General features: G+C 33.5%; 11 protein-coding genes and 1 long non-coding RNA gene across 15 annotated transcripts in view; 7 read left to right on the top strand and 5 right to left on the bottom strand.

Annotated features, from left to right (window-relative positions):
• The window catches only part of LOC134270978 (arrestin domain-containing protein 3-like), a 7,567-nt gene extending 5,903 nt beyond the window's left edge, over positions 1-1,664 (top strand). The window contains exons 6-7 of the mRNA XM_062753243.1: positions 832-1,006; positions 1,360-1,664. Of these exons, the coding sequence (XP_062609227.1) occupies positions 832-1,006; positions 1,360-1,484 (300 nt within the window). The 3' untranslated portion in view covers positions 1,485-1,664. The remainder of the gene's footprint in view (positions 1-831; positions 1,007-1,359) is intronic.
• Positions 1,665-2,144: 480 nt separating this feature from the next.
• LOC134270989 (splicing factor 3B subunit 2-like) lies at positions 2,145-15,412 on the bottom strand. Its single transcript, XM_062753259.1, is given in 23 exon segments — positions 2,145-2,406; positions 2,802-2,987; positions 3,230-3,428; positions 3,716-3,852; positions 3,982-4,089; positions 4,204-4,311; positions 4,529-4,618; positions 5,017-5,166; positions 5,460-5,798; positions 6,280-6,333; positions 6,458-6,550; positions 7,991-8,095; positions 8,414-8,517; positions 8,699-8,828; positions 8,976-9,151; positions 9,336-9,734; positions 10,812-10,977; positions 11,305-11,526; positions 11,887-12,060; positions 12,353-12,366; positions 12,716-12,752; positions 12,867-12,913; positions 15,289-15,412. Coding segments are annotated over 23 exon segments (3,198 nt in total). The 5' UTR covers positions 15,383-15,412; the 3' UTR covers positions 2,145-2,340.
• Positions 15,413-15,567: 155 nt separating this feature from the next.
• On the top strand, positions 15,568-20,210 carry LOC134270988 (large ribosomal subunit protein uL11m-like). The gene is made up of 4 exons (XM_062753257.1): positions 15,568-15,746; positions 17,777-17,872; positions 19,330-19,423; positions 19,837-20,210. The coding sequence occupies exons 1-4, from the start codon at positions 15,597-15,599 to the stop codon at positions 20,100-20,102; spliced, it is 606 nt and encodes a 201-aa protein (XP_062609241.1). The 5' UTR covers positions 15,568-15,596; the 3' UTR covers positions 20,103-20,210.
• Positions 20,211-24,371: 4,161 nt separating this feature from the next.
• Positions 24,372-29,152, top strand: LOC134270977 (golgin subfamily A member 6-like protein 22). The gene is made up of 14 exons (XM_062753242.1): positions 24,372-24,646; positions 24,916-24,963; positions 25,480-25,551; positions 25,764-25,847; positions 26,155-26,238; positions 26,397-26,480; positions 26,728-26,811; positions 27,095-27,178; positions 27,328-27,411; positions 27,707-27,769; positions 28,071-28,142; positions 28,288-28,398; positions 28,702-28,788; positions 28,954-29,152. Exons 1-14 carry the CDS (start codon positions 24,506-24,508, stop codon positions 29,020-29,022), a joined length of 1,167 nt encoding a protein of 388 aa, XP_062609226.1. The 5' UTR covers positions 24,372-24,505; the 3' UTR covers positions 29,023-29,152.
• Positions 29,153-33,123: 3,971 nt separating this feature from the next.
• LOC134270972 (uncharacterized) lies at positions 33,124-34,772 on the bottom strand. The gene has a single exon (XM_062753238.1). It carries the CDS (start codon positions 34,765-34,767, stop codon positions 33,124-33,126), a length of 1,644 nt encoding a protein of 547 aa, XP_062609222.1. The 5' UTR covers positions 34,768-34,772.
• Positions 34,773-47,890: 13,118 nt separating this feature from the next.
• Positions 47,891-77,850, bottom strand: LOC134270971 (zinc finger FYVE domain-containing protein 26-like). The gene is made up of 43 exons (XM_062753237.1): positions 77,532-77,850; positions 76,786-76,867; positions 76,071-76,160; positions 75,266-75,970; positions 74,668-74,835; positions 74,353-74,441; positions 73,838-74,019; positions 72,354-73,559; positions 72,134-72,193; positions 71,773-71,798; positions 70,674-71,593; positions 70,080-70,183; positions 69,833-69,869; positions 69,460-69,557; positions 68,580-69,024; positions 68,206-68,291; positions 68,003-68,103; positions 67,594-67,686; positions 67,105-67,285; positions 65,896-66,878; positions 65,514-65,738; positions 65,230-65,298; positions 64,720-64,902; positions 64,317-64,412; positions 63,942-64,098; positions 63,566-63,706; positions 63,016-63,045; positions 62,044-62,213; positions 61,548-61,678; positions 60,850-61,066; positions 60,384-60,544; positions 59,869-60,045; positions 59,398-59,563; positions 59,136-59,231; positions 58,753-58,812; positions 55,381-55,524; positions 54,609-54,806; positions 54,008-54,252; positions 52,584-52,752; positions 51,542-51,601; positions 50,746-50,928; positions 49,047-49,097; positions 47,891-48,792 (listed from the first exon to the last, which is right to left on the bottom strand). Exons 1-43 carry the CDS (start codon positions 77,753-77,755, stop codon positions 48,625-48,627), a joined length of 9,177 nt encoding a protein of 3,058 aa, XP_062609221.1. The 5' UTR covers positions 77,756-77,850; the 3' UTR covers positions 47,891-48,624.
• A 77-nt stretch (positions 77,851-77,927) lies between these two features.
• LOC134270987 (serine/threonine-protein kinase Nek2-like) lies at positions 77,928-89,617 on the top strand. 2 transcript variants are annotated; one of them, XM_062753256.1, is made up of 9 exons: positions 77,928-78,010; positions 80,618-80,720; positions 81,656-81,873; positions 82,400-82,637; positions 83,149-83,358; positions 83,944-84,127; positions 84,274-84,328; positions 84,431-84,504; positions 88,498-89,617. In XM_062753256.1, the coding sequence occupies exons 2-9, from the start codon at positions 80,625-80,627 to the stop codon at positions 88,836-88,838; spliced, it is 1,416 nt and encodes a 471-aa protein (XP_062609240.1). In that variant the 5' UTR covers positions 77,928-78,010; positions 80,618-80,624; the 3' UTR covers positions 88,839-89,617. The 2 variants fall into 2 exon arrangements, with proteins under 2 accessions (XP_062609240.1, XP_062609239.1); XM_062753255.1 differs by lacking the exon at positions 77,928-78,010 and adding an exon at positions 78,122-78,475.
• A 2,302-nt stretch (positions 89,618-91,919) lies between these two features.
• On the bottom strand, positions 91,920-93,477 carry LOC134270976 (uncharacterized). 2 transcript variants are annotated; one of them, XR_009992918.1, is made up of 3 exons: positions 93,431-93,477; positions 93,014-93,219; positions 91,920-92,180 (listed from the first exon to the last, which is right to left on the bottom strand). It is a non-coding gene; the product is annotated as an uncharacterized LOC134270976 (long non-coding RNA). The 2 variants fall into 2 exon arrangements; XR_009992919.1 differs by having other exon boundaries at positions 93,352-93,454.
• Positions 93,478-93,646: 169 nt separating this feature from the next.
• LOC134270991 (centriolar and ciliogenesis-associated protein HYLS1-like) lies at positions 93,647-100,612 on the top strand. The gene is made up of 10 exons (XM_062753262.1): positions 93,647-93,734; positions 94,829-94,947; positions 95,055-95,150; positions 97,127-97,176; positions 98,239-98,378; positions 98,504-98,601; positions 98,713-98,792; positions 99,406-99,448; positions 99,701-99,882; positions 100,154-100,612. Exons 2-10 carry the CDS (start codon positions 94,845-94,847, stop codon positions 100,286-100,288), a joined length of 927 nt encoding a protein of 308 aa, XP_062609246.1. The 5' UTR covers positions 93,647-93,734; positions 94,829-94,844; the 3' UTR covers positions 100,289-100,612.
• A 2,507-nt stretch (positions 100,613-103,119) lies between these two features.
• Positions 103,120-113,764, bottom strand: LOC134270985 (large ribosomal subunit protein uL4m-like). The gene is made up of 9 exons (XM_062753252.1): positions 113,637-113,764; positions 106,602-106,683; positions 106,121-106,322; positions 105,809-105,860; positions 105,473-105,590; positions 104,811-104,968; positions 104,541-104,599; positions 104,384-104,457; positions 103,120-103,303 (listed from the first exon to the last, which is right to left on the bottom strand). Exons 1-9 carry the CDS (start codon positions 113,694-113,696, stop codon positions 103,155-103,157), a joined length of 954 nt encoding a protein of 317 aa, XP_062609236.1. The 5' UTR covers positions 113,697-113,764; the 3' UTR covers positions 103,120-103,154.
• Positions 113,761-122,005, top strand: LOC134270986 (DNA-directed RNA polymerase II subunit RPB7). Of its 2 annotated transcripts, XM_062753253.1 has the most exons (9): positions 113,761-113,778; positions 114,469-114,480; positions 115,921-116,030; positions 116,300-116,459; positions 117,999-118,049; positions 118,227-118,292; positions 118,851-118,922; positions 121,448-121,481; positions 121,910-122,005. In XM_062753253.1, the coding sequence occupies exons 2-9, from the start codon at positions 114,469-114,471 to the stop codon at positions 121,915-121,917; spliced, it is 513 nt and encodes a 170-aa protein (XP_062609237.1). In that variant the 5' UTR covers positions 113,761-113,778; the 3' UTR covers positions 121,918-122,005. The 2 variants fall into 2 exon arrangements, with proteins under 2 accessions (XP_062609237.1, XP_062609238.1); XM_062753254.1 differs by lacking the exon at positions 113,761-113,778 and having other exon boundaries at positions 114,463-114,480.
• A 3,127-nt stretch (positions 122,006-125,132) lies between these two features.
• On the top strand, positions 125,133-143,406 carry LOC134270970 (abnormal spindle-like microcephaly-associated protein homolog). The gene is made up of 12 exons (XM_062753236.1): positions 125,133-125,218; positions 127,301-127,369; positions 128,037-128,081; positions 128,375-128,467; positions 128,585-128,632; positions 137,326-137,412; positions 137,696-137,725; positions 139,593-140,837; positions 141,910-142,041; positions 142,341-142,478; positions 143,088-143,213; positions 143,353-143,406. The coding sequence occupies exons 1-12, from the start codon at positions 125,192-125,194 to the stop codon at positions 143,404-143,406; spliced, it is 2,094 nt and encodes a 697-aa protein (XP_062609220.1). The 5' UTR covers positions 125,133-125,191.
• The last annotated feature ends 773 nt before the right edge of the window (positions 143,407-144,179 follow it).

The raw sequence follows: 144,179 nt of genomic DNA, 5'->3' as shown, positions 1-144,179 counted from the left end.
AAATTTTATTCGGAATTAAAGGTGGTTGCCCTCCGAAGTATCAAGGTTTGACTGTTTTGATAAATACGAAAAGCTTTTCCATATGATCCTTGGTATCCTGGCGTAACCTTTATACAACAGGGAATACTTACTACCCCCTAGGTCCCTGATCCCGCCTTAAGAATTTCCAGGGGCTTTAGTTTATGCCCTGTTCACTAAGTAGCTTTGATGAGGTCGGACATTGTTCATTATCTTTACTGTTTTTATCAGATCTGCCTTGACGCAAAACCAAAGCTGATTTGAACAATACTCTTAACACTTTTACTGTTTCTGACATTTTGATTTCTAGCATATCTATTCAGATACCCAAAACCTTCCATTATTAAAAATGAAATATTTTGGGAATTGATAGTTGTGTTATTGTGCAGGTGTAAATATATTTATAAGAAAATCTGTAACAGATGTTCTGAAAACTTAGATAAATTTTTTTGTGAAAAATCAGCCATCAGTGTTCTAGAGAGAGAGCTGATCGATATGATACTGAAAGTACATCACTGAATGTGAATTCAGTATATTTACATATACTTCATCGATATACAGTAAAACTCGGCTATAACGAAGTTACGGGAACATTTTTGAATAACCAAGATTCTGAATCTCTATATAAACGAAGTATTGAGCGAATATAACCAGTTCTGTAGTATATTTGAAGATCACCCAGTCTTAAATTTTATTAATTAAAGATAAATGAATTTAAATTTCGGTGGAATATAATTTTGAAAAGTGCTTTCATACTACTTTAAACAAACTTGTCTCCTTATACCTTAAAGAATAAATGTATCCTTGTTTTAGTTACGAGTAGACGCTGTTGGACCGTCGTTTGAGATGTATGTACCACTAGAAATCATTGTTGGAACCGTACCATTACGTTCTACCATGAGACCAATTCCACAATCGCCTCGACATGACTCAAGGTCACGGGGTCAACGGTCCACGTCATCGCATGCTTTTTCGGATCAGTATGCTGGTGAGCTGATTTCAAAAATCTACTTGTGTTTCTCCATTTTCTTTGGATGCAGTCAATTATTATAACGGTATCAACAAAGAAATAAACATTAAATTAAAAAAGAACACGGCCTATTTTCAAAATTTCGAGCAGATGATCTCGCATAATTACATGTACGATAAAACAAAACTATATGGAATTAAAAAAAATATTTACATTAAATAAATAAAATTAATCCTGCAAAAACTCTCTTCCAGTAAAAATTTAAAGTGGACAGCACGCACAGCCCATGTGAATTGCTTCTAATCAAATATAATTACAAAAACTTCTTTCTTGAAAAACGATTACTTACAAATTATTAATTCTGTTTATAGTATCATTGACCTATATGGAGTCCCGGCTGGGAGGGGTCTGTATAAAGGAAGAAGACGACCCTGAGGACATGAAGGGAGACCACCACTTCTCTCCTGTCTATCCATACTACATATGGACTGACTGAAGCATTGTCAAAGAACCACAAACCCACCATGCATTTGTGATTTGTTAATTTTCATAGTGCTACAATGTGTTGTGTGATGGAAGTGCTACAAATTTGTGTTCAAACTTGTGACAAGGGAAGAGTAAAATCAAAAACACGACTTGTAATTGAAGAGAATAAAAATGTACAAATATCATAACATAAAAGTGTTGTTTTAAGCCAAGTTTACAGAAAATACAACAGTGACCTGTTATAACAATACTGAGCAAATCATCTAGACTGAAGTCCTCAAATAACTAAGTGTTTGTAGTCTAAATAGATAATAATAATAAGTTATGTGAATAACATATAAATAAATTTATTCCAATTCCCATTCATTTTGCTCCGTAGGTGTACATGAAGCATCCGAATCAATGATCCCATTTTACTCTGATTTTAATTTGGTGTCGTGACCAGGATCCAGCAAAAGAGTCGGGGTTTGTATCTTACAAGTATAGGGCAAAGACACTTTAGTGATGATCAAGCGGCTTTGATTGCCATGGAGCTCATTTGATACAGCACTTTTTAAATAGTCATAGAGACAGATTTTAATCTTTGTCGTCTGTTGGTTCAACCTTTCTTTATGTTTATACAGACTAATGTGTATCTAGATTTCCTACAAGAATAACCAAGTAAATACCATGAAATTTTAAAAAATGTATTCCCACATTTTTTGTACAATATACAAAGAAAATGAAGTAAAATTCATGATTTTTTTCAAATCCCTATATCTGAAAAACATGGCTGATGTGAATGATATAATGTCCTTGAAATTAATTTCCGACAATGATTGTGATCACAAGACAACAGTAAATGGTCAATATAAAGCACTAGTCCACTAGAACTTGAACTCCTTGTATTTTTTCGCTGCTTTTCCACCATCCTGTTGTTGTTTCTTTCTTTTCTGAAAAACAAGAGCACAAACATGATTGAAATACATCTGTGCCGACATGTTAATATATAAAGAAATAATTGAAACAATTTTATGCTAATGCCTTCTTCAATATAAGGAAAGTGTATAACTGTCAAAACTGGTTTAAAGTTTATTTCTAAAATGATTTTCTCCATTTTTGGCATAAAAATTTTTCAAAATCAGCTGGATTTTTTTAATGAAATGCATAGATATGTTCCTTCTTTTACTTCTGTTAAAACAGGGTTTCAGTTTTTTTTTTTTTCTGTTGTTTACAAGTAAATGTAAATTTGCATAAATAAAGCTTTAACTGATTGAATTAAAAAAGAAAATAACTAGGGACCTATTAATAATCCATGACTGCTTGTAAGAAGTAAAGGGTAAAATACCTTTTGTTTGGCTGCGTGTTCAGCCACCATATCACTGAGATCCTCCTTCTCCAGCTGGGACTGCTGCTCCCTCATTGTCTGGTCATACTTAGCCTGCATGGCAGCAGTGTCCAGGTCTAACTCCTCGGGATTCAAGGCCACCTCTATACCCTCTGTACCTGGCTTGTCTTTCTTACCAGCTGTTACCTACAGAGACCAAATAAAAGTTATAGTTTTATCATTCAATGCAGGGACTATATTGTGAAATCAATTCTGCTTGTGTAGGGTCCTCAATGTTCATAGATTTTATTGGTCACCCTTACCCAAAGAATGCTAATTTTGACAATGTATTATTGTTTTGGGGGTGGGGGTGTATCAGGGAGGAGGGGGGGGGGGTGTTTGCCTATTAACACTGCTGATCACAATGTGCAGTAAATACTGGTACTTACAGCTGTTGTGTCATATACGTGGGCGGATCCCATCATAGCTCCACCCACTGCTGCTTTTTTCTCGGGTAAGATGGTATAGAGAGCCGGTGTTTCCCCTCCCTGATCCATGGCATCCTCTATCCTCTTCTTCCTCAGTTCTATCATATCGGGGGTCTCCATTCCCATAGGTACAGAGGTTATTCCACTGGGAGTCACCAGACTGAAAATAGAATTTACTCCCTCACAAAAAAATTTGCTTTACATGCATCTGATAATTATTTTTTAAAATTCAATCTGAGTCTGAAATCAAAAACTCTTGATTCCTTTATATCTGCATGATATACTAATTTGCCTAATTTATTTCAATCTCCATCTGTTCAAAAACTTACAAAAATCTAGAAAAAATTCATTCAAGAGAGGCCCTTATTAAAATATGTTTCCCTTGAAACCAATGGTTTAACTAAACTTATAAAAGCAAAGAGAGGATTAGTTTTTAAGGTAGCTTACCCCTCTGGTCCTGGAGTAACCAATCCTGAGGTGTCCTCCTCCTCTTCTTCTTCTTCCTCTGACTCCTCTTCTGAGGAAGACTCCTCCTCCATTTCTCCCCACAGAGATTTGTCTATTTCCTCCTCTTGTACTGGAGTCTGTAAAGAATACATAAAAATACATTAAAAAAATGCTCCAAAATCTATTAAGCATCAATATCCAAGATTCAATCATTTTTAAATTCACTTAAAACACCTTATTTTACTGCTGCATAATTAATAACTGACCTGGAATTCTGAACTTTGTGTTCCAAACACATCACCATACAGTGGTTTACCATTTTCATCAACCGGTGGTTTACCCCAACCACCTGCATGGTATCCAAATGAACAACCCTTAAACAAGAATTCAAAGATTAAGATTAAAAATGTTATAACAAGATTCAAACCTAGTGTAAAATTGTGGCACAGCTGTAATGTCCACTCAGTGGAGGTTTTCATTATGCATACCTCAGGTATGGGTGCACTCAGTCCGGGTATCTTCAGGTTGGGATATGAAGGGGGAGGTCCGTATCGCTGCATGGCAATTAACCAGGGAGGAGGAAACTTCTCAGAATTCTGTTAAAAAATATATGAAATAATATTAAACAACAATCACAGCACATGTTTTTAATTTAAACATGAAACACATCATTATTTTTAACAAAACTTGCATGTTCAAGTATTGAAATTTTCAACTGAAAGTTGATCACAACTTTCTCAGGTAATTACAAGTATTAGGTTTGATTTCTTTATATTTGCTTTTTTTTCTTGTTGAATAAAGCAGTGTGCTTACATGACCCAGTGGCATTCCTAAAGCAGTTTTCAGCTCATCTGAGAGATTCCCTGGCTTTTTCTCCTTAAGTCTGGTTTCAAATTCTTTTCCCTATTGAATTACACAAAAACATTATTACAGTAACCGCAACGCAAACCTGTTTTGAAATACATTGTCAATTCAAAACCCATATTGCGAATTCTTTGGAGTGGATATATACATATGTACATGCACATTCAATTTTGAATTATTTTCCAAAACGTTCTTGACATTCTAAGATATAGAGGGATAGAGGACAAGAAGGACTTTTAATTCAACTGATTCAAATTTTCACTTGTTCTCTTCACAGTAGAATAATTTTTGAGCTTCCAAATTCAATAAAAATGAATTTTTATAATGAAATTCATTTATTGCAAACTCAAATAGCCACTTGTATTATCATTTTTTAGTACTGTTTTCTGCAAAAGTCAGACTAAAACTAAATCCCAATAATTCACTTGACAACCTACTTCATAATACAGATCTCCATGAATGGTCATCTTGGGTTTGGTCTGCCAGCGGAAGAAAGCATCGTGAAGTTTCTGGTAATCGATGTCAATCTTTCCCATCTTTGGTCGCACCTTCTCCCTCATCTTGGCCTTCAAATTCTTCTGATCCTCCTGTGTAGAGCAAAGATAAATACACACTTCTATATTTCCATTAAACTATTAACACATATGTACATATGGTATAGAGTAGAATAACATGCAAAAAAATCTCCTAGTTACTCCAAGTGTTCCAACAGGATGTTCAAAAAACGAGCAACACTTTCCGCTTCAAGAAAGAAATCGCTAGGATACTCTGTGGAAGGTACTTGTGTTAAAAAACCAAAAAGAGTACCCTTCTTAATATCTTACATTGAGAATTTCAGATAGATTTTAATTAACTATCGTGTTATTAAATCCTTATTAACCTTTTCAGCAAGAGCCTCTCTCATCTCCATTATGCCAGTTGCCTTAATGTAATCAGGTAATTCAAATGGAGGTTTCTCAATACCCCTTTTGCCCTGGAGATACTTCCTTTTGAAGCACCAGTGGCGGGGTACGGGGACAGTGTTCCTCGTGGCCTTCAGGTGGACCAGGAGACGGGGGTCCTGGGCGGTGACATCGTGCATCTCCACCACGTCTGGCCGACTGACCAGTTGTTTCACTGACAACCTACGCATAATACAGATCTCCATGAATGGTCATCTTGGGTTTGGTCAATTTTTTTTAATCGATGTCACTTTCCCATCTTCTCGCAGGTTCTTCCTCTCTTGGCCTTTTCTTCTGATCCTAATTTATTAAAACAAATAATGTTTGTTATATTCCTTGACATAAATTATATTCTCCTATTCAAATGAATATTGTAAAATTACGAAGTTTTGTGGAGGAATTTCATTTTATCCCCACAAAATGTACAATGCCATACAAATACATGTACGTACACCTAAAACAAATGAACACTTCATCAACAAAACCAAATCCCCACGAGTCAATATTTTTCCCTTCAAATCACAAAAATCTGACCCCACCTCAAAATAAGTGATTTACAGCATGAGACACAACTCCTTCCATATGAAAGACCCTTAAATTGATTTCCTGATATTGTTACATGTCATCGAGGATTATATTTTCAGAAAATGTAATCAAAATGGGGCTTCCTCACCTCAGCTATCCTCATCTCTTGATGCAACATTTGTGCAAGTTCGGTTTATACATCTTCTTGAGCGTAATAGACCTGCATCCTTTTACTGGTCATTTCATCTTTTTCAGTCAGCATTTATCATCCTTCTTTTCCTCTGAGATCTATCATAGGATAAAGATGTGAATTAAAAACTAATTTTCATTTCAAATGATCTTTCTTAATTCTTGTGGTGTTACATGTTACATGCAATTTGGTCAACATAGGACTTATAGTTACACAACTCACCTTGAAGGCTTCAAAAATTTTTGCAAAAGTGAAGTGCATTTGGATCAGTTGGATGCAAGTTTGGTCAACAAGCTGTTCTGGAACAAAAATTAACTGTTAAAAAAAGGACAATGAATGAAAGCTGTTCAAAAGGTATCATGCATGCAAGTTTCTCATCATAGGGCTTAAAGACTTCAATGAAACCTGATATTTAACCTGTCATTCAACTTTTTTTGCCAAGTGTATTTTTATCCTTTTTATGCATACATAGCTTAATTAAAATTCAAATCAAAAAAATGTAGGTCAGATTCAGCATCCGAAGCACTGGTCTTTTGATGTATACATAATTTAACATGACCTTTTTGCACTGAAATTTGTGTCTTAATTAAAAATTAGAAGCATTTTTGGTAGTATGCATCCTTTCATCCTTCAAGTGGTCAACATAGGGCTTATAGTAAGCAACTGAAAAAAATGAAACTGCTAAAAACATTTGTTTATAAAAAGACACTTAAAAATTGTGACTGAGAAACAAGTTTTCCAATTGCTTCGCATACATAAAATTATTTGAAAACTTCTGCAAAAAAAAAAGTGATTTTTCTGGCATTGAAAATTTAATAAGCATTAAAATTATTTTCAAAGAGCCTCTCTCACTTTGCCAGTTGCCTTAATTAATCAAATTCAAATGGTGGTTTCAAATTTTCCCTGGAATATTTTTTGAAGCAAGTGTCGAGGCACGGGGACAGTGTTCCTCGTGGCCTTCAGGTGTGGGCGGTATATGCATCTCCACCACAAAAGGCCGACTTACCAGCTGTTTCAGCTGAAAAAAGTGCATCTTCTTCAGTTTCTTTTTGGAATCTTTGAGGTTCTTCCTCTCCTTCTTGACCTAGTTTATTAAAACAAAAAATTTTCATCTTCCTTTTCATAAATATATTCTCCTATTCTAATGAATACTTGTCACACGTTTGTGTAGGAATTTCTTTTTCCTAAGAAATGTAAAATTTAAATAGAAACATTATAACAACTGAACATCAACAAATCATCCCCATGACACATTTTTCACTGCAAAAAAGCTGACCCCATAAAAATAACTGTTTTGTGTGCAACTTTCTGAGATTTGAAAAATAGAATACATCTTCCCAATTTCACAACATGTACTGTTGATAGATTTTAAAGAAAAACTGATCCTCATTTATCGTCTTCCTCCAAAACCTTCTTCCATCTTTTTTGTCAATTTATCAAATTTCTTTTCCTCTGAGATCTATCATAGAATAAAGAGGTGAATTAAAATGGATTTATTTCTTATGATCTTTCTGAACGGAATTTACATACGGTTTTTTCATTGAATATAGTTAAATTTGCACTGTAGAATTCAAATTTAATGTTAGAATTTAAAAATGATGCAGAATTTTATAAATACAGGACCTGACCAAAATACGCTCAAAATCTCAGGATCGAACGTCCTTAAAACTCTGTCTTTCTTGTTGTCTGCTTTTTGCAGGAATAAAACATGCCACTGATATTCTGATAGTAGAAGATCAAGCATACTCACTCCACATGTACATCCTCGTCGGGCCTCTCCACCTGTTCTTGTTGTTGCTGCTGCATTAGGCGGTTCTTCTTGGCTTTCTTTTTCTTCTTCTTCTTTTTCTTGTTCTTGGACTGTAAAATATTGGGAAATGTTTTAGATTATTTCTCACCCGGTGAGAGAAACACATTTTATCTTTACAGCTATGTGAACCCCTAGAGTATATTGTACATCACTAAATTTTTGTAACATCTTATTTTCGTAGGATAGTCATTGACTCTTAATAAGCGAGACAGAATATTCATGATTTGACATTTGTGAATACTACTATATGTGAGAATGGAATTTTTGCACGCATGCTGTCTCACATAAATATACGAAAATAAAATCATCGTAAATAAAAAGTGATTTACAGTAATCAGTATTGTTATGTCATAATCGTATTGTGGTACCTCTTTAGCACCACCCGTTTTGGTGGCTTCTTCATCCTCTTCATCCATGTCATATGTTCCATACCCCACATCCTCACTAGCATCTTCATCATCTGCATCACGTTCTGTGTTAGCAAAGAAGACATATAATTGTGTACTTAAGGCTCTCTTACTCCATCATTAACAAATTTTTGAACACTGAAGATTAGAGTATACAATTTCTGTGGCTTTTTCTTTTTTTTAAAGAAAGTGGTTTTTGTAAGAAATTCCGGATAAACGAGAAACAAAATCATATTTTTTGCATACCCATGGGTGTGTTCATCTGTTCGATTTCCTCGTGGGTAACACCCACTTCCTGTGCCCTGACATCTTTAAAAGCTAACACTTTCTCCAAGGCTTGTGGCAATTTGATTTCTTTGGAGGATCCGGATTCCAGCTTAAAAGAACAAAAATCTCTCATGAAGGTACATGTACATGTATTTATTAATGCAGAGCAATTGAAACATTATCTATATGCATCAAAGACTATTTTAACTGGCAATTCCTAAAAATTTTATTAATCTTAAATGCTTTTCAAGTTTACCTGAGGAGGAGGTAGTTTCTCCTCTGAAGGGGCAGAAGCTGGGGGTCGCTCTGGGGGTTTTGGTTGAGAAGACACTGGCTGAGTGCCAGGTGGAGGGGGTCCCTGGTGCATGGGAGGGTGAGAGACAGGAATTTGTGTCCCCGGGGGCACTGTCTGGGTCCCAGGAGGAAGAATGCCTAAAATAAATGATTAAAATACAGTCATCTATAACCTATCTATAAATGCTTTTCTATTTATCTTGTAAAAATTTCAGCAATCTGTCCATATACATTTAGCATAACGTCATATTGTCAACGTTGTTCATAATTATTATCATTTTTTTAAAAACAAAGTTCAATTTGAATGAATTAAAAATTCCACCTTGCTGAGCCCCAGCTGGCATCATTGGCATTGGAGCCACAGGAGGCCTTTGTGGTGGTGCTATAGTACCAGGTGGTACCAATGGTGCTGTCATGGGGACCTGTGGTGGCATTCCACCTTGTGGGGGCATTCCACTTTGTGGGGGCATTCCGCTTTGTGGGGGCATTCCACTTTGTGGGGGCATTCCACCTTGTGGGGGCATTCCTGGTGCTGGCTGCATTGGAACTTGTGGTGGCATGCTGGCTGGGGGCTGGGGCATACCACCCTGTCCCTGGATGTTCATAGGAACAGCTCCCTGCTGAGGGGGCACTGGCTGGGCAGGTGCCATCATTCCTGGGGGAGGGGGAACCACTGCTGGCTGCATGGGTGGCTGTGGGGGAGCAACATGCATGGGAGGAACTGAAATGATAATTCAATATACATGTACTTTTATTTTTAAAAAATCAAGCCAGTATTAAAATTTATTTTTACTTTAAAAATTGGAATTGTGATTTCATTTCTTTCCCTCTGTTCATCCAACTTGTGGTAGCAAAAAATAGAAGTACTGTATAGGGGATTAATTTCACGGGTTGTAATTTCCACGTTTTTCTCTCATCTGACACGATCGCGGTTTCTTGAATTCGCGGAATTGGTACATAATAAAAGTTACCTCCCTTGTCAATATCTGTTTATCCATACCATAGCTACATGTAAACGATATTAATAATCAGTGTTATGACTTTATTTCACGAACAACGGAGTAGGTTGAAATAAAATAATTAGATTTGATATATAAAAAAAATTGACAGTTAATTAAAACAAGTGCAGTTATCAAAAGTCCTTGACTATAAACATCAAATGTCTTTCCTATATGCTGTTAGAATGAGTGCGTGTACACCCTTAGATCTTCGATACAACGCAACGAAAAAGCACTGGACGGTAATAAATGTGTTAATGTTGGAAAAGGTCGACAAAATATCCTTCCACATCTTCAGTAAGTTCTCTAGTTATTTGAATGATTTTTTAAAACCAAAATGTCGATAAAAACTCATATGCATGCATGATGATGCAGCAACAAATACACGTAGTAACATTAGTTACGCACTGATAATCAAAACCCATGACCCACGTGTTTTGATTGATGAAACATGTAGCGTTGGCTATTAAAACAGCTTTTTTAACAAATACGGGTTATTATCTGCTGATTTGAATTTAAGTTAAGCGTGATAATTAAATTAATTAAATGATGAGTACTACTTGTAATTACCGGCCGAAATGACCATGTACTTCGCGTACATGTATGTAGCCCTATCGTTGTCTATTCTCAAATTTCCAAATAAAACCTGGAGATTATTAAAAATTTATTCACTGTTTCTTGAATTCACGGATTTATTAACACCATGAATATAGCGAATATTAACACCGCGAGTTATTTTCCCCCTATACAGTAACTCCAAATTTTCAATACAATCTAAGTGTGAATTTTTCCCATTATACCTGGTGGCTGCTGTTGCTGTTGTTGCTGTTGCTCCTGGATGCGTTTTTCCTGAGCCTCTCTCTGGGCTTCCATCAGGGCAATCTGTTGCTGACGCAGAAGTTCTGCCTCCTTCATACGGCGATCTTGTTCTGCTTGATTTATTGCCTGTTCTTGCATCTGCCTCATCTACACAACAGATAAACATCACATCACATTATTAATGCATAACAATACAGTATGTCTTGCAAATAAGAAATGGAGTTAGATAACTGTATGCAAGGAAATTTTTCCTCCTTATGACTTTCTTTGCAAGTGGGCAAATTTAAAATCAGGGACTTCAGAGAATTCACTTGAAAGTTCCAAGAAATGAAGTTTTCTCTTCAACACAACTGGGTAAAAATAAATCATGGATAAATTTTTGCATGTGTGATTGGTTGAAAAAAAGCAATGGGAAATAATAAACCTGAAAACAGTAATAACATTTAGCACTGTTGACAAATCAGGGGGACTTACTGTCTGTTGTTTCTCTATCTCAATCATGACCTGCTGTTGTCTGACCTTCTCCATCAGGTCACCGCTGGGAGGGACGGGGCCAGAAGAAGGCCCCCCTCGCTGACTCATCAGGATGGCCTGCTGGGCCAGGGCTGCTGCCTCCTTCTGTTTCTGCTCCTCCTCATTAATTAGTTGTGTCTGTATGGCAACCTTCCTCTGGAACTCCGAGTCTGAATCTAGATTCTACAACCAAGGAAGTGCATTATACTGGCATAAGTCTTTTGCATTTTCGATACAATATTCTTGCATCAAATCTCTAAGATTTTGTTAATTTAAACTATTTGATATAAATGATCTCCAGGATGAATGAATTTAAAGTTCGCTGACCCTTTGATAAGGGAGATAACTCTTCCTGGCATAATAACATTTCTTTAGAGAAAAAACTTTTGTCGAAATTTGCACAGCAAGATATGCTGCATTTTGCTGAAGTTTTCTTTGCATGTCAATAGAATTTAGATAATTAGTAAATCCTTAGCAATGATTCAAAGTTTGACATATGTAAATAGAGGAAAGTTAAACATTCAAGGGAGATAAAAGACTCACATCTGCAGGCTTTGGAGGACCTGGAGGGGGTGCTCCTTGGAATGGCTGTCGAGGGGGAGGCCCTCCCATCGGGGGTCCCGGTATCATCTGGGGTGGACCTGCTGGTGGGGGAGGGGCTGTTTGACCAGCTGGCTGGGGAGGGGTGGGCTGCCCTGGTGGAGGCTCTTCAACATCCTGTAAAAATTATTGCTGCAATACACTTAAAAGCACAATAAAATTTAGGAGCATGTTTTTCTTCTACAAGTACTTAGTACTTACTGAAAATCTTTCCTTTTCATTCAATTATCAAATTAAAAAAAACCCTTTGTTATAATATTAGTCAGAATTGAATTATTCTAAAATTCTCCCTCATGTGTATACATGTAGTAGTTTCTCTACAGTGCTCTTTATTTTGTCAATAGATATACTAAATTGAATTAGAAAACTTCAAATAAGCAATAAGAAAAAATGTATAGGTAAAACTTACCTCATAGTTGCCATCTGAAATGCAATAAAACAAGCACATGTATTACTAGCAATATATTTTATATCAAAAGTTCTGGGTACCCCCTTCAATTTTAAGCAACCAGCATATTATTAGATTAAATAGAAATGAAACAAAGGGGGGAGGGGGAGAAGATTTCACCACAATGAAAAAAAATACAGATACTATATACTTTAAGATGTCCTGCTAAAGATAAGCCTAGAAAAAAAACTTCTTATACATGTATTATGTTTGAGTACAATTGTATTCATGCAATGAAAGAGTTGGATCAACATGATGAAAGAAGAGTCTGAAACAAAGACTACCCTGGAATAAGGTTTATTCTACTCTAGTTTGATCTCTCACCTGTTCTTTCTCCCTCTTTCTTAATATTTTGGGAAGTCTGTAAGATGAGAAAGAAATGTATCTTCAAAAACATTTCCTGTGTGTTCAACAGCTAATACAAATTTTTATGTTCAATAGTTAATATTTCATAAATATTTAACACAAACATTACCTCAACTTTATAATTGTAAAGTCTTTCGATCAAATCAGCCTTCAATCCTTAATGAAAAAGAAAAAAAAAATGTCAAGAATCAATGAGAGAACATTCAATAAATAAAAAAACAAGTTCAGCATTCTGATTATAACATAAATACATGACCCAGTAATGGTCTAAACCTTGTCTGATTAGACTCAAATACAAATGGATTTACGTAAAAGACTTGTATTTGCCACAACTTTAACATAATGCATGAATATTGAAATTAATTTTTTTTTATTTAATCTGTCATAGTTAGATCTGAGACAGAAAATATGTGGATTATATTATGGCTAAGTACTAGTTTTCATTAGACAGATTTATGCATTGATGCTAAAATTGTTGAAGAGGTCTTTTTCAATAATATGTTTTACAGTGTGACTGTTTGGAAAGCTCAGTCCTATACAAAGCTTACATTTGAATCATTGATCCACCTCTTCAAATGTCAAACTGCACAAAACACAGTCTAGACTGTGATGTTACATGACGTCGGAATTTATGGAGAGAGCCAGGCGTCTGGTTGAATGAGACTGCAGGTCTAGTGCAATATTTAATGAAAAACGTAGAGTAGATGGAAATATTTTTGGTACTTATTTCCTTTGTGCAAATGAAGAAAAGTATTACTAAACATATTTTGGTAAAGAACAATTTGTTCTTGGTCTTACGTACAACTTAAAAATATTTTTGCACAGAACTAAGGTAGCGAAGGAATTCTGGGTATGTTGCATGGGAAAATTTGCCTGACGTACGTACAGAATTCATTCAGAATTTCCTCTGTTCTTACACGTTAGTCTATTGAGCTCACTTTGCGAGCATCACAAAGCTGCGCTTGCTATTATGTAAAATAACCTGTGCAGCAAGTAGCACAAAGCGCAACTAGCACTTAGAGCTCTAATGACAATGCCTTGACAAAGAGAATTTCGCAGGTACTTGGGTCTTGGTTTATAGCAAGTGCAACGAGCAGCAAGAAGGGCTGCTTGCGAAGCAAGCTCAATAGACCAACGTGTAAGAACAGAGGAAACGATAGATACATCAAGCAAATTTTCTTGTGAAACCTTCCCAGAATTACTTTGCTACCAGGAATCTTCTGCGATAATGGCAAATAAATTTCAATTAATAGAAAGCTTCGAAGACATAAGAAAAAAATATTCTAAAATGCCTTTCGTTAAACATTGCACTAGGCCTATAGTTTCGACTAGACGCTCGGCTGTCTCCGTAAACTCTAACGAGCTCCATGCGACTTGACATTTGAAGTGGCTGATCAACGTTACAAGTGTATTTTAGATGGTACAACTGCACTTGCCTCAACTGTCACACCATAAAACACACTAAATATGTATTCCTTGATATGAAAACAAAGTGTTTTACATTTAGTGTGTATATATATACTCGGGGATAAAAGACATTATATCGCGGGTTTGTTTTGATTAATTTGGTAGTATATCCTTTTAAAAATTGTTTCGGATACATAGCCTATATTCTACATTGTATGATGGACAATCTGTATGTTGTCTGAATGGTTACTTTTTTCATGATTAAGAAGTATAGAACATCTGTTTGAAAAAAAAAAAATATTCAAATAAAATGTAATTTTACAGATTTCCACTCCCTTTTTTATCATATTTAGACCATTTAATTTATAACCAAGTAAAAATTATAATAAAGTTCATCCTTTAAAATTCTCTACTTTGTAACATTGTTTATTTTTTCACTACCCAATTACTTTCCAAAAATCAAAAATAAAAAAAATTGAAGGAACATTGTTTCTACAAATTTCCGTGATTTTGCCTTACCTTATGCTGCGATACAACACCGGCCTTCTCCAAATTACAAGATAAATAAGACTGCCTGTTTTAAAAATAGACATAGCAAATGGTGGCTAAAACACAGCAACAACTTACTGAAAATAATTTTGCAATCTAAAAAGTTGGGCCATCCTAGTTAACAGAACTTTTTAAATATCATTTAATATAAGTTAAATTAAAAAATTGAAATTATTTCTTTTTATTGTTTTGTTTTATTCTTTTTGCTCCTGCAATGAGAATTACATGTGTAGGTTTATAATGAATAAACTGCGCTCGCCCCAACGGTCACACATAAAACATATTATTTATAAAACAAAGACCAAAGTATACACTGTAGTCAGTTAGATAAAAGTTGACTAATTTAACATTTATCATACACGCAAAAATGTTAAAATAGTGCATAATATAAATCAATAGATAAAAAAATATGTAATAAAATGAAGAAAAAAATTAGAGAGAAATACACAAATAATAAAACGTCCCTCCAACGATATTTTATAACCGGTGTGAGGAGAATACCTCCATGCATCAAGTCGTGACGCTTAAATATTGGTTCTTGGTTTATCATACAACTTATGCAAATAGCTACAAACCGTTAACTGGAAGTCCAACTCCTGATAATATTTCCTTCAATTCTACAACTTTAAACTTTTTATATTCTTCGATGTTATCGGGAAGCGACTCCATGTTGTTCAATTAATATTTCTAACATCTCGAACCCGATTTTGAGTTAAAAGGATTACATATACATGTATTTATATTGATATGTTCTACTTTTATTTGTTCTTTATATATCTTTTGTCAAGCATTGCTATATGCTACAGATTCATTTATAATAACACCTAAAAATGTGAGTGTCCGAACTGTCATTTCATAAAGTCGGGTTCGACATTTGAAAAATATGGCGTCGAAAGGCAAGGTTGCTGGAAAACTGGGCAAAAATGTAAAGAAAGCTGGCGCTAAGAAACAGGAATATGCCCCGTTTCTTAAGGTTATCATACCAGCAGCATCAGCTGTTGCGGCTCCACCACTGGGTCCCCAGCTAGCACAGGTATAGGTGACCAGAGCTTTGCAAAACGTCGTTTAACCTTGTCACATGTTCAATACACAAATAATAATAAATACCCAGTAGCTCATACAAAGTAAAATACATTGACTTAAGAAACGTAACTTAAATTCCCTTCACACTTAATAAAACTGATGTACAAGTTTAAAAATATAGACCCCTGTTCACTTTGCCAAGGGTTTACAATCTGCTCCCTCTTACTCTCCAAGTAGACAGTCTAGACGAACTCCAAAAACGGCGTTAACGGAAGTGAGAATTTCAGTCCAGAAAAGACTCCAAAAAACGAATCCAACGCATGCGCAGTTATATAAAAAACGGTGAAAATTCGTGAAAAGTGGGCTCTTATAAAAAGTGTCTTTGCAAAAAATTGGATTACCTTACAATAATGTAAGTACTCAGAAATGATTAATAATAAATGGTTTTAGAGAACGTATTTGTTAGAATTTTGATTTCATGTGCAAATAGTTTTTAATTTCAAGTCAAAGTTGACCAACTTCGAGGTTCAGCCAGACATCGTACAAGTAGGATACAAAATACAAATTAAAAAGTCGTAATCTTATGAAAACATCTCTGTGGTTGATAATTTGTTTGTAGTGACTAAGTTAGTCATTTTAGAACTACTTTTACTGATTTTAGAAGTTTTTTTTGTAAGTAAGGAACGCTAGCGAATTTTCAGTTTGAATTTCCTCTGTCTTTCATGTCTATCGTGTACGAATGAATTTCAGGATGTTTAGATCAGCAATGAGCAACTGCATTGTAAATACATCTTACCAATAATTAAAAAAGTACTGAATTGATGGTTTTAATCATAAATAAGAGTCGATCAGGTGACAGTTACATGAGAATCCAATCAGTTGCCACATTTCCTCCGAGGCTTTTTTGAAGAAAGTTCACGTTTCAAGTTAGATCAAATACAAAGAAAAATAAACGTTTGGGAATTAAATATATATGTATAATAAAAGGGAAAAATATGTAAAATTGAACATGTAATATATATGTTGTAACTGTTAAACATTGACCGAATTTTTACCTATTTGTAATATTATTTCGTCATATAATCCTGTATGACATCTGAATATTGAGAGCGTTTGTTATCACCATCGCTATATATATACCTAATGTTTTCACATATGAATAGATATAATCATGAAAACATTTTTAGAATTATAATCTATGAGTTTAAGAACTTAAAAAAATTCATTCTTTTAAAATTACGGTAAAAAAGTCGTCTCAAATCAAACCTGTTAATATCTCTGCTCCGCCGCCAAAATTGTGCGGTTTTTCATAAAAAAAAAACGATATATATAAGAGTCTTAGAAGTAAAATTTAAGCATCTTTACAGTAGGAATTATGGCATAAAATTTAAATCAAGGGGACAAGTTAGAAAATTTATTCTTACCGACTTTATTGAATCCCGGTGTCGTACGTATATCCCAAATCACTATTTTGCAAGAGTACAGAGTGATAAATAAGTCAATAACCACTAAATAATTTAATGGATACAATTATTTATTCAACAAAAATTGAAATCCAGTCACAGTTTCCTAAATACAGCCATTATTCAGTCGTATTTGTGGAGAAAGCAAACGACAATCCATCGTTTGTTTACATCGGACGCCATTTTGCCGCAATGCATGACGGAGCCAAAGACTTCTTTTTTGGAGTTCACGCCGTTTTTGGAGTTCGTCTAGACTGGTAGAGGGGTACTGATCTTTAACCTTTTTACTAGCAAAGATAATCCAGACTTGGAAGGATACGAATACATTCAAGCATTCTTCTGTATATATCCTCAAACTTGTTCAGCTCCTATCCTAAGTAAATTCAGAACTGTAGCACCTTGGTTGAGAAAATTCAACAGATATCAAGACAAAAATTTTGTACTGTCCTCTCTTCCAGGTGAATCACAGATTAATTTCAGCTATATTATAGCTTTTGACCTATGACATTGTATTACTTGTATATGAACTTTCAATTCAATTCTTTTTCAGTAAGTCTTTGATTAAATTTTTTTGTAGAGAGGTGTTCAAATTGCATCATTTTGTAAAGATTTCAACGCATTGACTGCAGAATACAAACCAAAGGTGCCCATGATAGCAGAAGTTAAAATCAATGTAAGATTTTCGTTCCATTATTATTTCTAAAAAGTGTACAATATTCATGAGCTATAATCTATTGGACATTTTAAATAGAAATATCTTGATTTATATGTCCATTTTCTCTTAGTCTAAACTCTTTCTGATGAAAAGCAATTCAGTTGGATGTTTGAGACCCTCATTCATGTCATTAGAAACTTTTAAATATTGTAATACCCTAAAATCTTGAAAATAAGCCGCGGCTTATTTTAAATTTTGGTAAGAAAATTGGGGCTTATTTTCAAAACTGGCTTATTTTCAAATTCCGACTTATTATCAATGCAAAAAACTGGTAAGAGAAGAGAGCACAATTCCGGTTTATTTTCAATACAATCATTGAATAAAGTGTAATCGATAGAATAGGAACTACTTGTTCGATGTAAAATTAAAACATCATGAATATAATAAAATAATTACAATAATACTTTGTTCAGTATCTTGCGTGTAAAAAAAAATACTTTAAAAGTGGAAAGTTTGACAATGAGGAAACATTAATGAATGACTTTAGCTTGTCAAAGTTTTCTCTCGTCATTTTTTTATTCATTGGTATTCCCCGGTGTACGTTTTCTTTAGGTCTATGGTGTAATCGTCTACTTTATATTTTGAGAATGTCGATCCCAAAAAAATAATTTCATTGTTTACAGCTTATAAATTTACATGAAATATAAACTTGTTTTAAAAAAGTAAAAATAAAATATAAGATATTCGCTTGTAATTGAATCACTTGATAAATTAGTCAAACAAACACATATTTAAACAACTCAATTATACGGTACATTGAAATGTAATTACTACCAAGCCCTGCCGATCAGCAGGTTTCTTGCCTCGGGCAGTGTTACCTGACAGTTAAATGCTTTACAAACAAAATCTTCCTTTTATCCATTTACTTATTTCATTATAACAATTTTAAACACTGTTAGCTTGTACAGGTCTGGATGAGATAATCATTGTTTCTGTCAATTTCATGAAAAAAATTTACCATGTTAGCTGGTTCCTCAATGAATTTTTTTTAGCCAGCATAACATGCTTACTGGTAAAAAAAATAATAACTTAAAAAACTACCCTTTATTAGTAATTTTACATAAGTTCATTTGTTTCTACAGACTTAGTTCATACCATGTCTTATGCAGAAATTGGTCAAGGTTAAATGAATTAAAGAAAGATAACTCAGTTTTATTTTGCACAGTAAAAAAAATCGTCGAAGTTTTCAATCGTCAAATTTTTAAGACGAGGCAATCGTCAAACGTTTAACATCTTTCCTAAATGGCATTGTCATGACCGGCTTATTTTCAAACCTGGCTTATTTTCGAGTAATTTTTAATGCAAGAAATAGGTGGCTTATTTTCAAAACTGGCTTATTATTAAATCCGTCTTATTTTCAAGATTTTAGGGTATTTTTAGAAGGACACTAATGATATTTTATCCTTTGAATACAGGTAGACAGAACTTACAGTATAAGTCTTGTAAGCCCACCTACCTCTTATTTCCTGAAACAGGCAGCAGGGATGAAAAAGGGAGCCATGAAAACAGGTAACACCAGTTTCTCTCATTTTATCATCACCACAATAATAATGATGAAAATTATTTTGTATGTTTATCATATTTACTCCCCCTCCTCCAAGTAATAGACCAGTGCTTTAGAATATTTTGAATAGGATAGATATTCGATGTATTTGTAATTATTTTTTCTTTTTATTGTAAATTTAAGCACATGGCCTGTACAAAAGTTAGTGGAAATTGATTTTTTTTAAGTATGAGTGGATTTGGTTTAGTGCTTTCCAATTAAGTTTTATATACACAAGACATTTAATAACAATGTACTGGATTTAGCAGAAGTTGCTTTCTGAGAAAGTTGCTAAATAGAAAACACATTGAAATGCAATGTGTGTTATGGAAGTAACTTTCATTTTTATTAGATACTCAAAAATTCATTTCTTCTTCAGGTCAAGAAGTTGCAGGAAAATTGTCACTGAAACATATATATGAAATTGCAAAAATAAAAGAAACTACAGACAGTAGATTCCGTGGGACTTCCTTACAGGCTATTTGTAAAACATTAATTGGACAGTGTCATGATATTGGAATAGAAGTTGTGAGAGAATTAAAACCAGAGGACTATGGGAAATTTCTCGAAGAAAGACAACAAATTGTTCAAGAACAAGAAGAAGCTCTGGAAGCGAAAAGACAAGCAAAATTATTAAGGACATGAGAAGAATTGTGTAATGTGCATGTACATTTAAAGTTTTGTGATTTTTGAAAATGATTGAATGTAATAAAATATTGTTGAAATGCTTTCACTATAAATTTTTTTTTTGAAGTTGTGTGTTTTTTTTTTTAAATTTAGATCTATTGTGATGTTTTCAATATGTTTGGCCTATAAATGTTTACTAAGAATAGTCAAATGTCTTCAATAGATGCATCTTAAAAGTTAAATACATCATGTAACATACATTTAATGCTGGCTTAACGAGGCCCGATCTACTTGATCTGCGCATACGTTTTAACGCAGAGTCGACTCAGGCACGTCACAATACCCTTGACTGCCGTCACAATTGAACATAATAACGTCACAATTAAAATGACGTCAAATTGCGCTAAACTGTTTCGCTGATCTTGCTTACCTGGTAGCTCTATAGAATATGCATTGAAAGCTGGCATTTCTATTTTTTTTTAAATATTTAGATTAATTAACAACTTTGGGACCTAAATAATTTTGAGGGATCATTTTTTTGGTACAGATTTATTAATTTAATCCTGTTTTATTTCAATTTGTGAGTTTAAAAAAACAAACGCTGCAACTAAAAGTAAACGATTTTAGTCTTTCTCTTTGAACATGTTGAAGTGTTTATACTCACTCTTTTTATTGCAGACTTAAATATGCATTGATTATATTCAGTTTTAAAAAATAAAATAAGTCTATAAATCATTTAAATTGAACCCCCGAAATATTTAATTTTTCTATATATTACATGTTATTTGTTAAAATCGCAATTTTGTCACCTTTACCCCCCCCCCCCCCAATTGAGGTAAGAATTTGGAAAAAATTAATCAAGAATCGAGCGCACTTTTTTGTGCGCAATAAATATACAGTACACACACACACACACAAACACACACACACCCTTCTACCCCTATTTTCCACGTAAAACAACGTCGCGTGTTAAGAGAAAAATAAAGCATGGCGAGAAAATAATTTCATAATGTAAGAATTATTTATTTTTTTAGAAATACAGTATTACAATCGTTTGTTACATAACCCATTGCGACCTATAAAATACGTAGTTGGATAGAATAAATCTAAATTTTGTGTTTTGACATGCCCCCTTTTCATTGCAATAAAGGCTACCGCCAATTTTCTTTTCATTTTTTATAAGAGGAATGAAAATTGCATGATATATGTGAAAAACAAAGAATTTTATCATGTATTTTTTTTTATTTGTAAATTTCTTTGTTTTTTGAAGAGTTTTAGTATGTAATTGTGTATAAAAACACGAAAAATGGTCCATATCTTGACAGTGCCCCCATTTCACTACAATAAAGGCAAGGTAACAAAATTTCATCCTAATTTTTCTAAGCATAAAACATACAAGTATATTTCCAAGAATTAAAAATTTTTATCATTCCGTTTTCGTAATTTTTAACTAGATCGGGCCTCGTTAAGTATGCAAATTACTTCCCAGTATGATTATGCATCTGCTACCATATACATGTAGGTATAAATATCAGGATGTCTGTCCAGTTCACATGATAAATATACCAGTAGTACAAACACTGATAAAAAAGTAATCATACAATTTTCTTGTCAATAACTGGAAATTAGAAATAGTGTGCAATGCTTATCCTAATATATGGGTATGATTAGCTTTCTGATAAATGTACATATAACCCCTGGACTCCAGTCGTAAACAAAAATCAATGATGAGGACAGATGCAAAGTAATTTGATATTAAAACAGTTTTCTGGGTTGCTTCAATGGAAAAAGGGGTCATTAAATGTAGTTTAATGTAAAACATCTAAAAGTCATTTCCCCACCCAAGATTTTGGGGATTATGATTTGTATACACTTGATTAAGTGCTGTTAAATGAAGATTCTATTCAAGGCTTTTTTTTTTAACCTTTTGTTCAAAATTTGTTCTAAACTTTTTTCCCCAGAGTGCAACATATTTCCATTATTTCTTAATTATCTCCCCTTAGAAGAGAACTTGCCCTACTCTGCACAAATGTGGACAGCTACATCTGCGTGTTTAGTATAGGCTGAATTTGATCAATTGAGTTTTGGAACAAGAGGCCCATGGGCCATATCGCTTACCCGAGCACTGTGACTGAAAAAAGCAAAAATCCATCCAGTATTGAAAAGCTTAAATACATAAGTGACCCCAACCTATCCTAAAAGGAGGGGAGTGAGCTTGAATTAACTTGAATCTACAGGAATTAAGAATGCTTACATATTTCTTTGACTTATTATGACTTTTTTTCCCTTTAAGCTTGAACTTTAATTTTAGCCATATACCCTACCCGGGGTCATGATTTGAAACAAACATGAGTGTAAACTACCTGAGGATGCTTCCATATAAATATAATTAATTATGGCTTTCTTGTTATTGAGAGGAAGATTTTTCCTATGTATATATATATATATATTCCTATGTGAGACTTTGATCCCCGATTGGGGCCCTATCCTAACCCTTGGAGGTTGTGACTTGAACAAATTCAAATCTACAATACCTGACAATGCTTCCATGTAAATATGACCAATCATGGCTTCGTTGTTCTTGAGAACAAGATTTTTTAAACATTTTACCTATAAATTTCTATGTGAAATTTTGATCCCCCATTGGGGCCCACCCTACCTCCAGGGGTTATGATTTACACAAATTTGAATCTACACTACTTGAGGATGCTGCCATATAAATATGACTAAACAAAACATGGCTTTGTTATTATTGAGAGGAAGATTTTTAAAGATTGTTCTTTTATATTCCTATGTAAAATTTTGATCTTTCCTAACTCTGTGGTTCTTGAGAAGAATATTTTTAAAACATGCCACTAAATTTTCACTATTTCTTAATTATCTCCCCTTGAAAGAGAACGCGGCCCCTTATTTGAACAAAATTGAACCCCTTCACGTAAGAATGCTTTTTGGCAAGTTGAAATTGACCCAGTGATTCTGGAGAAGAAGTCGATGTGAAAAGTTTACAGACGGACGTACGGACAGACGAAATATGATTACAGACGAAATATGATTACAGACAAATTGTGATCAGAAAAGCTCACTTGAGCTTTCACCTCAGGTGAGCTAAGAACTTTTTTTTATCAACTTTGAAGGTTAGTTCCTAATTTCAAAGTAGCAAATAATACATTTTATATTCAGAATGCAAATTTAAAAAAATTAGTCAAATATACGACGGAAAACAACTAAGGAACATTGATTTATAAATGCGATTTTTTTTCCGGAAAATTGTTATTTTCTATGGGTCAAATCTTTTGATGTAACGAATGCATCCTTTATTCAAATGTTGCGCTTTATATTTTCTGCAGCTTTAACTTAAAATCAAATGGATTCACATGGCCTATAGGAACAGAAGGGAGGATATCAATTATTATTATTTTTATTTAATTGCCGATACATAGTGTACTATAGAAAACAACTGTAGTTACCTTTGCTCTAGCTCTGTTACAACGCACTTTGGAAAATGTGGCACTTTGAAATTTTTTTTCAAAGTACATTAAATTTGGGACAAAATTAACACACTTTGAAAAAATAAAATTTCTTTTCAAAGTGCGTTAATATCGATCTTGTTAACGCACTTTGAAGAAAATGTGTATTGCTTGGTTAATATTCTTGCAATTCTAAGGTATGATAGATAATTGAACCTGTTTGATGTTAACTCTTCGGTGATCAACTCACTGGTCCCTTCAGGATTTGAGAGTGAGCGATTTTGATATTTGTTGACCTTTTCTTTTCTTACCTTTTTTTTTTTATTGGCTTGTCTCTAGGAAATTTTAGTATTTGATAGTGGCCCAAACTGAAAATATTTGATTTTTTTGCCCCCCCCCCCCCCTACACTTAAAAAAAATGCTTCGTCCCTGAGTTTTTAGGTCAGAGGCCATTTGACGATTACTTCATTATGACGTCACAGTAGTGGTTTGTTTGCGAAAACCTTTGATACAGGCAAAGAAACAGTAAGTAAATTCTTTGCTAATATGTTAAGAATACTACATATTATTTGACGTATGTTATGTGATATAGAATGAAAAGAACATTTATCTTGTAAGTTATAACTTAATATATCAGAATTATTCTAATTTGATAACTGTAAAGCCAAAGAACATTGAGCCAAAGCTCACCAAAGATAAAAACTCCCTTTTTATACACAGTAAGCTTAAAACCAACTGACCATACGTGACATGATAATTAAGAAAAGCTTTTAATCTACTAAAAGTAACATTAAGTGTTCTGTTTTTCCCTTACGAAATCAGAGTAATTTCTAAAATATTCAGATACATTGTTACGTCAAGCTGGAGGTCTTTAGCGATGACCTATGACGTCATAATAGAGTTTTGTTTACACAAAAGTAGTGAAGATCAGAGTAAGTCTCTGCTGTGAATTTTATGTACAAGAAGAATAACTTTGTTCTCCAGGAAGAAACCTCAGGTGAAAATATGAAAAGAGAAGAACGTATCGAGAAAATTTTGACTGCGTTGGCCTGTCGGTCCACAGGAATTCCTGAAGACATGCTACCTATACCTCAAGTAAGGCCAATAAGGAACAACTAAAAGATATACCCCCCTTTTGATTTGAAAATTAAAACACCGAAAAATGAAAATAAATGCCCAAAAATATACAGATTCTTGCGTTCTATCAATGTTACTTTTTTTGAAATGTTCTTTTAATAATCCATCCAAGCAATTGTAGAATAACTTGATATTGTTCACTAAAGCATGTTACATTGAAAATACATCAGTAATGTTAGTTATAACAATTTCAAAAGAAGTAATCAATGTATTTATCTTTTTTACAGAACTACGAGGAGATCCTGGACTTTGGAGAAGATCCAGTCTCAGACTACGTAAGTAGTTTACTTTTGAAATTAAAATACACGTACAATAAATCGTATTGTTATAAAAAAAAAAATACCAGGAGACTGGAGGTGATCGACATTGTGACTTTGGCAATGAAAATCACCGTAAACTGATCAGTACTAATGTGTTCCTGCATTATAATTCTGTACATGTTCGTTTTCAATCAATAACAAATGTATTCAAAATAGCAGGCCTGTAGAACGCGGGGGGGGGGGGGGGGGGGGGGTCTTCCCACTCAGTTACTTTTGCTGTCGTTTGCTAGAATGTACATTTGTATTTTGATGTTATCCCCCTTTTAGGTACTGTAAGATGGAACATTGACAAATTCCTGCATTAGGATTGACGTGTTAAGACTCATAATTTTTACCGTCTTTTATTTTTGGGGCGGGGGGAGGTCCACTTCAATTCCCCTTTTAAAAGTTAAACCCCTTTCCACTATTGCCACGAGCCTTTACTCACTCAGATTTGTAAACGTAACATTGCTATGTATTAATATTTTTCAGAAATCCAAACTAGAAATACTAAAATTTGAGCGTAATTGGAGTGACCTGGTAGAAGAGGAGGAATTGCGACAGGTAAAATACGATTAAATTTTGTTTTTTTAATTAAAATGAAATCTGGAAAAAGATGGTTCACCTTCAGATATAATAACATCATAGCATGATATTAAATTTTGTATACCAGGATAAGGGTTTACTATATATAATTTAATTGATCTCATTTCGTTTTTAAATTATTATTGTAATATCTTACACTTTTCAATACGGTTTCCTTTTTTCCAATCTAGAGAAATGCCTTAACAGTAATTTTCGAAAAAGAAAGGATTCGACCGCAGACAAAGATCTTGCAAGAAATGCTACAGGAATTGAAGGTACAACTAGTAGAAATTATGATGCTACAACTTCAAAACTTTAGATTGAATTTTGATTATATATATATATATATATATATTGTTGTTTTGAAAAAAAACGTGTTGTTTAAAAAAAAACATGTCTAGTATTTAATTTTTTTTTCAAGATTGTTTTTTCCTCTTAAGCATTCCCTCTGTTATTTTAATGTTGTATAAAAAGCTAAGTAATTAATATTTACCTCAAAAAAAAAAAAAGAAAAGAAAGCCATTACAATGTACAAAGGATAAAAATATTTTATAGCTACCTTGTGTTCTGTTTGTTGTTTAGAGAGAAGTGTCCAACAAAGCAGAGACAGCGTTGAAGAAAGAAAAACTAAAGAGAAGATGGGCAGAAATACACCAAGAGATGATGGTATTGATTTTCTACAAGCATTATCTATACTTTCCAAATTTATCTATTTAATGGTTCATTCTTTAATATATGCAAAGGCTGAATATTTGGCTTTTAGAAAACATTTCAGAAATACATGAAATATGTATTGTTTTGCAAACACTAATTATATTTTTCAGGGAGTGATATCTGATAAAATGAAAATGGATCAACAACTTAAACTAGAAAAAAGAAGACAGAGGTCAATGGACTTGGAACTAAAGGTAAGTTATCACCTAATTTTATATTTTGTCTATATCATGTTTTGTAATTGTTAAGTTATTAATTTAACAACATTAAAATTAGAAAAAGAAGGAGAGAGAGAGAGAAAGAGAGAGAGAAGGGGGTACAGGAAATATGGACTTTATTTACAAAGAGTTGTTGATTTTTTTTCATGCATATTTATTGTAATGTAGGAAGTTAATGTTTTTAGAAGAGTTGAATTTGATAAAATGAAATATTTTGGTACAGATAGTCTGGTCCTTGATGACAGTAAAAAGAGAAATCCAACAACTGAGAGTTGAACTAACAAGGGACATGTTGATGGGGCTGAAGGTATGTATTGATTCACAGCTTAAAATGGAGAAATCCATGTTGAATATTAATATTTGAATTAATGTCAGGTTGTTCTTTTCAACTGTCAAATGTAATGAGATTTACAAGAGAAAAAAAAACAATTAACTTGAAAATTAAGGCTCAGTTAGATTTTTAAAATTTATCTTTATTTTATTATTAAGATCAAAATCAAATTGTTTTTTTTAAACTTTATTTGAAGTGTGGACTGCTTATTTATAAGTCAACTTATAACAATGTACAAATGATAAAAATATTTTTTTAGAAAGAGGTGTCCAACAGAGTTGAAAAAGCATTGACAAAAGAAGAACTGAAAGTGAAATGGACATCAATTCACCAAGAGATGATGGTATATTTTCTTTTTTACAAGCATAATCTACCTAATTAATGGTTTATTCTTTGATATCTTGAAGGATGAATTCTTGCCTTTTAGATAACATTGAAATACAATACATGTATGTCCTTTTTTATTATGCAAATGTTGTCATATTTTTACAGGGAGTGGTATCAGATAAAATAATGATTCAACAAGAAATGGATCTAGTGAAAAAGAAAAAGAGGTCATTGCACTTAGAACTACTGGTAAGTTATTGCCTAATTAATATTTCAGTAATTTCTTGTTTTATAATGTATTGAAATCATTATTATATTAAAATTAAAAGCAAACTAAGAGAGGGTGTGGGGGAGGGAGGAAGAACACAGAAGATGTAACCTCTGTTAACTAAGATTTTTTTGGTCAAACACCTTTCATGTGTTTGTTTGATTGGGGGGGGGGGGGGGACTTTAGTTCTTGGAGGGGTTACCTTTTTTTAGTTTAGGTTTTTTTTTAATTTTCAAAAGTTGAATTTCCATAAACATAAATGTATTTTTGTTACAGACAGTGATACGCATGATGAATATAAGAAAAGAAATCGAAGAACTTAGAGAATCCATGAGGAACGTATGTATTTAATCACAGCTTGAAATGTAGAAATTCATGTTAAATGTTTGAACTAAAGTCTGGATGTACTTTCCAACTATCAAATGTAATGAGATTTACATGAAGAAAAAAGTCTAATAGGAGTGAAAATTTCAGTATTTTTAATTCGTTATTACATGTAAGATTTTCAACCTTATTTCTAATTTTTTTTGAGATATGGACTGCATGCTTATTAATAACAGGTTTATTCTTTCAAATGTTTTAATGCAAGTGTTTGAATATCTGAATGCACATGCTAAGTTATTATTTTTTGTTGTTTTAGAAAGCCGAAGATGCCAGAACAGAAAAACACAATGAAAGAGAATTAGAAGTGATGAAATCAAATGAGAAAGATGTAAGTAATATTTTTTTTTAAATTGATCCTATTTTACACATCTCATTGCATTAATTTACACATAACACATGTCATATTTTTTTAAAGAATTTTGATTTGTGTTATTGTGTGTAATGTTACTTAAGTCAGATTCTTTGTGTTACAGAACACCTGCAATCAGGACAATCTGGAAACACCAGAATCTGGTGAAATTGAGACTTTCATCCCAAGGGAATTGTTTCTTTTTAACATTGAAACTTTCAAAATGGATTCAAAGGTAAGAAATTGGCAGTGTATGACTTTAAATTGTTCTATTAAATATATACATTGAAAAGTATTTTTTTCCTTTAAAATTCTTTTGCTTTAATCATTTATAACTTTCAATCTCAGAAAATCAAATTATTATTAAATCCTTACAGATTTTTTGAAAGACGTGGAAATTTAAAACTCATGAAAATGGAAAATCACATACTTAATTTTTCTTCTTGATGAAAAAATAAGTGGGATTTCATTATATGGATTTTTTAAAAATATATTTGAAATAAAAAGTTTTTACAATATTATTTTGTCCTCATTTCAGCATGTTGATGAAGGTGCACAGGAATGTAGCGGTACATGTAGTAATTCTGAGAGTGAAATGATTGAGTGCACGCCCACTGCAGATGAGGTATGCAAAAAGAAAATATTTATATGTGTATTCTGAATACATGTATTACAATTCTTTCCCATTATTTAAATTATTTTGTGACTTAAGTTTAAAAAAAGTATGTGTAGTTTAAATCATCCTATGAGAGTTTTATCGATAACTTAGTTACCTTTTTTTCTTTTACAGAGGTCCAATGTGCCAAAAAAGAAAACTCTGAAATCCAAGATCCAGAAATTCTTCCGACTGAGATCATAAATAGAGACTGGGACATTAGCAAATTAATGGATATCAACTTTAACATGAATGAAATATTTCATGAAAATTTGTCATACAAACTGTTTATCTTGCATTTAAACCATTAATTAAACTAACAAATTACATGAAAATTTTTGTTTTTCTTTTATACAGTTCATGAATGCTACAAATTTATCAGATTTTGGTTAAGTGCAGGTAACACTCAACTTTTCCAGAAAACCATTTACAGAAGAGGACATGCTTATAAGATTTTGATGTCATTATGTCCGTTACATGTATCTTGTATCTTCAAGAATTTTAAAGAGAATCAAATACTTCAACAAAATTTGAGTTATTTTATCAAATTCAAATCTACACTACCTGAGGATGCTTCTATATAAATATGACCACTCAAGGCTTTGCTGTACTTGAGAACGTGATTTTTAAAGATTTTTCATAGGTATTCCGATGTAAAAATTGATCCCCAATTGTGGCCCCACCCTCACCCCTGGGCTCATGATTTGAACAAACTAGAATCTGCATTACCTGAGGATGTTACTACATTGGTTTCATCTTTCCTGACCATGTGGTTTTTGAGAAGAAGATTTTTTAAACATGCCACTAAATTTTCACTTCTTAACTACCTCCCCTTGAAAGAGGACGTTGACATGGCCCTTTATTTGAAGAAACTTGAATCTCCTTCACCCAAGAATGCTTTGTGGCAAGTTTGGTTGAAATTGGCCCAGTGGTTCTGGAGGAGAAGTCGAAAAAGTGAAAAGTTTACAGACGGATTGACTACAGACAAATTGTGATCAGAAAATCTCACTTGAGCTTTCAACTCAGGTGAGCTAGAAACTGAATGTTAAACAGGGAACAAAAAAAAAAAAAGAAAGCAACAAATGCCTATACATGAAGGCCAAAATAAAAGAGAATTTGAGCTGTGTAATTTTATGAATTTATTGTATTTTCATAAAATAGTAGTATAACTGATAATATTTAATGAAACATTTGTCATTATTTCTCAAAATTAAACATCAATTTAAACAGCACCAATTCAGCAGCTGTACATTGGTGTCATGTCATGTTAAATTAACAACCAAAGTGATGAAAAAATAGAACATGTATGTATATATCACAGTTGTTAGACTTATCACATAACAATAAAAATAAGTTATTCCCTAATCCCTAGACTGATTTACAAACAAGAAAAATAAATGAATCTTGCGATTAATTTGTTGGTTACCAAGCAGAATAAGATGGGTAATCTTTTTAATTCATATCATGCATAAAACTTTTCTTAAAGCAACATATTAATTAAAATGTACTTCTGTTTTCAACATCTGAAAAAGATTGAAAATTTTTCAATTTAAAAAAATAACTGCCTGTTATTTTATTTCCCAATTTATGTTGAAAAGATAAAATAGTATAGTAGGTAAAAAAAAATATTTATTCTAAGTCTAACATTTAAACATTCCAGAAATAATTTCCAATACAAAAAACATCAAATAACATTGAAATACATAAATATACTTTGGCATAAATAGGGGCAGACTCAGCTTCTCATAGTTTTAATCAGTTAAAAACCCTATCCCCAAAACAGCGGAACCAGTCCCAAGAGCCGGAAGAAAGGTACAGATATATGTACCAGTCAACTCGGTGAAACTGGTGTGCTTTGAGATTGAGGTTCAACTTCCAAGACAAAAAACTCAACTCGGTGTAGCAGCATAGGAGACCAGTCATGGTTGACCGACAAGATCCGGAAGAGCACGTAGTACTCAACTCGGTGTGGTAGACTGAAAGATGGACTGGTTCCAGGCTACAAGAGCCGGAAGAAATGAAGAGATGATCTATCGTCAATGCTTATAAACTCGGTGTAGCCTCTCTATGAATTTAGTGAGATATTCTCTCAGCATGCCGAAATGAAAGCCACTTCATAGTTAGGTAACAAGAGCCGGAATATAAGCTATTTAAAACAAGTTACCTGATTTTTTGGGGGTTTAAAATATAATAATTTCTATATATGATCAAAAATTATTAAATGATGGCCAAAAACAAAGGCTGAGTCTACCCAATTTGGGAATGAAAATATACATGTATAAGCATTTTACATGAATTCAAAATGAAAATATGGAGATGTGGTGGGGTGGTGGCGGTTAGACTTCTGTTTACAATCCACTCTGCCACTGAATCTAGTTTATAAATAACAGCCAATCAGAATCGTTGAACAAATTAAATGTAAATATCAGAACCGAACCTGGTAGATGTTAAAGTTACGGTATTCTTTTCAACATAAACCTAGCTTATTCTCATAAGCCTTAATTTATGTTGAAAAGATAAAATAGTATAGTAGGTAAAAATATTTATTCTAAGTCTAACATTTAAACATTCCAGAAATAATTTCCAATACAAAAAACATCAAATAACATTGAAATACATAAATATACTTTGGCATAAATAGGGGCAGACTCAGCTTCTCATAGTTTTAATCAGTTAAAAACCCTATCCCCAAAACAGCGGAACCAGTCCCAAGAGCCGGAAGAAAGGTACAGATATATGTACCAGTCAACTCGGTGAAACTGGTGTGCTTTGAGATTGAGGTTCAACTTCCAAGACAAAAAACTCAACTCGGTGTAGCAGCATAGGAGACCAGTCATGGTTGACCGACAAGATCCGGAAGAGCACGTAGTACTCAACTCGGTGTGGTAGACTGAAAGATGGACTGGTTCCAGGCTACAAGAGCCGGAAGAGAATGTCTGGAAGATGATCTATCGTCAATGCTTATAAACTCGGTGTAGCCTCTCTATGAATTTAGTGAGATATTCTCTCAGCATGCCGAAATGAAAGCCACTTCATAGTTAGGTAACAAGAGCCGGAATATAAGCTATTTAAAACAAGTTACCTGATTTTTTGGGGGTTTAAAATATAATAATTTCTATATATGATCAAAAATTATTAAATGATGGCCAAAACTCAGGTGAATGGTGTTGCAATCGAAATGAAGCTGAGTGCCCCCAAAAATGCAATATTAATAATACTGAATAGATATGATATACATGTTCATCCTTATAAAACAGAAAAGTCTTAATGCTGAAAAAACGAAAATTGTATGCAATTATCTGACAAAGGTCAACTAAACCTAAAACTGAAATAAGTGTCAGGTGACAAGGTATTAAATGGTTGTCATCGACTTTTGTGCCTCTCGTAAAACAGCTTCTGGTGTTCTAATGTATCTACAGTAAGCATCAGAAGACCATCTACCTAACACCTTAATTAAATGGTCTTCCATATGGACAGCAGCTGCAGTGGTTGCTGCCCCTATCCTGAATGAGTGTCCATTATATACATCTGCATTACATCCAATACATTTAAGAGCATGCTTAAGTTCAGAAATAAATTCAGTTCTTGTTAAAGCATTTCCATCGCTATTTACAAATAATGGTTGCTTGGCTGAAAAGGGCAAGGAACAGCGTGCTTTTAAATATTTACAACATATTGAAAATGGACATATAATGTTGCTCGTTGGGAACAGTTTAATTGTAATTCCTTTTCTAAAAGGATCAGTTTTTGAGATCTTAAGATTTAACAAGACACAACTTTCTAGAACACTGAGGTCACTAACACATAAGTTTGTTGTGGGGTCAAAAGAATCCTTAATGGTAAATTCCCCACACCTTAAAAAACCAAAAAATGCTATAGTACAAACAGTTTCTAACATAAGATTTCTAAAACTTTCTGTTCTACGAAAATATACACAAACTTTTTTCAGTATGTCAAAAGTTATAGGATGTCTTAGCTTACAAGATGGTAACTGCATTCGCTTGACACCATTTAACAATGCTTTAAGTCGAGACAGATTGGTAACATCTGGGTAAGCAATGTTGCTTTCAAGACATATAAATTTAATACCACACAAATACAGCTTAATGGTTGAAAAGCTTAGCTTAAGCCTACTAACACAGTGAGCTACAAAGTATATCAAATAGTCTTCAGTCACTGGGATGTCCGATGTATATGCACTAGAAATGGCACATGACATCAATAAAAATTGAACGTACATATGGAACGCAGACCTATAAGTGGATCTTGTGCTTGGTGCTACGGCATTTGTCCATAATTGTTGAACTACGTCTTCGAGCTCCACAAAACATCTTTGGGTGGTGGTACTTTGGTTGCATGCTCCTGGGCACTGGGTACCAGACTGCGAAACTTCGAAATCTGTAAACGTGATAAAGCATCTGCTATAGTATTTTGTTTACCAGGAACATGAATTGAAGAGAATACAAAATTATGTTGAGCAGACACAAGAGTTAATCGTCTCATTAACGGCATAATATGCACAGATTTTGATCTTCCCTTATTTAAGATTGCTACCGTTGCCGAATTGTCACACATAAATACTATTCTTTGTTTCTTCCACATATGACCCCAGAGAATGGAAGCTACAACAATGGGATATAACTCAAAGAAAGCAATTGATAATTCTGTATCACTATCACATAATTGTTTAACTTCATCTGTCCAAGGCTCGGAGAACCAGTTTCCTTTAAAGAACCCTCCATATCCTACCGTTGCAGAAGCATCTGTAAAAAGGTTTAGTTCCTCTGATGTAATCTGAGACATACTATAAAATAGATTAATGCCATTCCAATTGCTTAAGAAACTCAGCCACATTTGCATGTCTTCCCTACATTGTTCGTTTATTTTCACATAATGATGCAGTTGTTTAACAGTGGTGGATAGGGTGATAAGATGGGAAACAAACGATCTTCCTGGGAGGATGACACGGCTGGCGAAGTTCAAATGGCCAAGTAGCTGCAGAAGTTCTCTCTTCGTGCAAGATTTGCGTGACTGAAATTTGTGAAGGAATCCTGTTATTCTTTGGAGTTTCTCGTTTGGGAGTCTGGCTTCCATTAACTGTGAGTCTAAAATGATGCCTAAATACTCTAAGCATGTGGTAGGTCCTTCGGTTTTATGCAGTGCCATTGGTATATTGAGAGTTTGAAAGATATGATACAACAAATTCATGTTAGTTTCACCGTCATTTTCAGGATGTTCGAAAGTGATGAAATCATCTAATAGATGTAGAATATATTTGATTCCATAATTGTTATGCGCTATCCAGCACACTGCTTGGGAAAGATTGTCGAATATCCTTGGACTTGATCTGCAACCAAATGATAATTTTGTATAGTAATAATATTGTGATCTCCATTTGAAACAAAACATATGCCACTGTTTGGGTAGAACCGGGACAAGTTTAAAGGCATCAGAAATGTCTGTTTTGCACATAGTGGTCCCACGTCCTAGAGTCTGGATAATTCGTACAGCGTCATCTATCTTAACATAAGACAGAGAACAGTTTTCTTTATCTATCATCGAATTGACACTGGCATGATGCTCGTTATCATGAGGGGATGATAAGTCCATGATAAGCCTTGGTTTCCCTGAATATTTCCCAACTGCCACGCCTATTGGGCTTACTCTGTATTTTGGGAATGGAAGTGACTCTAGTGGACCTACCACGAAACCTTTTTCTACTTCTGTCTTCACTAATTTATCTACTATTTCTGGCTGATTTCTAGCTGACAGAAGATTTCTACATTCTAAGGTTTCTGAATCAGCATCTGCATTAGAAATCATAGTATCGAAGCCATAAGTAAAACCATCACACAAATATTTCGCAAAGTCTTTGTCAGGATGATGGAAAAGTTCATGTGCTAAAACTTCTATGTTAACAGGCGTTGTTAGGAGATCATCTGTCATCATTGTCCTGTTGTCTAGTCACTTTTTCCCAACCTTATTTTGGACTCTGGAAACATTCTTACATAATGAGGATCCATGGTCCTTAGAATGACATGTTGTGCACAGATGTTCAAACTGGCAATTTTGTCTTTTGCATTTGTTTTCGTTAAAGTTATTACACACTTCCTTCCCATCTATTATGGTCCTTGGTCGTCCATATCTGTCCATTGATGATGACTTTGAGTTTTGTGACGGAGATGAAGTAATCACTGGAATTCTACTTTCAGATATTTTTGGACAGAAAGCAGACATGTGTAAAGTTGATGAACATGTATTACAGGTATTGGCTTGAGCATTCCCCATCACCATCATCATAAGGTTCAAGTCTTTAACTGACCAATCCACCTTAACATTATGGTCTCTTAGGGCTGTGGCTGCTCTGGCAGAAAACTGGCAATGGTAATCATAGAACTTTTGACCATAAACGTTATGAATATCCACTATGTTTGCCTCGTACCTGTCCAGTTCAACTTGTCTCTCAGGGTACTTTTGACACATGACTCTCTTGTATCGTCCGAATGCAGTGATAAATTCGGCTATAGTCAATTGTTTATGGAGTCGAGGATCCTCATATTTCAACAAGTTTATTGTGATATTCTTCGTCTTCTCTGTCTCATATTTGGGTATTAGCAATTCTGCTAAATTCACGTCTTTCCCCTCCCATATCTTCTTTCTGAGTTTATCCCCAACAATATCTAAATGCGTTAGGTTTTCAGAGGGGACACCAAATTCTGTCTGTGGTAATCTATACCCACCTGTATTCTGAGTTGCTGGGACAGTCTGGCTCCTCATGGCCGCATACGCCGTGTCCAGTGAATTTCCCGTGTCATTGTTGCTATTCCCTGTATTTCCCGTCTTATCTGCCATCAGTCGGAGCACTGTCTGTTGTAAACCCATGACGGTTTGCTGCATTGAGTTCATAGTATTCAGCATGCTGCTGATTACTTGATTATTTACACTGGCGGCCATGTTGGAATTGTTACGCAAGGATTCCGAGCCCGAATTTATATGCGTTTGAGCAGGTTGGACGGTCTGGTCATAAACCTCGGTATGCGTCGATGTTCCGATATTAGAAGTTACTTCTGTCTGTGACACAATTGGTGCTTCTGTCGAGGAATTAGGAACTTCATCATGGTGACTATTTTGGGACGAGTCATTTTCCCGCCGTTCTCTCACCGCGGGGTTTCTGTTTACGTTTTCCAAATAGAGTTTTCTAAGCGTCGCCTTTCCAATATTAGCTGGGACGCGAATACTTAATTTTAGAAGTTCTTCTTGAAACTGTGTAGTTGTCCAATTGTTTACGTTTGTAGCGTCCCATCGACTTGACATATTTTGAAGTGGACGTTGGCGAGTGCGAGGTCTTGGATTACCATCCGCCATTGTGAGATAACTGTCTAGATATGGCAAGAAATTGGTACTGCGTTTTTAGGTGATACTTTTGTACCCTAGGGTACACCCTTATTAAATGTATGGAGAACAGGTTACAAAAAGGGTACACTATTTATTCCTACTGAAAACGAAAGTAGATGCTTCCCAGTGGAAGGAAGACTGTAACATCTATATAAGTAAAATTAAAAATAATGTAGCCGATGCTCAGGGTACAGTGGGTACAAAGGGTACACATGGGTACAGCAGGTTACAACACTATAAGAAATGGATACAAGGGTTAAGAAGGCTGAAATTTTCTAAGTTAAAATTAAAAATAATGGAGCTGATGCTCAGGGTACAGTGGGTACAAAGGGTACACATGGGTACAGCAGGTTACAACACTATAAGAAATGGATACAAGGGTTTAAAAGGCTGAAATTTTCTAAGTTAAAATTAAAAATAATGGAGCCGATGCTCAGGGTACAGTGGGTACAAAGGGTACACATGGGTACAGCAGGTTACAACACTGTAAGAAATGGATACAAGGGTTTAGAAGGCAGAAATTTTCTAAGTTAAAATTAAAAATAATGAAGCGGATGCTCAGGGTACAGTGGGTACAAAGGGTACACATGGGTACAGCAGGTTACAACACTATAAGAAATGGATACAAAGGTTTAGAAGGCAGAAATTTTCTAAGTTAAAATTAAAAATAATGGAGCCGATGCTCAGGGTACAGTGGGTACAAAGGGTACACATGGGTACAGCAGGTTACAACACTATAAGAAATGGATACAAAGGTTTAGAAGGCAGAAATTTTCTAAGTTAAAATTAAAAATAATGAAGCGGATGCTCAGGGTACAGTGGGTACAAAGGGTACACATGGGTACAGCAGGTTACAACACTGTAAGAAATGGATACAAGGGTTTAGAAGGCTGAAATTTTCTAAGTTAAAATTAAAAATAATGTAGCCGATGCTCAGGGTACAGTGGGTACAAAGGGTACACATGGTTACAGCAGGTTACAACACTGTAAGAAATGGATACAAGGGTTTAGAAGGCAGAAATTTTCTAAGTTAAAATTAAAAATAATAAGGCGGATGCTCAGAGTACAGTGGGTACAAAGGGTACACATGGGTACAGCAGGTTACAACACTGTAAGAAATGGATTCAAGGGTTTAGAAGGCTGAAATTTTCTAAGTTAAAATTAAAAATAATGTAGCGGATGCTCAGGGTACAGTGGGTACAAAGGGTACACATGGGTACAGCAGGTTACAACACTGTAAGAAATGGATACAAGGGTTTAGAAGGCTGAAATTTTCTAAGTTAAAATTAAAAATAATGGAGCCGATGCTCAGGGTACAGTGGGTACAAAGGGTACACATGGGTACAGCAGGTTACAACACTATAAGAAATGGATACAAAGGTTTAGAAGGCAGAAATTTTCTAAGTTAAAATTAAAAATAATGGAGCCGATGCTCAGGGTACAGTGGGTACAAAGGGTACACATGGGTACAGCAGGTTACAACACTATAAGAAATGGATACAAAGGTTTAGAAGGCAGAAATTTTCTAAGTTAAAATTAAAAATAATGAAGCGGATGCTCAGGGTACAGTGGGTACAAAGGGTACACATGGGTACAGCAGGTTACAACACTGTAAGAAATGGATACAAGGGTTTAGAAGGCTGAAATTTTCTAAGTTAAAATTAAAAATAATGTAGCCGATGCTCAGGGTACAGTGGGTACAAAGGGTACACATGGGTACAGCAGGTTACAACACTGTAAGAAATGGATACAAGGGTTTAGAAGGCAGAAATTTTCTAAGTTAAAATTAAAAATAATAAGGCGGATGCTCAGAGTACAGTGGGTACAAAGGGTACACATGGGTACAGCAGGTTACAACACTATAAGAAATGGATTCAAGGGTTTAGAAGGCTGAAATTTTCTAAGTTAAAATAAAAAATAATGGAGCGGATGCTCAGGGTACAGTGGGTACAAAGGGTACACATGGGTACAGCAGGTTACAACACTGTAAGAAATGGATACAAGGGTTTAGAAGGCTGAAATTTTCTAAGTTAAAATTAAAAATAATGGAGCCGATGCTCAGGGTACAGTGGGTACAAAGGGTACACAAGGGTACAGCAGGTTACAACACTATAAGAAATAGATACAAGGATTTAGAAGGCTAAAATTTTCTAAGTTAAAATTAAAAATAATGAAGCGGATGCTCAGGGTACAGTGGGTACACATGGGTACAGCAGGTTACAACACTGTAAGAAATGGATACAAGGGTTTAGAAGGCTGAAATTTTCTAAGTTAAAATTTAAAATAATGTAGCCGATGCTCAGGGTACAGTGGGTACAAAGGGTACACATGGGTACAGCAGGTTACAACAATATAAGAAATAGATACAAGGATTTAGAAGGCTAAAATTTTCTAAGTTAAAATTTAAAATAATGTAGCGGATGCTCAGGGTACAGTGGGTACAAAGGGTACACATGGGTACAGCAGGTTACAACACTATAAGAAATGGATACAAAGGTTTAGAAGGCAGAAATTTTCTAAGTTAAAATTAAAAATAATGGAGCCGATGCTCAGGGTACAGTGGGTACAAAGGGTACACATGGGTACAGCAGGTTACAACTCTATAAGAAACAGATACAAGGGTTTAGAAGGCAGAAATTTTCCTGCATTGAGCAAGGTTTAAATTTAGTCAAACATCTGTTTTTGTCTTGGTGCACGAGCAAAATCCTTTGGTGCAGGGGGTTTGAAGTTAGGGAGGAATGACAGAAAATAACTTAAACAAATTATTATTTTATTGAAGCTTTTTTGGAAAAATAACGTGTTTGAGTTACTAAGGCTGGGAAGAAGTAGGTCATAGCAAAGAGAAGTAATTCATTGAGACTCATTTGAGTTATTTTTGAAAATAAATTGTTCAAGTTATGCCCCTGACTGATAATGTGACTGATACTTTAAGGTCTACTAGGCCGATGTAGACCCATATCTTGGGGCATCGCTCACACTACAGATTACCTCCAATTACCACTACGTCTATGGCCACCGGCAGGGAAATGTGAATATGATTTTGGAAACCCGTGTCAAAAAAGCCGTGCCGTATACCATATACGGCGTCACAGGATCTGTGAATTTGTTTAGATCTAGGTCATGGCCTTTAGAAAATCCCCAGATGTAACTGTGGATGACAAAATAATGACTGAAACCAAACTAACCTCCCACTGCTTTACATTAATGGTTAGTTTTAGAATTTTGATAGGGAAAATCTTCTTCTCAAGAACTAGTGGGCAAGGAAAGCTGAAACTGCATCCTGGGGTAGTGAAAGTTAAAAATCTTACATGAATATGTCCATTTACTTTCTGTTAAAGATTTACTTTATCAGTTACAATCCATGCTCAGTTTTAAATTAAGATTTTAATGATAATGTGCAATATTCAATTGTAATTTAATCTAGTAGCTAAGTTTGCACAATCTGAGAAAGAATTTAGTTAAAATAAAACTTTCACTAAAACAGTGATGTCACAAAATATAAACTATAAAGGATTAGTGAAAGTCATTCAAATTAACCTAAACTATTTCATCATGTTCATTGTCAACATTGCAATACAGGAAGATCATGAAAATTGAAAAATTGACTTATTTATTCTAGATTACACTTACTGCATTTAGTTCAAAAGTGATGAAATTATCCCAGACTGACATATATACAATTCCATGCAACTTAAACATCTATTAGTTTAATATTCTTTAACTAGAGTAAAAAAGACACATTCTTTGCTCATGACCATGAATCCCTCCAATTTCATATTCAAATAAAGGAAGTTATGATTGAGCATGCTCAGTAAAAAGCCGTGAGATATATAAATAAATAGTTTTAAGCAAAACCCGCCAGAGTTAAAAACCCTCTACCTGGGACACGGATTCTGTGCCTCCACATGGGTTTCTGTGAGTAAGGATTCCTCACTTTCAGACACAGAAGCTGTGTCCGTGTCTTGGACATGCAGAACCCGTGCGTCTTTTTAAAATCCCGTGCGGATTCCGTGTCTTAGCCAAGCCCAAGCCGTGCCTATTCCGCCTCGAACTTTTGTACAGGAAGTTTTGAAGAGGCTGGTTTTTTTTGCCATTTTAGCTCAGCTGAGCTGAAAGCCATTAAAAAATCATATTCTCAAGAACCAATGGGTCAGAAAAGCTGAAACTTATGTGGAAGCATCCTGGGGTAGTGTAGATTCTAAATTGTTCAAATCTAGACCCCTTAGGGTGGGGCCATAGCGAGTTGTATAACATTACATTGCAAAAACCTAAAAGCTTCTTGAGATATGAATTAAATTACTTCAAATTGCCATGAAAATTAAGTGATCAGAAATTTATACCCACATAATGTATAAATTGATAATCTTGACCTTGCAATTGATGTTTTCAACCAAAATAAGAAGTCTCCTTATATTAGACCAAAAGAGTTATGGTATGGGATCGGGGGATTATCCCCACTTTCAAAGGACTTGAACAGAAGTATGTTTTAACTTTGCGAAGTTTGCTGCTAGAACTAAGCATTCACAGACACACCCTTTCAAAACTTCTTCCCTTTCGGGCACATGACATTTGTATTTTTTTTAGGGATGGCAATTTGTAACCGGTTAACCGATTACTCAGTCGGAACGATTGCAATCGGTTAGAAAATCTGTAATCGGTTACTCGGAAAAAAATAAAATTTATGCAATTTTGAACCAAATTTTGATAGAAATTCATTTTTGAAAAAAAAAACTTTGGACAAATGTTGATAATTCTGCGTTTTCAGAAGCTGACTTGGATGTTATTATCGTTCTCCGGATTGATATTATAAGGTAATTAGCCATTGTGTGTTTGAAGCGATAATTATGTTATATTTACAGTACTTTCTTTCGTTTGTAAGGAATTTATTGTACAGAGAGGCATGGCAGTCGAGTCGCGCAGCGACGAGACAGCCACGCCTCTCTGTATAATAAATTACTTACAAACGAAAGAAAGTGTTTGTAAATGTCTTGTGTCATGGTCATTTGCATAGTCACTCCCTATATAAACTGCATATTTACGTCATAGGCCTAGGTCCATCGTAGACGGTTCAAACAAATCAGAAAGTACGAAGGAGATGGTTGCATTGGAAAGTCAAGCGATGTTAAACGAGTGTGCAATTGTAGTTGATAGACTAATTGAAGCTGTATGAACATTTCAAAAAACCATAAGGTACTGGAAACCTGGATCCGTCCGCAAAATGATCCGCTTCATTACTGTTACTAAGGATATGGTTGCATGTCCGGATGAATTCCGAATGAAGTACCGTAGCCACAGGTGTCAAAATTATGGAATGCATTGTGAAAAAGTCTGAATGCATAGATTAGTTGTATATTATACGAACATGTATCAGTATGCATGTAACTCAAGGAACCCAGGAAACAGTTACTTCTAAGAAAATCATCGAACTGCGCGTGTTTTCAATATCGTCAATTTAAAATTATCTGTTTTCATTTGAATATACATGTTTTTCGTGAAATTCTGTGTATTGTTTTTATTTTTTGTTTAAAGCAGTTAACTAATGAGTTTACATGTATTTCTCTTGAAAATGGTTTTCACGTAATTCAGGGATGGGTCGATTACATTAAAAAGTAATTAATCAAATTATAATTACTTTGACTTTCTCTTCAATTAAATTACAGGCTTTATAAATCATGTAATTAATTGCTTTATTACTACTTTACAAAAAATGAAATTAATTAATTACAGTCAAGTACAATTACTTTTTTGTTCAATTACCCCATCCCTGTCACGTTTGCATTTATAGAGTGAAGGTTGGGGGGGGGGGGGGTAGATTCTGTGAGATTTCTCTTGTTTCCTCTCGATATTGTGTATAAGCTTGCAGAAATTAAGAAATATATAAATTCAAAAACCATCGAAGTCTGTCGGAAGTTATTGTACGGTAAATTGGAAGTTATTGTACGGCTAAGCTCCGCCCCCTGGAAGTTATAGTACGTTGGAATTCAGCCAAAGGTTTTCTATCTGATTTACAGTATGGCCAACATCAAAAGAAAAAGTACCGCACCATGACACAAATACTGTTAAGACACCGCAAGTCGTAACCTGACTGTCCTGTATTTCTTTAATGATGATTAAATCACCGTCGAGAACTGAGATTTAGTATGTTTTTTTTTACAGTCATCTATCGAATAAATTGCTAAACAAACTTTGTAAATCAAGTGATGAATACTAAGTATTAATTATGGTGACAACACAACTGGTGACAACTGGGAAAATATCAAATGAATGATTTAATTCTCAGACATGATTTTTGCTTTTCTTAATTTTTCCCTATTCTTTTTAAAAAGTCAAGTACAATTACAGTATTATATATGTAGACTTTATCAGTCTTTTTGTGTATACAATAGATCTACATACTATGTACATCAAGAAAATGCGTATTTTGATACGGTTAACCAGTTAATCTGTCGGAACGTCTTGCAGTTAACCGATTAGCAATTGTGTATTCGATTAATTGCCATTCCTAATTCTTTTTAAACATTGTTCCACCTTTATACGTTTACTTTATTTTGCACTTTATATGGTATCGATCCCAGTTATTGTTTTTTTACTGTACTTTTCTACTTGTCAATTATTGAATGAAATTTAAAAATTATTCCTTCATATCGAACACGTGAGAACAATTAAAAAAAGGCTTTGCCAAGGACTGCTCCAAGTTAGTTGCTGATCTGCTGTGTAAAAAGCTTTCTCACATATATGAAATAAGAATGTCATGCCAGAAAAAATCCCAAATTCGCGACTACAGATATGAAAATGCTAAAAGGAGAAGTTAAAAAAGGAAATTTTTTAACATCTCATGCACAGCTATACATTGTTTTAAGCGGAGAGCATAACTGGTTGTAATCTCATGACCGTGGAGGAGCACGGGGGGGGGGGGGGGGGGGCTTAATAATAATGTTTTGTTTGTGTCCCCTCAATAATAACGTCCTAGAGGAAATTAGATGCAACCACGCATCTATATAAATAACACTAACAAGTGTTTCCATTTATCTAAAATATCATTTTTCAAATTCTATTTTAAAGGTACTTAGACACAGATATGAAGTTATTATTTTCTCTATATTATTATGACTTATATATTTTAATAGCATTTCACACAAAAATTAATTAAAAATCTTATTTCATTTAAAAGATATTAAAATTTCAAATTTTTTGGCAGGTTTGATTGACACATCCTTACTAGTAGTTCATTGAATTTTCTCTCCCCAAACACATTCTCTCTTTCCATAAGAAATTTTGTATATGCAGTCGCAATATTTAGTTTCTTCCTAAGTCATCGATTTACCTTTCCTAAAGTTACGACATAACTTAGGAATATCTTAAGATAAGACAAGGTTAGTGAAACAGATAAGTAATGACATAGGAAAAAGTTCCTTCCTAAGATATAACTTAGTCCTAAGTAGGCTTTGTGAAACAGGCCCCTGGCATTTTCATCATGATTTCAAAAGCATGCACACAGTGCCTGAACAATTATAGTAGAAATACAGTGGGGATTGTAAATTTAGGTTTGCACCAATCCAATATGGGAATTTTGTTTATTATACCCCCCGCTTGAAAATAGTATAGTAAATCGGTATTTCAGTCCCATCCGTCTGTTACGCTTTGGGGTACCCATCTCTTATCCTTTTTAACTCCTCTCATACCACTGAAGGAAATTTAGTGAAACTTTCTCAGAATCTTTATTACATATTGCCATTGTGCACCTCCTATTTTACTTTTTGATCTGACACATATTTTGGATTTTCCAGAGGAAAACATGGACACAGCCATTTTATTCATATGGGGGGGGGGTATCATTTAGTGAGCTCATTGCTCACAGTACCTCTAGTTTTTTAGCAGTTTTTATTCATTTCTTTCTCAGTATTATGAAACCTAGCTAAAATATTTAAATTCTAAAACATAATCTTATCTGAGGTTGATTGAATATCTTAATAAAAAAATAATTTTCCTATATTTCTCTCTATGTTTTGTTTGGCTATATTTATAAGTTCTTGTTTCCTGTCGCAAAGAAAAAAGTGGAGAAGGAGACATGGAGTCACTGATATAAATATCTAATATTGTATAAATAAAGTTCTAACAATATAAACCCATCAAATCCCACCAAAATTTAATTAAGTGTTCATAGTCTTAAAAAAATTGGATATTTTTTCCACTTTTTTTGTGTTATTAATAACTTAAATTTAATTCTTATGTTTGTAAACTATCATTATTGGTGGACATATAATTATGTACAATACTGATATGCGTATCACATGAACATCGCTCGCTCTTGTTTTTTTTTTTGTTTTTTTTAACATGTTCTGACTTGAGGAAGAATGCCACACCATTTTATATGAATATATTTTTTTGTAAAACTTAATTGTAATAAAATGTTACTTACATGCCATAGGTGCTTGATGTTTTAAACTTATTAATTTTTATACAAATATTCCAGTTACTTTGTATAATACATAGTGGATTTTTTATTTATGAAAAATAGGCTTAAAACAAAGTGCCAGTGTTACATGCTGTAGTAAGGAAGGGGGTCACATACTTTATAAATTTAACAAATGAATCAATATATTTTTTTCTATTTTCTTATTCAAAACCTTTATTCCAAGGGGGGGGGATTGTGAAAAATATGTACATGCAATGTAGACCAAAATCTGGTTCAAAGTAATTGTGAACCCTATCTCCTCCAAACAAGTTTACCTCATTGCAAATTGAAAGACCCCTTCTACTTTTCACACCTTTCCTGGACATGACAAAAGAACTGTATATTTCTTGTATATTCTATGCGAATTGGAAGGTTTTACAGTTTGACACCTGGCCAGGAGAACAATAAACATGTGACTTCATAGGTATGTGTATACCAGGTGGATTATCACCTGATCTTCCTCAGATTCTACCTTAGATCTGATTTATACAGTACACATACAACAGCATTTCAGTTGACCCCCACCCCTCCACAACATATTTCATTAATTTTCTTTTTTGCACAACTGCCTCTATATGTCATCATTTGCTTTAAATATAAAATTAGCTCATATCCTAAAGTAATCCCCAAAAAGTAGATGAACTTTATTTATAAAAGTAATCTTATTTGTTAACTTTAATTTTTTCTTTTTAATTAAATTAATATTTATTGTCAAAATTTCTGTTTACCAAAAATTATGCAGTATTTATTATGATCACATGATATACATGTAATCATGATCTAAGACTACTTGTATAAAAATAATTAACAAATCAGAGGCAGCAGCTAGGCCAGAGGCATATGCCTTTAAATTCAAAATACTTGTAAATTTCTCTTCTTTCCTTCTATTTTCTACTTAATAATCATATTCTCTTCTTTTTATGATACCTATGTAAATTGGCAGAAGAATAAAATGCATGCCATATATAAAAACTAACACCTAAGTTCACCTGCTCGTTACATATAGCTGCAAGACTGCAGCTCTAATAAGAAAAATTGGGATGGAAAACCTAGAGCTACAGTGCCATCTATTGAAAAAAAAAAAACGTTTACAAGTCTGTTATTTCTCTATTTCTTTCTCTGTTTACATGCATTTAAACTAGCTGCCACCTAAAAATTTCACTGGCTTTTCCTAGCATACTTGATTTTGCAACTTTATAATTCCACTGCAAAACATTTCCCAAACCCAATGTTTACATACCTTCTGAGCCTTAAATTTAGATTATCAAAATTTTCACAGATTTATATGCATGTTTTACCAGGGTTCATGTATACATATACTGCCATATTTTAGAGCTACATTGAAAGAACATATAAATGTCCTATGCCAAACCTGATCTAGAATTTAGTTTAATTTAAGAAAAAAAAGAAAAGAAAAATAATTTCCTCTAATCCAAAGTACTCGATCAATTCAGGAGACTTAAAAAAAAATCAGGTCGGTGGATCCGTAAACCAAGAAATAAAAAAAATGTCACCTTATATATGATCAATCAGAAATTTTGAATCAAGTCAAAAAGTTTTATCAAGATTTATATTCTAATACAGATTATAAACTGATTGATATTGATTTAGAAGAAATTATTAACTCAACTGAAATTCAAAAATTAGATAAAATCACTTCCTTGATTAAGAAAAAGATATTGAAGAAAATGAAGTTTTACAAGTTTTAAAAAATATGAAGAATGATAAATCTCCTGGAAATGATATGGTAAAGCTTAATTTACAACTGAATTTTTTTAAATTTTTCTGGAGTGATCTTTAAGTCTACATACATTATGCGAGCTACAAATTGTATATTGTCAAAAAAAAAGAAATTCCTATTTCACAAAGACTATAGGGATAATTTCATGTATACCCAATGGGAATAAACCCAAACAATTTTTGAACAATTGGAGACCATAACTCTACTAAATTACAGAATAAAATATACTCTGGATCTTTTGATTTCAGACACTCACACTGAATTCCTAAAAGGAAGATATTTGGGTGAAAACACCAGATTTATTTATGATTTAATGGCATACACAGAAGCTAAAAATATACAAGGATTGTTGGTTTTAATCGATTTTGAAAAAGCTTTTGATTCAATTTCATTGTTCATGGTCTTTTATTTATAAAGTATTGAACTATGTTAATTTAGGAAATAATATAATAAATTAATTGGATAAAAATTCTTAATACAAATTTTAAAGCATCTGAGTTTTGCAATGCAGATTTTTATCAGATAAGTGACATATATTATATTCATGGTGATGGTAAAAATCTCAAATCTACCAGCCCATATGATACTTGATAGCAGGGACCTAGCTACCCATGGTATATACTTTTGTTAAAAAAAGGTATTAAATGATCTGTTCAAAGTACTAGTACTATTTACAAATATATTAATAAAGTTTAGCTAAACTTGTTTAGAAATTACTAGTATATAACTTTAATTTACTAATCAAAATTGAATTGGATAAGATAAATACAGTGTATATGGTAATTTAAATTAGTCTGGCCTGAAATGGAAGTAAATGATCACCCAATCCTACATGATCACAATGATTTGATCAGTTTGTGTATAGTACACACCATCAGGTACTGTTAGTAGAGTTTGTGTTTGTCAGACAGAGTGGGGGTACAGGTAAATCATTTGCGATAGGTATACAGTATCAGGTGTGTCATGCAATGCTCAAGTCTGGAATATAATTATCAGTGTAGCTAATTATAACTTCAAGAATCCGGACTATTATAATCATAATTAAAGGTAAGAAGCTGACTTATACCCTCTTAAATACTTACATGAGTGTGGTTGTTTTTTGTAATGTAGACCTTTGAAGCCATTAGGTCATGATCATGCTAATATGAATCGAACACTTTAAGTTATGAAAATGTCAATTGTTGTGATTTTGTAGGTATATAGTTTCCTCCGTACCCTGTTTAAATTCTAAAATCAAATAGTTTTAGGATAAAAGTAGAAAAGGTGTTATTACTGTTAATTATGTTAATAAGTAACCACTGTACCCATTGTAACCCGGCTACATTGACAGTCCTTCAAAAATTTTCTACTTTCATTTTCCAATGGTTTTGTACTGTACCCTAATTGTAACCTTATTGGTAAAGGATAAATAGAAGTGTACCCTAGGGTACAAAAGTATCACCTAAAAACACAGTACCAATTTCTTGCCATATATGTAACTGTCTCTGGATTCCAAACGATTACGGTTTATAAATCACGAAAACATACAAAATCTGTATTAAAATTGTTCACACATCTCACATATTTCTGTACACGCAATGTGCAGTCACAATTAGAATTTAAGACCGTGGAAAACGGGCAATAAAATATTAGACTTCTGTTTACAATCCACTCTGCCACTGAATCTAGTTTATAAATAACAGCCAATCAGAATCGTTGAACAAATTAAATGTAAATATCAGAACCGAACCTGGTAGATGTTAAAGTTACGGTATTCTTTTCAACATAAACCTAGCTTATTCTCATAAGCCTTAATTAAAATGCTTTTACACAGGAATTCCACAATAATTCTTAATGCCCTCACTTTCAAGATGGTTTATTTGTACATGACTGTATAGTATTACACATATGATTTACAAAGCATATTACCTGGTACTATACCATTTACATGTAGATCTTAGTGCAATGGACCAACACACTTTCTTGTTTGAAAAAAAAACCTAGTTATCCTGACTTTCAATACGTACAAGGTACATGTACATTTCATTAAATCCACTTTTGTCTATTTTCAGACCCTTTAAAACTTGAACATTGCACATCAGTAATTTTATTCTCATGATTATCGATCATATATCATTTAAGGTTAAGCATGTAACAATCAATTACAATGATTATGTGCATCTCATTTTGTTGTTTTGTCCAATAAAACTTAAGACTTAAACAGTAAGTAACACACTCATTGTTTTCCTTTCTGCTGCAGCCACTTTGTACAGATGTTTTTGACTGCTGTTTGGCCCATTCTCTGTGCGGCTCCGGCAATTCTCTGGACATCGTCCACTCGGTCTGTCTTCACCGCCATCAAGTAAGCGGACCGTAGCTTACCACACAGAATGTAGGCATTGATCTAAATACAATAATGATTTCACTGAAGAAATATTTTTAAATATAATATTTGTACATGCACATTTTTTTTTATGGTAAGAAACAACTGTGTGTTTTATTATATAACAATAAAATTTACAGATACAAGTACCCCGTTATATCTAAGACACGTAAAAGTGAAACATCGAGCATGTTAAAAAAAAAATGCTAAAATACAATCTGTTCCACTACTATAAATCTGCTACATTACTGAACAAGAACATAAAATGATCTTACTTTATTAGAATCCTTTTTCAGCAACTTGATCAGATTTTCAGCTTCTTTTGCCTGCAAAAAGTAATGTATTGTTAACTTCTTGTCTCATTTTTTAAAATAATAGTTACTAACACTGAATCATATTATATTCACTCAGAACTGAATTTTATCCAAAACACTTGAGGAGCATAACTTAGAAACATCAAATATAGGCCATAGGAAGGGGGGACCAAATATTCAGAAGAAAAACAAGAGGCCCATGGGCCACATCGCTCACCTGAGCACTGTGGCTATGAAAAAGTAAGAATTTTCATATACATTTCTATGTAAAACTTTGGTTGGGCATTGTGGCCCCGCCCTAACCCCGGGGGTCATGATTTGAACAAACTTGAATCTACACTACCTGAGGATGCTTCCATATAAGTATGATCAATTATGGCTTTGTTATTCTTGAGAAGATTTTTAAAGAATTTTCTTACATATTTCAATGTAAATTTTTGGTCGGCCATTGTGGCCCCGCCCTACCCCTGGGGGTCATGATTTGATCTAACTTGAATCTACACTACCTGAGGATGCTTCCATATAAATATTATCAATTATGGCTTTGTTATTCTTGAGAAGAAGATTTTTAAAGAATTTTCCTATATATTTCTATGTAAAACTTTAGTCGGCCATTGTGGCCCCGCCCTACCCCCGGGGGTCATGATTTGAACAAACTTGAATCTACACTACCTGAGGATGCTTCCATATAAATATTATCAATTATGGCTTTGTTATTCTTGAGAAGAAGATTTTTAAAGAATTTTCCTATATATTTCTATGTAAAACTTTGGTCGGCCATTGTGGCCCCGCCCTACCCGGGGGGTCATGATTTGAACAAACTTGAATCTGCACTACCTGAGGATGCTTCCATATGAGTATGATCAATTATGGCTTTGTTATTCTTAAGAAGAAGATTTTTAAAGAATTGTCCTATATATTTCTATGTAAAACTTTGGTCAGCCATTGTGGCCTTGCCCTATCCCCAGGGGTCATGATTTGAACAAACTTGAATCTACACTACCTGAAGATGTTTCCCCATAAGTTTCATCTTTCCTGGCACAGTGGTTCTTGAGAAGAAGATTTTTAAAAGATACCACCAAATTTTCATTAATTCCTAATTATCTCCCCCTGAATGAGGGCGTGGCCCTTCATTTGAACAAACTTGAATCCCCTTCACCCAAGGATGCTTTGTGGCAAGTTTGGTTGAAATTGGCCCAGCGGTTCTTGAGAAGAAGTCAAAAGTGTGAAAAGTTTACAACGACAACGACGACAACGACAGACAACAGACAGATTGTGATCAGAAAAGCTCACTTGAGCCTTTGGCTCAGGTGAGCTAAAAAGGTTGTCAGACATCATTATTGAGGGGTAAAAGCATAAAGTATCTGTTTTCTATAGAATACTGTAAATCACTTTTTATTTGCGAGAACTTTATTTTTGCGTAATTACGCGAGGCAATGTGCTCGCGAAAATTTGATTCTTGCATATAATAATATTCCTTAATATTATATAGAGCAATAACCACTATTTGCAAAAATTTTGTCTCGCTAATCAAGAGTCAATGACTATCTCGCTAAAATAAGGTGTCGCGAAAATTTAGTGATCTACAGTACTATATATTGGGAAATTATTGGAGGGAGCATGCCCCCCCCCCCCCCCCTGTACTTGATTTGATTCTTACCTCGTTTGGGCTCTTGGAGATGACCAGTATACAGGCTCCCACGATCTCGTCCACTGTGTCCTCATCTCCATACCCGACCCTCGCGATGGCGTCCAGGAGAGACCTGACGTAGGCGTAACGATGAGCCTTGGCCATCTCTCTGGCCACGTGAGTGAAGATTGCTGTCCCACCAAGTTTATACTCCTGTAATAATAATATTCAAAAAAGCATTTACTGGTACTTGTTCTTTTATTATGCTTGACTCAAATACTTGTGCGTTTTAATGATTCAGAAATTCACACAAGATTGGATCAAGGTAAATGAGTATATAGAACATAAAATTATATGATAATCTTATCGCTCCACTACAGCATTAGGTCGTTAGAGTTTTAAGATGTAATTGGGTGTGTATTTTTATACCAAGATGAGTAACATCGTCTCAAGCCACGGTCCGGAGTCTGAAGGTAGCTCTCTCTCCTACCAGTGGCTGCTTGATCACAAAAAATGTTGTAATCTTGAATATTTATGCCTCTCTATTGTGACATCATATTCAGTCAAAGACAAGTTTTGTTTCCATCGCAATTGAAATCAACAATTTACATCAGCAATATACAAGAAATATTTCGTACACTGTGATTGGATATTGAAAGGTCACATCAAAGTTCATTATCCAACTATGCTTTACTCGCATTGGTCAATATTTTAACGAACTACGAGAAATTCTCTTCTCATTCAACCACAGCCAGAATGAGAGAGGATCGTACATTTTGGCCATGGTTTGCGACGAAGGATGAGTAATGGTATATTAAGTACTTACCTTAATGATCTTGTAGGATAATTCAAATGCTGTTGAAATATCATTTCCACTGAGCAGTACCTAAACAACCAAAGATATGTATGTTTAAGTTAAAAATTCAATTTATTATACCTTAACTGATTTTTCCCTATTTGAAATTAGTTAAATGTGAATAATTTCCTAGAAATCACTGTAAATAGACTAATCCCTGTGCATTAGTAAAATGAGCTAATCCCTGCTTTGAAAGCTAATTCCCTGTTATCTGTAATCCTTTGGATTTTTCTTTTAAATATTGTTTTCGGGATCAGTATGGCTTTAACGTATGATAATGGACCCCCAGATCCCAAGTATGAGTTTTTGAGATTCACATTATTGTATATATTTTTTCTATTTGTTTTAAGTGTTTGTATGGATTTGATATGTTAAATATTAAACCAACTGAATCTCGTAAACCTTGTTTTGTTTTGTGTATGAAATTCAATTTATTATTAGCTCTACTGATTTTTCCCTATATGAAATAAGATCGTTAAATGTAAATAATTCCTTAAAAATGACTAATCCCTGTGCGTTAGTCAAATGAGCTAATCCCTGCTTCAGAAGCTAATTCCCTGTTATCCGTAATTTTTTTGATTTTTTTTTTATTATCGGTAGTGTATGATAATGGACTAATCCCCATGTGTTAGTCAAGTGAGCTAATCCCCGATCTGAAAACTAATTCCCAGTTATATGTAATTCTCTTTTTTTTCTAATTTTGTATCTGTATTATAAAACAAATAAAAAGTATATCATTGAGGGAGTTATCAAGATTCCAGTTCCCCTCAACTAGGACTATTTCCAGAAGCGCAGCCGAGGAAAATAGTCTTGGCCTTGAGGAACTGGAATCTTGCTAACTCCCTCAATGATTTACTTTAACTGTATAATAATCTGTCATTGACTTGTAGTTTCATAAAGCATGTACCGGTAAGCTTAAACTTTGGTAGTAAAAATAAAACTCCCCAAAAATATAGTCTTAACATTTTTGATTTGAACATTATAGAAATTAGTGGATAAAAGAGAAACAAACCATGTTGACAAGATCTGTCCTAGTTTTGGTGTTTCCAAACATGGTGGGGAGGTACTGCCTCCCGCTGACTGACATGGGGGGTGGCACTGTGGCCTCGGGGTCAGGGTTGGTCAGGCAGTGGTACAGGTGTTTTGTTACTTCTATCTGGATTGACACAGTCCTTATGTACCTGATGGGAAAAAAGTTTCCTTTTAAATTGATTTCCATGAAGATCCATATATTTTCAGCAATATAGAAAGAGAGATTAAAATATATTTCAAATCTGTAAACCAAAGTACAACTTCTGAGAATGTCACCCAATCTAATTAAATTAGATATGTGCACTTTTCATAAGAAAAGTGTACATACAGCACAGATCTAAAAAGTCTGATTTTAATACAGTGCAATGGGTTTTCTCCTAGATACCAACCAAATGCTGGTAATAGTGATGTCTTATCTATTGCTAGGCCTTTCAACTGCCGCTAGGGGTCTGTTTTATGAACGATAACTCACTGTTGAAACATGTTGAGAGTAGGCTCGGGGTATCTAACTGTTTACACGCAAGGCAGTTTTTAGCATTTCCCAAGTGTTTCTTTGCTCTCAGTAAAATCCAGTGGTTTTAAAATGTAGCACCAATGTTAAACTTATTTACTGTATAGTTGCGGACACCATTTCACTTCATATAATTAAAAGTTTTAATTAAAATAAAAAGTGAAATCTACCCTCCTTCTTAGTTCTAACCTAATTAAATTTTTATACTCGGTCGTTCCCCTTCGTGCTTAGTAACACAAGTAAGATGATCAATTGCTCCATTTACTTGTAAAAATATATATATTTATATAGGAATCGAAAAAGCGCGAAAAAAAAAAACATGGCATGAAATTTTCTTCTTCATAATAATCGTCAAAGAGAGTTAAAAATATTGAATATAGTCTGTTCCCCATCTATTTGACCCTGTTATTTCAGGTAGAGTGAAGGCATTCTCTTTCTCATGGTCAACACTTTTGTGTACAAAACAATGTAAGGAACCCTTTTGTGTACATAACAATACCAATGCTGAAGCAGCCTATATGTCATTCCTATAAACTATAACTCATAAATGGGCACTAAGTTGGTCATTTTTCACACCTGAGTTACCTATCCTTAAAACACAACATCGGAAAAGTCAATTATAAATAATTAAACTTTTTTATGATGTAATTAAATGTATGCATAAGTTATTATCTTTTCTAATAATTTCATGTACCTATAAACCTATCTATGCAATGTTTTTTACCATATGTGCAACTTGAAAAATTAGTTGAAAGGCCTACTATTGCAACTAATTATTTTACATTTACAAACTTTTGGCATGTTCTTCATTACTTTTTTAAAACAACAATACAATCTGCAACAGTATAAAGTCTCCAGGTTTTCCCATTTTCATCAATATTTCAAATAATGACCTTGACACTTCCTCTGGAGATTGGATCAGTCTGACTGGGTCTGAACTTTGACCTGTAGAGCTGAACTTTGACTCCTCTGATATGGTGGGGCGCCTGACACTCCCCCATTCGGAGGGATCCAGATAGGACTGCATGTGTCTGAGGGCCGTATGGAGGTAACTGATCCGTGTGTACAGATCCAGATAACTGTTGGCTCCCTCCTGATAGAAATAGTTAATACAAGTCATGGCTGCTCGAATGTAATCCTGGAAAAAAAAGGGAAAGAAAATTACTGTTTTTTCCCCTGCAATATTATAATCCCAAATGTAATCCCAAATGTAGACAACTTTCTTTCCTAGCTATTTGTCACTTGAAATACATATATACTGTACAAGTAATTGCAGTATCTTTCTTATCAGTATCATTCAGTCATTTTGAATTAATAAAGGCAAAAAACTTTTCCAAAGTCTGTCTTATGAAAGGTAGATTACAGACTTAACATGTACCAGGTACAAAATGCATTAACCATGGTCCACTTACATTTTGCTAAATACTTGTTCCACATAAGGAACCTCAGCAATGACAATATTCCTAATCAGTAATCTGCAGGAGATTTTCTCACCTTCATAAATATCTGGAATTCATAGAGAACATGGTGGAGCCTATTCTTAACAAGATGTCGACAGATGGCTGTCAGGTAGGGATTCCACTTTTCTAGGGAAGGATCCAACATTACCATCTGGTCTGTTAACTTCCCCAGCTCCCCAGAATTCAGCGCAGGAATCAACAGAGATTCAACAAACACTTCTTTGGAACATTTCTGAAATATAGTCACTCATAAAAACAAATTGTTAATGATGTCAAGTTAAACTGATGCAAACTCAGATATTTACATGTATGTGTGAAAATGGGCATGTGAAGAACAGCATCATAAGTATGGACATGCATTTGCAGAGGAACAAGCACATAGAGGTCAATAAGGAATGCTTACTCCTCCATGGCACCTAATCCATTCTCTGAATACTGTGAAATCACAAATTTTCATGGGAGTTTAATATTCGTTGTTTTCGAGGTAAGAAGAGACCCACAAATTTATGTCCACCATGAAATGTAAAATATAACATACATTTCTATACCACAATACATCACCCAAATCAAATCCCAATGAACCAAAATTTTTTCCACAAACCACAAAAATTTGACCCCACGAAAATATGTGATTTTACAGTAATTTAAAATTTTGCTCCTTATTTGTATACAATATCATTTCAAAGGACTTTTGAGCTTGATAACTGTTACCTCCATATTAAATTAGTTCCTTTTCTTTTTTATCAGTGATTGGGTATCCTATCTAGTCTATACACTATGCATGTATATGAGCAGATAATCCATACCTGGTCCAGTATATACTGTACGGCTTTCATCCAGCGTCCGTTTCTGCGGTGGAAGTTGATGATGGTATAGAAGCTGGCGTACGTCTTTAGATAAAAGTGACACTCATGGTATTGTAGGGTGTCTGTATCTCCTTCTTCTGTCATCTGATAATGTACAATTTTGACAAGTCATACATGCATCAACTAGACTAGTGATGCAAATTTAAAAGCATTCCTGTAAATCACTTTTTCTTCACAAGAACTTCATTTTCATGGAGAGCTTCTGCTAACAAAAACTTCATTCTAACATATACCGTATTTCTATATACAAAAATTGCATGCAGCAATAACTAAAATTCATGAAAAAATTTCTATCCCAATTTCAAATGGCTTACTGGGTATTTTAAAAATCAAAGTACTGAAAGTACTGAAAAGCGGTTAGCATGCTTTCATCTAATATGTACCGAAAAAAGTGCATAAAATGATGATATTTAAGTATGCATATCTTTGTCCAATGTCATCAGAGAAAAAAAAACCAGACATTCTGTTTTTGTAATACTTTACTCAATAGTAAAACCAATAACATTCCAAACTGATGTGACAACTAACAACATCCTATTTGGGGTCATGTAAGAGTGAATCTTCGATTAGGCAGAGAAAATGGTTCCTCCGAAATCCTGGCTAATAGTTCAGATGGGTTTCTTCTTTTCACCACCCAACCAAAACACCCGAGGAGTTTTGTAGTAAAAATATATGCATTGCCAAAGTTGTGTTATGTATGACGTGTGGGGTATCTTGTATATTTTGTGCTCTTTCGTTTGCATTATTCACGTTTAGATGCCAAAGATACATGAAATTTATTCCAAAATTACTTTAATTCAACGTAAGACAGTATAAATAATGATGATATGTAGCCGTGGAATTTTTGAGATGTTTACCATAAACTACATGGCCAAAGTGTTTGTGTTTACTTGTACATGTATTCATAATTGAAAGGTCGCTCTGATGTGACCCCGAATGGGATGTTAGATGTTTCAGAAGCGGTAGCGGATTTGGAACATTTAAATAAATTTTAATAAGATTGAAATGCATGTTTCAAAATTTAAACATGAGATTTCTTCAGTTTGAAAGACAGGAAGTGCATTTTTAAAAATTCTCTCTTGATGGCATCCAATTGTTCTCTGGATAAAAAAAATTATGTTGATGTTGAAAATTTCATTGTCTTTTATTCTCTATTGAATCTGAAATTAGGTAATTGTAAAGCCTACTATAACAAACAACTAAAAAAAATGACAAGTTAAATTCTTTAGATTAATGGATTTGGAGTAGTGTAGATCTACAGCTGGCTGAGGAGAGACTTTGTAAATGAAATTATATCAGAGAGATTCAGTTGTGTAGGCTCATCGCGGCAATATACGTAATTAACCTGTCAACGAGGGATGCTTACTTTTTCTAGGCAACGGATCCCACCTCTTGAACTTTCAGGAGTCAGCTTTTCTTCTAAAATCGATCATTGATCATTCTGTATTTTGATACAGCCAAATTCCTTTAGTAATATTATAAACTACTACTTCTACGGGAAGACTGGCATGATTATCAAGCTTTATGAAATATATTTTATTGACTTTTCAAACAAGTAAATGTTCGAATAAAGTAAATGGTATATGAGAATCATTTGAAAGAAGTCTTGCACAATATAAGCCACAATATCTAGATAAGGACATATAAGGTGTTTTTATCATATACTCTTCATGCAATATTGTTCTCAAATAAAACATGAAAAGGAAAGTTGTGTAATCAATCAATACTAGTATTTAAAAATTCAAATGTACATTAAAAATCAGTGTAACTTAAGAAGTTATCAGTGTCACTTTCTTCAATATGTCGGTTAAACAATATACACTAATTTCTTTTCTATCAATGTGCCTCTAAACACCTGTATTTTAATTTTATTCTTCTCAAACGTTTAAAACAATAATCGACAAATTGGACAAATTCAAATTTTAAAAGTATTTTCACAGCTAATAATACGTTCCCTAGGAATTGATCAAATTTTCAAAACTTATAAATAAGCATTAAGTATATATTTTAAATTTTTGCTAATTGCCAAAATTTTTCATACTTCATTTTCATGAAAATAATATATCGGTTGATTTTAAGAATCACAATGCTGATTAAAATAAATATATATTTCTCCATTTTTTTTCAAAATTGATTTTATACTTTAAGTGCTATTATTTTTTACAAAACTAATAGTAAAATCCCTTATGATCGATTGTTAAAATTATCAAATACGGAGTAGAGTATTTATCCCTAGCAGAGCTTTTATAATTTTTATTAGACAGAGAAGAAAAGAGAAGAAAAACAAACGTTTCATAGTGGAGGTAACCCTATTGTTTCCATAAAACGTTACAAAAAGTGTAAAACTTACAGATGCGTTCGGTGTTTTTATAAAAGCGCTTTTCAGGTATTAACTTCATAAATGGTGTTTCTTAATACTTTGGCAAGGAAAATCAAACTCGATCGAGAGATTTGCTGATGTTTTTGCAGTCTGTAATAACCTCCAACCTGCTGTATAATAAACTTTCAAAAATAAACTAACAGTTGCAAAATCGCGATCGCGCGATACACATGTAATAAGGACCAAATTCTCAGTTCTTAAAAGTAAGTGTTGTAAGTATTGTCAATGCTTTGGTAAATATACTAATAAGAATTCGATATAATCGTTATTATAGCCACTCTTCATACACAGCATATACTTCGTTAGTACAAAGTGATATAGTAGGGGCTGGCTTTAGTCAGACTTCACAGGATATTGTCAATCTCTAACCAGGGGGCGTATTAGACAGTATACAAATCATTTGCTGAAGTTACCGTTGTCGATAGGTAGGTCCTTGTGGAAGTTTCCGGTTTTGGTTGCAGAAGGATAAGGTTACGAGCGATAAAGCGATGCCGATAGGTAGCGCCTTATGGAGGTTTCCGGTTGCCGACACATGCCATATAGCGGCTAGCGAAGCTAACCGCTTAAAAATGAGTATTGCAAAAATCTAGTGATCTAAAGTTCATGTAGTACACATACAAGCAGTGTGAATATGCTTCTTGCTTTGCTACAATATTTGTCAAAATGAATGTACTAAAATACATAGGTTCTTTTAAATCTCATGATTATCATATGATACTGTAAAAACAATTTTTATTCGCGACGACTTTATTTTGCGATTTACCTAGGGTAAACTAGTTCGCGACGATTAATTTTTGCGATCAAGCATTTTTGGATCTACACAGAGGCTTTAAGGACCAGTTCACAACGAGAAATATTCGTGATAAGGAGGCTCTCGCGAACCTCGTGAAAATTTCTTGCATGCAAATAAAAGTTGGTTTACAGTAACTCACCATCAGTGGATCTGCTAGCAAGTCTTGCCATGTTCCTCTTTTGGTCTTCATAAGTTGCAACTATAAGTTAAACAGATCAATGATACTTAGAGTGTATGTATTATGACACTGAGATTTTACAATGATAGTACTATTTATATGTTTGGCAGTTCATAGTGGAGTTATTAAATAAAGCAATGTCATTTAACTGGCAAGATCAGAGATGGAAGTATATGTATTTACCAAAAAATTTATCAACTGGTATATGTCGGTGACATGATGAAGATGTCAATATGTTTTATTTACCCATAATGCTAGGAGTCACATTTCTGTTTATACACGTACTGATTTAAACTAAAGATAATATTCTCACATCTAATTACCGCAGTAGAGGTTGTACTCACATGTTTTGTAACAGATGAAGGAGTAGATTCTAGGAAATCAATTACATCTGCCAGGAGTTTTGGTGGATGGATCACTTTATTGCGGTCTGTTAGAGGCTGTAGAAAAAAAGTTGTGAAACTCATTACCCTGTAGATGTACAAAGAAGCACAGCTTCTGTATGACTGAGAAAATGAAAACGTTTTCTTCAGAGATACAAAGAACACTGTATACATTCGAACATTTGTTTGCTGATTTGTGAATATCTACAACTTCTGAGCTGACCTTCAAGCATCGGCTGAATTTTTCCCTGGCGCTGGGAAAGTCCCCGTCCAGCAGGCAGTTCATCCCCCAGGCTGCCCACACCCCCGCGGGGTCAAGGCCACACTTAGTGGATACCTCCACTGCTAGATGGAGCCGCTCCACTTGAATCAATTTGTCTCTCATCCTCCTAAGTAAAGATCAGAATATAGATGAAAATCAGGGTATGCCCATTGGCCACAATGCTCACCTAGTCAACATGGAATAGAGAAGTCTCACTGCTTCTTTTCTCTTAAAAATAGTTTGTTTACTTTCAATAAGAAAGAAATATATAAAGATTACATCAATTTTGAAGGCTAAAGCTATTCTCCATTTCTGTTTCTATGAGCAGTTAAAATTGGGTGTTTGCAGACCTGCATTAACAAATCCATCACACTATAACATGAAGTCTACAGAATAGCTAGCAGGTACCATATGACATATAGACATACTCACGTGACATAGTCTTTCTTGGTGAGCTCTTGGAGGGTAGGGAGGTCAGTATAGTTGTCCCCGACCAGTATCCCTAGTAAGTCTATGTGGCTCTGGTAAGTCTCACACCGCACCAGGCCCTGGGGGTCACCAATGTTGATATACTGCATTTTGGCATGAACTAACAGGGTCTTCATCATACTGAAAGAAATTGTGTTAAAGGTTAAAAAATTGTTGAAATAAAATCATTGAATTTCTTGTAAATTTGTGAAAGGATTTTCACTATGATTTTCATTCACCATATTGTAGATCACCAAATGTTTACCACCTTATTTTTGCAAGAGAGACATCGGTATTTATGAATGAGACATAATTTTCACAAGATCTGGTTATTTCTCTATAATCCACTAAAAGAAAATTTACATGAGAATGAATTTTTCGCAAGTAAACTGCCTTGATTATTTATGCAAAAATTTTAATGATCTCATACACAACAAGTGATTTACAGTAGTTTCAGCTCAAGAGGAGTCTATACACACCTGAGAACCAGACTGTAATCCACCTCTGGGTTGGGGACCCCGGGAGCGATGGGTCTCAGGAACTCGGACAGGTTGTCACACAGGTCCAGCATCAGCTTACCACACTTGTGGGGTTTACTGTGAAGACCCAGTAAAGAAAGACACAGGGAGGTACTGGGGGCCTAGGGAAAGAAAATGACAATATTTACATTTCGATCAAATTTTTACACAATGCATTGTTAAAGGAATTCCTTTATTCACTATTATGAAATTATATATCCAATATTTTACACATACAATGTATATGTATTTGATTTTATTATAAAAAATTGCAGAACTTAAGTACTACATTTAATCAATGAAACTTTATATATATTTATATCAGTATTGATTCGTAAGTACATGTACATGTAATTGTGAGGATTTCATGTATAAGATTTGACCAACCATGACATATTTTACTACCTTATTGTGCTTTTATATTTACCTGTTCATAATAGAAGTCCTCCCGAACCATTTTATTGTGATCTGCATCACCGGGCTTTAGTTTCCATATCAGCTCTGAATGATGCATGGCATCAGTGAGATTGAGTGACTCGGCATGCTCTGGAATTATGGGAAAGTTGGAGCCGAAGGTTCGGGATGTCAGACTGGAGCCAGACAAGTTGTCTGAGGACTGCTGGTAAATCTCTACTTCTGGTTTTCTTTGTTTATAACAGAAAAATATAAATAAAAACTAAAACATGCAAACATTTATCTTTAATATCGATAATTGATCTCTCTCATACATTGATTCATGATTTAAAATAAAAGTGTGCACTGTAATCCAGAGATGGGGTGGTGGGTAAGTATGCCATAATAAATTACTAGAGATAAAACATATATCTGGTACTTTCTCAAAAGGGTTTTGGGTATGAAATTTCTCAAGTTTTGATACATGTATTTTTGTCTACTATATGTTAGAACATTTTATGACAGCATAATTTTCTACAAAACTACCAGTAGCCAAAATCTCTTACAAGTTCAGTTATTGGTACATGTACTCAAGAAATGCTCTTGAAACTGTACTTTGTTTCTGTACAATTATGTACATGCAAATGCAATTCTTTTTTAAAATTTGAGCACTTTATCTTCTATTCCAACAGGACATTGTATGTATTTCCTGGTATTTTGATTGTTCTTTACCTTGGACTGAACAGCTGGGAATAACAATCATCACAAGTCCTAACCTCCATACCGCTGACTTGTGAAGTCTTTGTTGAACAGGAAGAGCAGACAACTCTGCCACAACGCCGACAATGGTGTCTTCTGTTAAACTGAAATAAAAGTTTAATCATTAAATAAACCATTGTGCTTACAATGAAAATTACCTTACATCAAGAGATATTTGAAAGAAATTAAAAGATTTATAAAATATCTTTACAAATTTATACATGTACAAGCATTTTCAAAAAAATATTATTTTTTGGCTTGGACAAAAACTTCAATTGCCCATACTTTGACCTTGACAAAGTGACTTCAGTGTTCCCTAATACTCTTTTGAAACAATATAATATTTAAAATATTTTCATGAAAAACTAAATCATATAACATACACCATTTTAAAGATGAAATTTTTCACAACTGAAAAAAAAACATGGTTACAGTGCTTATTACAAAAACATATTGGTTGTACACTAACCATACTGAACCGCTCTACTTGGCAGACCATACACGTCTGTGTGGCACTATCCGGCTGCCATTTCTCTTTAGGTGGGGGCTCCGCTGGCATCACAAACTTGTTGGACCTTGTGGCTCTCATTACGGGGGAGCCTATGTTAGGACTGTTACTCAGGAAGCTTCTATTTTTACCTGAAATTTTTGAAATTTTAATAATCAATATGAATTTTCACATCAAATATTTAAAATTAAACTGCAATGTGTGCTACAATTAAAATATTCATAAGCTTGGATAAAAATTTAACACTATAAAACTTACGGTTCTAAAACACAATGGAAAACACACTATTTTAAAATCCTGCTTACAACTTAATTCAAACAAATATATAATTGAAATTTCATTTAACACTTTTGAAAATATTTGAAAGCTTTGCAAAGATAATAATTGAAAATAAAAAAAAAGAAACATTCACTACAAGAACTACAAGGAATACAGTCATATTCTCTTTCTGAAATTCAAGAAAATAAAACGATTCCATGCCAAGAACAGAAGAAACAGACTTAACCTTTAAATCATAACATTAGTCTATTGATTTTAAGTTGCAATATTGCAGATGTATTATCAAGATATTAAACCCATGGAATACTCTAGGTTTATTTATATCTAAAATAAATATACATATTTAGTTGTAAAGTGATTTTATAATTTGTCCAAATGTTTATTCATACAATAATAATTCATGTACAGCTTAACTTTGGTATCTCTAACACCAATCTTTTGATAACCATACCAGAGACATGTCAAAGCAAGTCTACAGTATAAGCTGCAATCTGAATTTCTACTTTGTTTTCTCAAACAACCTGATATCTTGAAGTTCCTGAGTTTGAGATACCAAGGTCTCACTGTAGTAGCAAAAGTAACAAGTGAAGATAGAAAAATATTTTAAGCAGAAGCATAAATTCTCAACTAATGCAAACCAAAAATATAGTGTACCTTTTGTTTTGGAATACTTATTCAAAAAATCTGACAATTAGAGAAGAATAAATTTAGCAGATACATGTATAAGATTACAAAGTTCACCTTGCACAGTGACACTTCAACAGTACATTTTACCTATCTAGAATATACATGCATATATTAGGTAAGTATCAAAGTTTTTCTACACTGTGCTCACTTTTGTAACCTGGGTACATTACATGGCTATCATATTTGTCAGCTATAAATAAGATTCATCACTCCTACGTTCACTCATATAATTTTTTCATTTCTCCGATAAAATCCAACACATTAAAATACACTCATTTCAGTATACTCCGCAGGGTAAAATTTGACAGAGATAGTCTTGCTAAATAATTTATGTAATGTAAAAAAAAAGTAATAATAATGTATTCATTTATCTAAATGAGAGTTATCTCTCTTAGCAGAGGGTTGGTGAACCTTAAAAAGACAACCATTTGATCACAACAACACAGAACAATGAATGAATGTGACAACATTGAGGATCACAGAGGGAGGAATTAGAGATGTTCAATAAGTCTTCTACCTGTGTAGTCTATACTCCTCCTGACCCTCACAGACTCAGTTAAACTGGTTCTCTTTGTGGGAGACTTGTCTGGTGCCCCATCCAGCTTGTCTGAGGAGGCATTGGAGGAAATGGACTGCTGAGACTGAGATCGGTCCTTTTCTAAAATACAAAGTAGAAGTGTTGTGAGCACTGAACTCACAAAATGTTATCCAGTTTGCTATATGAGTATAATTATGGCAAAGTGATCTATAGCAAAATATTTTTATAACAAATCAATTTTTTTTTTGACCTTTTACAAATGTTTTACTATATAACTGAATAAAAAAAATACAATAAATAAATTGATTTATTATGCTTCAATACAGTATATAAAAGTGATATTTTAAAGAGATACCTGGTTCAGTGTACTGGATCACAATGAATTCTAAAGCCTTTGTTGCGTACTCTGCAATCAGTGTATTAAAGTCCTGCTGCGTGAACCTCTGGCCCACATTTCTCAGCTTCTCCAACTCAAAATGAACTTTCTGGAATGCCGTGCTGGCTAACTCCACCTAATCATGAACAATATCATTAACATTTTTGAAACATAAAAATTTCAGGTAGAGTAAGCTTACATTGGCACTTCCTATTTGTTTTGAACATATTTTATTGACAATACAGTATGTCAAAGGGATTGGACCCAAGTTCCAAAACTTGGATACTCCTCTCCCATTTTGAGATATTCTAATGGAAATGGTTTTGAACAATCAGCAATATTTTTCAGTGTCACCTTCATGTTCATCAACAGTTGCTCCAACATCAACTTGGGTTCAGCAACCAAGTGACAGTATTCATGCACAAAGTTCTCTGGCATACACAACAACATCTGTAAACAAAATGACATGCAGATTAAGAAAACTCATTGAAGATTTTATAATGATTTTACTTAAAATATCCATAATTAGCAGACTCAAGAAGTACTGATTAATTAATGGGGTACTCTTGAATTTGCCTCAAAATAATAATTTTTATCTAATATGTAATAGTGTAGTTTTTTTTTTTAAAACTCTTCCATCAAAAAATTAAAAACAAATTTCCTTGCTTTTTCTGGCCACATAAAATTTCTTCAACTATCACCCAGGTCTGTCTCTCATAAAATCAGAAAACTGTTAATTTTAATATTATAAGCTTACATCACATCCTATTTTTGTCTGATGAAGTTCATCCACCCTCTCCTCTGTTAACACACCAGTCAGGTGCTCCATCATGTAAGTTACAACAAACAAACGGTCTTTCTGATTGGTCAATTTCCCAAGCAAGTTCTCACAAATTCTGTAACAGTCCTTTTCATTTGTCTGTTTTAATTCCTCCAAAATCTTATGGAAAAAGTTATGAAAATAAAGTACATATTGATTCTTCTCTAATTTAGAAAATCCAAAACTAGGAATATTTAAGAAATTGCATAAAATGTAGCTGAAAAACCGTTTCTTAACCACAGGAGATTTAAAAAAATCCAAGAGCAGGTATTAAATTTATCTGGAACTTCAATTCAAGTCCTGAAGCATTTCTGCCATTCATATATATATATATATATATATATATATATATATATATATATATATATATATATATATATATATGTATATATATATATATATATATATATATATATATATATATATATATATATATATATAACTCACCATAAAAGATTTTGTTGTGTCTGACTTTGAATTTTCAAGAAGAGTGAAAAGTTGATGTTCAACCACATCCTACAATAAACATTTATTTGGTTGGGTAAATGTCTATATAAACAAATGACAACAGTTAATAAATGCACTGACAGCCAACAGATCAAGAAATAGTGACTGTCTGAGATCGATATGAAATTTATAGTCATTCATAAATTGAACATTTGTCATTAACTGACAATTCAATATAAAAATCAGCAATATGAAATGAGATTTTTAAAGAGTAAGATATTTACCAGATACTTTTGTTCTGGGAATTTGACAAATCCACACCACTGTCTGGCTGTCTCGTAATCTCCAGTCCGCAGTAGGACAGACAACACGGTGCTGGCCTGGGCGGGGGACTGGACATTTCTCCATTCTGTCAGCTGCTCCAAACTGTCAATGTCTGATTTATCCATCTTATCAAAGGAGGTCCCACTGGAAATCTTGAACTGCAGAGTTTTGGCACATTCTGTTATCTGTGTATTAAAAAAAGAAGAAAAACTATTAAAGTTAGAGCAAAATGAATGGTACATGTACGTGGCATTTTGCTTTTTTGCATGCATGTGGATTTAAAATGTTCAAAAAGAAACAAATAAAACTCAATATTCCTACTGAAACTTTTTGTCACCTTACCCTAAGAAACATCTTTAATTCCTGTATTTTTGCTTTCACAGCTGAATGCAGAGATTCGTGTGATTGGAGGTAGAACACCAGGTCAAAAAGTTCACAACACTCTTCCAGAGGAAGACTCTTATAAACAGACAGCAACAAATGAATGAATTTCTCTTTGTCTATGAATTTGTGCATACAGCAGACAACTTTGTCCGTTTGTGATTGGTTTAATGACTGATTCCCACTGACTAGTTCAGTCACACAACAAGCCAAGGCAAAGTCATGGAGAACACAGAGCTGAGGTCGTTGCCTAGTAACAATGATCGGAATGCCCTCTAGTAGTGAAATCACAGCCAACCATTTTCCTTCTTTGGTCAGATCTTCCAACAATTTCATCAAAACAGACTGAAACTCCTTGCTGGTGTGTAAATTCAGCATACAAACTTTCACGCTGTCTGAGATATTGTTGGAAATGAATTTCAAAATGGGGTCGGCACTGCCCAGTATTTCGGGATCCTCAGCCCCTGCGACAGGTATAACGTAGCTCAGAATGTGTCCATTTAATATGGGATAGTCCCTGGTCAATCTCTGGTACCTATAGCTTTTTATGTCCACCAGACTCATCTCGGAGGAGGAACGACTCCTGAGACTTCCCGTGAAATGGTCGACATTAAGGTGTTCCTCTATATCATCTAACTCATCCATACACACAAGACTGACCAAAGTGGCCACCAGAGGGCTCTCATCTTTGATGTACTCCAGGGTTAGAGGTGTCAACTGGTATTTCATATGGGGCACTTTTTTACTTCCACCACTGTGTTCAAATGAAAGGTCAAGATTTTTGGGAAGGGAGGTAACTCTTCTGTGGGTCTTATGGAAAGTTAATGCAGGTGAGGATGGAATGGACCTAAGATTATGGGTTTCACCATCAAACTTTACCAGAAAGTTATATTTATAATTATAAGTCAAAACTTTAAAAGGAAGTTCCTTCCTTCCAGCTGTATCTGAAAGAGAATTCAGAAGAGCATAAAAATCTTGGACTATTTTGCAATTTTTAGCTTAAGATTTTATTAGCCGATAAATAAATGTTGATTAAAAAAAATATATATATTTTTTGAATATATGCAAAAACAACTTTGTAAAATTGTCATTGTATGAAATCATATTAGCTAAAAATCAGCCCTGAGTTCAATTCTTGCCAACTGCCCCCTTCTCAATTAGAAAACTTACCAATACTCTCTGAGTATCCATGAACTTTGTCCATTTGTAACATCTCTCTCAGTACTGTTTGTGTTGACCCTGTGGTGTGCCCCTCAACTACATGTAGGACTCCCTCATGTTCCGCAGTAAATGTCTCCTGTTCACTACTGAAATCATGTCTATACCACATCAACAGCTCAGGCAGGGTGATCTAAGGGGGAAATATAAAAATATCAACAAACCATGTATTCAATGATGTCTTCCCTAATCTGTTTTCTACTTATGGTGTTAAGGTGATATCTTATGGGTGAGCCAGGGTGAAATAAATCATTGCATCAAGTACTGAGGGAAATTTTAATGGAGCAAATAAAAGAATGATTATTTTGGATGCCTGCCTTAATGTCACTGATGAAAAAGAAAATTTACATCATATAAACACATGCAATCTTATGTCTTGAAGAATAAACTCTGACAACCTCTGGTCAATTATTTCCCAAATGCATTCTTGACCATTCTTACTGTATTGTCATCCTTGTTGATCTGTACACAGTTTGTTAAGTACTCTCTCATGGCAGACTGCAGCTGACTTTTGACAAGCTCTGGATTAAGAACCTGAAAGAAAATTAACAGATATACATTTATGTAGAGTTGAAAAATACTGTACGTGTATATAATTTGGCATATTCAAAATTTAGCGCAATCAATGGATATGGAGCTGTTGGCATAATCATGATTTAGTGCTATACGTGTTCCTGCTGCATATTCTATTTATAAATGAATTCTTAGCAGTATTCATGAATTAGCGCATCTTCATCTGCGCCAAAGCTGCTAAAATATGAAGCTCACTATTTTAAGTACACATACAGTACTCTTCAGTTAATTCATGAAAGTTTATATGAGCAAAGGTAACAATAAAAGACTGATTAACCTGTAATGGTGGAGAAGACTCAGAGCAAGTCGTGGTCACAAACAGAAGTCGAGGCTCTGGATATAGGGCAAAGCTAAACCAGGGATCACTTTTATTCAGCTCTATAATAAACAAAAACAATTATTTCATCATGAAAAATAAAATGCAAAAGATGGGTACAACTTTTCAATTTGTAAATTTTCAATGCCATCTATTATATTTACCCAATGTCCTGTTTTTTAATATGCCCTCAAACTCCAAAGGAGGTGGAAGTCCACTTCGATTCAAAATAAACTTTAAATCAAACAGGCTGAAAATTTTCAAAGAAAAAAAAACCATTGATAGCATTAATCATATAATAGGCAATTTAATATTATATTGCAATAATTAAACATAAGTATTCTACAAAATCCTACTCTTTTTTTCTCATATAAACATATCATATCTATCTATCATTATATACACAAATGCTTAAATATGTTTCTTATAAAACACACAATAACACAATCAAGATTTCTGAATTGCACAAGAAAACATATTCCAGTCATTAATAACAATTAACACTACTGTATGCCCAAGAATATTTGTATTTCATTACCTTACTCTTCCCAACTGTCCGATGTTATAGCTGAAAAGACTCATTTGTACAATTTTCTCCATTCCACACAACTCACAATAAATCTTCTCGTCGAGATCTTCTGTATTGGAGGTAGATTTGTCGATATCATCCAAGCACATGTGAAGGAACATAAGATTTTGTAAATTACCATAAAAACATAATTTCTCTTCCCTGGATTTTAATAAATTTAAATCAAGTTCTCTAAAGCACTTAGTTCCTGATATAATGTCCCTATATTCTGGAAGTTTGATTAGACGTTTGGCACAAGAAATGTCAAAAACACCCTTTGGATTTGTGTTTGTGGTGACATCTTTCATCAGGTGCAGAAGACGAGTTAGGATGCTCCGAATCACTGCCTCTGGTCCATCTGGCAAGGAAGGCAATCTTTTTTCTGAAGGTCTTTCAGACACTTTTCTCTTTATTCCTGAAAAAATAAAATCAAAACATAGTAACAAACTCTCCTCTTTTATTCAGAAACATAATAAAAAGGTTTTCCATGAGAAAGGTGAAGGAACCAAAATATGCTTCAATGTTAGCTAAGGGAAAAATTCAAAAAGAAAAAAATTACTGGGTCTGACAAACCTTTTGAACTTGACATTTAGTTAAGTTAATATAACCCTTGATACAAAATTATTTATTTGACCATTCTCCAACTATTTATAACATAGTAAACATTTTAAAACTATTTTGGGTCATAACCATTTTGTTCATGTCAAAGTGCAAACTGGGGTGAAAAATGGATATACACTGAATGGTATGGTTTTCATAAAAAAGAACTTTGAAAAAATGGTGCAATTCATGGGTGCACTATAATACAAGTTAATTTGTCTTTCTTTGCTTTATTAGGTAAAACACCCACCTTCTTTAAGACAAAGTTTACTAGGAATGTTGGTACAGCAGCTCTGAACAATAATCTGTGTCAAACTCAAACTCAATCTCTTGGCCACCTTCTCCAACCTTCATAACATAATTTTTATATCAAAATAATACCAAGTTTGTGTTGCCAATTATTGAATAAAGAGAAAATTCTATCAATGCATTTTAGATGCTTTCAAAATACATGCATATTTTCATGTTAAAATAATATTTAAAACATGCATCTGCTATTTACAAGTTATTTAAGAATTATGAAGGTTATATCCGTATCATACTTCTATAAAATTACACCGAATTTGAAAACATTTTTCCCTAAGTATTGCTACCAAATATGTTAGGGAAGCAAATACATGTACAGCATATGGAAGTAATTCTTAGGAGTTATTACAGAATCTGAAATTAAAAACAAAGTCTCATCAGATAAACTTGCAATAAACAGTACAAATTCTTGTCAAGCAATAAAGAAAAACCTTCCAATTCAGAGATCAGCAAAATAAGCACGGGTATTTCAAAAGAATTTATTTTCAATCAAAATACAATGTATATAAACATTTGACTTTTTTGGAAGGGCAGAAAAATCTTTAGTTTAATGTTGAAGCTTACCACTAGCTTTAGCCTCTGTTTCAGCCACTACGAAGGCCAGTCCCTTGAGATGATCATACAGGTGTTGTAGATAGTCCCTGCTCCCTGAGGAGGATGGAGGTGATCTGTTGGATACAGTAAACAGATGATGTAAAATTAAACTTAGCTCAAGATCACACTTTACTAATGTTATTTCCCTCTTTCATGAATCTATTTATGAATAAAATCATCAATTTATCCATGGTATAATATAGAGGCACTGTGAAATTATCATTTTTCGTAGGGGACCAAAGTTCGTTGATTTTGTGGGTCAACCTTACAAACAAATTTACATCCCCACGAATAATTATTTTGTCAATGTATTTATTCATTAAATGAATATACAAATTACCCACGAAATTACGTCCCCATGAACCAACAAAATTTTGCTTATCCATGAACATTTTCCCTAACGAATTAAAATGATTCCACAGAAGATGAGTTACTGGAATCATTACCTTTTCTGGGGGACATTTAACCTACACTTTTATATCAAGATAATTTGTACTTACATTCTCAAGATCTCAGGATTGGGGTATATTCAACAAATGACAAAATAAATTGTTTTTTACACACCTGGTCATGACGGTACACATCCCTCCCTTGGGAACCTCTTTCTGCATCACATGAATCAGGTGTTTCATGGCGTTGTGTAGCACTGGTTTATCCGTCTGTGTGGGGTCCTCAGATTTTGGGGAGGGTCTGGGACTGGTTTGGGGGCTAGTCCTTGGACTGACTTTTGAGGGACTGAATTCAGAACTACCCCTCTGCGGCTTGTGGATGTACCCCTCCAAAGGCATCTTGCCGTGCTGTTGGAATGCATGTTCTGTTTTATCTATGACTTTTTTCATTTCTATCAACATCACAGCATAGGTTAAACAGTCATCTCTTAGGAGAGGAAGAGTTGCTGTCTGAAGAAATGTTTGAATGCTGTGTTTGTAGAGCATTGATAAAGTTTCTTTGTGTGAAAGTGTTGTGGTTAAGTCCATGTCCCCTCCCAGCTGAAGCAAAGATTCAAACTTGATAATAAGACTAGGAATTCCTTGGATTCTGTGATCAAACTTCTTTTTCTCTTCCCCATTTGAAACTGTGCCTTTCTGGGGTTTAATTTTGAACTTGGATTTGATTATGTCAATAAGACTGTTACATGTTTCCCAAGATTTGCAGGAAGTACACAGCATGTCAAATAAAATCATCATATGCACATTGTTCTGATCAAACAGTTCCGAATACTTCACTGGTATGACATGCCTGGACTTTGGACAGGGAATTGTGGGAAGGCCCTTTTCAGACAGAATTTCCTCTGCTACACTATTCACAGACACAGTTGCCACTCCTGCTGCTGCCACTGATGCTAAGCCTTTCATGGAGAGTTTCCCCGGCTTCACGGCCTGACTTTGCCCTGAGGGAAGTTGTTGAAGTTTCTTTGAGCACTTAGAGAACAACTCTGCAAACTTGACTTCTTTTGCTTGAGGAGTGTCATCTAATCTCAGGAGCTATTTGAATGAAAATATTTCAAAAAGAAATTAATTAGATTTTCAAAAAAGAAATTAAATGATAATTAATATAATAATAATACTAAGAGGAACTTAACAAATTTTCCTCTTTATGATTTACATTTGATTACTGAAACGAACTCTGGGGCAATAAATTAAAAGATAAATAGTATACAGACCTTGATGACTTCAAAAACATGGTTCACTGAAAATATAGTTTTGTTTGGATACACATATCAATTTTGGTCAATAGACTTATAGTTCCTCTGAAGAAGACAAAAACATTAACCTGCATGGTGGATATGATTCCCTTGATGTATCATCAATGCAAGTTTGGTCAACATAGGACTTCTAGTTACTCGGAAATGAAACCTGCACCAAAAACATTAACCTGTTCTCTCAACCTGAAAATGTAGGTCAGATTCAGCATCCGATGCAAGTCTGGTAGTGTACATCCTTAGATGTACCATCCATGCAAGTTTGGTCAACATAGGGCTTATATTTCCTTGTCCTGTGTTAACCTGCTCCAAAAACATTAACCTGATCTGTGTTGCCTCCTTCTGGATTTTCTGTCTAACTTGCTATCTTCATCCCTTGGGTCTAATCAAAAAAGATATTTAAACATACTCGATTATTTATGCTCATCACTAAAGGACCCTGGCATCTGATCATATAATTTACTTGATCTGAATTGAATAAAACCCTAAGCTCATGCAGGTTCATGAAGTAAAACATTCATAATAAAGACAAGTAGACACACCTTTTAATGAAGATGAAATTCTCCTTGTTCGTTTGGTGGCACCATTTTTTTGTTGTAGTAAAAATGCCAACTCATCGTCATTCTCCTCTAGAGAAAACGACAGTGGTTTGGCCAGGACCACCCCTGGGGTTCGGGGGATCATTTCATGACAAACCAGCTGGAACCTCCACTGAGCCTCGCTGACAAACTGCTGGAGTTGTGACACATGCCTTTGTAGGGTATCTCTTCCCACACTGGACTGGACCAAGCGTGACAGAGGTTCCTCCAGACTAACATCTATGACTGTCTTTGTAGCTTTTCCAGGCATTTCCTTGTTGCCTAATATTTGGAACTTGGCCGAACTCAGATCAACTAGACACTCCTTCAGTAAAGCTAGAATGTCTCTGACTAGATACTCATTACACAGGAAGCCAAATTTCCGACAACTGCTGGTACTCCCGGTGCTCAGCGTGCTCCCATTTCCAGACCCGCCTTTCTGATGGGCCAGTTTTTCCTTTAAGCTGTTCAGTCTTTGAAGATAAACACTCCGACTATTGTCTTGACTAGCTGACCTTTCTCTTTTCTTAGTTTTGACATCTGGAACTGTCTCTACAAATGGTTCATCATAGCTTCCAATAAGAATTTGTCCCACACCTGTTAGATCCTCACCTGTGATTTTTTCATCAACACTCTGCGAGGGGGAGGAAGTGCTTCCCTCTGACAATATACTCTGGCTCAAACTCGGATGATTACTCACTATTGTCTCACTTCTCCCTCTTTCATCCTCCTCTCCAGTTTCACTATCAGAATCAAAAATGGCCGACGATTCCTGAATTTCCTCATGAGACAGAAAGAGTAAAGAAAAAATGTTTTCTAATATTTCTACCCTGAAGTTTAATGGTTGCAGTTTACTTAGATAGACTTTGGCACTACTGAGTTTCTGAGTGACATTTTTAGAGTACTCTTCTTGAAAGTTATACCCTGATTCAGAAGTCCCTGAGTCACTGGAAGACATGCTTGAAATCATGTGTTCCAGTGGACTTACAGAATTGGACTCTTGCACTGGATGGACTAGTTTTTCATGAACACACTCAGCACAAAAATAGACAGCATCCATAACATTTTTTATTGCACAGTAACCAGTGTAGATAGATATATCTCTCCATCTCTCGATATGAAACTCATCTTTTTCTTTATCTGTCTCAAATCTCACAGATTTTGTTGACTCTGGAGGGAAAAAAATTGAATAAGTAGACCTCAATTCATTGACACAATTCATACACTGCCTAACACTTTTCATTTAGTATTGTTCTTTTTATATTAAGAACAAACCCTCAGAGTTTACAAAAATGAGCTGCATTTTTCCTTTAGCATATTTTTCCAAGAATGTATTATTTTAATGACTTTGTTGGAATTAAAAATCTACATGTAAACAGAAAATTTTTTTTAACCTCAGGATTTCTCTCAAATAATTCTAAAAGAAATGGAATTATGGGATTCTTTACCTGGGTTTTTCTGGAGTGGACTCTTTTCTAATAGGTTCAGCACTTCCTGTTGTTCCAGTGAAGCTAGGCGAGTAGACTGATGGAGTACGTACAACACAGAGTGGTTCTCCAGTCCTGTAAACATGTCCGCTGCTCTCTGATTGGAGCTTACCTGGCCCTTCTCAGCGGCTGGTAAAAGTGGCCTAAAGAAGACAAGAGATAAAGATGTATTATATGTCTTCCTACTCAACCAATGGAGTAATTCAGTCATTACTTTTTCAAATACTATTCTTGGATACTCATTTACTGTTGTGGAATCTTTTGAATTGGGGATGGCGGAGGGTTACTGGAAATCAACATTTTACTGATTTGGGGGACAAAATTTTATGGATAATTCTTAAAAAGAGCATCAATGAATATATCGTCAAACTTATTGTTCTCCAATCTTCAAAATATCTATAGATGTATGTATACTTAGTGTTACTTTAAAACATGACCCTTATTAGACTGACACCACTGAATCATTATTGACTTACTTGGTTCTGTCTAGACACCACTTGATGAGGTCAATTTGGTATGACAACTTATTACAGGCACTCTCCAGTACAGGGTGGGAACTCTTCCACTAGAAATAATTAAAAAGAACTATAGTACATTTACTGATATTCTTCCACTAAAAAATGGTTAACAGGTGGAAAAAATGCATACAATAAAGATTAACTTTCTCAGATATTTAAAAAATGTTTCTTTCCACAATTTTGGCTGAAATACTGTAAAAATAATTTAATTATATCTTTGAATCTGCATAAATCCCAGACTTTTAGCGACAATTTTGAGATGAAAAATCAAACCTGTTCATTTTTTAAGGTGTCCAGTAGAAGTTTAGCCTGGGCACAGGTCTGACAGTAGGACCAGCCGTGGAGAAGAAGAAATGGTCTCAAGTGATCAAACATTCCCGACGATAGAAGCTGACCCAACTCCTCAAACAAGCCATGTTTTATCAAAAGGACTGCTGTGTTCTAGGGACAAAAATAAATGCTTGTAAGAGTGACAAATCAAAGACACATGCTAACTGTATATTCATGAACAAAACAAACATGATATATATATATTTTTTCTTGAAAAAATTTAATATTCTTTTGCATTTCCTGTTTCAAAAAATAAAATCAATATAAGTAGAAAAATGCATATGAATTCAAAAATTTACAATGAACAATTTTGAAAATCCTTATGAAAACTTTATTTCAAAAAATAAATATCAAAATAAAATGGAAAAACTTATTTGTAACTGTGAAATTTAAAAAAAAAAAACAAAAAAAAATCAATATAAGATGGAAAAACTGATTTTCTGTGAAATGACCAATAAAAAGTACATCATATCATTACTCTTTTGAAAGAATACTGTTTAATTTATTTTAAATAATGGTGGCTTTGGCCAATCATACCTACCACAACAACATTAAGGAAATGTTCTTTGTTTGTATAACACATTAGAAACAGTTGATGCATTCCTTCCTCTGTATTCTCTTCTTTGGAAATTTTCAACATCACCCTGGTTTCTTCAGTAGCATCAACATCTCTAAGATTGGAAGGAAAACTACAAGTCTTGACATAAACTTCATGCTCTAGCTTCAGAAATTCCTGCACCAAATAATTATTTTCTGCCCCAATCAGGCAAGACAGCAGGAATTTCCTATCTAGTATTGGTCTTTCTCCACAGGACAATTCCAGAAACCTACCAAAAACCTCCCTAATTTCTGAATAATTTTCATAGGTTTGGGGATTGAACAGTGAGAGTATCTGATATAAAGTTTGCTGATTATCATCCTGTGATGATACTGTGTTTTCCTCTCCACCCTCTGCAACTTTCTCCCCTGCCTCTGGAACTTGGTGAAGGGGTTGGGAAATTTTATCCAAAATACTGCCGATAGCCTTGATGTACAGTAACTGTAGGACTTTGTTGTTTTTCTTGTACTGTTCATGGTCAGAATTTGCATGAAGAGATTGTATTAATCTGTTTCCTAGAACTGGATTCTGTAGTAGAATGGACAGCAGTGTCTGTAGAAGTTGTGTGGTCACCACACGAGGACTCCGGGCCTGGGCGGTCCCCCGACTCTCCAGCTGAAGCACATTCTGGTGGTACTGATACAATTCCTATGAAATATAACATTAACATTTAGATTTTTCCACATAGTAATTGTATCTGTTGTATATTTTATCAAACTTTATAGAAAATATATACATATGCACATACCTTGAGTATTGTTGCAGGTATCCATTCACAGGCATCAAATAATATTAATGAAAACTCAACATCCTTATGTAGTAGTTCAAAATCTTTTTCCTTAAAAAAATTATGATTCATAATATTAATATTAAGATTAATATTAGTCACTGAAACATAGCAAAGTCAGCAAAACAGTCAGCCCAAAATATGTCTCTGAACAGTTCCAAACATTCCTATATAACCATTATTTCTACTTTGGGCAACTTGACTTTAAAAAAAATTGTGAAAAGTCATGAGTATATACACTGAGTACTTTCTTTTAACATCTCATTTATAGTGTGGTACCTTGCCTTCTGCATTTTAAACTTGAATTGGCATTTGATATATCAATTGTTTTTCTTATCTGCTGCCCCATGAACACTTTAATGAGGGGACTAAACAATTTTAACACAACCTTGTAAACATGCTAACCATCTATGGACATTCAAGAAAATCAATATTGTGTCATACCTCATATGCATCATTTGTAAGTGTACAAGTGTTAGTACCTTTGCAAAGGAAGTTATGCACCTGTGTAGTTTGTATGTTAGCAAAATTTTTTAATGTTTAATGCAAGACAGTTTGCATGAAAGCTTTTCCCTATGACAAATATGCAACAATAATTTATAATAAATCTGAATTGAATTGCCTTGTGTGGGGCTCAAGTTTGTTTGAAGTCAGTCTCTTTGGGTGTCTCTATTACCTCTGTATTCTTCAAAGTCCTGTATTTCATCAAACAAAGCCATGATAAGTGTAGTGGTGACCTGATGTTTGTTCCTGTTTCACTGAAAGAGCAAAAAAGTTAGCTGACTTTATTGAAGCCATCATGTTTATTTCAAGGTAGAGAGATTGTAGGTGTGACCAGGACGATCTAATGCAGGATGTAAACTAGTGAATAGAATTTCGAAATTCAATTGAACATATTAATACAATAGTCAAAATTAAGAGATTTGCTTGGAGGCAATTAACTTTTATGAAAAGGAAATCAATGCATATTTAGCATGCCTAAATTTAATTGAGATATAAACATCATGACAATTACTTCACATTTTGTATAAGCTAGGTTTTAAAATTTTGGAAAATTTCGACAATTTTGAGTTGAGATGGCAATTAAAATTTACTCAACTATCATAGAAAAAGTGTATTTAGAATAGTTACATGATGACCAATGTTTTTATATTATCAGATTAGAACGTTCCTGTCCATGTAGATCTGCAGTATGTAAATAATGACAATTGACATAGCCATGCAGAGCAATGCAACTAAACCACCCTCACACCTCATGTTATCATATCATGACATATACAATACATATATTTAATTCATATACAACTAATATATATACAGTTTTCTACAAAGTAAGGATCTTATATAAATGATTTTGATTGGCTGGGTTAGACTATGGGGTACAGGAATCAAGAGAATTATTCATTTTCAAACCCAAACTACCTGCGACTAAAAGGAAATTGAATGACATCGAGTAAAACGTCTTTGATGTTGACATCAGCATATTTTCCTTCAGCATTTAATTGATCGATACAAGCTTTTGACAACTCCCACTCGCCTCTGTGCAAATGATAACAAAAATATTTAAAGAGAGTTTGAATCGAATGGGCTTTCTCCTCTCCCAGTCTGAATAAACAGGAAGCACCAGCATTTTCGACACTTTCCATATCCAATGGAATACTTTTGTTCAATTATCAAACATATTTATCATATAAAAACTGAAAAAATGTCAAAAGTAGAATGACACTACTGGGAGTCGCCATTTTGTAAGTCACATGAGAAGTCGACCTTTGAACCAAACAGCCAATGAAAATTTGTTTAACATTTTCTATTGTCCAATAACAAAGACGATTTCATAATGCGGTAATTTCGAAGCACGCTTCGGTAACACATGAAAACAAAAGACAGAGGTCTTCATTTGGGTAAACAAGTTTAATTTTTAGAGAGTTATACTACACTTAAGTGACACTTCCATTCTTATGCCCTAAAACGTTTGCAAATACTCGAAATAACATTGTCAAAATTTTGAGCATTTTCATGTCTGTTCATGTTGCAATGTTTACATTTTTGTACGCAAGTCAGAACAGTTCATTTGAGTTTGTTCATGTTTCAACTTTGGTTTTCTGTCGGTTATATCTTTGCTTGTTCTGAGAGTGGTATTGTTGGAGTAAAAGTCTATCCCAGCAAATGATGGGGAGTGGATCTCAAATTGTCCACGAAGCAGGGACATCCATACCCCCCAAACCTGTAATTCAGTCTGTGCAGGCAGAAAAAGAATGTGCTGTTAATAATGAAGCAAAGGATTTGGGAAATAAACAGCTGGATCCATGCCCTTTGGATCCTCATATTTCTACTTATTCTGCAGGTCTCTCAAAGTCAATTGGAAAGTAAGGAAATTTGACAACAGTTTTGTACAAATATCAGGGCATGCTATCAACATTACAAATTTTAATTACATTTTAAAAAATGCAATAAATGAATTCAAGGTTATACATGATTACTTCAAAGCTATTGAGAACTTAGTTGGCATGCATATGTTGTTAACTCTGAAAAAAAGAGAATATACGATCTGTCTCGAATCATTAAAGTATGTTTTTATAAAGAGTAAAGATATATTTGTATTGGGTAGGCATACTTAATACCTTATTTATCTTTTGTTTTAAAATAAAAATACTGAGATTATAATATTAAGTAAGAAAGTTTTAAATCGTTTATTATAGTGACATGTTAAAATACAATACAATCAGAATGAGAAACATTAATACAATCAAAGTTCAAACACCCATCCCATCGAACCTAGTATATGTCACTTTTAACAAAAATAAATGAAAAATATATGCACAAGGAACTTTGATTTATTTGAATATCTGCATTGTGCCAATCCTCTTCTTCAAATTATGCAGGAAGTTTAACTAACTGAGATGGACTGTTTTCTCATCAATGGGGCATCAATGATTATCATCCACTTATTTAGCATATTAAAAAAAATGATTATAAGCACAGACTTTAATTATGTTATATGATCAAGTATCATGGTTTGAAAAAGAATTAAAATTTTTACACTGATTATTTCACCTAAAAAGTAGTTGCTTGTTAATTAGCTTCTGAACCATAAAGCTATGTTATATATATGTGCTGATTTAATACTAATTAATATTCGTTATTCATTATCAAGTCTCCCCATCAACCTGAATCTTGTTATGTGTTGTCTTCCACTTTATACCTATACACTAAATAATACACACATCCTGATTTACTAATAATTTGAATTTTTTACACTCTTATTAACAAACTTCATGATTATCTTTCAATAAGGCAATTAAAAACAAATAGGTTGGGGGGGAGGGGGATTATGCTAGATTTGTCTCAATCCAGATAAGAAATATCTAATGACTACACATCATCTTTTGATTTGACACTTTTGTGGTTTTCCAATTTTCAATTTATGAAATAGGTCTATTTGCACTGCCAACTCTTAGACTATTAACATATTCATATAAAGCAAAAATTTATGCATGTATAAAAGATGTAAAACTGTAGAACTGCCACCTTTTGAACAAAGTTTTGCCCATTAATTATAAACCATTCATCAGTTAAACTAATTAAACTAACAAAAAAAAAATCAACACTGGAAGGCTTTTCCCAGAATGTCACTTTCTTATGACAATCACAGATTGACACTGGCATGTGTTGAAAGATAGTGTTAAGGATTAATTCCTTTGGAAAAAAAATCTAGTTTGATGATTCAGTGTATTAAACTATATTATCCATTGCAAATTCAAAAGGAATTGGAGATATTATTATATATACATGATATAATCATATGTATACTAGTCTAGGTACCGGGGTACTTTCACTAGTACAATGTATATTGATCTATAATATGTGTTCTTCTCAAGATACCTGTCTTTTCATTTAGCTAATATACATGTATCACTCAATTGTTTTGTCACCCTAGGTATATATTTCTTGCTTCATTAATTTTGAATAGCCCTTCCAAAACTAAAGGCTCTGTTTCTCTCTTATATGTGTTACCTTCCCGGCCACTTTGTGTCTGTGTTGACAGATAATTCCATAACAGGTGTTAAATAAGGGTGACAATGCAGTTACAATTTGCCATGGACAGGTAACTCTTGATAACCCAAGCCCCCAGGGCATTTGTCAATAGCTTTAGGGTGCCTTCAGATTATCTTTCAAACAATCAGCTTGATCTTTTTATTTCCTTGTAATATTATTTTCATTGTTGTTAACAGGTTAGTAAAAGAATTTTTTTTTCTTTTTGTGTTTAATTGTTGAGGCTTATTTGATCCTCTTCTCATAGGTGTAAAGTCATTTTTAGTCTTTCAAAAAGTCATGCATACATGTGCATGTGCATGTGGGAGAAGGTAGTTGGCTTATAATGAGATTATATTGATTGAATTTTACAATCTTGGCAATCTTTTATTTTGCTTGCAGTGAATTTGATTTTATCATCTTTTTAAATAACTGTAGCTGAAAAATGATCATTTAATTTTTTTTCTCCACTTTAGACCCAGAATGCCCAGTACATTAGAGGATTTTGAAGTCATTGGAACCATTGGATCAGGATCATATGGAACATGCAAGAAAATCAAGAGGAAGAGAGATGGAAAGGTATACTCTGAGGTTTCAATTTACCATAATATTAGTTAGATATTAGAAGTATAAGGTGCAATTGAATATACATGATAAAGCTTTGTGAACATAAATTTGTTGGTGAAACTTTCAGGTTTCAATTGACCATAATATTAGTTAGATATTAAAAGTGTGCAATATGGCTCTGTGGACATAAATTTCTTGTTTATCTGTATTGTCAGTTGGAAGTCTTTGTTCAGCTGTGGAGTTAATTGAGATAAATGGAGTTGCAATCTTATCTAAGAGCCTAAATTCTGTAGATTTATCATAGTGTTTGAAACCATAAATAACCCATTGATAGTACCTGTGGTAAGGTGTAAATAGGTCTTACATAACTATTTTCTTTGAATATTTTTTTTAATCTTGATTAATTAAAATGCCATTAGAGGCTAATCATATATGTGTTGAACAACTGTTGAAATGTTTGCTTTCTCTGATATGACTGTAGCATTGAACTTTGACTTCAGGGAAGTGAAAATCTTAAAATGTTTTATCATGTAGAGAAATAGCTATATGAAATTAATTGTTCTGAATAAAACTTAAATGATTTTTAAAATTACCCGTGTAGGTAAATGTTTTGCTCATGTGAAATCAAAATATTGCATACCTGGTACATGTGTATTTTCTCACTCAGTCACTGCATGCATTTGATTATGCTATTATGCATGCAGCATGTGCTAAAGTAAATTGTTTGTCAGAGTGTTTTTGTAACAGTCTTATTTCCATCATTGACAACATCCCCCCCCCCCCCCAAAAAAAAAAGCTTTAAAAATTTTCACTATACACTTCTATGGTATGGAATTAAGAAAAAAAGAAGATACATTTTATACGTATATATTTGGAGAAACAGGAATCAACTCAAAGGGAGAATTAATATCAACTTGTTCTTAAGTTCATGTTTTATTTCTATAAAGGTTCTGGTATGGAAGGAGATGGAGTATGGCACCATGACAGAATCAGAGAAACAGATGCTGGTGTCGGAGGTCAACTTACTCCGTGAACTGAAACACAAACACATTGTTCGCTACTATGACCGAATCATAGACCGCAGCAACACCACCATCTACATCATCATGGAATACTGCGACGGAGGGGATTTATCAGTTCTTATTTCAAGTTGTAGAAGAGAAGGGTAGGTCAACTGGTTCTGACAAAAACAAAAAGTATTACATTCCAAAGAGTGAATGATCAAATGAATATTTATTTTGTAATTTTGGAAATTTTATCATAAATTATATATTAATAAAATTTGATTGTAAAAAGATATTTCAAAACATTCAAAAGAATGAATGATCCAAGAAATATTTATTTTGTATCTTGGATTACATACTTATAAATTGATAAAATTTAGAGTGTAAAAGATATTTATGATTTACATTAATCAAAGCTCTTCCATTCAGTTTTCTTTTTATAGAGTTAAAATAATTACAGAGTTCGGACTGGCAAGAAGACAAAACAAGCCAGTCCAAAGTGACTTTAGCCAATCTGAAATCTTTATATCACAAAAATGCAAAAAAAAAAAAAAAAACCTAATTTTTTGGGGCTTTATTACACATCTTGTGATTAATTCATAATATTATAGTCAAGAGAAGCTAACTTTTATGCTCCTGGTTAAGGGTAGCAACAGAAATTACAGATGATGTATTTTTATGTTGCAGAACTTATCTGGATGAAGATTTTGTGTGGAAAATGTTGATACAAATGACATCTGCTCTGAAGGAGTGCCATCGCAGGAAGAATGGTAAAGCAGTGTTACACAGAGACCTAAAACCGGCCAACATATTTCTGGACTCGGACAATAATGTGAAACTCGGTGACTTTGGACTGGCTAGAGTTCTACATCATGAAACCAGCTTTGCCAAAACCTTTGTTGGAACCCCGTACTACATGTCACCTGTAAGTTAATGAGAATGCAGATATTTCCAGTTACTCTTTTGCATAACTGCCTAAAGTGCAACAACTTCATTCCCTTTACCTTGTCAGCCTAGAAAAAAAATTAAATATATCGTTTTCAGTTTATGTGAATAATGTATATCATACACTTGTTGATAGAGAGCTTCACTTTTCTATGCTGTTGAATGTGATATTCTCTGCTATTGATTATGATATTGTTGATGTACTGTGAAATCACAAATTTTTGTCTGTGTTTAATGTTCATGGTTTTTGAGGTATGAAGAGACCCATGAATTTATGTCCACCACAGAGTGCAATTTTTTCACATATTGTACTACTGAACAAAATCAATTTCCCATGAAGCAATATATATTTTCCACAATCCATGAAAATCTGACCCCTAAAAATATGTTAATATTTTACAGTAAATTCTTCATAATATGCTGCTGATAAGCCTCAGAATCTGGTTCAATACATTGTACATGTGATACCTTGAATTTGTTTCTGTTTATAGGAGTTGGTCAACAACATGTCCTATAATGAGAAATCAGACATTTGGTCCATGGGTTGTATGCTGTATGAGATGTGTGCCTTACATCCCCCGTTTACGGCCAGTAACCAGCAGGACCTGAATAAAAAGATCTGTGTGGGGGACTACAAGAGGATCCCCAGCCGATACTCCGAAGATCTCAACAGCATCATCTCCAAACTACTCTGTGTAGAGGTACTGTATGTCACTTTATGTTTTCAAGAAAACAATAGATTTATGTAACTGAACAAGACTAGCTGCTTGTGGAAATGTTGTTCTCAGGTATATTTCTTCTAGTAAAGATCCCATTAAAAAGTGTAACCTTATTAAAACTGTATCACACTTTTAAATACCAAATAACATTTCTGGTGAAAAATACTGTGTCAGGAAAATTTGGAGATCTGCATTAGAGGTACTCATCTGATGAAATGGTATTGACCCCAATAATATTAGCAGCATGGAAAACATTTCATTCATTTATAATGTGGGTATATGTGACTTAATCTTCCGACCAATGACTTTTTGTACCAATTTTATACAGCATATAGATCATAAATCTGCATTTTTATGGAGGGGTCCAGTCCCCCCACTCCCCTCTAGATTTGCGCATGTCTGAGAAGGGGAATTTTAAAGTATTTTTTAAACTTATTTAATATTTGATCCATGATATAAAAGTACAATGACTACGGGGACAGGACTGTACAGCACTTAGTTTTCACAGTAATATTCAACATTTTTAATACATATACAGAGTTATTTTATGTGTTAATCTTTGTTTAGGTCAACAAGAGACCCAGCATTGAGGCCGTCCTAGCAGATCCTATAGTTCTCCGAAGGAGTCTCAAACTGGACAGTGCTCGACGGAGCTCAGCGGGTAGTGCCGGGGCAGACTCATTATATACATGGGAGGAAGAACTGAAGATTAAAGAGAGGAAACTGGAAATGAAAGAAAAAGAATTAAAAAGTGAGATTTTATTTATTTTTACAGAGATGTCAAATTTTCTTTTGGTTTTCATTTAGGAAAACATTTAGAAGTAAATAAAGGCAAGAAAATGCTGCATTAATATTATAAATTTTTTCATCATCTTCTGAATCATTTTTTTCTTTTAGGTCAAGAGCGAGAACTTGCTATCAGGGAGAAAATGATTGAAGATAAATTAAAACGGTAAGATTAGCCAGCATTATACGGTTATACCTGATTTTTTACCCCAATAAACTGTTCCATTTAGAGAAATGTACATTGATTTCTTACACTTCTTTGTTGTAGAATTGAGTTACTAAGTAAAGAATTCAGAAGAAAGAGTGACCTGTCTCGCGAAGTCTCCTCATCAGGGGATGGAGGTAAAACTTTATTGTCCCCAATAGCGCCACCACCCCGTATGGTGGTCAAACCCATGAACTTTCCTCTGCTTTGCATTCCGTCTAAATTTGGTACTCAAAGATCACCCTTGACACCAATTAACTCGGACAGTAATAAAAGAAGTTAATGGTGCCATTTTTCCATGCTTTATCCCTGTGTGTGTATTTGCTTTTTAGTGGAAATTGATGAGGGAAACTCAAGAGATTCAGATTCCCTTATCAAAACTATTTTCCTGCTTGTCATTTGCAAATTTCAATCATTTTAATGCAAGATTTTAATTCAAATTTAAAATTTGACCATTTCTCATGGAATTTGAATCTTTCCTGCATGTAATCTTCAAATTTCAATCATTTTAATGCAAGATTAAAATTTAATGCAAAATTAAATTTTGACCATTTCTCATGGAATTTGAAATCAATATTCTGTCATATTTTCACATGCTTTAAAGTTAATATTTTAAGAAATGATGATTGAAATTCCTTTGCTGTGTTGCTTTCATGTTTGTTTGAAATATTTCTATGCAAAATAATTTTTTCTAATGGTGCTATGGTAAATATACTGCAAAATCAGTTTTCTGTACTTCATGCATTGGAAATCTGATTTCACAGCTCATATTTGCCAAAAGTCAAACTTTCATTTTATATTCAGTCATCTTCTTTTGCTGTGCTGTTTTTCATCTTTAGTGTTTCAATAACCACAATATGTATTCAATATGTATTCAATGAAAAAAAAATTGCAGTGAAAAAAAATTAACATTTGATTTAAAGTTTGTTTTCCTTAATTTATTTTTAAAAGAAATAATTGCAATTTTCAAAACTGAAATATCCACTGCACTTTTTAGCTCTACTGGTCAGAGACCAGAAGAGTTTATGCGATAGTAATGCGTCAGGCGTCCGTCCGTCTGTCCGTCTGTCTGTCCGTCAGTCCGTGTCTGTAAACAATTTTTCAAAATGCTACTCCTCCTACAGTTTTGGTCTTATTTCAATATAACTTTGCACACAAATAGACTACACTAAGATACATAATTCTGTGTATCGGTTTTTGATTTCGATGAACGATGTTGCCGTGGTTACTAAAAATAGAAATTTCTGTGAAATTCTTTCAAAATGCTACTCCTCCTACAGTTTTGGTCTGATTTCAGTATAACTTGGCACACAAGTAGACTACACTAAGATACATAATTCTGTGTATCGGTTTTCGATTTCGATGAACGGTGTTTCCGTGGTTACTAAAAATAGAAATTTCTGTGAAATTCTTTCAAAATGCTACTCCTCCTACAGTTTTGGTCTGATTTCAGTATAAATTGGCACACAAGTAGAATACACTATGCTACATAATTCTATGTATCGGTTTTTGATTTCGATGAATGGTGTTGCCGTGGTAACTAAAAATAGAAATTTCTGTAAAATTGTTTCAAAATGCTACTCCTCCTACAGTTTTGGTCTGATTTCAGTATAACTTGACACACAAGTAGACTACACTAAGATACATAATTCTGTGCATCAGTTTGTGTGTGTGAACGGTGTTGCCATGGTTACTAAAAATAGAAATTTCTGTGAAATTCTTTCAAAATGCTACTCCTCCTACAGTTTTGGTCTGATTTCAGTATAACTTGGCAAACAAGTAGAATACACTAAGATACATAATTCTATATATCGGTTTTTGATTTCGATGAATGGTGTTGTCGTGGTTACTAAAAATAGAAATATCTGTAAAATTCTTTCAAAATGCTACTCCTCCTACAGTTTTGGTCTGATTTCAGTATAACTTGGCACACAAGTAGACTACACTAAGATACATAATTCTGTGTATTGAATTTTAATTTTGATGAACGGTGTTGCCGTGGTTACTAAAAATAGAAATGGCTGTAAAATTGTTTCAAAATGCTACTCCTCCTACAGTTTTGGTCTGATTTCAATAACTTGGCACACAAGTAGACTACACTAAGAAAAAAGAGACTTTATCAAAAAAAATTATTCTATTTAATGCTGTTTATAAAGTTTCAAATCCCAGCTGCTTAAGTACTTTCTTTCTTTGCTATAAGTTCAAACCACTGAAATATCCACTGCACTTTTTTTTTAATATGTTTGACTGTGCTGTGCTTCCTGTAAAATCATGCTTACCTGTATCTTTTCATGTCTGTTGATGCATGTCTCATTTCATATTCAAATATATTCAAATACATATTCATTCTTGTGTTTGTCTTTTCATTTTGTGTTTGCTTTTGCATTTCCTTTTCATGTGTGTATTTATACGTTATAGTCATTTTCATTTGAATCTGATCTGAAAAATGAGGTCAAATAGCCTTTTATTTGCTACCCTTGGAGTTGCACTAATCAATTTATAACCTAAAACACAAGTGGAAAACAAGAAATTCTCTAATATAATTATTGCCCATTTCCTTTTACGAAATCTGAGTGTTATTTTGTTAATTCAGTGATTTCTGTTTTTGGTAGTTACAGTCTGAGATATTTTTCACGACAGAATATGAGTGCCATTTAATGATTAATTTGTTCAATTCTGTCTATAATTAAAAATGTTTAAGAAATTTAGTTTGGACAATATGTCTATTTATTAACAGGCTTCTTTTTCTTTTCCAATGGTAAATCGTTTTTCAGATAAGAATCTTTCATAATTTTAACTTTTGTGCCATTTATTTACTTTTGTAGTAATAACTTATCATAGCTTGCATCTGATTTTCACGAAATTCTCTCATCCATCACCCTCCTTTGGGTATGTATACTCTGAAATAATGTGGTGAAAAATTACATACTCTTGGAATGAAGATGAAATGGGTTTTAAAAGTTTGAAATACTGGTATATGTATATACATGTATATTTTAAAAAATATCTTTTGAAGAAACAATACCATGCATTGATTAAGTAATGTAAATCAATTAATTATCACAATACTATGGAATTTATTTTTTTAAAATGCACTGTGACTTTCATTCCCCATTGCTTTGAAATGTATTATGAACTTCACCTTTATAACTGTACATCAGTATTCACTCAAGATGGGAACTTGGGAGAACTGGTACATGTACCCATGAAATTTAATGATTCCATCAAAAATGGGTATTCACTATTAAAGGTGTATTTGAGGGTTGTACATACATATGAGTTACTTTTAGCTCAACCTGACAAAGTTGTGTATTACTTCAGGCATTAGCATCCAAGGTTTATGTTTTTGGAGCAGATTTCTTTCCATATATTTCTAAGCCCTTTATTGATGATAATTTATTAGAATTTCATGGGTGATGAATATAGTATGTTTCATTAGACCAATCAGGTTTCAGATGCTGCATATTTTACAAGTACAGTAAAACATCATTTAATTATATCAAACTCAATGAGCCTGAGACAAAATTTGAAATATTGGAGGATTCAAGATATCAGATTTAAGATTCTTACTGAATAACTGATTCGAGCTTCAAAATAAAAGTGTTTGAGATACATGTACTAATGTTTTCCTAACACTGACCAGAATAATGTTGTGGAGCATGTCAAGGTTTTTACAAGGTGAAAGTTTTTGGAGCAAGCTTGCGGTCAAGTATCTACATTAATAAAGTCTACCTGGACAAAACTGCTTTGATGATTCATCTAAATGATGGACAAAAGTCTTACTTCAGGTGCTTTCATCTACATGTACATTTTTTCCAGATGAGTGACCATTGACCAGATTAAAGTTTTAGGAGGAGTCTGTTCTCAAGTTAACCATTCTTATGGTGACTAAACTTGCATGGATGATGCATTTATCAATCAATACACACTACCAGACTTGCTTCAGATGCTGTATCAAACCAATTTAATCTCAATGACATGAAGATTTTGGAGTCATAAGTGTCACTTCGTGTGTGAAACTAAAAGGCATCTTGAGCCAATAAGATTCAATTATTTACCAGTCAAAGATGCATGTCACACCAGATATATTTTTTTCCTTGTTCCTATTTATATTTTATGATCCTTTTCAGATGACATAGACTTGTTTGATGGTTTGCATCCATGTTTGTCAAGAGGCAGGCGCGATCCAGACTCTCCCAAGAAAAAAGTCTCGTTTGACATGTACGGCAAGGAAAATCTCCGTCGCCACGACAGATACAAAGATTACACTGTGGATCATCTCCTCACCAAAGATTATACCTCAAAGTATTCATCTGATCTCAAAGACTATCATAATCTGTATGAAGTAGAACTTGCTAAGAGAAGGGAGCTAAAAGATAGACTATTTAGGGCAAAATCCAAGGTGGCAGATTTGCATGATTTGAAAATTGATTCTCACATACGAAATCGAAATTTACTGTATTTTAGGTAGTTATTTAATTTTTGCTAGGATTTTTTTTTTTTTAAAGAAATTTTTCATTCTTTTTTTTCCATACATTTTTATAGTAATTTATTGTTTTTGAGAATGTCATTGATATGACTATCAAGCAGAATAGTTTTTGATTTCTTGGTAGTACATGTAATTTGCTAAAATTTTGATATTTTTCTAAATTTATTTATTATACATGTATTGATATTTTGATCCATTAATTAAGTAATTATCATGAGATCTTTATCTCATCAATGAATTTCCATTTGATTCTTTATTTACAGCAATTCCGCCCATTTTCTGTGGCTCATTTGCCATTTTGAAAAACTACATTCCTTCACATTTATATTTATTGTTTTGTCTTACACATTTTTATTTTATTTGAATTTTTTAAAAAATATTTGCACTTTACAGCAAACTTTTAATCACAAAAAGTTGCTTCTCATCCATATTTGTGACTAGGAAAAATGACATAAATTATGCTTGTTTGTAAAACAGGTATTGTGCAAATCTCATGCAAATGCTGAAAGTGATGAAAAATGTCATTCATATGTATTAATTTATTTATTTCATTGATGTTTAAATACATGTTGACATCTAACCATATATCTAAGGTTGACACAACATCATTTACCAGTATTTTAAAATTTTTGCAAATTGCAAACTAAATGTGCTCATAAATAATTTACATTCAAAAAACAGTAGCTATTGAGCTCTGTGATATAATTTTATATTTTTTCATTTGTTGTTTTGTTACTGAATAATAAAATCATAGACTTGAATTTTTTTGTTATTAATTAAAGGCCAATTAGCGTATGGTGAGAACAAACTTGAAATTAAAACAAGCAAATTTAAAGAATCGTCCCCTGTTCTCGATGACTTTGTTGGTGAGATGTAATTTTTATGGCATATCGTGTCAAATATGAACCCCCTATAATATTCATTCAGAAGTTATCACCAAAGTTTTTTTTTTTTTAATTAGGTCAATCGTGAAGGTCAAGGGGTAAGAAATCATAGCATGCACAGATAATGCAAATGTCAATCAAAATTTTGAAGGAAAAATTAATATTTTTGAAGAGTAGGTCAAACTTCAAGGTCACAAAATCAGTCTGTTCGTCCGTCACAAAAACTTTCACCTTGGTCATATCTCTTGAATGAGAAGAGATGGGGCTTTCATATTACACATGTATATTACCTTTCACAAGATCTTTCTAAATTTACTATGATTTTTGACCCCCCTGGCCTTGAAGTTTGGCCTACTTTTTTAAAAAAAAAAGTATTACTTTGAATTGGCCATAACTTTTGAATGAGAAGAGATAGGACTTTCATATTAAATATGTATTACCTGTGATAAGATCTTTCTAAATATTTTTTGACCTTGTGACCCTGACCTTGGAGTTTGACCTACATTTCAAACACTTATTCCTTGCACATGACTTTTGAATGAGAAGAGATGGGGCTTTCATATTAGACCTGTGTATTGCCTGGGACAAGAATTTTCGAAATACACCATGGTTTTTGACCACATGACCTGAAGTTTAACCTACTTTTTAAAAACTTATACAAGAAGGTATGGTCACCATGCTCATGTATGCACGTGAGTGCACGTGAAATGAGTAAAATCAAAAATACACTTGAATAAGCGTATTTTTTTAAATACTTTTGGATTAAATACTTTAATATTTAGTATATTAAAATATATAGATTGTGTAGACAAGATGATATGGTCATTACGCACATGCATTCACATGCGCACACATGCAATGCTAGAATTTGAATGAACTTGGTACACTTCTGGGTACACGTTGTTAAAGTCTCAAATGCATAGAGTTTGTCTTATTTAATGAAGATAACAGGGAATATGGCACGAAAAGGGAGTTGGGGAGCATTTGGGGAACATCTGTAACAGTCCCCGTTACAATTAGCACTAGTTAATCTTGTGACCTTGTTGAAGACCTTATTTTCAAAAAAAAGTTGATTTTTTCCTTATAACTTTTGATTGAGAAGAGATACGGATTCATATGTGACATGTCAGTGGTGGATTTAATGGGGGCCTTAAGGCGGCCTCCAGACTCCCTACCTACTTTTGGCTCCCCCTCTAACTTCAATTCCTGGATCAGCGCCTGTATGTGCATTTCCTGAAACAAGATATCTCCAAGCATGCTACAATTTCTGACCCCTTGACCTTCACAATTGACCTAATTTTTTAAAAATTCAACTTTGGTGATAACTTCTAAATGATATATGAAAGGGTGTTCATATTTGACACATGTCATAAAAAATGACATTTTACCCACAAAGACACTGAAAGTGGGGGACCACAATTCTTTGAGTTTGCTTGTTTATACTAATTTCTTGCTTTCTAAATGTCCTTAAATGACATTAAAACATTGTACAATCTTGTGTAATAACAAAAGCACATCCAAGATTCACTTTTGATATATTTTTTTTGTCAAAATCAAACCATATTGACCACCTCAAATATCCATAATTGTCGTTTAATCTTACAGTCTGGAATTTAATTTAAAAAAGATGCAGTTTTGAAACACTAAATCCCCTTTCAGGCAGCTAATGACCAAGGTTAAAGATTTTCCAAAGTAGATCAAATTGACAAATTCCAAGATCTTTAATTAAGTCATTGTCATCATAGACAACCTGCTGACTATACAGTGTACATGTGCATAGTACTCTGTGTCTAATGCCACTACATATACTTTGAGAGTTGAGCAATGCATGCAGGTGTTGGTAATACTATGCATGTCTGACAGAGGCAATGTAAGAGTTCAAATCAAGAATTTTCCTCTATTTCAACATATGGAAAATATACAAGTTATCCTATACATTTTTTACCTTTCTCTAGCCCTCCTCTACTTTATTGCAAATAAAAAGTTGAAAGGGACTTAAAGCAAGTCCCCATGAATGAATCTTTAGCATTCTGCAGTTGGGACATGTGCATCTTTCAAATGGAACATAAAAAATTTGTTTAGATAATACCATGAGAAAAATTAACTAAGGTTATGTTTTGAAAGCATAATATGAAAAATGAACTATAAAGTCAATGAAAAATAACCACAAAAACACATCTCCAGATTAAAATTAAATTTATTTAATAATAACACTTATTTTACATCCGATTGATCCGAACAGCTGTAACTTCACATTTCACCATTCTTTTCCAGACCATGGATCTGGGTGTAACGTACGTCCACCAAAGAGTTTGCTTTTATTCAAATGACTGTCCATTTTGTCAAATACGAATTTCCTCTCTAAATATTTACACACAATGAACAGGGGTGGTATGGCTAAATAGAAAGCTACCAGGGTTCTCTTTCGCTGTGCTGATGTCTGAAATGGAAATTAAAAATTCAATAAATACAATATCAATGATGAATCATCAATATATATAACTTACAAGACCTGAATTCCTGGATTTGTAGTGATTGAATTGTTTTTTTTAACTATCCTCTTGTATACTGTAGATTGGTAAATAATCATGATGGTTTTAATTTCATTATGTTCGCGATTCATCATTTTCCCACGAAATTAAACCCATCGTGAATGTTATCATTAGTTTTAGAAGATGTTTAAATGCTTATGCAAACTTTAAATTAAATTCCTGCAGCGTGAAATTTAAACCATCGTGATTAATACTTTTTGAGGAGTCGTGAAATTTTAACACTAAGGAATTGAAATGACTTACAGTATCGAAGAAAAATATTAAAGTAGAAATTATTTGCAAGGTGTGAGGATTCTTTAGAGACATCTGACAGTCTAGTTGGCAGAATGTGTTAGATGCAGTTTTATATTCAAATGACGTACTAATTAAATGGCTCAGTTCATTATGTGTACTCATTTATACAAAAATCTGTAGTGCAATATTCCACACTGCTTCTTTTCAGAATTTCAGCTGATTTATATACCAGCTAATATACAACTAACTTATACATGTCAGGTCAAAAACTCTAGTACACTTATTTATGACTGTACTACTAAGATGAATATGATTTTGAATTTTTGTAAATAATTTTAGTTCAGATGAATCGGTAATATATGCACATTTTACTGTCATTCATAGCACCTGAAAGATGTGCAACATTTTCAACTGAAGGAATCAATTCAAAATTTGTAGAAAAAAATTGGTCACACATATCATTTTAAATAATTTTATAGTGATATACCAAATGTGTAAAGTTGAAGTTAGGACCAGGCATCTTTGCTACTTGTTCCCCTTTTCCTGCAATCTCCTCCTATCTCTTTCTGCCACTTTAGCTTTAAAAATCCTTGTACGATTCAAATCGTGAAGGATAAAGCCAGCTGTTAATGTGGGAAACAAAATAGCTAACTTATTTTTCTTTGCAAACTGTAGAGCTCTGTTCAGTTTCATCTGAAAATAAAACAAAATTCATTTCTATTTGATTTCAGCACAAGGTCATAATGGTCACATAATAACAACTATCGCAGCATTAAAAATTACAAAAAATCTCATGAAAATATTGGTAACATAAAGGATACTGACTATCCTTCAGTTGTTTAAGATATCACGAGCACGTGTAAAGTGTTACATTTAAGATTAACGTTATAAAACTTGAAAATACCTAGTCCTTTGAGGACCGGAAGTTGAAGAGTCGCTTACATCAATCAATAACTAAAACAATTATTTATATTATGAAATATGAAAAGGTATTTTAGTTCAAATGGATTGAAACACCCATTATATAATAAGGTTTTCAAAAATATATCACCATCAACCTTTTTTAATGAAGCTTTTTGTTCTTTTTACATTTCTTTTATAAAAGGCCGCTTACACCATATCAGTTTGTTGACATCATGGAGGGCATATTTGAAAATTCAAGAGAGAGTTTATGAACTTTTCTTCCAGTTTTAACATTTGTAAGGAAGGTAATGCAAGTATCTTACTCTTACATTTAATAATTGTTTATTCTGTCGTATTTTTTTCTGTTAAAACTTCGTGATTTTGAAGAAGTTTTGAAATTGAATGGAATATTTGAAAATTCATGCATGTTTAGACTTGATTTACATCCATGCAGAGTCAAACCAGAAATTTTGTTCCTTTTATTCTTTTATTCCCAATTTCAGCAGTATCTTCGTTTATATTATTAAACATTAAAATAACACAAAAATAGATTCTTAACATTGCAGATTATAAGCTGTATTACTAATTATTTTTTTTGTAAATTCCTTGTCATCATGATCAGCATTATCATAATTGCATGTTTATGAATGAACTGCATATGTACGATTTTTGAATGCACAAATAGTAATCAATTGATCAATGTACCTGTAAGTAAACAAACATGGCCAGGTTTTGAGATCCATTGTCAATAACTAAAATTTTAAGAAACGTTATTCTCCAATTTATAGTTCTTATCATAAGTATTGCTTGAAAAAAAATGCATTAAAATGTCCCAATAAGTGATTAAATTTCATTTAAAAAATCCCCAATTTTAAAGGCTTGAGTCGATAAGAAGAAAATCACTGCATCTTGTATTAGTTACCATTGGATTTTATATGTACCGTTAATGATTGACATCCTCACAATGCCAGGGGTCTTGAGTCTGTTGGACCCCCTGGCAAATTGCATTTGATATTTTAGAGCTTGCCCTTCTGATTGTGAAACACTGATCAAATTAAAGCTTTCATAAATAGTAATAATGTAAACAGAATTCAGTTGACACCTCAAATGCATGAGCTATAAGTTATTTATCATAGAATGGCTTAATGTGATAGATCCCAGTCACTGAATGAGAGTGATCAGAGATAAGAAAAACCATTAAGATATATGGTATATTTTTTTGATTTTGAATCCTTGCAATTTATCTGAAAGAAAATATTACCCCAAAATATTATGGAAAGAGAAGCTTTGAACAAAGAACACTTGATTAGATTTTTAGACTGTACACTAATGTCACTATGCAAGTCACTAAGTGCCTGCCCTCATCTTATATTTAAATGTAGATATAATTCTTTTGCAGATTATAAGGGAAAAAAATGGATGATGAGTTTGAGTTCACAGATGATGAAATCCGAGATGAATTATGTAAGCTAGGATACAGGAGTATTCCACATGAAAGACTTCTAGAGTTTAAGAAAGGTACAATTTTGACACATTCTTCTTTCTTGAGTTATTAGAATTCACTCTCTATAGGCAGATAGCTAATAATGATGGTGACAACATGGATGATTTCCTTTTAATTTCAGATTTACGAGTACTCATACAACATGAGAGAAGCAGACTCTCAAGGGACACAACTCTGTCCTCTCAAGTTCAAACAGATGCTTCGGACTCTTTCTTAGGTATAATGAAATGAAACTTAAAAATAAATTTATTTATTTAGAGTCTCTTTCAAGGCAGAGAAGCTAGAACAAATTTTTGTTTTCAAAACATACAGGTGACTCTCGATCTCTCGAAGTTCAAGGGACCGCAAGAAAAGTTCGAGAGATCGAGGGATTCGAGAGATAGAAAGTAAAAAAAATCCGGAATTTTCAGTTCCGATCACCGAAGTTCTACTTTTATAGATACCGGAAGTATATGTAAATAAAGTCATTGCACGCTTTCAATCATATTTGACAGGTAGTTTACCTGATATAAACAACAATGATTGCATTTCAAATAAATAAAACTAATTTCTAAAGTTTTAGTATTTATTTATTGTTATTTCATGATTACGTGAAACCCGAATAGCAATTGTCGGTTTGGCTATTCCGCGGCTTGATCGGGACCTTCATCAATGTTCAACAGATTTTTCTTAATCGGTATTCAGTCCTTGAGAAAGGAATTTTCTTGTGCAATATTTGCCATGCTGGAATTATTTAGACTCTATTTAATCATGATAAAAGTTCATAGTCTATTGGAACTTACTGAAACGAACATCTATTAATTAAATTTCTAAAAATTATCGTCTCAGTTTCAATTCGAAATAAGTTGTTTATAATCTACCCTGTAATTAATAACCAACTAATTATATAAAAACACGGACAACCCACAGGTGTAGTGTCATCTATGTAAACACCCAATTAACACCTCCATGCCAGCCCATGGCTTTCATTGTTTCCAGGTAAGTCCAGACTGCATCAATTTTACGCTTGATTGGCGAGTATAAACGCGCGCAATCAAAACTTCGAGAGATAGAGAGTAAAATTCAATGAAATATGTGTAACGGGACCCAGATTTTGGTTCGAGAGATAGAGAACTTCGAGAGAGAGAAGTTCGAGAGATCACGAGTAAATTTGCTTAATTATATAGAGGAAAAAAACGGGACCGGAGGTTCACTTCGAGAGATAGAGAACTTCGAGAGATCGGAGTTCGAGCCATCGAGAGTCACCTGTATTTATATAATAGTGTTGCATTATGCAGCAATGCCTCAAATAAGCATTGTGCACATGGTGCACGAGCCGGAGGCGAGTGCTTGTTAAACCCTGCCAATTATTTGAATTATAACACTATTGTTATTATTATGCTGACTGTTGTTATTATTTATGCGGCAATCCATTTGATTTTTTCCAGAAAATAATGGTGGTAACACAGCGCACTTGCAAAAGCTCATTCAAAATCTTCATGCTAAAATTAGTTGCATGCTTAGTTATTTTGGTTACTAGTATTTTCTCTAAATAAATCAGGATTTTCTGTCCCAAAGATACTCATCTTTATTTTCTGTTTTGTTAGTACTTAGTAAGACTGATTCGTTTACAGACGTGGATTCACATTGATAATTTTCTTTTACATCAAAAGCGCTATATAAAAAAGCGTTTTATAACCAGATATCAATTCATCTAACGATCTGTATGTAATTAGTTTGAAACTTTGTTGTACACATTTATCTAAGATTCCTTAGAATAAATTTAACTGTTTTCAAATAATATTTGTCTATTTTCTCCTTCTTCTGTCAGTTGTATAAATTAACTTTATATATTTAATAAAATTCTCCTAATCAGTGATCGTCTCTGTGGCGTAATCGATAAGGCATCGGACTAGCAACCTCATGGTCGTGAGTGCGATTCCTGGTGTGTGCATTGAAGAATTTTATTCAGAACTTTCCCGTGCACTATTTCGGCATAATATTGTAAATCCTTAGACCACTATGCGATAATAGTAGGGTATGGGTTATATAGAGACAAACTGACAGGAAGCATAATAATTATTATTAGTAAGAGCAAGGTCCTCAAATAAGCATTGTGCCTTAAAGGTTTCTTGTTAAACTTTGAACAATTATTTGAATTATAAACTAGGTAATAATATTCCTTGACATCATAATTTTCATTTACCTCTGTAGGTCCCTCACACAGACAACCAGAAAACCCCCTGCCAGGTTACTTGGCTGCAGTAAGTGATGATGTAAAGTTTCTTGATATTATTTGTAAGAAATTTATTACAAAGCTCTACACAAAAAATAGAAAGAAGAGATTTATAACCAGTTTTACTATCAGGGATGAAAATAATTCTTTTTAGAAGATTGCTTTTGTAATTTCTGATATAGTTATAACTTAAAATAAAGACATGTATGTAGTTGTTATTTGTACACTATAGTGATAAAAAAATTGTTGAGTATATCAGATTTGGGACATTTATTGAATATTACCAACTTCTTTAAAAAAAATCTAACTGTAAATTAATCTTTTGTATTATAATCATGTGACATAAGTAAGTAAAAAGAGATTTTTTTCTAAAATCCAGGAACAAGGAAAACAGATTTAATGTTTTTTCACGATACATGTATATGATTATGGGGAATCCCTGACCCTGGGGCCATAAAATTCACAATTTTGGTAAGGCACCTTGCTTATCATAACTATGTACTTAGTTAGTTTATTTAAACCAAATCAGAGAAATGGATTTTCAAAGAAATAATGTATTTTCAGATATAATCGCCTTATACCAGAACAGTCGCCTACAATTTTGACACGACAAAGGAGTTTATTTAATACGACATTTTCACTATATACTTATTTAGCCCCGTAGCACAAGTACCCCTGACCCCAGGGCCATGAATTTCACAATTTTGGTATAGGACTCAATGCTGATTACAATCATGCATACAGTTTGACTGCTTGATGTCCAGGTGTAAAGAAGGATTTTTAAGATGCATTAATTTTAGTGGTTTTGGCCCCACCCCCCAGGCCCCAGGGGAGTCATGAAATTCACAATTTTTGTTCCCCTTCATTAGATGCTTTGTGCCAAATTTGGTTGAAATTGGTTGAGTGGTTGCAGAGAAGAAGAAAATGTTCATTTACGACCGTTTCAAGACGTACGACGAACGACGTACGACGATCATAGAATAGGTCACCTGAGTGACTCAGGTGACCTAAAAAAATCTAACTGTAAATTAATCTTTTGTATTATAATCATGTGACATAAGTAAGTAAAAAGAGATTTTTTTCTTTCCAGGAGAAGGAAAACAGGCCACGACGATATGATTATGGGGATCCCATCCTAAGGAAGCCCCTCCCCTCAGAACCAAATCAGGTACGGGGAGATTTCGCCTTATACGACAGTCGCCTCGACACGACAAAGGACGACATGTCAGGATAAAAGTAAAATAATTTCAGTTAACATATTATTAGTCAACTATTTTGATTTCAATTCAAAATTTTCAGTCACTTAATAAAAGTTAAAAATTTCATTTAATTTTGATTTCTTCAAATGTCCAAATAAAGCATTTAATAAATAATTTTTATGAAAAAAATTCTTACAGAAAAAGAACAGATGGATCAAAAGTAATAGATGAATCTTTCACAGAGAGTGAAACAGGTGAGTGTTAAGGTCTGTAGGCAATCATTAAAATCTTGCAGACTTTTATTAAGACAAAGTTATCCACATTGTTTAAGCATGAATTCAACATAAAATGTTTTATGACTGTAGGAAGTGTTCTTGACATCAACGAGAGGCTGAGACTGTTAGGAATAGATACAGACAGACCACAGACGGCTCCTGCTGGAGAGGTATACAGTGTACAATACTCACTCATGTTCATACTGTAGATGTTTAAATTTCATTAACACACTTATCATGAATTCACACTCACGGGAAAGTTATTCTCATTCCCTATGGTTTTAAAAGGTTAACCAAATGGTTGTATCTGATTGTTTATAATAGACCAAATTTGCACTTCACTATCAGCGTATTTTATTTTACATAATATGTTACACACACATGCTCTGTTAAGGACAGATGATACAAACAAAAAATGAATGCCCAGATTGGTATATATCTTTTAACCTAATTTCATTGCAAATGATGCAAATAATAAATTTCTAGAATAGAAAGAAATTGTAAACCTTCTGTGATGTTCAAAATTTTACCCTTCTGAAACCAGCCTTATTATTCTATACAAATATTTTTCACTTGAAATTCCATTTTTGTGCAACTTTGAATAAAAAATTAGCAACTACGCGGTGAATCCTATTCATTTTATTCATTAAAACATGTTATTTTCCAAAATTTTTGACAAAAGTTTGTATCATCTGTCCTTAATGGGGAAAAGCAGTACATGTCATTTTACATCTAAGTGAATTGCTAAGGCCTAACAAGTTATTTTTTCTTTCATATGTACAGCCTCCCTATCGCCTGTCTCCAGATGACCCAAGACCTGCATCAGGTAAGCCTTATGTCAAACAACATGGAATATTTTATGTTAAACTCTGAAGGTTTAAAAAGTGCAATTAATTGCAATTAATAAAAATTTGCAGTTCAGTACATTTATTAGTTTTCCCTTCATTAATTGGAGAGGAGGTAGATTTGTAAGTTAGACAACTGGTTCTTACTAATTTGAAAATGACTAGTTTTAATGTTTTAATATAAGGAATTCCTGTAAAGATCTGATTCATGGTTCTATGAAATGGCATTACAGTTATTTTGAGACCTTCGGAACATCCCCACACAAGAAACATACGCAAGTCTGACCCTGTGGCACGGTACCAACAGTTCCGGCAGTCATGGAGTCAACAGCGAGCACCGGGAGAGAAGAAACATAACCAGCTGAGGTGGAACATCAGGGAACAAATGCTGGCACAGGATCAGGTCATAGAAAAGGTGAGAGGTCGTAATAGAAAATTTGGTAAAACATGTACATATAATGAAAATATAGAGTATTTTCACACAGAGCATGACACATTGTATGTAAGATTGCAGAATCTAGTTGTTGATAGGTACTTGTTGGTCTTTTTGATTTAAATAAAGTTTCTTACATTTTAGATTATTATTAATTACTTCAATTTTAAATTGCATACATTTTAGAGTTATTGAATAAAACTTAACCTCTCTCTTAAAATTATTAACAATTCTTAATTTGTTTTCTTTTCAGAAACCACAAAAGGTATTCATTCCAAACAAGTATGTGGTACCAACAGATAAGCAGAGGAAATCGCTCAGGTGGCAGATACGTATGGACTTGGCACAGGGTCAGATGCCAGCTCATGGCTTCTATCATGAATACTGAAAATGATCTCAAGTGTTACTACATGGAACTGTGACTGTCTCCCGTCCTTTTGTCTGAATAGCGTAGCAAAAACATTCCTGGCCTTTTATACCATTCATGTCAAGTGGCCATGAGACATTTTGTTTGCAAATTTTATAGATCTTTTTATTACAGAACCCATTTTCTTAAAACCTAGTATGTTGTAAAATAGATGATGTATATTTATAAAGTGAGGGCTTTTAAAAGTTGAATTTGCATGGTACTTTTTAATTTAGTATCATGTACATTCTTGTATATATTTTATATTATTTCATAAATGTTGTAAATAAACTCCTTTGACAACACCTGATTGCTCAAGCATTTTCAGTTTTGGTTTCTTTCTATTAAAAAAAATACAAATGAAATAAAAACGTGGATATACTCCACTGTTTGACTCTTTTCAAATACCAAAAAGCTTTTAAAAACATTTGAAATAAAACATATAGACAGTATTTGTGACAGTATTTGTACTGAATTTGTGTAGCAACTGTATTCTTAAAATTTGGTAATTGAATATTAAAAACCTGAAAATAATATCCTTGTATTTACATTAGGCAGTAAAGAACCTTAACATTGAATGTATATTTAAACAATTATGAAGCTTGATTATACAAAATGTTCAATGAATGCAAATATCATGAACAATTAACTTCAAACAAACAGCAGTTGCAGACAAAGGTTTTCATACAAAGTAGTGATTTTCCATTTAACTTCCCAAGGGATTAATTCCTCCTTCATTTTCTTCTAATTACAATAAGAACTTTTTCAGATTTGATAGATTTTTTATACAACTATCCTAAAAATTAATAATATTTTTGAACAACATAAAGTGAAAAGGTAAATCAAAAAATCTTAATCTATTTCAAAACATGAAATCATAACTATGCAAAAATAAATTATAAAAATTTAAATACACATTTCAGAGTGTTCATTTACAAATTGATTTAACTAAAAAAACTTCATTTGCAGATTAATTCATCTCAATTTGACAGATAAAGATAATGCTCTGGATTTTCTTCAGAGACAAAAGGGACTCATAACAGCATTCAGTTTACAATGGGAACATCTTCCTCAGTTATCTCTTTGCTGCTTTCCTATATAAAGTTACACTGCATTTAATGGTTAAATGCAAACTTAGCATCAAAATATGATTTCTGAGAACTACCATACCAAATTGTACTTGATTGACAATGAAAAAAAGGATAAAATTAAGGAATCTACCCCACCACCCCAGCTCCAAACCAGAAGACATAGAGAACCAAACTTAGCATTGTTTTATTGTTGATACCTCTAAATTTGTTATTAACCATAAAAAAAATTATTAATAAAACAGAAAATTTGTGGACCTATTTCCCGGACAGACAGACAGACGGACGGAGTGATTACTATAGGGCACCCGCAAATCCTTGCGGGGCCCTAATAAAACATATAGACAGTATTTGTGACAGTATTTGTACTGAATTTGTGTAGAGTTAAGTTTGGTAATTGACTTTAAATCTTTGGAAATTGATCTGCTCAAACCTTTCATATGGAAGTCAGTTGATTATGTATTGACCATAACAATATCGTAACGTAAGCATACAATAGTGATATCCATTTAACTTGAAGAGTTATTCCCCTTTACGCAATCATAATAGATTTCATAGATTTACTTAAATAAAATTGAACTGGATAAGAATATTTTACTCATCAAAACATGAAACATAACAATGCAGTTGGATGTAATTGAAATACCATTGCTCATTTACTTGTTAATAAAAACTATTTTAGATTACCTCTTGTAAAATACCAAGTAGAGACAAAGGCATCATTCGAACCCACAGGTTTTGATTCCTAATCATTTTTTATGAAAATACCAATTGTTGAAGCATTTACATACAAAAATGTTCACAGGGTACTATTAATTATTTCGACACTTAGATGGGTAAAATGAAATACATGTATACTGGTGTCTCATTATATCGCGGTACTTAAAACCTTTTGCATAAAAAGTGTAATTCCAATTTTTTACTTTAACTTTCATCAAATAATGTTCATAAACCAAACCATGGCCTAACTTTTTAGTGTCAAATTATTTCCCAAGCTTTCATCATTTAATTTGTAGTCTATTTTTAAAACAGGAAGTCTTAAAATTTATAGTATCGCGGTATGGGAAAACATGAAAAATTATAGTTGGCATGGACTTCAATTCTTATTTTCAAATTTACGATGTAATTCTACATAAAAAAAATAAACAATTATACAAACTAAAGACTTTCAAAACATGAACTTTATTATGAATTTTACTAGTTTATAAAATCAATGGTCTAAATATAATAAAAACGGGATTGGAAATCTGTAAAATTACGTTTTATTTGAATAAAAAAAAATCAGACGCATGTTCCACTATTTTTAATCATCACAAAAATTAACAATTAGACGACAGACAGATAGCCCATCAACAAAAAGGATATAAGCTATTTATCCGAATTTTAGGAATATACCGCGATACAATGGAACCCGCGATATTATGAGAATCGAGTATATATGGGGTCCTTTACAAAAATGCATATTGGACACTGCTTATTTCTCACCCAAGGTGTATTTTTCAAGGATCCCATATATTTGGGGCAGGATACATTGACACTATTGATATGTCACCTCCTACAGTTCTCGGAATATTAACAGAAAAGAAAATTTGTTTTTTTCTCACATTTAGAGTTTCCCCTTGTTACTGTGTTTCAACTCCAAACTTTGCAAAAACTAACATTGCAACTGAACCACTAGTGAACGGTCTTTATAATTATCTTTGATAAAATAAAACAATCAAACAGTCACTAATAAACACATTTTATTGGCAATCTTCAAATCAGTATTGGTCATATCTTTTGTCCATGGTAAACTTGGTATCTCTTCTGTTTCTATGTGAATGAAAAAGTAATTTCTGCTTGATCTTTTCGACAGCAGCAAGTGTCAGTATTAAGGTTTCATGTTTCAACATATCACGCACATTTAATCCTGAAATAGAGGAATGACAGAGCTTATCAACTGAAAAAATGTTGTACTGCATTAAAGACATTGAAAGTTGTAATAATAAGTACAAGGATTTATCATTAATTTTCAACTACACTTTATAATGTTACACTCTTTTTGTATTTTTGTTTGCTAGAAATTTCACTCATTTAATGAAAAAAAAATTTCATCTACAACCTTGATCATTTCACACTCCTTTTGTATTTCAGTTTGCTAGATTTTCACACATTATTTACAGCAAAAAATGATTTTTTTATGCCAAAAGTACAATGTATTGCCAAGAATTGAACTCCAAATATTAGATTGATAAATAAGGAAAGTTTAGAATATTTTATCAGCTTTAAAATGTGTGATTTTCAATGAAAATTAAATACAATAAAAACTTTTTAAAATGTTTAGCAAAATACTAGTTTAAAATTAACATTTTAGGTTTAGCTTCTCTCAAAAATTTATTAGGCTGGTTCAGCGATTGCTTAGCAAGGATACCACAAGGATTTTTTACTTATCAGTCCTTCAGCTCAGGTGAGCTAAAAACTTTTTAAAATGTTGAACAAAATACTTGTTCACATTATTTTCTTAATTTCTCAAAATGTGTGAGCAAATGTTTTATCATTTAAAAAAAAAAAACCTTAGGCCACCTTAAATTGTTCGGTTGTCCTCTCCTGACTGACTGCTAGCTAAAAAGGGCCCGACTCAAATTTTTTTTAAACCTCCAGAAAGCAGTTACCAGTATTTTTTATGCATTCTGTAAAAAAGATTTTGAAAATTCAGCAATGAAACTGAAATTTTCTGAGAAAACAAATTCTCACCTACCTACTAACCCAATTTTTTGATCCCCGAGTCGGGAGAGGGCACACAAACCTTTTTTAAAAGTTGGCCTCATTACAAGACCTTTATCTGTTAAACTTTTTCATTGACAACAAAAATTATCATAGTATGAATAATTCCTTATCAATGAAAATAAATGATTTAAATATTACTTGCTGTCCTACTAACAACTGTTAAGTCAACACTTTTTTAGATATTGTAAATAATCATGAGATTTGAATATGTGATAAATTTTACCATAAACAGGACACAAATTGTATTGTGGAAATTCTGCTAATGCTAACGATGTGTTCTCTGGCATGTAGTCAGTGCTGAAATAAAAGGAGAAAATTGTCAAGACAAACACAAATAAAAAACACAACCAAAATTATTTTTAAAAAATATAAATACTTACTCATCAACAAAGAGGGCCGAGAATCCCCAAAATCTTGTGTCAATTAAATCTTGAATGTACTGTAAAAATAGAAAAAAAAGTTTTTTATATCTATGTTATAAAGTTAAATATTATGCTGAGGCAATCAAAAAACCAGTTATCTATAGGAATTTTTTGTAATACATTTGTACTTCTACTTCAATGTCAGAAAAGTGACATCATAAAATGCACAGCCTTAGATCAAATTTTGTCCAAGAATATGTTACCTGAATACTGTCTAAAATGCATTACCTGTGGATCATCTTCAGGAATTTCCAGCGAGTCTACAATATGCAAATTATTCTGTGCATATTTAAATGAGAGTGCAGTGCAAAGTCCCTGAACTCTGTATCGCTTCGGTAACATGTAAAACAAAGCCTTGGGGCCTCTTGGTCCAAGGGGTTTGGCACCTGTTAAAAAAAAAAGTTTTAAAAAAGATTACATTGTTGTGTTTAATATACTCAAAGTAGTTTAATATTCCTAGCAAAATGTTTTCAGATAAATTCACATGGATTTTTCTGCAAAAGTGGTTTGAAATTGCTTAAGAATACAGTTTACATTACTTCATCGCCTCTTATTGGACCTAAAATCATTCTAATAATAAATGAACTTGTGCTTAAACAGGATATTTTGCTTCAACAATAAAATTCTTTATATGGTTGTTAGCATGGAAATTAATGTTGCAGCTGAAGTGGGTTGGGTAAATTCTTACCACAACAGCTGCAACATTAATTCTCAAACAATCAAACATTCATGTCTGCCTAAATAATGTAGGATTAAGTTTGCTTAATAAGGTATAACATGTATTGATATGTTTCGTTGATGGAACACTACATATTGTAGTGCTCAAGAAATCTTTACAGAAATTAAATTAAAAAAAACTTCAATATTTATATTCAACACACAAACCAGACCTGTTCTAAACATTATGCTGTCCCTATTGCGGTTTCTAGCCCTTCCTGTTCCTTTTTGAGGCATCTGTTTGCGGGTTGTCACATCTAAATCACCTCGACCTGGCGTCCAATTATAATCCTAGAATAATTTTTGTATTTCTTTAAAAAAGTTCATAAATTATCATAAAAACCTGCAATGAATGAAAAAATATTTTTATCTCTCTTAGACTTTTAGTTTTGAATTACAAAAATAAATTCTTAAATTTGTGTCAACCATAATTGTAGTACAAAATTATAAAACCTAAATCCCTTAATGGTATGCACTTTTAACAATGGTAAAAAAAGAAAAATACTTACAATTTTCTTGTAAAACTCCTGCCATCTTAAATTGTGATATAGTATGTCCAACCTGAAAAGAAAGACATATACATCTGAACTATAAAATTTTCCAACCTAGTGTTGCTTGGAGAGAAATCAAAAAATTAAGTGGCAGTCACTCCCCCGTAAAGTTTTTTTATTCTTTATTTTTTTCAAATTATCTGGACAGTGCTTTACGAAAAAAATTCAATCCTCGGGGCTAGAATCTATTTCAAGGCTTCACTTTTGAGTAAACCTGTCTAATATGTTTACATTTTAGGGATACTAATGAGCAGGGTGGTACAAAAGTACCTGGGATGAACAGCAAAAACATCTGGATGGAGATCCACCATGCCAAGTTTGTGATCCTCCACCGTACTAAGTGTTTCTAGCCAGGCTTGGCGAGGTGCCCTGTACTTGTTGGGATACTCCAGCTTCCTCGATGTGATTAAGGGAACTGACTGTGGATTCTGTAGGAATTTGTCATACAGTGTCGGCTCACTGTCTCCCTGGTCTGAAAGAAAATTAATTAATTAAAACATGAGCTGAGGTTTTTTTTAAAAGAATTTTTTAATTACTAATTTTTGTGCTCAGTTTGGACTAAGGAATAATTAGCTGTTTTTATTTATTTTCAAATATATGTACCAGAAAAAACGTATTTTGAATAAAAAAAATATTCAAAATGAAAAATACCTGCATTACTGTAACTTACTGTGTTCTGTACTTTTTCTGTATGTATATGTACCACAAAAAAATGTATTTTGAATAAAAAATTATTCAAAATGAAAAATACCTGCATTACTGTAACTGTGTTCTGTGCTTTTTGCATTGCTCTCTATTTTCTGATGACAAAGACTACTTCTTAGCAAACATCGCTATTTAAAAAAATAAGCATAGTTAATATGTATAAATTATAAAAAAAAAAAAAACCCAAAAACAAAAACAAATGATGATAATTTATAGACCCTCAAAATGTATACATTTATTTGTAAACAAATATACAGTAAAGGAAAAGAATTAAAATCGTGAAGAACTGAAATGGCAAATAACATTTGACATTAAACAACAATTTCGTAACATGATCAGGAAAATATGGCAATCATTAGTTTGATACTAATGTTACGAATTTGACATTCTCCACTATCGTTATGAATAAGTAAACAAGATGTTTATTGTGATATGAATCGTTAAAATAATGATTCGATGAATGATTGGATGATAAATATATTATAGACATTTATTCTTATATGTACTTGTTATTATTGATTAATGTTATTTGAATTCATGATGAGCTAGGTGCAAATTGTTCACCTCGTACCGAATTTCCTTCATGTTTTGAGGAATACGCAACGTAAATAAACCATTGACTGCATCATAAATGCTTTTACAGAGTACTAAATGTGCTTACCTTTGATAATTGGGATAATTAATAAATCCATTCACTGATAATTACAGTAAACCTTACAATTACACTTTGCTTTTCATGCTAAGCGGTAAAAGATGTAAACTACATTCGGAACACCTCGGATGCGTATAATAGTTAAACGCATCCGAAGCTTTCCGGCTATTCGAAGTAATGGCGCCAAATCTCATGCAATATACTAGTACGTCATAATGGGTGTAAAGGCTTTATATACGAGCTCCCCGGGCTCTGACGGTCAGACGCCTGCGGTCTCACCCACGGAAAGGTCTACCTGACGGACCAACTCCGAACAAGGCAGTCTCCCCATCACAAAAGGGTTCTGTTTTAGACAGAGAGACAAATTGACATGATGGGTAATTATTAACCTGAATTTGTTAGCAACATTTGATTGCGTTATTCATTCATTTTACTCAGACACAAAGTTGAATTCATTCAATGTTATTGTTTATTGTTGCACAAGAAGTGACCTGAACTTGATATTTATAATTCCTGACATTATTACTGACAACAAACTAACAAATGCATGGTGCATTGTATTGAGTTTTGTTGAGATGTTAGCATAACTTTTTGTCCCTATACAATTAGTTGTTTGCTGCATCCTTTGAATGTTAACAAATGCTAAACGCATTGTATTGAGATATTAGCATAACTTTTTGTCCCTATACAATTAGTTGTTTGCTATAACCTGACATTTTATATTTATACTCAATAAGTGAAGAAATCACTAGTTCAATCTTTATTCAAGGCCTAAGGATACAAGGTCTATTCATGTTTATTAAGGGGTTTGTTTAAGGGTGGTTTTATAAATTAATATTTTGTTGGAAAGGGTGGTTGTTTGTTTTTATTTCAGGTGAGGACCGCAGAGCCAAAGAAGAGTATTTTTGTATGTTTATTGAATAAAATCTAATAAAATATTAAAAAACAAATTATATCCTGTTGTCTTTCGTTCAACATTCAGATTAAGGAGCCCCACAATGTTACGCCGCTAAACATCTAAAGCCGTAAGTCGTGACAATTGGTGTCAGAAGTGGGATAAAGTCTTCCTTTTATTCTGGTTGATCGAAAGTCTACATCAGGATCTTACAAAATTGACATCTAAGTCTTGTTAAGTCTATTGACAACGACAAGCACATTATAACACATAAAATTTGTGTTGCAATAACAAAATGTCAAATAAAAACAGCCAATTTGAAGCTTCTGAGGAGAATGGGTGCAGGTCCTGCGATCTGAATGATGACATCACTTGTGATGAGTATCAAAGGTCCGGTACCTCTTCTCCTACACAGAAATCAGGCTCTGACAAGGCTGAAAATGTAAATGAACTTTTGTTAAAAGCTGTAGAAATGATGAACAAAGAAGTCTTAAACATGAGACAAGACATTGATGAACAATTATCAAACATGAGACGAGATTCTCGTCAATTACAAAAACAAGTAGATGAATTAAAACAAAAGGGGACCCCCAAAGATAATGCATTCAGATATCAAGTGCATGGGTGTAGAGAATCCCTGGGTCTTCATGATCAGTCTCCTATCATTGGGGCTGGAGAAAGTATTGGTCACATAGAAACCCCTGCAAGGAAGATAAATTACAATGAAAATAGAGTTCCTTCCCCTTTCAATTCCAAACCTATTGTATCTATTAAACCACCTACATTTGATGGGTCAGAAGATTTTGGGGATTATCTTGCCCAGTTTGAAATCTTGGTCGATCTACATGGTTGGAATTACAGAGCAAAGTCACTATACCTAGCTAGCAGTTTAGCGGGAGGGGCTCGTGCACTTTTAAGTGAACTTAACGAAGTTCAGCGCAGAGATTATGATTCCCTAGTCAAGATTCTTGATAGACGTTATGGTTCAGTTGAACGATCTGAAATGTTCAGAGCTAAGTTAAAGACAAAAACAAAGGGTGACAAAGAATCTTTATCTGAGCTTGCACAATCTATCAAGAGACTTACTAGGCAAGCATATCCTACTGCTGATTCAAACTTGACAAATGTTCTATCATTAGATCACTTCATTGATGCACTTCCCGATCCGGATATGCGCCTTCGCTTGAGAGAAAGTAGACCCAGAGACATTAATGAGGCTGAGATATTGGCTATAAGACTTGAAACCCACAAACTGGCTGATGCACAGAGGGTAAAAGTTGTCAATGCCATACATCCAGAAATGGACACCAATCTCCTCGCCTCAATCAAACAAGAAAATAGGGTCTTGAGAGATGATCTCCAATCACTTACAAAAGAGATTAGATCACTCCTTAAAGATGGTCTTCATTCAAGACCTAACTTTTCTCATTCAAGCGAGGTGCATACCCGGTTCAGGAATGCACAATATGATCAACAGAGCAATCAGTTTCATAGGCAGCCATACAATGCAAACAATTTTGAGAAAAGAAACGCTTACCAAAATAGACAATATCACAATGGTCACTTCCAATCCTCAAATCAGGGAAACTTTCCCGTGTCGAATTCAGGGGGCGGAAGTCGACAAAGCGCAGGGGTAGGCCCCAATCACTGTTAAACAAAGTTGAAACAAGAGGACCTCTTCCTGCTGGAAGAAGTGAGTGTATTAAAAAGAGTCCTCAAAATACAGTTAATGTAACTGAGAATGAAAATATGATGAACAATAAACCAAAAAATGATATTGAGAAAATTGTTATGTGTGAAAATGCACCTAAAAATGAGAGAGTAGGTGATGTAAAGGGATGTGGTGAAGCAATTTTTGTAGTAGGCAAAATTGAGAACACTCCGACTACAATGATGGTCGACACAGGAGCTAGTGTAACAATTATTAGCTCAGATTTTGCAGACAGTTCAGAGTTGAAGGGGAAATTAGATTTGAACCCTTCATTTGTAAATCTAACCTCTGTTAGTGGGGAGAAAATAGCTGTCCTAGGGGAATGCCTAGTGGAAATATGTGTGGGAGATGTTACTGTGAATCATAATGTTTTAGTGGCTAATATCCAAAACGAATGTATTTTGGGTTTAGATTTCATGAAAGACCACAACTGTGATGTTCTGTTGAACAAAATGAAACTTAGAATAAAGGGGATAGATGTTTCTTGCTTTACACATGAAACTTTAAATAAGCAATGTTGTAAGGTATTTTTGACGGAAACTATAGAGATTCCCCCTCTCAGTGAATTTATTGCCCCGGCTAAAGTGGAAAACCCATTATTTAATGACAAGGTTACTTTGTTAAAGCCTGTGGCAAAGTCTTTAGATAAACATGGTGTATTAGTTCCCAAGATTTTGGCAAAAGTTGAAAATGATAGAGTACCTGTTCGATACATGAACTTAGGTGATAAGAGTGTTAAAATTTTCAAAGGGACTGTTGTGGCAAATTTAGAAGATACTTCAGGGATCAATCAAAGTACTCCCCAATCAATAAATGTTTTGACAAAACAGGAAAAGAAAACAAATGAAAATTTTCCTGAACATTTGAAGTCTGTGTTTGAGAATTCTTGTAAAAATATTGATCAAGAACAACAGCAAAAATTAAGAGAATTGCTAAAAGAATTTCAGAGTAGTTTCTCAATTAAATTTTCTGATATGGCTAGACCCTTGCACAAACTGACTGAACAAAGTCATAAATTTGTTTGGGGTGAAGACTGTCACAAATCTTTTGACAAGCTAAAGCGTGCCCTAACAAGTTCACCTATTTTATCTGACAGGGACTATGGGCAAGGAGGTAAACTACCTTGTTAGTTTAACTTTAGATCCTAACACAAAGAGCTTAAAAATACCTGAAAACTGTTCTGTCACAACCAGATCTTGTGGTAAATCTGCTCTGCCCTTTTGATATCCCTACAAAACAAACTGAAAATGTAACAAACAATGAAACTGATGGTGAGAATAAACCAACATGGTTTTGAAGTAGCTAGACAATATGAATATTTGACATTTGCTGATTTTTCGTATGAAATTTTAATTGTTTTCTTGAACATTCTCGCAAAAATGAGAAGAGATTATTTATGTTGAGTTTTTATACTGTCGATGATCTGTGAATATTTGATCTATAATATCTAATTGTATTCATGCACTTACTTCATGCATTCTATGCATCAAGCAGTCATATTATGAATCTTATTACAATGATTGATTGATATTGATATTATGCATAAGTGAAATATTGTTCAACTTACCTTTACTTACCTTTGATTTTTCTCTTGGTACATCGCTACATGTCATGTTGTTGAGGGTACCTCAGATAATGGGAATCCTAAAAAATATGGATCAGCAATGAAACAGATTGAATCATTTTGACGTATTTATACTTCACAGAATGTTTGACTGATGTCAATTTGAATTTGAATTGTGCAGTTGTTGTTTTCGCACAAATGCTACAAAACAACGCATAAATATATCTGCTTATAGTCAGATCAAATAGAATATATAACGAGCATTCAAATTCTACTTACTGACGGTTGCATTTAGTCCAGTTTTTGCAAGTATTTTGGACGAACTTCGTGAAACATTCAGTGGCGATTCATTTCTCAACTTGAGGATTTGACGTCACGCCTTTTAATAAGTCGTACGAAGACATGTCATGAAATCTACTTTCGTTTTGAAAATACGACGAAGCGTCGTGCTTATTGAATTTGAGCATTGTAATAGATTGAATGTTATGTGATTCTACATATTTGATTTTGTTTAATACAATTTAAAGTTTGCTTATGATAGAGTGAACTTACAGTTTAAATTGGATATCCCGAAGACTATATTTCGAGATAACCAGATAATCGAGATATTGAGGTTTTTGTTCACTGAACATTAATTTAGATTGTTTATTGTTGAATGTTTGTAGACATTCGGGGACGAATGTTAAATAGAGAAGGGGGCCGTGTTACGAATTTGACATTCTCCACTATCGTTATGAATAAGTAAACAAGATGTTTATTGTGATATGAATCGTTAAAATAATGATTCGATGAATGATTGGATGATAAATATATTATAGACATTTATTCTTATATGTACTTGTTATTATTGATTAATGTTATTTGGAATTCATGATGAGCTAGGTGCAAATTGTTCACCTCGTACCGAATTTCCTTCATGTTTTGAGGAATACGCAACGTAAATAAACCATTGACTGCATCATAAATGCTTTTACAGAGTACTAAATGTGCTTACCTTTGATAATTGGGATAATTAATAAATCCATTCACTGATAATTACAGTAAACCTTACAATTACACTCTGCTTTTCATGCTAAGCGGTAAAAGATGTAAACTACATTTTTAACACCTCGGATGCGTATAATAGTTAAACGCATCCGAAGCTTTCCGGCTATTCGAAGTAATGGCGCCAAATCTCATGCAATATACTAGTACGTCATAATGGGTGTAAAGGCTTTATATACGAGCTCCCCGGGCTCTGACGGTCAGACGCCTGCGGTCTCACCCACGGAAAGGTCTACCTGACGGACCAACTCCGAACAAGGCAGTCTCTCCAAGGGTTCTGTTTTAGACAGAGAGACAAATTGACATGATGGATAATTATTAACCTGAATTTGTTAGCAACGTTTGATTGCGTTATTCATTCATTTTACTCAGACACAAAGTTGAATTCATTCAATGTTATTGTTTATTGTTGCACAAGAAGTGACCTGAACTTGATATTTATAATTCCTGACATTATTACTGACAACAAACTAACAAATGCATGGTGCATTGTATTGAGTTTTGTTGAGATGTTAGCATAACTTTTTGTCCCTATACAATTAGTTGTTTGCTGCATCCTTTGAATGTTAACAAATGCTAAACGCATTGTATTGAGATATTAGCATAACTTTTTGTCCCTATACAATTAGTTGTTTGCTATAACCTGACATTTTATATTTATACTCAATAAGTGAAGAAATCACTAGTTCAATCTTTATTCAAGGCCTAAGGATACAAGGTCTATTCATGTTTATTAAGGGGTTTGTTTAAGGGTGGTTTTATAAATTAATATTTTGTTGGAAAGGGTGGTTGTTTGTTTTTATTTCAGGTGAGGACCGCAGAGCCAAAGAAGAGTATTTTTGTATGTTTATTGAATAAAATCTAATAAAATATTAAAAAACAAATTATATCCTGTTGTCTTTCGTTCAACATTCAGATTAAGGAGCCCCACAATGTTACGCCGCTAAACATCTAAAGCCGTAAGTCGTGACACTAAGAAGGGTCCAAATAATTAAACTTTTGTTAGTGCCATTAAAATCTTACCAGAGACGTACTATAAGAGAGGGATCTTGTACGTCTCTGGTTGTACATATATTAAAAAATGTGAATTCGAATTTCCTCTGCTATCCTTTTGCATTTCTTGCACTTCATGAGCAACGCATGTAACTAAGACAAGACTTACTTCAAAACCTGTTTTTATGAACACATTATGCTTATGATTAAGAAAATATATACCTTGAATTCAACGTGTGGAGATACTTTGATACCTATTTTTCTGCATGCTTGTGAAAACATCTTTTTTAATTCGTACCGCTGTTATTTCAATCCGAATAAACTTTGTTCAATCTAATATGTACTTCCGCTTGCAGCTAGAAGGGTGCGTCGATTTACCCAAAAGGACCCAAAAGGAACCCAAAAGGACCCAAAAGGAACCCAAAAGGACCCAAAAGGACCCAAAAGGAAATCAAAAGGACTCGAATTAATATATTATAATACACTGAAAAATAATAATTTGAATTAAATTATGAATATTATATTATAAATTTACCTAAAAATTGGCAAAAACATACATTTATATTGTTGCAACTTTTCTTAAAGAAATAACATACGACTTTTATAACACATCAATCATTAAATCTGGTCAGATATGCTTTGATTTCTTTTAGCTGAATTTAACAAAGTGCACTGTATTATTCTATTTCTCCTTCTGTTTTATTATATCTTATTATATGATATTTGATAAATAAAGAAATAAGTTTATTTAATGACATGTTCTAGGCATATGGTATCGAGGATGGGTGGGGGTGAGGGATGGGGGGGCCTCCCACCTCCACCCAAACACGCACTTTACCCTCAAAAAACTAGTTTTAGTTTTAATAAAATATGAAAGTATTCATTATATATCCATTTAATCTCTTTATTTCAAGTCCTTTTGGGTCGTTCTTAATTTCCTTTTGGGTCCTTTTGGGTTCCTTTTGGGTCCTTTTGGGTTCCTTTTGGGTCCTTTTGGGTTCTTTTGGGTCCTTTTGGGTCCTTTTGGGTAAATCGACGCACCGCAGCTAGAAAGATGTTTTACCATGTAAGATATTTGTTTTGTAGATGTTTTAATGAATAATAGCCATTTTTACTCATATTTTGTATTAGGTTGAACTAATATTACATTATTTTAATGTTTTCTTAAGTCTTTTTAAGATTTAACAATATGTATGTGCTTAAAAAAGCATTTAATGTCATTGTCAGAAGGCCCTATATGATATGCATTAACCAGGTACATCAACCCCGATAAAGGTATATAGCTTGATAAAGCTATATAGCTTTATTAAGGTATTTAAAATACCTTGATCAAGGTATTTTATGTAATGAAAATTCAAAAAAATTCTTTAAAAATTAAATACTGAAAGTCGAGTTCTGAGTTTTTGACAGTGTGTCTATTCGTGCATGAAAAAAACTCTGGTATCAAAAAGAAAGCATAAAATAATGTCTCCTCTTACGACACGTTTTTATACTGATTTGTTTGTGTTTGAGTACTTTACATGCATGGGTGAATTTACTGACAACAACTCAGAGCTCGACTGTCAGTAATTAATTTTTAAAGAATTTTTTTTATTACATAAAATACCTTGATCAAGGTATTTTAGATACCTTGATAAAGCTATATAGCTTTATCAAGCTATATACCTTTATCGGGGTATTGTGCTGGACCTGTTAACAAAGAACAAAAGTTAAAGAAGTGATCATGACAGTACTGTCTGAATTAACTGCTTGATACTTCTGATATTCTTCTTACACAAATTGGGAGAAAGGAAGATAATATTCTGCTTTGAAACAATAGTTCACGTAATGTTTTTAAAGCAAGTTACAAACTAACAAACAAACAAACTAACAAAACTATGAATCATAGGTGCTCAGTTTCAGTATGGTGTATTTGGTATTAATCTCTATGTTGTACGCTACTAGATATACTGATTATAATAAATATTGAAAATCACTGAGATTCATTTTAAATAATCATATATCTTGTACATAAAAAAGAGAGAAGGATTTCTTTTACATAAAAAAGAGAGAGGGATGACAGTCACAGTCTTGGATTCCAGGGGGTGCATTATTTCTCATGTAGTTTTTATAAATATTGTTATTATCTTAACAGAAAGTGTCAGGTGAAATCTAGCAGTAAGCTGGAATAGATTACCTCCTTTCTATACTCTGCAGATTGGCACATGCCATATAAAACAGTGTACTGATCAGAACATCTTTGATGCATAAAACTGATGACTGAAATTGAAAGCAACTGATTAATGATTTATTAAAGTCCACTCCAGAGAAGGCTGATGCCCTGCCAAGTTTGTTCTCTCTAGACTTTATGTGTGACACCTCTCCATGTTACATAAAAAAATTAAATACATTCTTCATCTCCAGAAACATCTCCATCTTCATTTCCAGCCTGTGTCAATTCCTTTGTAGTTGTACTTGTTTGTAAATAATTTTGGTATTTACGTACATGTTATTTTATAAATTGTAGGTATCATTAGAACACGAAATTCTTCTTCATCCAAGATATTTTGGTCCCAATTTACTCAACATTGTAAAACAGAAACTGTTTACAGAGGTTGAGGGAACCTGCACTGGCAAGTAAGTTGTTACTGATTAAAGTAAAATATTAATAGAAATAGTAATTCCCATTTAAATTACAAAAGACACTTCATTTTTCACAGGATTCAAAAATCACAAGATTCAAAAATAATTAGAATTCCAAACTCTTAAATGAAAGATTAAGCAATTGTATTGATTAAGTTATATTTTGATGGAAATACATTATACAATTATTATGCAAATGAAATCATCTACATCTTAATGTTATTGTCTTACAAAAAATTGAACACTTTGACTTTGTTTTACAGATATGGTTTTGTTATAGCAGTAACAACTATTGATAACATTGGAGCAGGGACAATACAGCCCAGTCGAGGATTTGTGGTGTACCCAGTCAAATACAAAGCCATTGTGTTCAGACCGTTTAAAGGAGAGGTTCTTGATGCTGTGGTAACACAAGTTAATAAGGTACCAGTATTATACATGACAAGGATAGTTTTAAAAAGAATGTGTTAACTAAGGAAAATAATTCAGAAAAAATTCTAAAGTTCTCTTATTTAATAAATCTTGAAAGAAAAAATATGTTTAATTATCTCTTTCTGTCTCTCTCTTTTTAGGTCACCTGAGTAAACTCAGTTGACCTATTGCTATCCGTTTTCGTCCGTCGTCGTTCGTTGTGCATCGTGCGTTAACATTTGAACATTTTCACTTCTTCTCTGCAACCACTGAACTAATTTCAACCAAATTTGGCACAAAGCATCTATGGGTGAAGGAACAAAATTTGTGAATTTCATGATCCCTGCCCCCCTGGGGCCTGAGGGGTGGGGCCAAAACCACTAAAATTAATGCAATCTTTAAAAATCTTCTTCTTTACTCCTGGACATCAAGCAGTCAAACTGTTTGCATGATTGTAATCAGCATTGAGTCCTCTACCAAAATTATGAAATTCATGGCCCTAGGGTCAGGGGTTCTAGTGCTAGGGCAGGGCTAAATAAGTATATAGTGAAAATGCATTATTTCTTTGAAAATCTTCTTCTCTGCTCCTGGGTATTAAATAAACCAACTAAGTACATGGTTATGATGAGCAAGAATGCCTCTACCAAAATTGTGAATTTTATGGCCCCAGGGTCAGGAGTTCTGGTGTTAGGGCTGGGCTCTATTGATTATTTAGTGAAAATGCATGAATTCTTTGAAAATCTTCTTCTCTGCTCCTAGGTATTAAATAAACTAAGTACATAGTTATGATGAGCAAGAATGCCTCTTCCAAAATTATGAATTTCATGGCCCCAGTGTCGGGGTTCTGGTTTTAGGACGGGGCTCCATTGATTATATAGTGAAAATAGATTAAATCTTTGAAAATTTTCTTCTCTGATCCTGGGTATTAAGCAGATGAACTACCTATATAGTTATGATGAGCAAGGGCCATAATCTTCCAGAATTGTGCATTTCAAGGCCCCAGGGTGAGGGGTACCATAGAGGGGGGGGGGGGGCTGTACTTATATACTGAAAATGAATGAATTGTTTGAAATCTGCTTCTTGGTATTAATCAAATATTTTTGAAAAGCAAGGATGCCTTTTCAAAAATTGTGCAATGAGTGGATCTAGGCCTAAGGGTCAGGGGTTCATGTGTGGTAGGGGCACTACTGATTATTGCTGAATATTACTGATTAGTTGAAATGCATTTTTTATTCCCCTACCTTGCCTATGGGTATGAAGTAACTAAACTAAGCAACTGCTAAGTGTATACATGTAGTTATGATGATCAACGGTGCCTCTTTCAAAATTGTGAATGCCATAGATCTGGCTTAAAACATGAATCAAATTCAATCACTGGAAAGTTGTTGCATAATGCTCAGGTGACCTATAAGGCCCATGGGCCTCTTGTTATCATACATATTTATGCCCAAAATTTTAGCATATGTGTATTGCTTATTGCTGCATATTTGAACATCAATAGGTGTACTTTATTTGTCCCTTCAATTTTTATGTGTGCTCTATGTATTACAGGTTGGATTATTCACAGAAATAGGACCCTTATCTTGTTTTGTATCAAGACATGTAAGTTCTTTTAATCATGATTTTTTTTTCTAAATGAAATTTTATTTTTAATAATTCAATAGATGCATCTTTTTTTTTTTTTTTTTGGATTTTCTTGGGGCTTTTCTAAGGAAATGAAAGTATCAATACCTTTTATTATGAACATAAAGTAACCTATTGTAATTTCCATTTTCAAAGTCAATACCAGCTAACATGGAGTTTGACCCAAATTCAAATCCACCTTGCTACAAAAACAAAGAGGAGGTAAGTAAAACAAAAGTACAGGTATTTACAAAGTATGTATTATGACGACCTATAGTTTATTAATCCATCCCATTCTTTTGGATGAGACTATATAAATCAAACACATTCCCAGTAGATGCTGGCACAAAAATGATTCCTTGCTGCTCATTGACGATAAGTGCAGGTTATAAGTTAAAATTTGCCATCATCCACCAATAACTGAAGGCTTCTCAATTTGATTAAAGTGCTGAAAGGGACAAACAGCAGAAGAATAAACCCATTAACATCACTGCATGTGTGTGAATAAGTTTTAAAAAATAAGTTGAAAAAAGTCAAGTTTCGGCATCTTACTCTGAGAAACTGTCATACACGTATTGAAAAAGTCTTTAATGACATGGAACACAGATGGAATATTTCAAAGGCCATCAATAGGATGTTGAATAAGTGAACAAGTTATTAAACTTGGAAACTGAACCAATGAAAGAAAAACCATTCGCCATATAAATTATATTTAAAAGCAATGATTTTTTTTAACAAGTAAATCATTTATAATGAGAAATTTTGTAATTTTCTTTCTAGGATGAGGTCATTCAACAAGATGATGAAATCAGACTCAAAATAGTGGGAACAAGAGTTGATGCTAAAGATATAGTAAGAAGAACTACATTGCTATTTGCTAATATTTGTAAACTTCAGTTGTGGCGACTTTATATATATGTACATGCTTATGAGGACCCTGCTTTGCAGGTGTCCCATCGTTACCACTCTGTCCCTCTTCTTTCTTATCTGCTTGTCTGTCCAACTTATTTTATCTGTCCAGAGCATATTTTTCTCTCACCTTGGTCTAGGCAGACTAATACTTCACCAATAAAGTGCTCATATGTGCTGTGACCTAGATCTGATTTGCTATTATAGAAATTATATCCAGGGTCAATGTCAGAAACCCCTTTTGGGTAAAATCCATACCCAGTGCATATTTTCTCTTTTGTTGTTCCTACCAATAGTGTGACAATTTGTCAAAATTATCATGAGACTTTTACCCAATTTTCTGGATCTTTGGTCAAGGAAAAAACAAATCTTTTTCTTAAATCCTTGTCTGGAGTATATTCAGTATTTTTTCTTCCCTGGACCTAATTTTGATTTCTTTTCATCAATCTGATTAAAATCAGATCCTTTGATCCGCTCACATAGATCGCTACACAAGGATCTGAAGAAACCCCATTCAGGGTCATCTCCTGGTGACCTTTCTACTAAAAATATTAATGAAAATTTTGACCAATCAGAGAGGTCGTACTTAAGCGACATTCAGGAAAACAAAATTAGAAGTGAAAGTAGCTGCAGAGAAGATCTTATCGTTTCGTACAAAACAAAGAGCTAAAAAACAAGACAAAAGCACGTACTTATTATATTACTGTACAGAAAAGACTGTGGCCTTTCTCTTGACAGGCTACAGAAACTAGGTCACGATTTTTCCATTCTTGTATCATCGGGCCTTTCCCCTCTGTGACTGAATTCCGAGATACTTTCCAATTCTCCAAAGTAAATATTTGATTGGATAATTCAAAGGTCACCAGGAGATGACCCCGAATGGGGTTTCTTTAGATCCTTGTGTAGCGATCTATGTGAGCGGATCAAAGGATCTGATTTTAATCAGATTGTCTTTTCACTAATTTAAAAGTGCTTTAGGGAAGAGGATGTGTTGACCTTTAACCAATTCTCTGGATCATAGTTTAAGGTGAAGGAAAAAAATCCTTTGTCTGGGGCACACTTCCTCCCTCCTTGGTCCTGTCTTGCTCAAACTTCACATATAAAGTGCTCATAGATAGAGGATGTTTAATAACCTTGGCCAATTTGTTAATTTGTCCATGTTTTAAATCTGTTCTTTTTTCTCTCATTCCTTGATTCTTTCTTGGCTAGAACAGTCCACAAATTGTCCTGGAGTAGAGAAACTAGTGACCTCTAACCAGTTCATTAAAATCCATTGTAAATATAATCTCTTTTAATCCTTGTCTGAAGCTTATAATTTTTTGTCCTGTAGCCCTGTCTGGTTCATGTTTTATCCATAAAGTGCTCAAACTTCATTGTGGGTAAACATTGACTTTGAACCCAATGTTATAGATTCAGGGTCAAGATTATAGCACATCTCTGTCATGAGCTTATTTTTTCATTAGTTCCCACCCCATCAGTGCCCATAGATAAAGATGTAACATCATGTAAGTCAAGATCAAGCCCAAAATACATTTTTCGTAAAAGTCAATTTCATCATAATGACCCCTTGCATTACCATGTATTAGTACAAGGTAATACCATGTATTATTACCATGTACCAATACATTTTTTTTTGCCTAGTGAGAGAGAGAGAGAGAGAGAGAGGGGGGGGGGGTAATACGTTTTCTGAGATTATATATTTGTACATCTTACTTATATATATTGAATAGATAGATTCTCACAAATTTACTTTCTTTCAGTCACCTTCTCTATTATACTTTTTAAAAGAGAATGGTAAAAATATTCTCCTTGTTTTTATATATCTTGTACATACCCTGGTATGAATAATGTTTCATTTGATATTGGATTCATCTTTGGCTGTGTTGACTATTTTGTACCGTTTTTATTAAAGATCTAGATCTTTTGAAAATAACATATCATGTAACTCTTTATTTTAAAGCCCACCCGCATCCCACCCAAAAAAGTTATTCAAATTCTTAAAAAAAATCTTTATACTCTTCGGAAATGATACAAATCCATTCAATTTAAGGCTTCCGTAGTTATGAAATGTGTAGGTTTTTGTGTGTGTGTGTGTGTGTGTGTGTGTGGGTGTGGGTGTGTGTGTGTGTTGTTTTGTTCGGACTGGGGGTAAACTTTTTTATTATAAAGGACGTAAAATAAAGATAGTATTTACTATAACCTTAGATTTTTCAATCAAATCTCTTTGCTTGAGAGTATTATGGGGGGGGGGGGGGGGGTAAGGACAACTCTGTTTTTCAAAAATTGTGGATCTTTTTATAATGCTGGTATTCTCGTGGGCATCAAGTTCTGATTTCTGATAAAATGATTAAAAATACATAAATGTAAGATATGTTAGCACAATTTTATGTTAAATTTTTGTGCTTTAAAAAAAGAAATTGGTTCCTCCATGGGTATCATTTTTAATCTTTGTATTATGTATTTTTCAGTTTGCAATTGGAACCTTAATGGATGATTATTTAGGTGAGTACTTTCTCTCTCTTATTGCTATTAAGAGATTTTTTTCTTTTTACCATATATAGAAATTTGTAATTTATTTTTAGCAAGAGGTAATTTTAGTGATTTTAAAATGCTAAACTAAAGAAAGTATTACAAATAAAATGCAATTAATTTTCAGTGATCTCAGGACTTTCACTAATAATGCCAAAATTAAATACTTGCTAAAATTCTACTTATACGGTATATACATGTATTAATGTTATTATTGCTAAAAAAAAATAACAGATAGATAGGCAAACATAAAAAAACATTTTTCCTTATTATTTGTGGGTTCTCCCCAAAAAATGCATTTTTTCCCATTGAAATTCTTATAAATACATTGTAAAGATAAAACACTATGTACCAGAATTAAAACATGTACATGTACTTAAAATATGGTTTTCTATTTACAGGATTGTAAGCTGTACAGGAAGACAGACTTTTATTCATTATCATTGTCATAATGTCATTGTAAATAGGATTCACTCATTAAACTTTAAAAACAGAAATATTTTCACTCATTATTTTAGAAGAAATGAAAACATATGAGAGGAACGATATGCTTAGTAACTGCTCTCATGCAATGGAACAAAGATAAAGGATGAAAATATAAATGTGTTTTCATTTCTTGATTTCAAAAGGTATGATTTCCTAGTTAGACTCAAGAGCCATTCCAGTTTCTGAAACTTTCTTTTCATTTTATCTTCTATGGTTTTGATCTTATTTCAGTAAAACATGGTACAATTACATCAAGATACACACTAACATATTTTTTTTAAAAATTTATAATAATGATAATTGTTTAACTAGATTTACTAGATATATTAAATGTGATGTATTTTTGCATGATGTTCTTTCTCTACCCCACCCCCGAAAACGAACCCCCTATCCCCCACCCGAAAAAAAAACATACAGGGGAATGTTTACATAACATACCGTTTTTAAAGAGGATCAGTTTTGTAACTTTACTGTTTAATAACTTCACAAACTTAAAACTAGAAGTCTCTGTCGAGACTGTAGCTCTACTAGTTTGTACTTACCGGTATAATAAAGAAAAGAAAAGTAACAGTTGGGACTTAAAAACTTTACAAAAGCAATAAATAGAATAATGATCCTTGATTAAGTCTCTTTTTGAGGCAAGATTGCAATAAGGCTACAGCTGTAGGAGTAGTTTTTAATAAGTTTTTACTGAATTTTCAATTTAAATTACTATGGAAACATAAATCATTAAAATCAAAAACACAAAACTGTTAATTATGTACAGTGGGGCCTCATTTATCCGGACGCTTTGATTCCTAGTCAATTTGTCCGGATATCTGAATTACCAGTTAAACAAGACAAAATAACATTAAAAAATTCTGTTCCGATGAAAAGTCGTCCTGATACTGAAACATCCGGATATCTGAAGGTCCACTGTATCTCAGTGTACTTGCATGCCAAATTATATTATAATCAGACTCAAACTGTTTTTGGAGTAGCATTTTAAAAGTATTTCACAGATATTTCTAATTTTAGTAACCAAGGCAACACCATTAATTGAAAACCGATACACAGAATTATGTATCTTCGTGTAGTCTACTTGTGTGCCAAGTTATATTGAAATCAGACCAAAACTGTAGGAGGAGTAAAATTTTGAAAGATTTTCACAGAAATTTCTATTTTAAGTAACAACGGCAACACCGTTCATTGAAATCAAAAACCGATACACAGAATTATGTATCTTAGTGTAGTCTACCTGTGTGCCAAGTTATATTGAATTCAGATCAAAACTGTAGGAGGAGTAGCATTTTGAATGTATTTCAAAAAATTTCTACTTTTAATAACAACGGCAACACCGTTCATCGAAATCAAAAAACCGATACAGAGAATTATGTACCTGAGTGTAATCTACTTGTGTGCCAAGTTATGTTGAAATCAGACCAAAACTGTAGGAGGAGTAGCATTTAGAAAAATTGTTTATAGACAGACGGACGGACGCCGGACGCATCACTATCGCATAAGCTCTTCTCTGACCAGTAGAGCTAAAAATCCAGAAACGTGCATGCCACTATCTCGTATTAACAGAATATAATTACCGTCAAAATTAAGAGAAAAGATTTCGTAAATTACGACAAATATTTCAAGTAAATAAAAAGAAAATAAATACGTGTATAACGAATTTTTTTTTTGAACTTAACGTTTTTTTCGCAATTATGTGGAAATGTGTCTATTGAAGACAATGCATCTTGAGGCTACGGAAGCGTATTAGGGCCGCAGCAGTATCTTTTTTTAATTTGTTTATTAGACATTTGTTATAACAAATTAGTAATTTGTTTAAACAAATTAGTAATTTGTTATAACAAATTAATAATCTGTTAAATCAAATTAATTATCTGTTATATCAAATTAATAATCTGTTATATCAAATTAGTAATTTGTTATCAAATTAATTATCTGTTATATCAAATTAATAATCTGTTAGATCAAATTAGTAATTTGTTAGATCAAATTAGTAATTTGTTTTAACAAATTATAATTTGTTTTAACGAATTATTAATTTGTTTTAACAAATTATTAATTTGTTTTAACGAATTATTAATTTGTTATAACAAATTAATTACTTGTTTAAACAAATTAATAATTTGTTTTAACAAATTATTAATTTGCTATAACAAATTACTAATTTGTTTCAACAAATTACTAATTTGTTAAAACAAATTAAAAAAGATACTGCTGCGGCCCTAATACGCTTCGTATGAGGCTCACAATGTCAAGGTTTTGTGATTTCGGAACTCTGTTCAAACGTGTTTTTTCTTATCTTTATTTATATGTCTGTCTAAATATACAAGTTAATTATGATTTTTAAAAAAATGGAATTCGCTAAAATTTATAATTATCTTTCTTAAAATGCACCGGTACTATATAATAATGTACGTGTACATAAGAAAAGTGTTCTTTTTATGTCATTGAAAAAGTATTTTAAGAAAATTTAATTTTCAGCAATTTTGATATCTTTCCTTGCCAAGGATTTCTGATACACTACTCTCCTCATAAGCTGAAAACAGCTCACGTATCCCCCCCTTTGACTGAATGTTCAATGAATCTTTCATCTGTCCAATACAGGTTACCTACCGATCGCATCATCTCGGGTCTTTCTCTTTTTCACTTTTTTTGCAAAGATAGACATCATATAGGTAACAAACATTGGGTCGTAGGTTTAGCTCACCCCCACTTTCAACAGGTACATTGCAGTGGGTAAGTGGTAGTGATTGACAGAAAAAATTGGTACGACCCCCCCCCCCCCGTATTGGATTTTCGTGTTAGGACAATAGAAAAATATCCTTTTTTGTGCTTGTCAAGTTTTTTCAGGTTCGAATTTTTTTCTATTTTACTTATAGCCTCCCCCCTCCTTTCAATATTTGCTTCTAACGCCAATGTAAGAAATCCTCTCTTTTAATTTTTTCAGGATTTCTTTAATGTTATTAATTAAATAATTTTCATATAGATCCATTTTCTTGCATAAGTACAGTGTGTTACATTTGAAAACCATGAAGTGCATTACAAATGTCCATTATTATACACTTTTGTTACACTCCGTAAAATTGTTACGTCACAATGACATGACAATACTCCACGTCATAAAACATCACAACCTTAGCGACTTTGTTTAGAACTCAAAAGGTTTCGTTTGTGAGAAGTTTGTGTAAGTCAACATTATGTTGGAAAGTTACAGAAAGACCGTGGTAAGTAATATTACATGTATCTACGTTTACCGTGTACTCTGCATTTGATATATTGACAAGTATGACATTCTTAATGTCAAGATGTAGTAAATGACTTTTTAGACTAACTTTTTGGTGCTAGATTTATTATGACGTCATAATCAATTTCAACTTTCCTTTTCCCGTACTTTTCGGCTTGAGCAGAATTACGTAAAAAAATAGGGTATTCTCATGACATTCAATTTGAAATCATATGAAAAGTAATCCCGATACCTATACATGTATTAAAGATATTATTTTTAAGAAGATGCAATGAGCATAAAAATTACCGTTTTCTGAGAGACTGCAGGCAATCTGGATACATAAATTTCCTTTGTCGAATATGAAAAAAACTCCCCTATTCATGACTGCATGGTTTTCTTAATTTTTCATTGAAAATGACAGTTTAAAATATGGTTTTTCATCTTATTTACCTACAAATTATGCCCCACCAAATTTGACCAAGCTAGTTGTAAAGCATTATTAAAGGAATTTATTTCTCAAATTTGATAAATCTGTAGGCATCTTTCATTTACTAGATCTTAGTTAAACTGGAACTACATATTGGGATCAAGGATACCCAAAATGGACTGGTAAAGGAACAAGAGGTCCATGGGCCATAATGCTTACCTGAGATACTTTGGTCCTGCTGTTCTTCACCAGATTTCATTCTTGTCATACTTATTCAAACCCCACTCAACCCCCAGAGGTCCAATCTCCTGTGCAGAATTGTCTTTCGTTCCTTTCTCAGTGATTGTATGAGCCGATGGTAGAGAGTGCCAGGGGGTCATGATATGTTCAATTCAAAATCTACACAAACACAGGATTCCCTAGCTACCCTACACATGGAGGTCATTTTTTGAACAAGCTAGAATCACTACCCAGGGATGCTTCTTTATAAGATTCGGCTATTCTGGCCAAGTGGTTCTTGTGAAGATTTAAATAGATTTTGCCTTTATGTTTCCTGAAGGCCATGACTTGGACAAGTTAGAATCATATAAGTTTCAGCTTTCCTAGTCCAGTGTTTTTGGCGAACAAGATTTTTTAAAGATCCCGCCCTATTTTGAACTCACCTGAGCTGGAAGTTTTTGGAACAAATGTTGTCTGTTTTAAAACTATCTGTATCACAACTATTACATATTCATTTTCTCCTCAAAAACCACTGAACCAATTTTAAACAAAGTCGGTATTCTAGGCTGAAGGGGAGTTTAAACTGTCAAATTGAAGGGCCAATCCCCTTATAATGGGAGATACTAATAATCAAGAAATAAAAAAAAAAAATAGGGCAGGGTCATTAAAAAATCTTTTTCTCAAGAACCCATGGGCTCAAAAATCATAAGGTATATTGCTGCATAAGTAAGGGAAGTTGACGATAGAAAAGTCAAAGTCATCATGTTTATCATAGAGCTTGGTTTTTAGATAAGAAACAGATGTGTCTTTTATCTCAAGCTCACCGGGATATATCATATCGACATAAGAATGGAAATTACCATTGTTAATTGACAATACGTCGTTGATATATTTATATATTGAGCTGAAGGCCACAGCAAGTGTTTTTTTTCTTTTCATACATAATTTGCACAAATTCTGCTTCATGTGAATACAAAAATATAGGTCTGCTAATAACAGAGCGCAGTTGGTACCCATGGGAATTCCAATAGATTGTTGGAAGACCTGTTGCTGGTCTCCAAAAACGACATGATAGATATTGTAAATCAGAAATTCAAGCATTCTTTTTGCTGTCAACTTCAGAGTACTTGTGTGTACGATCAGAATGTTTTTAACAAAAAAAATGCAAATGACCAATGACAAGTTAGGTAAATTTTTGAGTTCCATTTTTATATGTATAGTGTCAAAAAGATAACAGGAAAACAAAAATATTCAAAAAAAATTCTTTTAAGATTAAGGAACCTCAGTCCAAAATGATTCATGCAATGATCATTGATGTAATATCATGCTTGGGGGGGGGGGGGGGGGCTAGGGGTGAAGGGGGTGTCATGTATAGTTGTAAGTTTTGTCTACAGCAATACTTTGTATTTTAGTATCAATTTGATCTTTTTTCAGTTGGTAGACGAAAAATTTATCAAGGTGTACGAAGATGTACTTGCAGAGCTCCTGAAAGTATCAGACATGGTAATAATTATATAATTCACTGTGATTCAAAATTCATACTCTCGCTTGAAAGTTTTGGTGCGTATAGTAACGGAGGTTGAGGGTACCCATCTTTTATCTGCAACTCCTCCATTAGCACTGAATAAAATTTATCGAGACTCTCGCAAAATTTTTAAAACATAAATGCCATTGCAAACCTCTTACTGTATACAAAGTTATTTTTGCCCCATGTTATTTTCGCCCTTTAGTTTTGATAACAAATTTAGCCCCGTTTTAAAGCAGACCAGAAACAGTTTTGTTGAAGACTTAAAGCGGTTAATTTGAATTCGCTGTTTTAAATTCGATTTTTGCAGCTGACTTCTTGGGTATACGGTAGTTCCATTGTGCACCTCCTGTCTTGTGATTTTTATCAAATGGACAGACGATTTGGGTTTCCCATGGCAAAATATGACTTTGAAAGCATATTTTTCAGCAACTTTAATAATGAATATGTAGCCCCCCCCATCCCCAGTGCTCTAAAATATTATGAACATGACAGTATTTTATAAATAGATACCGAAGAATAGTATTTATTCATATTTGAACTTCTAACACATGGAAGAAAAATAACTTTTTTGAAATAATACTGAGTTACATGAAATTGAGCAACTGTATTTTAATTCAAAACATTATCTTTTTCATAATCTAGCTTAAACAAGGGGAGAATGAAGTTAGGCTTTTGGAATCATCCCAGGTTTGTAAATTATTAACAGTAAAACTCACTTTTAGCAAACCTACTTACCGGGTATAATGAATTAACGCTTTCATCAAAGTAATTTCCCCTTAATTTAAATTAAATTGTGAATTAAACAGATTTGACAAATTCTGTTTATAACAAGAAAAAAAATTACCATCCCTAGCACTTTGTTATTATAAGTATTATTTACTGTACATACTTTTTATGAAATCGGCCCAAAATTTAATCGATGTAATCAACAAAGTCTTTTTAAAGAAATCTTGTCTTTCATCTCTTTTTCTAACTTTTAGAACCTTTTCTGGGAAGTTTATGACAAAGAGATGAACACTTTCCCTGAAGACATCAGGGAAAGCCTTCAACAGAAATTGTTTGTAATACTAAAGGTATGTATTATTAACAACAAACACGGAGAACTTAATCAGATAGTCTTGAATTATTGCAAATTCATAACAATGTTATTTTATTGCTATTTAAACGTCATTGTTTTTATTTCACAAAAGTATGGACGAAAACCATTTTCCATCGATCTTCTTCAAGACAGGGCTGTGGTATGTAAAATTATATTCTAATGCAATTGTTTTGTACAACACGTTTTTATTGGCTAATGCAATGATGTTTGAAGCAGTAAAACGAGCATTAACGAAAATGAAAGCTTTTTATTGTGACGTCATAATAGAGCGACGCAAAAACACAGCGCTCCGCGACATATTTCATATAACAAAGCTCAACAAAACAAGATGTAAATAACAAACAAAATGCATAGATTGCAATAGAATGGGAATAACTATCTTCTAATGTGGTATTTGAGACTGTTAAAATCAAGATCTAGTAAACGACTTTAGACTACCTTTTTGCTGCTAGATCCATTATGACGTCATAATCATTTTTCAGCTTTCTTTTCCTATACTTTACGGCTCTTATGCAATAGAAAATGAAGTATTTTCATGGAATTCATTCAATTCCATATGAAATCACATGAAAAGTAGTCCGGATACCTATATTAAATTTGTCATTATTTAAAGAAGAGGCCAAGGACATACAAATTACCGATTTCAGAAAGACTGTAGGCAATATCTGGCTACATTTATTTTGTCTGATATGGAAAAACTCCCATATTCATGATTGGTTTCTAAATTTTTCATTGAAAATGACATTTTAGAATTTGATTTTTCATCTTGTTTACCTACATATTATGCCTCGAAACACCTTCTTTGACCGCGCTAAGGTTATGGAGACCCTTACCAAAATACTCACCTTCTGGCAACATCTTCTGGCATTATTGCCGCAATATTGCAGCAACATTCTGGCAATTCTTTGCAGCAATATTGCGGTAATATCGTTTTTCATATGTAAATTAGATATATTGCCAGAAAAGTGTTGCGGCAATATTGTAGCAACATTCTGGCAGTATATTGCAGCAATATTGCGGCAATATCGCTTTTCGTATGTAAATTAGAAGGGTGTTGCGGCAATATTGCTGCAAATCAATTGCAGTACATGTATTATTACAGGTTTTGCTGCAGCAATATTGGGGCAACACTGCAGTACTACTTATATAAATTGGTATTCAATAGAAAAAATTATCTATCAGTCTAACAATTAACAAATTGTGCTGAGGAACATATATAAAAATCAATAGCATAATAAGCTACAGAGTCAGTAAGAAATAGCTACTTAAGCTTATGCTATTCTTTGAAAAGATTTTGTTGAAAAAAGATGTGTTTTTGAAACAAGTGACAACAAAGTTTGAAAAACCATTTTTAGCATACTAGTATAGGTCACAGTCAAAGTCACAAGATCATTGATCTTGGTGTCATTTGAAAGAACTTAATTAGTGGAATATGCATCCTAAATATGAAGTCTCTATCTCTTATGGTTCAAAATTTATGGTGGAGATTTAAAAAGGCTATTTTTAACATATAGATCACAGTAGAGGTCACAAGGTCATTGACCTTGGTGTCATTTGAAAGAGCATAATTAGTGGAGAATGCATACCAAATACAAGGTTGCGATCTTTCATGGTTCAAAGGTAATGTCGAAGGATCAAAAAATCTATTTTAAGCATATTGGTCACAGCCAAGGTTCTTGTTTTATCATTTTAAAGACCTAAATTAGTTGAATGTTTGTTTGCGTGTGCCGATTTAACTTTGCACATTTTAGGAATGTTCCAGGGTCTGCCACTCATCAGAGGTCCAACCCAAATTAAGTTATCATATTTTAGTTGTATATCTCTGGCATGGTGGTGTTTCATGCAATAATATTTGTAGTGGACATGTATTCTGTTACTGTTCCAAATTAAGCTTTGTGAATAAAAAGCTTTATGTTTTGGATATGTCAAAATAAGCAATATCAAGGAGAATTAATATTCTCTGGAAAATTGTTTGCTCGTCTTGTTTTGTGGTACAGAGAATGGCTCTTAAATAGAGCTGCAGTTGAGATTCGTTTTTTGGGCGGGGCGACCGTCTCATAGTCGCGCTGGAAGAGTTAATGCACGTGGCACGAGACAGCGCATTGGTTGTTTGTTTGGAGTGTTGGGTAATTGACAGCCACCTGTTCCCTGATATCGCTTTGCATGCTTTTCGCTATCACGGATTGTCTGATTTGTTAATTGATATGCTATCTGTTCGAGTGAGCTCATTTAAGTTTCTATTTCGCTTGTATCCAATGATAGAGGCATAGGAAAAACTCAGAACACTGTTTATCCTTTTGAATTAATTTCCAATGTTTGCAATATTTTCCCCAGTTTTCTGATCAATGTAACAAGCACAGAGGGCAAACTCTATTTTTTAGCAATTCCTGTCTATTAATTGTTTGCGTTTCTGAAACAATACTTCCATCTCTTTTTACCCCCTTGATATAAGTCTTTTTGAACTGTTTAATTGTTTGGTTTTGTGTGGGTATGTTCCTCTTAGAGGATAATTTCCCCCTTAATAAATCCTCTGAAGACATTGGGATGTGCACTGCTGCGATGCAGATACATTGTTTCTGTAGGTTTGATGAAAGTTTCAAAGTCTAAAATCTCTGTCCTTTGTAGACTTTTGTGTCCAGAAACACAGTCTCGTTTAAGTGAATATTGTATGTAAATTTCAATTTGTGCTCCTGATTTGCAAGTTCAAAAAACTGCAAACTTTCTGTGATTGCCATAAACCCGTCATCTCTGTAAAAGTGGGCAGAATTTTGTTTTTATGATTGTATTTTTTGATAATATTTTCAAATTTATAACAATGTTATTTTATACAGGTGTTAAATTCAAATTCATTGTTCTCTAACAGAATTTGTAACAATTTGATATTTCACAAAATCAGTTTGTTTCAATTTTGTGAGTGCTTTTGCTGCAGAAAAGTTCCATTTTCATGGAAGTTACATCATAGGTAACTAGCTTCTTTCAAATGCACAACTTTGCTGATAAAGTGTTTGGTATCTCTGACATATGTGTGTTGTTTTTGTACTAATTATATTGCTAATGTAAGGCGCATTGAGAGATTTTGTACTCATTCCACGCTGCAGGGCCTCGGCCCCTTTGAAGTTTTCAATGTCAGAAATTTTTATGTATTTTAGGTAGTAAGTATAACCTGCCAGGGCGGAATGTAAGGGACTGCGACAGAAATCTGTGAATACTGTAAAATTGATTTGCATTTCACATACAATCTTGTTGATCAGATCGTGTATTTCATGTGTTCTGTCTTTGTGAATTGCGGCGTAATGAATGCCGTCATTTAATTGTCTTAGTCCCTCCGCTGCATAATTTGTGCGGTTCTGAACTACAACAGTAGTAGATTTGTCTGCCTTTTTTATTACAATGTTTGTCTCGTTTCGGAGACTGGTCACGCATTCCGCTCTTTTTTTGTTAAATTATCTCTAAATTTGTGAAAGTGGATTTTACATAGCTCCATTTTGGTTGCATAGAATAATTTTCTAAAGCTGTGCACGTTGTGTTGCCGGGATTATAATTCGTATTGATATATAAGGGATGCAATTGTTTATCATCCTCATTTGTATGAAAGAGTATCTTGCATCTCATTTTCCTGGCTAGTTCATTGAAGCTACAGATCAAATTCTGTCATATTTTGCGTCCCTGGTGTGGGAATAAATCCATTTTCAGCTTCAGACAGAGTATAATCTGAGAGATCATTGTTATTAGTGTTCTCTGACAGGCGTTTAATACGCCTGATATTGCGAGCTTTTCTGTTGTTCGCTCGTCTTATTTTATATTTTTTCTGTTTTTGCGTTTTGGAGAGCCTCCTGCTAGGCATGTTAGCGTAGTGCCGATTTCTGCATTGATTGCTAATTGAACAAGGTATGATCAATTCCCTGGGGGTGAAATTCAATCGCGCAGACTGACATGCGGCTTTATCTAGGGGCACCGGCAGGCATGCGTATACTTTTTAGTTGCAGTATAGATCTGTAAATATCTGCCTGATGCAATAGGTAAAAAGCATGATTATGTTGTTTGTTTTCAAGCTTGTTACGGGACAGAGTATAGGTTCTGTCCAGCAGGATGGGGATATGGTGTATGTTCAAACCCTGAGGTTAAGAGTGACACTGAGAATTCTTGTAGATGTTGCAGTCAGGTTAATTTCTAGTTGGCGCACATTGTGCAATTGTAATTGTAAATTCCCTTGTTTTGGTGATTATATCAATAAACGCCTTTTTATGCACTATATGCCAAACCATACCTATAGTTGAAGATGGAGATAGACTGTGACTGTTAACTATTTTTTGTACATATATTTTAATATGTTAAGGTTTTCATTACAAAATATGTTTGTTTTAAGTTTATAAGCTCAATGTACAATAAACGTTTCTTCTTTAAATGGTTCATAAGTTTGATATGGCGGTAGATCTTATATGTATAAGCAGTCCAACAATATCAATTTCCCGTGTATATACACGTAAGATATGGCGTTCAACCATCACAATTGATTATATGACAGGTAACTAATCATGTCACTTATGAGTTGGATCTTGTAGCATATTGGTCAATTTCCTTAGTTCTTGGATAATAGACGGTTGGGCGGTCCTGGATATTCTCTGAGCATTGTCACGTCCTCTAGAAATGGTCTAGGCTGGCTGGTCCTTGGGCGTTATGTCTAGCGGGTGCACGCATTTTGTATTGATTTATCTTCTCAGTCCACTTTTGTTTGAGAACTTCCAGGTCAGAAAAGAATTTGGCCCGGTGAGTGCCCGCTTCACGATCATTTATCGTTAATTTGTTTTTGGTCTCGGTTACTTTTTCCTTGATTTCCTCGTTTTTTTCGCGGATGATATGTGCACATTTTTCTTGTAGTGTGGTTATGAGTTTGAGCCCCTTCTGATGGAGGTCTTTGATGATGCCCTTAAATATTTCCTGGCTAACTTCATCACAGCTTGCTGTAAAGTTTATCTGAAAGCTGAGGAAGGCGGGTAGATTTGGATTTTCCGCACCGGTGTCCACCTGGTCGATGCAATGTTTGATGGTGGCGATTCTGTGTCTTTTAAACATAAGAGTGTCAACTTCCTTGATGGTGCTCTCCACCATTTTTTGGTATTCTTCACTTTTACTCGCTGATGCGACGAGTGTTGTTTCGTTTAGGTCCAGATCAGGATCACTATCGTACATGTATATGGTGTGTCCTTTTGTTTTTGGCCCGGTGTAGGGTAGCTGTGCGTCAAAAAATTGTCATCTCCATGTCATTGTTATCCATGTTTGCCATATTCCAATGTAGCAATGGAGGGATAAAACTGCTTTTGGTGGATTTACGGAGACCTGTGGACTTTTGTTGTGTATTCAGAATTCTTAATGACACTTGGATCTTATAAAAAGTGTTTTTGTAGTTTTGTGGGGGGTACGTCCTAATTAAGCGTAATTCCCCGCTATTGAAATGTGACCGAGCTGCATATAGGTGTTGAGTTTGATTTATTAGCATCCATGTGAAATTGTGAATTTCAATTTCCGCTGAGATCAAGGGAAGTGGGGGATTGGTGTGAGTTACAAAGTTGACAGCCTGAGAATTGGCTGTATGAGGTTTTTGTATCCCTTGCAGGTGTTTGTGGATGGTGGACTTTGGTTTAATTTATAGATGACAGGCGCAGTGTTTGATTGCAAGACAATACTCTATCGTATATATTGATTGTGTATTGTATATTTCGCTGTCCTCTGTGTTAAACTTAGTTTGGTTCTGGCAGATCTATAGTGGGATCTGGCGCAAGTATTTTACTTTATTAGAGGAGTTCATGTAATAAATGATATTTTGCTATTTTGATTTAGAAAGTTCAGTTTGTTAAAGAAGTTTTAAAATATAGTGTGTGCCCGGAACACCAATAATGGTGACACGTGCCTCAACCGACATAGCACACGGATCTGGATTTTTACACGGGAGGGTGGCAAGGGGTACGAGGTACCAAGATCACAGTGTAAAATAAAGTTGCCACCCGGCACCACGTGTGCCGACAAGGGACCTCACCGAATCGGTGTTTCGGGCACATTTTAGGAATGTTCAGGGTCTGCCACTCATCAGAGGTCCAACCCAAATTAAGTTATCATATTTTAGTTGTATATCTCTGGCATGGTGGTGTTTCATGCAATAATATTTGTAGTGGACATGTATTCTGTTACTGTTCCACTAATTAAGCTTTGTGAATAAAAAGCTTTATGTTTTGGATATGTCAATGAATAAGACAATATCAAGGAGAATTAATATTCTCTGTGGTGCGATAAAAATCTATAAATCCGGGCACATAATAAAATGTGTATATAAAAATATTAATATGCCACTGCATGTGAAAATGTCCAGCAACTCTGCATCAATTTTCAAATAACCTTAATTAGCTGCCCATCACATATTCCCCAATGCCAATTAATCAGTATTATGTAAAATATATAGCTTGTTTGTAATTTCCAACATATACAGAATCATTATTTTCTTGCAGGTATTCAGATTTATGCAATAAATTAATTATACGAGGGGTTATCAAAAAGTTCGTGGACTGCCACAATAAAATTAAATCCGCTTTAGGTATAGTAGTGAATTTTAAAACATTTAGTTAGCATCATCTTTTCTATCTATAGAAGAAACCATAAATCATAGATTTTCTTTTTAACAAAATTAATAATGTTTTTGTAAGCAATGGTTTGTCTAGGCGGCGCAACCTCGAAAATGACGTTTTTTCGCCCTCGGTATTACTGAGGAAAACTCCTTTATAATGAAGGTTTGTGAAGGGACGTTTTTAGTCCGTAAAATTTGCAATTTTTACATCATTCGGTAAGTTCTATTAGATTTTATCGTACATTTTGTATGGAGTGTCCAAACAATTAAGGGCTTTAAAATGACGTCAAAAGGGGGGAGGGGGTTCTTTTTCCAACATATTATAAAGTTTTGCGCCTGAAAAAAAAACTGTTATACACCTAGAAAATGTTAAATCTGGCTATAGGAAAATAAAATGCATCCACAGGACTTGTTTTTAATGCCAAAATAGATTCCGAGAGAAAAGGAATGAACAGTTAATTTCAATTTGTGCTCAAGGTATGAAAAGTCAATCATGTCAAAAAATGACGTTGGTTATATTTGTGGTAGATATTGAACTCAAAAAGCAGACTGTGCTGGCACAATCAAGCAAGAAACTCTCCCAATGTATAAATCCATATGCAATATTATATGCATTGAAAGCAGCCTTTCATGTCATACAAACAAGACGGGTTTAAGTCCTTATTCAACTCCAGGAAACTTCATCAAGAAAAGTGTATGGGGTAGAAGAATCGGACTTTGAAAAATATGACGTTTTAGGACGTCATAAAAATAAACGACGACAGCGCCGGGTGATCATATAACGTCAATTTTATTTTATAATAATTTGGCAAATAATGAACGTATGAAGCTTAAAATTCCAAAATCTCTTTATTTTTTATTGTTTTATGTTCCTCATAAATTTTGAAAGCACAGACCACGTAGTATTGATTTTATCGCCTCAGTCCACGAACTTTTTGATAACCCCTCGTATATGTTCGTGCATTTAATTGATAACATGCATTCATCTTTTCCTGCAACAGTGGTATGATATATATAGACATATATATAGACATACAAGTATAGTATACATGCATCACATGCATCACAAACACTAGTTGAAATACATATAATTTTTCTTATTTTATCTCCATAGAATCATTCATCTAAAAAAGAATATGGTTTTGATTTACCAAGTTTGATATATATAACATGAAAACAGAGTTAGACATTCCTATAATTCTTTCAAAAGGACATGCCATGGAAACTGCTGAAATTCTTTTTTTCTGGTTATTCCACATTATTCAGTCTTACTAGTTATCATGTCTAATCCTATTGTACACAATTAACAACTCCAATTAACTTGATACCATTCAATAATGAAGCAAACATGCTTGCCTTTGAATTCCCTCCATTTTATTTAAAAAGAGGAAGTAAATGACTGAGCATGCTCACAACTGCCTATCGGGTAATCCTATATTTTCTGGCGACATTCTGGCAATACTGCCAGAAAGTTTTTTTTCGGCGGTATTGCCAGAATGTTACCAGAAGTTGTTTCCGCTAGCGGTGATATTTCACTAACCCAAAAAGCTTGTTTCTGGTGACAAAAATGTGTTGCTGCAATGTTGCCGCAATATAGCGGCAATATTGCTGCAATAATTTTACTTTGGTAAGGGGAATCATTAAAGGAATTTATTTCTTAAATTTGATATTTCCTTTAGGCATCTTTCATTTACTAGATCTTGATCTTAAAGCTGATTTAACGGTCGCAAACATCCGTTTTACCGGATCCGCTTATGTGTCACCGGTAAAACTCGGTTTGCAACCGTTAAATCAGCAATAACGGTCGCAAAAACCAAAGTAGAAGATAGTTATTCCCAAATTATTACAATCAGTTGAATATAATTAAAAATTAATAATGCTTTAAAATTTTATTACACTACACACAGAATCAATCAGTTAAGGTTAACCGCTCTTCTGATAAGGGAGATGACTCTTAGATTTTTTTAAAAAACAATTCTAAATCAAATTGTTATAATGTTTTTTTCGTCAAAGTTTGCCTTGCAAATTTTAAACCTGAGAAAATAATTGATAATTTTCAAAGTTATGAATTAGATTTCTTTTAAACACATGAAAAAGAAAGCATTTCTTAATGTGTAAGTAATGGAATGATGACCCTTTGATTTTACTTAAAATATTACTGAGTCACAGTGTGTCTTATTTGGTTTAATGAATTTATATGATATCTTCTTGGGTAGATTCTTTTTGCAAGAGTTAAGTATCACTTCAAGAAAGAGCTCCTAAAACATCCGGATATAAGGCAGTTCCTCATAGAGAAAATGTTGGTGAGTATGAGGATTGAGAACAGAAAACTACATGAAATACTAGTACTTAAAAAAATTACAATAAAGTATCAGACTGAGTGTTTATATTCTTAACAGAAAGCTATTTAAAGTACTGGTACTTAAAATTACCATAAAGTATCTGTTAATCTCCATAACAGAAAGCCTATATAAAGTACCTAAAATTTCTGTAAACCATCTAATCTTTCAGATATAACTTTATTTATGTTATAAATTCATTTTGATGTACATTTAATTGTCACCACATTTTTTTTTATTTTAACAGAGAGATGAAGTCTTCTACAAGAGAAAAGAAGTGAGTTTTACCTTTTTGAGCTGATTTGTGTAAAATTAATAGTATTTTCGAAAATAATACCCATGCAAACTTCAATGTCTTTTTTCATCTTCAAAAATTAATTCTTCAACATAAGTTATGTTTCAAAGTAATTAAAAAAAATAATTGGCATGCATAAAATGAAAATTGTTGCATGAAAAGGTTTCAATTTTAAACTTCTTTTTACTATATTAAGGGGTTATCCTTCCTGATTAAGGAGACGATATCCTTAACTAAATATATTTATAAAAACACAACAGTAGGTAACGGTGACCTATATTTTTCAGCTGACATACTGTGAGGATCTAAGATACATAAATTGAGAAAGCTCCATGATTATATGCAAATTAGTTCCTGAAATTTTTAATTACAGCCCTGAAAATTGAAACATAGGTCAGTGAACTATTTTTCAGTTGACATACTTTAAGGACCCAAGATGCATCAACTGACAAAGTTTGAAGATTATAGGCCTAAAAATGTCCAAAATATGTTTTTAAAACAATTTGAAATTGAATGCCTGCAAAGTTCACAAGGTATGTCACTCTGACCTTCTTTTGAATAAATATATTTTATGGCCCCAACATTAATAATTCTAATGCAATTGCTTTGTAAAACGCGTTTTGATTGGCTAATGCACAGATGTTTGAAGCAGTAAAACGAGCATTAACGAGAGTGAAAGCGACACAAAAAGGCGTCAGCATTAACGGTCCCAAATACCAAAATAGAAGATAGTTATTTCATAATCCTATACCTCTCAGAATTCAATTAATGACCTTAAATGTTTTGAAAAAGTTTAGCCATAAAGTTCAAAATGTAAGTCATGGATTGGTGATCTACTTTTCAGATGACATTCTCCAATGACCAAATGTGCAAAATAATGAAAATATGCCCCTTTATCATTTAAAAAAAAGTTTGATATGAGGTTGTTAGATGCATCTACTGACAAGATTACATAATTCTGGTCCTTATGGTAAACAAAGTATCAAAGTTTTTACAAAACATAATTTTTGGCCAACTGTAAAGTGACCTTGAGACCACACTCATTGCCATGTGGTTTTTGAGAAGATTTTTCTGCAGCCAGTATTTTTAGCTCTACTGGTCAGAGACCAGAAGAGCTTATGCTATAGTAATGCGTCCGTCGTCCGTCCGTCTGTCTGTCCAGCTGTCGGTCTGTCTGTCTGTCTGTAAACAATTTTTTTTAAAATGCTACCCCTCCTACAGTTTTGGTCTGGTTTCAATATACTTGGCATACAAATAGACTACACGTTGATACATAATTCTGTATATCAGTTTTTGATTTTGATGAACGATGTTGCCGTGGTTACTAAAAAATACAAATTTCTGTGAAATACTTTTAAAATGCTACTCCTTCTACAGTTTTGATCTGATTTCAATATACTTTGGCATGCAATTAGACAATACTGAGATACATAATTATCAGTTTTGTGTTTTTGATTTGGTGAATGATGTTGCCATGGTAACTAAAATTGAAAATTCTGTAAAATTTTATTAAAAGCTACTCCTACTTTTATAAAGTTTTATGTCCCAACTGCTACTTTTCTCTTCCTTTATTATAAGTACAAACCAGTAGAGCTACAGTCTCGACAGAACATTACAAAACATGACCAACCAGGGGTTCCTGAGATATGGCCCATTGTGGAAAAAGTTTACGCACAGTGCACAATGGCCATAGCAATTGCTTTTTGAGCCATTGGCTCAGAAGAGCTAAAAATAGTGAGATTAATGTCCAATTGACTTCTTGTTGATTTAAATACTCAGTAACAGTATATCCAGAGGAACTTTTTTCATCAAAATCCTATTTATATTTTATTTATTATTTGTTTTTAAGGCTGCAGCAATAAAAGTACAGTCATATGTCAGAAAGTATCAGGCACAGAAAAAATTCAAAAGTCTGAAGGCATCTGTCATTCAACTTCAGAGACAAATTCGTGGGAAGTTAATGACAGCCAAAGAAAGAGAGAAGTTCCTTGTATTGAAACGTTCAGCCATTCGCATTCAAGCCCAATTTAGAGGCCACATTGCCAGAAAAGAAGCAAAGCACATAAAACATACTGTAGTAAGAATCCAGAGACAAATTCGTGGGAAGTTAATGACAGCCAAAGAAAGAGAGAAGTTCCTTATTTTGAAACGTTCAGCCATTCGCATTCAAGCCCAATTTAGAGGCCACATTGCCAGAAAAGAAGCAAAGCACATAAAACATACTCTAGTAAGAATCCAGAGACAAATTCGTGGGAAGTTGATGACAACCAAAGAAAGAATTAAGTTCCTTGTATTGAGACGTTCAGCCATCCGCATTCAAGCCCAATTTAGAGGCCACATTGCCAGAAAAGAAGCAAAGCACATAAAACAGACTGTAGTAAGAATCCAGAGACAAATTCGTGGGAAGTTAATGACAGCAAAAGAAAGAGAGAAGTTCCTTATTTTAAAACGTTCAGCCATCCGCATTCAAGCCCAATTTAGAGGCCACATTGCCAGAAAAGAAGCAAAGCACATAAAACAGACTGTAGTAAGAATCCAGAGACAAATTCGTGGGAAGTTAATGACGGCCAAAGAAAGAGAGAAGTTCCTAGTATTGAAACGTTCAGTCATCCGAATTCAAGCCCATTTTAGAGGCCATATTGCCAGAAAAGAAGCAAAGCACAAAAAACATACTGTAGTAAGAATCCAGAGACAAATTCATGGGAAGTTAATGACAGCCAAAGAAAGAGAGAAGTTCCTTATTTTGAAACGTTCAGCCATTCGCATTCAAGCCCAATTTAGAGGTCACATTGCCAGAAAAGAAGCAAAGCACATAAAACAGACTGTAGTTAGAATCCAGAGACAAATTCATGGGAAGTTAATGACAGCCAAAGAAAGAGAGAAATTCTTAATTATGAAAGGTGCGGCTCTTACCATTCAGACATATTATAGAGAATACAAGACGAAATGTATGTATGAAGAAATGAATCAGGCTATAATACTATTTGAGTCAGATTCTCTGGACGGAGGGAAGCAGAGGGTACTTCAAAAAGCTACAGCAATCTTACAACGAATATTAGAGAATCACTTTCACATCAAGCGCGTCATGCTTAAGGTTAGACCAAGTAAAAATATTTTTCTTGCCAACAAAAATAATAATATTGGTTTAGAGAAAAAATTTTTTATATAATAATTAGGGATACAAGGTTAACCGGGTACTCGATGCAACGTATTTACTAAAACTGGTACTCGTTATTTATATTTTTAAATACTTCTAAGCTTATATAATGCATTAAAACATCGGTTTTAAAACGTAAAATGTTCATTGCACTTCTACATACAGTAATTAGGTTTCCTACGCCTCTAAATGACCGTTACCGCCTGTTGTTTATACAGTAATTATCGTGACCAAACACCTACGTACCTACCTGGCTTTTCTCACCTTCGAAACGTTTAGTCTTTAATTATTTGTTTTCATCGAACATCGTTTAAGGTCCATTATATTTAAATAAATCAAATAATTTTGTCAATTTCCAAGAAGCCAAATTCTCGGGGAAAGAGACAGACATATTGACGTGCATTGTTGATATGATGCGTTTGATTACATGCCAATTAATGCAAATGGTTGAAGGCAAATGCTTTAAAAATCTTATGTCCATTGTTGCTCCAAACTTACATCAATTTTATGCAATCATCAAAAAGTACAAGATCGTATAAATCTCTGTTAGCTTGATAAAAGTTTATACCGTACATGTAGCCAGACAACTTATCACTTGGACGTGAAACGCACCAAAGAGTTACATTAAATAACCGAACAGATTATTTTTAAACAAAACACTGTGAACCATACATTTTATTTTTTTTATCTGTAAATTGTTTGTTAGATTAAATTACAAAGTATAATTTTTACAACGCATTTGCAGGTAACCTCCCATCGGTTTTATTTCTACAAGAGTTTACAATGTTTTACACTTATCAATTAACTGTTCATATTTATTTACACTTTTTATTCGATGAACCGAGTATTCAAAATTGACCAATTTGACATCCCTAATAATAATACAAGGTATAGACATTTGCATATTTGTATTTTAAAGCATATTTATTTTAATTGGAATAAGTTGTAGTTAGCTGGTTAGCTAATTTGCATTTCATTCCTAGTATAAAGCTCGGAGAATCTTTTGTAGGACCAGGTGATAAAAAAACTGACATACTTGCTACAGTTTACCAAGAAAACAACAGAGATGCATAGATGCTTCAGAAATTATGCACCGCTTTGTGAAGCGAAGAGAAAACTTCACAATGCACTCATAATACAAGTAAGGTTTTTAGCTTACTATCCACCCTCAACGGAGTTGGAGGGGATAAAGTATCGCTATCTAGTTTTTATGTTTGTGTGTTTATTACATAATTAGCATTGGGATCAGTGTTAAATGCTGCCTTGTTTTACATAGATGCTCCGCTTTGTGGTGCCTTTGTTTGATTTATAAATTACATGATCAAATTATCCTTCTAAATATTAAAGAGTAATATTGGGTGATGAAATGTAAGTTTGCTGTTGTCCAGACTGATGGCTAATTGCATACAAAGAACAACTCGGAACATTGATTAATTACAGAACTGGATGAGAGGGAGATTATGCCGCTTAAGATATCTGAAGCAGAAGAAGTCCATGCCTGTGTCAGAAACAGCAGCGTTGAAGTGGAGGGACATCTGCAAAGATGAAGAACAAATTAAAGCAGCATCCACAACTCAGGTAACAGATGTCTAAGTAATCCTGTTCAAGTTAAACCTGGATCTTACATCATGGTTGATCCAGGTACCCATTTTTATCATGTCCACCTGTCCAATTATTAAAACCTTTATTTGACATGTTTAAAACTTGAGTTAGGAATTTTTTCTAACAAAATTAAGGTGTTATATTCACTATACGTAAATGGAGAATGGTAAAAGTAAAGCACATTACTTGAAAAAAGGTCAGAGTTAAAAGTAAAGATTGCTTATTTGTTCTAGTTTTAATTAATATTAATAGTGATTCCAGGTATGGATCCTTGATTTGAATCTGCCACTGGAATAATTGCCAAGATCATATGTTACAGCATGACAATTTCGATTTCCATCCATATATTATTTACATTATTTTTACTTGGTTGAGGATTGTTAGAATATATTTATACATTTTCTTTATGTGACTTGATGGAAAGTCAGGTTTAGGGATTGGGAATACATCCTCCTTTTCAGCTGTCCTGATAATTGACATTAAGTCCAGACTATAACTTTGTAATTTTTCATTACTCTTATTACCAAATAAAGTCTATTTTTATGGGTAACATTTCTTGTTGAGATTGCATTTCTTAAATTTCAGAATGACGAAAGGATGGAGGAAAACAAGGTAAATGTGAATGAAGGAAAGATGGAGGAAAACAAAGTAAATATGAATGAAGGAAGGATGGAGGAAAACACAGTAAATATGAATGATAAGAAAATAGGGGTATGTTGTTTTTTTTAAACATTAAGTTTAAATTTAGAGCAAATTATATAGGACATCAAGAGAAATTTTTAAAGCACATCTGTGTTTTGTGGAAATTGACAGTCAAAATTATAATGAGTTTTATCTCTCTGCATTTCAGAGAATGAAGAAATTAAGAAGATGGATCAAGCTGTGTTTCTGCTGCTCTGGATAAATGTAGGTAATTACTTTACATGTAATAAATAGATGTAGTAAATGTAATTAATCACATCTCCCTTCTCCATTCTTTATCTGTATTTTATTTTAAGGAAGATAGCAATTAAAGTAAGTGATACTAGTGGTTCATTGAGTTGACAATCAAGATAATTGAATCAGTTCATAGGTGTCTCTAAATATTTTATATGCTGAAGTAAGGCAGTCAATCAGCCATCAATAATGATTTTTTATAAGTTACAACATTCTGACACTTCTTTGGATGGAGGGGATAAATTTTTAAAAAGTAATGTTCCATTTCTTTCTCATCTTTAAACAGATATATTAAAAATATTTTTTAAAATGTTTTAGTAGACAGTGTTTTATTATTATTATTTTTTGCAGATGAGAAGATGACTTCAACCAAGATCTGAAAGAATCTTTTTTAACTTAATTTTGTTAAGAAAATGATTGTAAATTTTAAACTCATTAAAACTTAAAATTAATTTAATCAAGTAATTTTTGGAGCCCAGGAGGGGACAATTGAGCTACACATTTGGTGCTTGGATGATAATTCAATCTGTTTTTCTCTATTAGACCATTTTTCCCTAAATTTACAAAACATCAACAATTTTGGAACTTATGCCTTTCAAGGAGAAACCAAGGTTCCTTGTCTAAAGACTTCAAAGTGTAAATACATCCATTTAGAGTTTTTCTTAGCTCCATTGTCCTCTCCTGTCAAAATTTCTACTTATACCAGTAGTTAAAATATCTGTATGTATAAAAGTGATCCAA

The sequence above is a fragment of the Saccostrea cucullata genome, unplaced genomic scaffold (genome assembly GCF_032062105.1).
Source record: "Saccostrea cucullata isolate Sc308-1 unplaced genomic scaffold, CSIRO_AGI_Scuc_v1 ctg1567, whole genome shotgun sequence".
Lineage (NCBI taxonomy): Eukaryota > Metazoa > Mollusca > Bivalvia > Ostreida > Ostreidae > Saccostrea > Saccostrea cuccullata.
Note: the sequence above shows the minus strand (reverse complement) of the source record. Positions and strands in the feature narration are given on the sequence as shown.

What these genes read in the sequence shown, in the direction of transcription:
- LOC134270988 (XM_062753257.1), top strand. Translation starts at nt 15,597, where the DNA reads ATGGCGTCGAAAGGCAAGGTTGCTGGAAAACTGGGCAAAAATGTAAAG. An exon ending in TGGGTCCCCAGCTAGCACAG is followed by an intron (nt 15,747 to 17,776) that starts GTATAGGTGACC and finishes ATTTTTTTGTAG; the next exon opens with AGAGGTGTTCAAATTGCATC. An exon ending in AAAGGGAGCCATGAAAACAG is followed by an intron (nt 19,424 to 19,836) that starts GTAACACCAGTT and finishes TTTCTTCTTCAG; the next exon opens with GTCAAGAAGTTGCAGGAAAA.
- LOC134270977 (XM_062753242.1), top strand. Translation starts at nt 24,506, where the DNA reads ATGTACAAGAAGAATAACTTTGTTCTCCAGGAAGAAACCTCAGGTGAA. An exon ending in AAATACACCAAGAGATGATG is followed by an intron (nt 26,239 to 26,396) that starts GTATTGATTTTC and finishes TATATTTTTCAG; the next exon opens with GGAGTGATATCTGATAAAAT. An exon ending in TGAAATCAAATGAGAAAGAT is followed by an intron (nt 28,143 to 28,287) that starts GTAAGTAATATT and finishes TTTGTGTTACAG; the next exon opens with AACACCTGCAATCAGGACAA.
- LOC134270972 (XM_062753238.1), bottom strand. Translation starts at nt 34,767, where the DNA reads ATGATGACAGATGATCTCCTAACAACGCCTGTTAACATAGAAGTTTTA.
- LOC134270971 (XM_062753237.1), bottom strand. Translation starts at nt 77,755, where the DNA reads ATGGAAAGTGTCGAAAATGCTGGTGCTTCCTGTTTATTCAGACTGGGA. An exon ending in ACACAACAAAATCTTTTATG is followed by an intron (nt 64,903 to 65,229) that starts GTGAGTTATATA and finishes TTTTTCCATAAG; the next exon opens with ATTTTGGAGGAATTAAAACA. An exon ending in TAAGTATTCCAAAACAAAAG is followed by an intron (nt 62,214 to 63,015) that starts GTACACTATATT and finishes CAAAAATTTCAG; the next exon opens with GTAAAAATAGAAGCTTCCTG.
- LOC134270987 (XM_062753255.1), top strand. Translation starts at nt 78,276, where the DNA reads ATGATGGGGAGTGGATCTCAAATTGTCCACGAAGCAGGGACATCCATA. An exon ending in AGAGGAAGAGAGATGGAAAG is followed by an intron (nt 80,721 to 81,655) that starts GTATACTCTGAG and finishes ATTTCTATAAAG; the next exon opens with GTTCTGGTATGGAAGGAGAT. An exon ending in CCCCGTACTACATGTCACCT is followed by an intron (nt 82,638 to 83,148) that starts GTAAGTTAATGA and finishes TTCTGTTTATAG; the next exon opens with GAGTTGGTCAACAACATGTC.
- LOC134270991 (XM_062753262.1), top strand. Translation starts at nt 94,845, where the DNA reads ATGGATGATGAGTTTGAGTTCACAGATGATGAAATCCGAGATGAATTA. An exon ending in ACTTCTAGAGTTTAAGAAAG is followed by an intron (nt 94,948 to 95,054) that starts GTACAATTTTGA and finishes TTTTAATTTCAG; the next exon opens with ATTTACGAGTACTCATACAA. An exon ending in TGCCAGGTTACTTGGCTGCA is followed by an intron (nt 97,177 to 98,238) that starts GTAAGTGATGAT and finishes TTTTCTTTCCAG; the next exon opens with GAGAAGGAAAACAGGCCACG.
- LOC134270985 (XM_062753252.1), bottom strand. Translation starts at nt 113,696, where the DNA reads ATGTTTTCACAAGCATGCAGAAAAATAGGTATCAAAGTATCTCCACAC. An exon ending in CTCCACACGTTGAATTCAAG is followed by an intron (nt 106,684 to 113,636) that starts GTATATATTTTC and finishes TTTTTTAAATAG; the next exon opens with CGATGTTTGCTAAGAAGTAG. An exon ending in CAATTTGTGTCCTGTTTATG is followed by an intron (nt 103,304 to 104,383) that starts GTAAAATTTATC and finishes CCTCTATTTCAG; the next exon opens with GATTAAATGTGCGTGATATG.
- LOC134270986 (XM_062753253.1), top strand. An exon ending in GAGGGAACCTGCACTGGCAA is followed by an intron (nt 116,031 to 116,299) that starts GTAAGTTGTTAC and finishes TTTGTTTTACAG; the next exon opens with ATATGGTTTTGTTATAGCAG. An exon ending in GAGTTGATGCTAAAGATATA is followed by an intron (nt 118,923 to 121,447) that starts GTAAGAAGAACT and finishes TGTATTTTTCAG; the next exon opens with TTTGCAATTGGAACCTTAAT.
- LOC134270970 (XM_062753236.1), top strand. Translation starts at nt 125,192, where the DNA reads ATGTTGGAAAGTTACAGAAAGACCGTG. An exon ending in AATTGTTTGTAATACTAAAG is followed by an intron (nt 128,468 to 128,584) that starts GTATGTATTATT and finishes ATTTCACAAAAG; the next exon opens with TATGGACGAAAACCATTTTC. An exon ending in TCCTCATAGAGAAAATGTTG is followed by an intron (nt 137,413 to 137,695) that starts GTGAGTATGAGG and finishes TTATTTTAACAG; the next exon opens with AGAGATGAAGTCTTCTACAA.